We start from the raw sequence: 144,179 nt of genomic DNA on the forward strand, positions 1-144,179 counted from the left end.
GAATATCTAGAGACATAATGTGCACAAAGTCAAACATGCCATATCTGTCCCACATGTGCTTGTCTCTATATCTAGATTTTCTAGGTTAGGGGGAAATAACATTTCTCCTCAAACAATGTTGCATACAAATTACTGCATTGTCAACATATTAATAATAATAATAATATTATTATTATTTTAACACACCAGGCTCTTTCTTTTAATCAAATCATTCTGATCCAATTCCTCTTATATTATATGTAGACATTTTCTCTGCTGTGCATCTGTCTTACTACCTTCCTTTGTGTAGTGTATGTTACTCACTCTCTCTCGTACTCCTTCTCTCCAATATGCACTGTCAATGAAATATTAGCTGCAGACTCAGCACTCATCACCATAATCAATTTAGATCTTCTTGGACCTTCACTGAGCTATTATTTCGTGGATTTCCAGGAGACTGAGGACCTCCATCTTCTTTGATGTGCTTCTCACCAAATGCAGACGTTTTTTTCTGGTAACTCTGCTGGTTTCTTCCACTCAGGTTTGTATGTTTATCTCCTCTTTTATATTTGTCTTTGGCACATCACACTTACCTCTAGGTAAAACCTATATTATTATATAATTTCTATAGGGTGATTCCACCTTTCAAAAAAGAATTCCACTATGCGTTTAGTCAACCAATGACTACAAGTTTACTTAATTAATTAATGATTGAATGAATGTATGAATTTACTTAATCAATTAAGGGGGGGCAGCCGTGGCCTACTGGTTAGCGCTTCGGACTTGTAACCGAAGGGGTTGACGGTTCGAACCCCGACCATTAGGCACGGCTGAAGTGCCCTTCAGCAAGGCACCTAACCCCTCACTGCTCCCCGAGCGCCGCTGTTGTTGCAGGCAGCTCACTGCGCGGGGATTATTGTGTGCTTCACCTTACTGTGTGTTCACTGTGTGCTGAGTGTGTTTCACTAATTCACTGATTGGGATAAATGCAGAGACCAAATTTCCCTCACGGGATCAAAAGAGTATACTATTACTTATACATCTTGTTAAATCAGACGAAGTGTTAATAGTACAGTGCCTTGAACACAAATTGACACACAAACTCCAACCATACATACAAATTCATATAATATCTTAATTTCTTCTCAATCAGGTCATAAAAAAGGCATTGTCCTTGAAAATGTAGCTTCCTTCAGGGCGGACAGCGCTTTAAAAACACTGTTTCACATAATGTTGCCACTAAAGAGAGCTAGCACTATAGATCCCCCTGAAAGACTGATCAGCTCACGAGCTCAGGTAGTTCACTGACAATTTGTTACTCTCACTCATACACTCAGTCTCGCCCTCATACATCACTCACCCACATGTGTTTTCTCCCTTCTGTCGATCTTAACTGATATTTGTACTCCATTCTTCTGCCTAAAGTCATCCCTTGCCTCTTGTCTGTCTGACTCACTCTCTTCTCTCTCTACTTTCATTCACCCATCACTTCAGTCCTGCCCCCCCCCCCCCCCCATCATCAGCTCATCAGTGTCCAGGAATTAGACATTGAGACTAGCAGCTCTGAAGAGGTGGGGTGGGCCAAATAGATCACACAGAACCCTGGGAACGAATAGGGTCTAATCACGATTGCACAAAACGTCAGCATGCTCACATTCTGCGGAAAAGGGGCACCCTCTTCAAAGAGACGGGAGAAAACAGAATGTTTTGCAGGGGGATGTGCTTGGGGGATTTAGAGAAAAGTGCCAGACCAATACTACACATTGTTAATGTAAATTATCAGACAATTGTAAAATTTAGAATCAATCTAATGCAATAGTCGCGTGAGTCATATTTAGCCTATTTCTGTCTTGAATAGATGAGAGGCGGATCTTAGACCTGATCTTGTGCTGATATCAACAGCTGTATAGCTACTTCTGAAATAGATAAAACAGAAATAGATTAAAATAAAGCCGATTCAAAAAGTCAATGAAGCCCGCAGTTGCCAAACCATTTTTTACGGCCCATGGGTAGCCTACCCCAAACGTCGACTCTAACTTGTTTATTTGCAATAGGCCTGCTATCTGCTATTTTCTGCTTACCACTCAGAAGAGCTTTTCCTCCCTCGTAGCCTACCCAGTGCTAAGGCATCTGTGTGCACAAGGGTCAAGGCCAAAATGTTTGCAATTGTTTGCATTGAAAGACCAATTATTTTACATATTTGTGTTATCTGAAATTAGGATTGACACCAGAAGCTGTCATGTCTCTGTGTGTGTGTTTGTGAGTTTAGAAAGCAAATTTTGGATAATAATACACGACTGATATGCCCAACCAACACAGTCTTCGCAAAATGGCAATGTGTAATGCCTAATTCTAACAAAGTCCTTTTAGGCAAGTCCCTCCACTCGGCGGCCATATGGCAACGCCTTTTGGGCACTCGTTGGACATCCATTTCGGCAGAAATGCGCGTGCGCAAGGCTTCACGACACCAGTCTTGCTCCAGCTGCGAGATCACAACACATGATTGGCACGATGTCTTCACAACACACAATATGATTGGCTCAATGTATTCACATGTCGACGTTTTGCCGAGGAAGGGGTGTGATATGTGTAGTAACGGCGTTACAAACTAGCCCCATGCATTTCTATGGAGGGTTTTTTAAGTGCTGTGTCTCCTCATTAGAAAGTCTCTGATTCTAATGCCAAGTTGAGGTAGGTTACTTCCTGTCTTTTGGAAATGTTTCGCGTTGGCGTACACTAGAGGGCGCCAGCATACAGAGCTACAGAGTTATATGAAATTAACGTTTTAGTTTTCTACTGATAATTTACGACGTGTAGGCTATACTTATTTTTTTTTAAATAAAGAATGTCAGTACTACACATTAACACAACTGAATGCTGAATGATTGACTCAAAATGTACCTATTTCATTACCTTAACTTAACATCCTTCATTTTAAATTCTGTGTTTCTGTGCTTTTTTAGTAACAAATATAGGCCTATGTCCATTTCCTTCGACAGATTTTATTCACCATGGTGGCACTGGCACACAAAACCATATTAGAATGGAGCCTAGAATCTTTCTACCATCTTATACTAAGTCATGCAACATTATGCATTTTGGTATAACTGCTGGGGACTGATAGGCCAAAGTTTTATAACAGCCAGCTATTTATTGATGATGGGTTCCTTAAACAGAATACTCTGTTTCCTTCTCACTGTTTCACTTGGTCTCCTGAGGGCTCTGTAGAGGGAGTTTGTTGATGTCTGTTGCTGTTTTATCTGGGGCTTTGGTTTCAATTAGACTGATTATCTAGAGACATAATGTGCACAAAGTCAAACATGCCATATCTGTCCCACATGTGCTTGTCTCTATATCTAGATTTTCTCTCCTGGGGTTAGGGGGAAATAAAAATTTTCATCAAACAATGTTGCATGTACAGATTACTGCGTTGTCAACATGTTAATAATAATATTATTATTTTAACACACCAGGCTTTTTCTTTTAATCAAATCCTTTTGATCCGATTCCTCTTATTTTATTATATGTATACATTTTCTCTGCTGTGCAGCTGTCTTACTATACCTTCCTTTGTGTAGTGTATAGGGTACTCTGTGTACACTCTGTGTGGTTTTTGTTCCTTCCTGAGCAGCCCATGTTACTCACTCTCTCTCGTACTCCTTCTCTCCAATATGCACTGTCAATGAAATATTAGCTGCAGACTCAGCACTCATCACCATAATCAATTTAGATCTTCTTGGACCTTCACTGAGCTATTATTTCGTGGATTTCCAGGAGACTGAGGACCTCCATCTTCTTTGATGTGCCTCTCACCAAATGCAGACGTTTTTTTCTGGTAACTCTGCTGGTTTCTTAGGTTTGTATGTTTATCTCCTCTTTGTCTTTGGCACATCACACTTACCTCTAGGTAAAACCTATATTATTATATTATTTCTATAGGGTAATTCCACCTTTCAAAAAAGAATTCCACTGTGCATTTAGTCAACCAATGACAATTGATGATTGAATTAACAAGTTAATTCAAGTTTACTTAATTAATGAATGAATGATTGAATGAATGTATGAATTTACTTAATCAATTATCTTGTTAAATCAGATGAAGTGTTAATAGTACAGTGCCTTGAACACAAATTGACACACAAACTCCAACCACACATACAAATTCATATAATATCTTAATTTCTTCTCAATCAGGTCATAAAAAAGGCATTGTCCTTGAAAATGTAGCTTCCTTCAGGGCGGACAGCGCTTTAAAAACACTGTTTCACATAATGTTGCCACTAAAGAGAGCTAGCACTATAGATCCCCCTGAAAGACTGATCAGCTCACGAGCTCAGGTAGTTCACTGACAATTTGTTACTCTCACTCATACACTCAGTCTCGCCCTCATACATCACTCACCCACATGTGTTTTCTCCCTTCTGTCGATCTTAACTGATATTTGTACTCCATTCTTCTGCCTAAAGTCATCCCTTGCCTCTTGTCTGTCTGACTCACTCTCTTCTCTCTACTTTCATTCACCCATCACTTCAGTCCTGCCCCCCCCCCCCCCCATCATCAGCTCATCAGTGTCCAGGAATTAGACATTGAGACTAGCAGCTCTGAAGAGGTGGGGTGGGCCAAATAGATCACACAGAACCCTGGGAACGAATAGGGTCTAATCACGATTGCACAAAACGTCAGCATGCTCACATTCTGCGGAAAAGGGGCGCCCTCTTCTTAACTGATATTTGTACTCCATTCTTCTGCCCAAAGTCATCCCTTGCCTCTTGTCTGTCTGACTTACTCTCTTCTCTCTCTCCTTTCATTCACCCATCACTTCAGTCCTGTTCTTTTCTTCCTCTTTCCCCCTATCATCACCTCAGCAGTGTCCCCCCTGAGATACGACAGATAAGGGATGCAGGGTTGGCACTCTTGCTGTAATGCTTGGCTAATGGACAATCCCCCATGAATATTAGATATGCTTCCTCCAACTGGAAAAATGAAATGCGAGGAACCAAAATTCAAGATGGATCATGTTCCTCTCCACCTGTACCCGCCCCCCCCTTTCCCCCCCTAATTTCTGCAGTGGTATTCAAAACAAAACAAGACTTTTAAATGACCCCAACAGATCTAACTGCATGATTATTAGGCCACAACTAAAATTTTAGTTAGCTCCAATGATGATTTGATACTTTTTAAAACCAGTATACACATAAATTGCCTGAGAGCTGTTTCATACCTTAAGCCATGCAATACTTGATGGAAGGCATATGGAGCAGGAGAGTGTTGGTGTGTTATTCTCCTGCTCTCTGCCCACCCCCCACCTCTTGGTTTGGGCAGGGCTTGAGTGAGTGTGGGAGTCACCTGCCTCCCTGAGCTGGACATCCAGATGAGTTTGTGCATGTGTTCCTGATAAACTGAGCTGTAAGCGAGGATGGCGGTGGACATTGTTGTTGGAGTGCTTTATAATATCCTCTTGCCAGTTCTGCTGATTGCGGGTAAGCTCATCTTAGAATGGTGTTCTCTGCCAAAAACAATTAAAAATATTTAGTGATGCTGCGCTCAGGGCAGCGGTCTCGTCTGATTATCATCAGTACAACAACGGCATGTATAGAAGATTATTTCTTATCACATTGTATAACAATAATTCGATGTATTTTGGTCTGGGTAAATTCATTAATTAATTGAAGAGTTTTTTTATATATTGATGGATTTGTTGTTTAATATGGTTATGTTATTTAGTATACGCTTTTATCCAGCAACTTAAAACATCAGCATAACAATTTATTTTAAAAATTATGTTTTTTACGTGTGATTGACACTGAATACAGCTACATTGTAACAGTGCAAACTCAAACTGGATGCTGATGATATGTTAATCTATAATAGGGGCTTATGTGTTATAACAGGATTTTGTTTATACTAACCGTTTGTTCCATGTAATCTCTGCAGTTTTATTCTGCCCCTTTTTCATCATTTCTGAGATTTTTTCAAGTTGAAAAAGATCTACTGACATTGAACCAGCCTCCTTCTTAGTTTTGTATTTTAGTGTGCATATTATAGACCTCACAGAATACATGTTTAGTGTATTTCTCAGAATTAGTTTCTCAGAGAGTGTATCCCTCTGTATCCCTCTGTACAGAGAGTGTATCCCTCAGAGAGTGTATCCCTCTGTAGCTATATCCTTTAGGTACAATGGCCTCTCTGTGGTCTATCTGCTTTTCCTCCTGACACTACCACTGCTGCCCAATCCCAGTCAATGCAGCATGAGGGGTGAGTTGACATCGTCTTGCAGCTACATTTCTCAGATTTTGAGTTTTTTCTTGGGGTCATCTGAGAAGAATTGTGTTCTTAACCGGTTGCTTTTGATATTGATAACCAGGATTCTTTTGAGGCAGGTGTGTGTGTGAATAAATAGTATTATTATAATTTTGTTTGGTAATCTCTTTGTTATGTTACTCCTTGTTCTCTATATACCTGATTTGTACAGGAATAAGTGTGGAAAATATATTGTTTATTTTCAGAGATGTCCGATATTGGCTTTTTTGCCGATATCCGATATGCCGATATTGTCCAACTCTCAAATTTCGATTCCGATATCAGCCGATACCGATGTCGATATGTGGGTTATTTTTCCTCAAAACTAATTTAGGTAACATCACATATCTCCTGTTGTGGAATTAACACAACATGCTTAATGTTATTGTGATGCCCCACTGGATGCATTCTTGAATGCAACAAGGCTTTCCAAATGTTAACATTGTCTCAAACAACAGTTTGGATTACACTCTCCCTGAGATAATCTTGACAATACCCACAACAAATAGGGCAAATTTGACTTCTTCACAAATGATAAAACATTGTACCTGAACAACTATGTGCAACATAGCAGAATGTAAAGCCAACTAAAATAACAGGAATAGTGTATGACAGGCTACCCTTTTTCTGTGTTAAATGAGCCTGCATTTGTAGGATGCTTCATGAACTGTTTCTTTAACTAAAACTCAATCACCTTAATTGAATGAACGCACAAATATGAGTCAATTACAATGTGGCAAGCAACTATACTGCACAATTTTGAAAACATTTGTTTGAGCTACAAAAAATACTTCAGGCTTATTTTCCCTTTTTACTTGCCACAATGATGACTGGCGTATTATCATTTTATATGTCATCTCCTTTTGAATTTATCTATCACTTACCTTTGAATTCCCCAGAGACATTTGAGATAGCTTTGTAGCAGCATAATTTAGCTTTTCGCCAGCAGGTGGAGGCTGACTGAGGCTAATTAGCCTGTCCTCTTGGTATGGCCCCTCTCACCTTTATTACCTTATGCAACTTCATTACCAATTCTAAAGTTGTTGTTTATTTAGCCATTCCATGTGGTGCATAAGACCTTCTATATCAATGTAGACATTCTATATCTCATGCAGTAAAGTGACATTATACATACTGTTGTGTAGTTATGTTGAGGGAACCACCCGTGAGCCTACTTCCGTTTATCGTTCATGGGCTACATAATTTCTCAGAACTGGCATTGACTGAATTCAGAGAATTTACAAATGCTCGTACATGTGTATTCACCCATGCCAGATATCTTGTCCAGAAGTTAAGGTTATAGCTCCAGTTTTGTACAGGTTTGTTGCGTTATGTTTGTTTGTGAGCTTATGAATACTGAAGTTTGTTTATTCACGTCATCTCATTAATCCCTATGCTTCTGTAAACCAAAGCTGTTAAGAGGGAAAAAAAATCTTCAGAAGGATTCCAGAAATATGCACAAAATTCAGCTTCAACTTTTGTTGATGCAAGTAAAAAACGTGTTCAGTTTTGTCTGAAGAGAAATCCTGAAGAATACAGACAAACAACTGTTTACAGACACAAAAGTAATTAAAAATGCAGGCGATTGACAAACTGTTTTTTTATTAGGCCCCATGTCTCTATTTCTATCTAAATGAATAAGAGTATATTTAATGTTTAGTTATCTCAACTCTGCCCTGAACTGCGTCCCAATCAATACATGCCATTAAATGAAAGAAGTCACTACTGCCTCTCCCATTGAAAGCTGTGTAAAGTGATGGGCCTGTATGGTCTCATCTATTATGCACAACAGAGTAATTATAGTGAGGAATTAAGAGTGGTGGTGTCAGCGTTGTCTGTACTCCGGACTGATTGTTGCTTCCCAGAAAGTTATATGGATCCACATGTTTATATCTCTGCCTTCCCTCTCTCTCTCTCTCTCTCTTTCTCTCTCTCTCTCTCTCTCTCTCTCCCTCCTACTCTACCACCCATCTCCAGCTCCCCCATTTCTCTCCCTCTCCCATGTGCCCCTGCTGAGCTCATCTCTGGTGTGAGAGGGGTGAAGAGCTGATTAAAGAGGTTTAATCGGGATGCCCTTAGCCGTTTGCTGTTCGCAAGGGATGGGCAGAGAGATGACATAAAGCTTTTAGTAAAAATCCAGGGTTATCGGAAACACATTTGCTGCCTCAGCTAATGCTGCATGACTCCAATTGTTTTTTCTGCTAAACAAACAGAAAGCAAACACGGCTACTTCCGCTGCCTTGTCCTGTGTGCTTCATGCCACTTCATTGAGTTAATTTTTTACACTAACACATTTTCCCTCATCACCTGGGAAAGAGAGGGAGAAACAGACATTAGTCAAGTGTAAATGAATCGACCTGTACGTCTAAATTCAATTTTATGTTGACTGTTTTTCCCCAACCAAAAGCTTGAAAATATAACACCATGCAGCTGAACTCTTGCAGCATTGGATTTCTTTTCTCAGTAGATTCCTCTGCGTTTTGTGGGATAAGACTGAAATAAAGATAAAATCAAAAGTTCCCATTATTTTATAAATATTCTGCCCTTTGAGTGGTGAATCCAGTCAGCAGTGTTAGAGCTCAGACACACTCCAAAGTATCAGTTCTGTCCCATAGTGATACGTCTTTGCCATTAATGCCATCCTACCCTACATCATCACTTTACAGTTATTACTGCACTGCAAAAAAAACATCCATTAAACTTAACAGCTCAATTAACAGCGGCGGCACTGGTGGTCAGTTTATGGCCGAGAGCAGGCACTGGAGGAGAATGCATACCCAACTGTTTCTGTTGTAATATTTAAGAGTTTGCTTCCAAATCTCCATTTTTAAAAACATTAATAAATACTTTAATAAATCGATTTGATAAAGTTATTTAATTGTAAACAGGTAATATCATTACAATTGCAGTTTTGCCATTTTGATTAAGTAAAGATAAATTAAATAGCAATAACCCAATTACAGTTGCACTAAAATTACCTGGAAAACAAAATGTAAAAAAAAAAATGATATGAAATTTCATTGAAATGGAAGATATAGTGTTTTGGAACCAAACTTTTTCATTTGTTTCTCTTCTGTCTGTCTGTGTGTCTGAAGGAAAGACGGGCAGGTTCCTGATGCTGCTCTGCTACACCAGTGTGACATTCCTGTGTCTCCAGTGTGGAATGCAGATCCCCTTCTCCTATATACCGAAAGACAGTAAGGACGGACGTTTGCTCGGGATCCATACGCCAAAAACTGACCACTAAAGTCTGAACCTGTAAAGCCACATGCATCCATGCCTGTCACTTTGTTTCATCCATACAAATAACCAAGCTTCGTTCTTATGAACTGAAAGCAACGTACTTATAAGGAATGAACAAAACTCCTTCCTGTGGACCACCACACCCCAAAGGAAGTTAATCGTTTTTGTTTGCTGTTTAGTGCAGTGCTCCAACTCCTTCTGTGGGATGAATATTTGATGAGGGGGGAAATACTGTTTGAACTAATTTGCTGATGAGACAGAACTACTGAGCCATAGTTAATGATGTATTTCCCTCCATTTTATCTCTTCCACAGTAAGCGGTATTTGGGAGACCGTCCTCTATCATCTTGGCATTGTGAGGTATAAACAGTGTTGAAATTATTATTTATTAGTTTGTGGTTATAACCTCATGCCTCTATATATCCATTAAACCATTAACGACTCTGTGCTTTAGGTAATGTTTTCTGATACAGTAAATGGCTATGTTATTTACTGGAACAGGTTCAGTGATGTTGATCCTGGAAATATTGTGCGGCTGTTAGCGCCAGACTTTGGCCTCTTGGTGTCTGGACTATTCATCTGGCGCATGTGTAGACGGGTTCTGCTGCAGCCAGTGGTTCTGAGTGTCCATGAAAACTGCATCATGCCCTCTGACCCTGAGGTGGTATCTAAGACGACCTCATACCACATATATGCATGCGAATGCCAAGCCATTGCAATAATGAAAGGCAAAGCTCCTGGAAACAAATGAGTTTAAATTGTCATGTATGTCCATGAAGTGAAGTACCAAGCCATGTTGAAATAGTCATGTTCATTTTCAAACTACAAATGTTCATGATTAAGCATGAAAAAATGACAAATTGCAAGGCTAACCGAGAGACTGACCTTGCTTTGTTGCTGTTTGGCCCAGACGGACGTGGAGTCCACTGAATCTGAGACGGAGGAGGATGAGAGTGAGGTGGGCTCCACGTGGGACAGCTCGGACGAGAGCAGAGACCAGGTAGCGTCCGCCCCCCCTGCGTTCGTGCAGAAACTAATGGTCTTTGCCGCCGGGCTGAGGTTGCTGCTGTCCACGGTCATGAACACGGCAGGAAAGGTGGTGGTGACAATCCAACTGGCAATGGCAGGTACTGTGGGGTCTCCCGAAGCATTGGACTCAGTAGGAAAACACTAAGCTGTATTTGGAATGTTCACTGCTAGGGGTCTCCTATTTAGGCATATATATATATATATGTGTGTGTGTGTGTGTGTATATGTGTGTGTCTATATATATATATATATATATATATATATATATATATATATTGCATATCTCTACACCTTGGGGTACTTTCCAGCTCTCTCTAAATGGCTCAATTGTATTAATAACCTTGGTTATCCCTCCTTGCATGTTTTGTGTCATTTCCTTGGCCAAAATGGCCAAAATCAAGAACCAAAAGGACAATCTCACTGATCTTGAATCTGTGATTAAGAATTTTGTTTTTCTTTTTTTATCTTTAATAATAATAATAATAATAATAATAATAATAATGATAATAATACATTTCATTTATAAAAGTGTCTATCCAATTAGGAATAAAGCATGCAATCACATCCATGATTGGATTCACTGACAGTATGCACAGTACATTCAGGCAGGGACAATGAGAGAACAAGCATATAGGAAAGAAACAAACATAAGTTGGACATGGATACAAGGTACATAAAATGCCAAGATGTAATTTGTCTCTTGTCAACAAATGCACTGTTTTGATAAGGCACAAATTACTAGTGGATATGCTGCATGTTTAGTATGTACCGTACTAGTTAAAGTTGTTTGTTAAGCTGTCTGCTAACTGTCTAGATAGAACACTATCACAAATACATGCTCACACTCACAGTTCAAGCTGTCTTGCACTCGTAGTTCATTGCATGCTAACAGTGCACTCCTATGATGATGACCCTTTTCATTTTTGATGTCGCAGGTATTGCACTGCCCTCTCTGACATCCACGGTATATTTTGGGACGTTTCTGACCCTGGTGTGGCTGTGGGTGTACGGCCGCCCACTCTCCCTTCTGGTGTTCAGTAGCCTCTGTGTGATGATGACCATATTCAGCGCTGGCCACATCATGAGCCTCTACCTTTACCAGTTGCCTTTGCCCCAAGAGTGGGTGGCTCCTCAGGACACCTATGCCAGGTACCAGGGCTCAATGTTAACTTTCAAAAGTGGTTGCCAGCTTGGCATACAGGCATAAGGTTTTGGTTGCCAAAGTCAACCAAATGTGGTTGTCACAGGGGCAATGAAGGGTGACGAACTGGTTGCCATTTGTAACAATTTGGTAGCCAAGGGCAACTGGGTAACTGATAATGTCGAACCCTGCCAGTTACTGTACAGCATGGAGTCATTACAGTTCTTAACTGCATATGGTACATGTTTTATCACAGTACATAACAAAGCCATTTGAACCTCGTCACACTTTTTTAATTGGTTTAGATTACTGTAAATAATATAAACATTAACATAATTATAGCCATGTTGAAGCTGCTTAGCCATGTTGAATTTTTTATGTATCCTGGTATATACCTGCGAAGACCATCCAAGTGTCAGCATATTTTCTGTGTTCCTTTGGGGGTCCCAGACTGTTTGGCATGACGGCGTTCATTCGGACCAATGGATCAGACCCACACAGCCTCCTGCTGCAGCCGGATTTCTCATGGCCAGTAGTCATCAACCCTCTGGTCCTCCTGATGCTCTACTACACCCTCGTGGCCCTGCTGCACAAGTGGGTCCACATTGATGCAGAGGTAATCCTCCAGTATGTAAACAAACCTCAATAACAAGTGGTCAGTTAGTATAGCTAACACCTAATACAAGCTAATACAAGTTCTTCTTCCTTCTTCTTCATCATCTATAAATGTACACCTAAAATGTACAGTATGTATACATTCAGACATGTATTATGACTTAGCTAGCCTTTTGCTTTGTGTTGTTTTGTTTCAGTAACGGCATGTATTATACCTAATTTTCATTTGCTGTGTCAGGCTCAGATCTACAAAAGTGGTCAGAAATACTTTGTAGATACTGTTTTTCCACCTCATTTGAACCAGCATTACGTTTTCAGTCACAGGCTATGACAAATCCTAAATCCTAATGCCTTTGTGCAATGGATGTTTTCAATTTCCCTCGTGTATCATATTTATTGACCATTTTTACATTAAATTTCATAGATCAGACCACTTAGCTGCAACAAAATATCAGGTTAGGACCTTATCTTGCTAAATTGATATCTTGTTGATGCAACTGAATGTTCAATGTTCAAGAGTCTCAGAGGCAAATGGTGTAAATAGCACAAAATTACTTGTACTGATTAGTTAATAGGATTATGCTTTAATCCCAACAATTATATGGTATGCGTTGGTTTCAGGACAACAAACAAACATTTCAATACATATTTTATCAATTATGTTGGATTAGTTTAGTTTTCTATCTCTCACTTTGGTGATAAGAATATGAGCATGTATATGCTGCTGTCTGAGCAGGCATGTGAGTATTTATTCTGTATGTTGTTTTTTTGGCAGGACGCTGAAGAAGCTGACCAGTCTGTGTGTGAGGTTCCTCCTAGTTTCTCAGAGGCTGTGTTACCATCGCCCATCAAACCAGAGGTAAAATAAGCTTGTTGTTACTTAACGATTTTAAAACATGTAAGAACAGATAAGTGTGATGACTTTAAAAAAAAAAAAAACATAAACACCTGACCATACCTGTACAGGTAGTTAATATGGTGATGCTCAACAGCTGGGAGAAGAACAGCATCCCTTCACAGGACTCTCTGCTCTCAGACACCATGTACCCAGAGTGCTTTGTACTTCCTGTGTATCGACTGCAAGAATACCCAAGCTATGGTACCCATCCCATATGTTGTTCACAAATTACCCATCTAGGTGATAATATACAGAGTAGGTCTGTGGTATCTATATAGATATATCTATCTATATAGAGAGTTTTTACATTTGAATCTGTATAGAAGTGTGTGTTTCTTACATTGTAAAATGTTTAAGAGAAAACCTAGTAAAGTGTTCAGATTTTTGCTGACATGTCATTAGAGTATTAAGTTATTCATGCCACACGTAGTCCTAGAGATACACCAACATTTAGAAACAATTTGTACGTAATAACTGTTACTGGTGCTGTACATGGGTGGAGGGAAATAAAACCAGGGAAAACAAACAAAAAGGTTTTGGCATGATGTTCTGTTAAGGGTCAGAGGAGGTCAAGACGGAGGGAACAGAGGGGACTGATGAAGAGAATGATGACGACTTATTCAGTGTCTCCGTGGCAACAGCTCCAGCTGCTTCACCCAGTGGACTTGCTCTCTTTGGGATCTTCATCATGAAACAGAGTTATGTCAGCGCCCTCATCATCATGATGGTAAACTGAACACTGTGAGACGTGTGTGTGTGTGCGCGTGTGCGTACGTTTGTGTGTATACTGTATGTGAGAGAGTGTGTGTGTGTGTGAGAGAGAGAGAGAGAGAGAGATTGTTCTGGATGAGCACACTGTTGGGATAAGCATCATGTCTCTGGTTGTGTTTAGGTATGGAGCATCACCTACACCTCCTGGCTGGGGTTTGCCCTGCTGGTATGGTCCTGTGTGATCTGGATGATGAGGGACCGCCGCTACTACGCGATGCTCAGTGCGCCTTTCCTGGCTGTCTATGGCACCACGCTTCTTGTGGCCAGCTTCATCAGTGGCTTTAGGTTGAAGAGAGAAGAGCTTTTCCCCAGGGTGCCCAAAGCAGTGCTTATTGACTTTGATCTCTATGGTTACGAGGCTCCGTGTGTTCACCTGAGTGTAAAGGTAAGTCAGTAACCACAACTCACAGAAATAAAATAGTTAAAATTGTTCTTAAAAAATATTAAAGTTATATAGTACAGTGATCATATGAGAGTGAGAGTGTATCTAATCTGTGTACCTGAATCAAATATGGAAGATGTCTTTGTTAAATTTGCTTTATTATATTTTTCATTGGAAAACACACATTTATAGCTCTCAGGATACCTCTGTCCCCATGTCTTCAATTTGAAGTTTACATTTCCAGAATGTGTGGTTGCCTTATGTACTCAACACATAACATAACATGTGTCCAAAGGTGATGTATACCTTCAGCTTCTGGTTGCTGCTGCGTCAACAGCTAAGGGAAAAAGAGGAAGACAGCAAGCTGAAGCATAAAAGTGTGGATGGTAAAACTGAAACATGTGAGATAACTCTTCCATTGTAAAATGTGATGTAATGCAGCCGGATAAAAAAGGGGGTGGGGTGGGGGGCGGGGTGTAAAAGGGAACTATCAGGACAGTCATTTTCCATGTCATCATACAGCAAGTGCTTTTATCTTAAGCACTTCACTGCATGGATATGCAGTGGATGCAGTAGCTAATGTATGTGTGTTGAACTCATGACCTTGGTGGAGCTAGCACTTTCCTTTACCAGTTGCTTTACCTGCTGTGCTACAAAAACACTTTCACTTCCGTTCCTTATGCTGTGAGCGTGAGTTCAATTTAAAATACACATTAGTATGATTTCAGTTTTATTGTCTCAAATACTAAGTCTATCTCACTCAATACTCAGTACTAAATAGTGGCATATACAGTAAGCAGAATTAAAGACAAAAGGGAGCTAAAGAAAACTAAAGAATTTTCTGTGATGAAATGTGTCCATAAATACAAATTGAAGTTATGTCTTGATGTGTGTGCAGCTGATGAGGGTGAATCCTCTGGACTGGTGTCCATTCTAGGAGGACTTGTGAAAGGAACGCTGGTCAAATACTGGATCTTCCTCTGCTGCTCAATGTTCTTTGTGGTCAGTTTCTCTGGAAAGGTGGCCGTGTACAAGATCCTCTATATTGGCCTCTTCCTTTTCTGCGTGGTACTTTATCAGGTTAGAACATCTCTCTCTCCTCTCACACACACTCTCTGCAGGCCTACTGTTGATGTTGAGTTGATGTCATCTCTAATATCATGAATAAACTCAAAGAAATAACATATTTTTAAGTGTGTGTTTATGGTAGGTCTCATACTGTATTTATTTGTTGACTTATTTTATTTTTTAATATAATTTGTTGGGGTTTTTTGTACAGCACTTTGGTCAGTGAAAGCTGTGTTTAAATGTGCTTTATAAATAAATTTGACATGTGTGTTTTTGTGGTGGTGGTGGTGCAGGTGCGCTACGATTTGTGGAGGCGCATACTGAAATACTTCTGGGCAGTGGTGGTGGGCTACTCCATGTTCGTGCTGATCCTGATCTACATGTACCAGTTTAAGACCGTGTCTGGACTCTTCAGACAGGTCATGGGAATGTCAGAAGAGGGGTGAGAGTTCAGCTCTGATGCTGATGACCATTTCAGTCTCATTGTTTCATAGAATCATAGGGTTTTGGACAACACTCTAACAAAACATATTCTTAAAATGCATGTGTTTTTTTTTTTAGTAGATTTTGCTGTTCTGAGACAATGCCAGTAAATGCCATTTCTGAGTAAATGGCAGAACAATCTAAATCCAAAATTAAACATTTTAAAATCAAAAAATCTAATTCTGGTGAGAGTATGGTATGTTGTCATACAGACATTGCTGAAGAAAGCTGCTGTAAAAACAAATGAGATGAAAAATAAATGGCATGACATATTGAGTTGGGATATGTTTGTGATTGAGCTGTGTTTTTGGCTCAGGCTGCGTGACCTGGGTCTGGAGCAGTACGACACCGTGGAGCTGTTTGCACGCATCCTGCTGCCCGCCGTCTTCCTGCTCGCCTGCATCCTGCAGCTGCACTACTTCAACTCTGATTTCCTCGCTCTCACTGACCTGGAGAACATCTCTGTCCAGGATAAATCCGCCAGGTGATGACCGTCATAGACACACCTCACACATACAGTCTTCACTTATCAATGTCAGCCATGTATGACTGAATTATCAGTCCCATGACTGACTGAGCTGGAAATCTTGACTTGATATTGACTGATTTAAAAGGATTGTATACTTGTGTAGATTCCATGTTTTCTCATATCCTCTCATTCTTTTTTTCCCTTTCCCTCAGTGAGGAGGAACTGAGAGAGAAAGTGACGGTGATTTCTGACACGTATGGGTGGCATGGTTTTTATATGACTCCCATTATCGCATACCGGCTGCTGAATTTCTTATTGAAGCATGAATAAACCAGTACACTATGGTGGTTAGGCTACCTTATTTTATAGGCTGTTATAGGATGCTAATGCTTGATAATATACATTTTACACATTAAATATTTTATTATTTTATTTTTTTTCAAAAATTCAGGATCAAGGAAAATCTTGAAAACCTCCAACAGCGGTAAGACCCATATTTAAAAGTTTGTGTGGTATGTTGTTTACCCTTCATGTCGTTAGCATGCCGGAAGTGGCTCGGCAGCTGGGCTGTCTGTATGTTTGTGCCTAAATCACGAGTAACACAAAAAATGCTTCATAGACTCAAAAAAGAACAAACAAGTGGAGGGAGTAATGCCACCCTGGATAAGGACATGCTCTCCTCTACAGAGAAGATAGAAGTGGAGACAGATGAAGAAGAAGGTGAGTGTTTTGTGTGCACATGTATTTGTATGGAAGTATGAATGTTATAAATATGTGTACTTGTTTTGATACGATTGTGTGTGTGTGTGTGTGTGTGTGTGTGTGTGTGTGTGTGTGTGTGTGTGTGTGTGTGTGTGTGTGTGTGTGTGTGTGTGTGTGTGTGTGTGTGTGTGTGTTTAGAGATGCCTGTGAACACATGGCTGTTGGTTGTGGATCATGCCAGTGTGCTCACCCTGCAGGCGATTTATCTCCTGCGTAAGACACAGGCCCTCTGCTGGCGGCTGCTGGAACTGCACAGCCTTAAACTCCTCTCCACTGGGATCATCTGGGTTAGCGTGCAGGAGGTCAGACTCTCTCTCTCTCTCTCTCTCTCTCTTTCTCTCTCTCTCTCTCTCTCTATCTATCTATCTCTCTCTCTCTCTATCTATCTCTCTCTCACACTCACTCACTCACTCTGTGTTATCATCTGGGTTAGCTTGCAGGAGGTCAGACTCTCTTACTAACTCACTCAAACACTCACTCACTCACTCACTCACTCTCACACAAACACACACACACACATACACACACATACACATTTACTTAGTCACTCACACACTGTTACCTATAAGGATGTCACATGTTGTTGCCCATTACTTTATCTCTCTCTCTCTCTCTCTCTCTCTCTGTATCAGCCACTTTGCAGCGTGTGTAGAGATAAGTTGTATCAGTACAGTATAGTATAATACACGATAGGCACCCCCCACACACACACACACACATACACAGTTGGATTATTTGGATTTTCTCTCATCAATCTACACACTCTACAATAACAAAGAAGTTTTTTGTGAATTTATTAAAAATTAAAGATTGAAATATCCCATGCATATTCACTTAGTACTTGGTTAAAGCACCTCTGACAGACTATAAAAGCCTCAAATCTTCTCGGGAATGATCCTACGAGCTTGGCACAGCTTTCTTTTTCTTCTTTTTTCTTCTTGGCAGAATCGTTCAAACTCGACCAAATTGGATAGGGAGCATCACTATACAGCCAGTCATTTTCAAGTCACTTGGGAGATGCTCTATTGATTTCAGGTCCAGACTCTGCCTGGGAAACCCTGGACTTTCACTGAGTTTTCGGTGAAGCCGGTTCTGTTGTTTTCTTGGTGGTATGCTTCAGGTCGTTGTCATCATTGAAAAGTAAACCTTTGTCCCTGCCTAAGATCCTGAGCAGGTCTTCACTCAGGATTGCTTTACATTTTTCATCCATCTTTCTTTATATTTTCGGCATCCATCTTTCCATCCTTCTTGACTAGTCTCCCAGCCCTATTTTTGCTTTGTCACTGTGGAGCAGTCTGTGTGTAGAAAATGTATTTAATCTATTTACTTTTTTAATCAATCTGAAACATAACAAACATGGAAAACTTAAAAGGGTTTGAAAACCTTCTGAATGCACGGCATATACTCAAGGATGCAAAAGGATACAAAATCCCCTCCCGTTCTCCCCTGTGCAGGTGTCCTTGATGAACTTTGTGTTCCTGGTGTTCTGGACACTCGCCCTGCCCTTTCCCCAGCTCCGGCAGCTGGCCTCCAGTGTGTCGTCCGTGTGGGCGTGCGTGATGGTGGTGTGCAAGATGATGTATCAGCTCAAAGTCATCAAACCGCTGGAGTACTCCTCCAACTGCACCTCTGTGAGTCTCTTCACCTCACCTCACCAGTCGTTATCTTTAATCCTGGTCTCAATCCCTTTGCAAACATGTTTATGTCTTCCCTTTGGTAGAGGTAGAAATTTAGGGAAGCCATGTTGGTTAAGTTATTTCTTGGTTATAGGGGCTGGTATCGGTTAATGGCAGCTGGTCTGTCCCTAACTTGGAAGAGCTGCTGACCAAATCCATTTTGTATGTGGAACCTGTGGACCCCGCTATATGGTGTGGGGCTCTACACAAGTGTGGAGATCGTATTCTGCCTTGCCTTCAGGTACCGACGACACATGCATTTACACACACAAAATATATATATATATCTGAAAAAACATTGAATGGCTGCTCTATTCTGTGTGTGTGTATGTGCGTATGTGTGTGTGTGTGTGTGTGTGCGTATGTGTGTGTAGAACCACTTGCTGGTGCTGGGTTTGCTTGTGTTTGATGTGACCATCCACCGGCATCAGCTTCACTACCGTCTCTCTAACAACCTAAAAGTCCCACCGGCAGGCACCATCTTCCAGGGCATCACTCGGCAGCACCTAGACCACGGCCTTCTACCCTGTCTGAAGTACTTCATCAACTACTTCTTCTACAAGTTTGGCCTTGAGGTGAAAGTTATCACGTCACAAAGCACAAATAAGCAACTTCACTGGGACTTAATTTTACAATTCTGATAATTATTTGACAATATAGTCGAGAAATGACATCTTACCCTATGTAGTCTCTGCTGCATTTTTTTCAGGTGTGTTTTGTGGTTGCTGTGAATGTGATCGGCCAAAGAATGGACTTTTTTGCTCTGCTGCACTCGTTTGCTCTAATACTGGTCCTGTCCCACCGAAGAAGGAAATCTATAGGAGAGGTGTGGCCTAAATATTGCTGCTTCACTGCCAGCCTCATGATACTGCAGTATCTTCTGTGTGTGGGATTCCCACCAGCGTTCTGCTTTGGTAAGAGAGCATCTCAACAACAGCTTTACCTTTCTCCACATTTTACAAAAGTGCTTAAGAAACCACTCCAGTTCATAACTCACCTAGCAAAGCAGTGTAATTAAAGATACTGTAAATAACTTGTTAAACTAAACTTGAAGACTGAAATGACATGTGTCCGGTGCTCTCTGTGATACTGCGACTCCGTACCTCTGGGCAGACTACCCTTGGAGGACATCTGCAGGTGCTCTCACCTCCAACCTGATCAAGTGGCTCTACCTTCCTGACTATGCCATGCAACCTGATCCTGCCTTCATCCTCTGTAGGTGTACATTTCCATATCACCCTGACAGAAACACCAGTCTCCATTGTTTTACAGCACATGGTCACAGGTTCTCTTTCCAGGCACATTTAGAAATGTCCTGAATTTATCATTTGTGATGTTAAAATGCTCATGACGTGCACATCACTTTATTTTTCTTTCTCTTATATCATTACATCTCTATCTCCTTCCAGATGACTACCTCCTCTTGCTGGTGGCCTCTCTGCAGTGGCAGGTGTTTGAGGAGGAGAACCGGGCTGCCGTGCGTCTGCTCGCTGGAGAGAACGTGGAGATCAGCCGCACCCTGGACTCCTGCAGCCTCAACCAATACACGCCCGTCAGCAACTTCCTCCATTGCAGGTACATTGTATGCCATTACTACATTAAGTGAGTCAGTGTTCAGAGTAAACCACTTCCCCTACACGTTAATAGATGTGTGAGTGACAGGTGCTAGTGCCTAATACCCATGGGGTTTTGCCTCTTTGCTATCACAAGCACTAGCATTAGCAGTTAGCATATGGTATGGACGGTGGTAGCATAGTGGCTAAGGAGCTGGGCTAGCATGCAGTAGCATGAAAAGTTATGGGTTCAATTCCCGGCTTCCACCGTTGTGCCCTCTGGGGACAAAAGGTCCTTGTAATGTAATTGACATGAGTCACTTTGGATAAAAGCATCTGCTAAATTAATAAATGTAAATTCGTCCCCTTAGAATTATAAGGTTCTATCTGACATTTTTGTCAAAATGATTTACATATTCTTATTCTGTGACACCTTAAGAAGATGAGGTGAGGTGTTTCTTGTAGTTGTATGCATCTTTGAACATTATATCTGATGAGGTTTGTTCCACTTAGCAGTATAACTCTATGGAATTCTAAGACTTTGAAGCTCAATATCTCAGAACTACTCAGAACGTAGATAGAACCCTATAATTCTAAGGGGACGAATTGTACAGGTCCAATTCAGCCTCAGTCCACAGGGACCACTATAATGCAAAATATGAATAATTCAGCCTCATGAAAATCAGGCCTCTATTGAAAATTAGATTTGATCTCAATGGGATTTACCTTATTAAATAAAATAATTCTATATAATATTGTGTCTCTGTCTTTACAGGTCTTACCTGGATATGGTGAAAGTGTTTGTGTTCAGCTACTTCTTCTGGCTGGTGCTGTGCCTCATCTTCATCACGGGGACAACACGGATAAACGTGTTCTGTTTGGGCTACCTGCTGGCCTGCTTCTACTTCATGCTGTTTGGAGGTTCCCTGTTGATGCAGCCGGTCTGCTATGTGCTTCGCCTGTGGGACTGGCTCATTGCTTACACATGCGTGGTCATCTGCCTCAAGAACCTGCTGTCTGTATGTCTGCAAGTTGTCGTCTTGCTCTCTTATATACTCTTTAGGCTCTTAAGTCATACTTAGGCCTAACTGTTTCTCTCTGACCTGACTGTCTCTCTGTGTGTATGTGCTTTCAGCTCGGCTCTTGTGTGTACCTTGGCAGCCTCCTGAAAAATGGCTGCTGGCTGATCCAGGCCTTTAGCATGTTCTGCACCATTAAAGGCTATGATCTCCGTGAGTTAGCCTTACCTGGGCTTTTTTTTTGCCATCCTGCTCTCTGTTTTCAACCCCAACATCACAACAAGGAATCACAATACATGTGTGTGTGTGTGTGTGTGTGTGTGTGTGTGTGTGGTGGGGGAGGGTGCTGTGGCGTAAGTAGCTATGGGTCTATGTGCCCACAGGGACCCGGGTTCGAATGGCCTTGGTCATCTTCCGATCCTACCCCATATCTCTCCCACTTGCTTCCTTGTCCTCTCTTCACTGTCCTATCACAATAAAGGCAAAACGGCCAAACATAGAATAGAATAGAAAAAGAATGCAAATTGAATACATATTTTACAGTTTACCCTGTCTATGAACATCATGCTACTTTATGTCCCACATGGTGAACTTATCAATACAACACTCAAAGGTCCATGCTATTGCCTCACTTGGGGCCAGGAAGGAACTCAGGTGTGAGAAACCCTAACATTTGCAGAATCGGTATGGGGGAAGGCCTCTGAGAACCATCCCAATCAAGGTGGAGATTTAATTATCATACAGACCAAAATGTGACCAGACCATAGTATTAGCAACATTTTGAGTGTAGGAGGGACTTTTGAAACATCAAGTCTCATCAAGTCACTCATGAAGGTTCAGTCTACATGTCCCACGTGTTTCCATTATTGCTTTTTATTGGAATAAAGATTGAAGCTGCATTAACCACAGAAACTTCCTTTTTCCTCATGTTTTTCTTACAAAATACAATGTGTTTATTGTCCCTGTTACATTATCATGCTGTATGTATGTGTGTGTGTCTTCAGCTGCCCCAGATGATGAGTGTGAACTACCAGAAGGAGAAGCAGGGATTGTATGGGACGCAATATGTTTCACTGTCCTTCTGGTCCAGAGGAGAATTTTCCAAAGTTACTATTTCCTCTACGTAGTTTCTGACCTCAAAGCTTCTAAAATCCTTGCCTCCAGGTAACTATAACACTCATCTTAATGATCCCCACCATGACATGTTAGAACTTCTGAGATGGCAGATATACTGTTGTTTTAGGCTGCCAATCTTCTTCTCTTCTTCTAAGGGGTGCTGAGCTTTTTGAAGCAAAAGTGAAGAAACGTGTGGCAGCCCGACTGGAGATGGAGAAGAAATCTGTGGAGGCCCTAAAGAAAGAGTAAGAGACTATAAACTACATATCCCAGTGTGTTGATAGGTCACTGAGTCATTGTTAGGGTCATGAATAAGACCACTTGTAGCATCCCATAATGCAGTTCTGTCAGACTGCATATACACTGTATTAGTATACTAACAGCTGTCATCATAGTATTGTTTGTTGATCAGTAATGGTATGCTTCCACTATCGCATAGCATGGAGAAAATCAAATCCAAACAGAAAAGTCGTCCACCGAAGGAGATGTCAACAAACCTAGAACCCAAAGGTTTGACAAACACATAGACTAGACTTTGAATTGAAACAAATGACACTTTCACATTAAACTTTGAAGACAGTAAAAATTATGACTGTCATCTAAATTCATATATTTGTGTAAATTGTATTGGTTAATAAGATAAATAATCTTAGACAGATAATAATCACAATGATGATATGATCTCCAGGGGATCTCCAAGACAACGATAGTGGGAAATGGGCGAGACCTTGGGTTTCTCAACCTGGTGGTGAGTACTACAGTCAGATGCCCCCAAAAAGATTAAAGATGACATCTAAGACCAGCCATTTTCCCTAGTCCCTGTCCTCATAATGTAACTTACAAAGAGGCATTTACAGTCAGTTTCCCATACTTTGATTAAGCTTACCGGTAGTCCTAGACTAAAAGATTTTTTTGAAGATGTTCATTGAAGTTTAAGGGTCTAAAAATCGCGATCATACACCACCTAAACCTGGTCAGAAGTCAATGGCGAGTTGTTCATATGCTATTTTAAGAGCGCATATCAACAGTCATATTGGCAGGTGCACGCACCATCCTTCTATCATTCATGAACGCACACCAGCGCACGTCCTTGCAAAGCATTACAAATTGCACGATTACAATTGGAAACATAATTAGAATAAAGATATTACGAAATACTGTACATCTCATGATGAGTAGTTATTCACCATCATTTGCAAATTGGTAATGACGGTTAAAAGTGATTAAGGGAGAGGCGAGAGACACGTATGGTGCACAGCTGAAGACGCACTGTCACGAGATATAAGCAACTCCTGCAGGATAAATGATGTTTTATTCAGTCATTAGAGCAACATTAGGGTAAGTGTTGCTTTTTCCAGCCTATGTTTTCGGTGGTAACCCACTGTGAGTCGATAGTGAAAGTAACTGCATATAACTGTCTTGTCGTTGACTGACTCCTTGGTGAAGTTAGTTTCACTTTGCCAATGAGTTCAAATAATAGACGAGTGCAAATGTGTGAAGGCTATGCTAGTTTTAGTAAAGCATGGTTTAAGAATGACTATTCCATACGATCTCGCAAGCAGCCTCCTTCAAATGCGCCGATGAATACCAAAATACCGATGCATTTATTTGACATATCGCGCGTTGCGCCGTTAAAGGGAATGACAGATGTCATTCTCATTGGTTTAAAATGATGTTACGCCCCAAACACACCCATATGACTGATTAAAAGACCTAGGAACACCTTGTTACGCCATGCGCTCCACTTTTAATAACGAAACCCTTCCCAATGTGAACTGGACATCCTACTAAATTTGAATAGACTTTTGACAAGTGACGATGCACTTTAGAATGTCATAATAGGGCCCTAAGACTAATAGGCTTAATCCATGTAATTAGTCAAATTAGTGTTATACTTAATACATAATACAGTTGGAACACTATCCTAAAACTTCTCTGTGTGTGCGTGCATTCATGCGTGTTGGTGTGACTCTGCGCATGTGTGTGTGTGTGTGGGTGTGTCTGTCTGTGTATGTGCTGCAGTTGGAGACTCCTGTGGCTATCAGCTGTTTGAGAGTGACATTGAAGAAGAGGAGGAGGAGCCACAGGACCAGACAGAGGAGGACACACCTCCTAAGAAAAAGTCAGCTTTCCAGGTCGAGACAAGCTCAGCTTCTATACTGCCACTTTATTGCCAACTTTTTCACTCCCACTTTATGTGTGTACTGTATAGTCAATTGTCAGCCTACATAATTGTCAAAAGTCTGCAATGGACAGCTCACATAAGGGATTCATTTCTAACAAAAGCACGTAAACAATTGTAGTTGTTTTGTCCAAGCAGTGGTTCTTTTGTAATGTTGCCCAATAAGCTGCTATAAGTAGACGGCTTGTCTTTCCTAAAATTGCTACATCATGACCACATGTGATCTATGTTCAGCTTGCATATGAGGCGTGGGTGGCTGGTGCAAAATCTGCTCTGAAGGGCCACAAGAAAGAAGAGTCCAATCTGAAGAGAGAGGAGAGGCGGCGAGCCCGAAGAGAACTCCAGAAGCAGAAAGGTCTGGGAGATTTTCAAGTAGTTCATTATTTACAATGTGTAATAATTTGTTGAAATCATTATATAAATAGGAATTTATGTATGTGGTAAATCATTTCAAAGGATATTATCCATGTAAACAAGGTTTAGGTCTGTTATTCCCTCAGCCTAGAATATTCCACTTTAGTCTCAGGTCTTCTCGTTGGATAGTTTTCTTAATATATTGATATCAAATCTCAGATTCATACTATTACATGAGAGTAGCCAATGACAAAGCATGGGACAAGTCACCCTTTTACAAACAGCACGTCAGCTAAGGAGAATTGGTTGAAGCTTGATAATCTTGTGTTCTTTTCTTATAAATGCTTTAAAGAATTGCACATATCACAAACTAGACTGTGCACAGTGACTGACTCTGTGAGTTGAGCTAGCAGTAAGATTGGTTTCAATATATTTTTAAAAATTGCTAATACCTTTTGTATATCTGTATCAATGCTTCTCAGTTTGAGGCACTGTTGTCCCCATCATGTCACTGTCTCTATTGTTGTTCTAACTGTTGTCTGTGTGTGTGGAAGCAGCCGACTCACTCTACTGCAAACCAAATCTACCCTCGGGTATAAATAAAGTAACCTTGCCTTACCTTACCTTAATATGCTGGTTATCAACACTTTTCACCTCTGATTTCAGGACTGGAGAGAGTTGAGTCAAGTGAAGATGAACTGGAGGAGGACGAAGAGGAAGAGGAGGAAGCAGGTGTGTGTTGCTGTCACCTGATGCACATGCTACTTTTCTGTTTCTTGTTTTGATTTACCATAGCCTGCCAATTAGGGTTTTTTTTAACCTTTGACTGAAACATTCATTTATTATTTGTTTTGTTGCAGTTTGCAAAGTGTAGCGAACTTGCAAAGTTGTATTATTTAGTCTGCACTGCTGCTTCTTTTGTAAAATATATGTGAGAACACAGCCCCACTATAAAGAATAAATGTTTTTGCTCCCCCTAGAGAACATATTCCAGCGGATCATCAGCTCCTTGACATTAGTTTGGGTCTTCCTCCTGTCCCTCATCGATGACCTCACAGGAGGACTCAACTCTTTCTGTAAGGACAACCTGGACATTTCTCGAGTCCTGAATCATGAGCGGGCCCTACTGAGCCAACAGCAAAATAAGGTACAGTGGGTGACATTGCTACATACACATTGTATTCACTTTTAAGGATTGACACTTTTTAAATACATAACTTTGACAGAATCATACCTAAAACTAGGTACCTAATTAACAACACAATATTAACAGGCATGTAGTGGGAATTTAAAGGCATCTTTGAGACTTGAAAAAATTCCTACAATCACGATTAAGTCTCAAAGTTGTTATCATAATTAGGTCAGTAATGTAAATTGGATCATAATTCAAAAGGCATTCTCCCATGTGTTGTGTGGCTTTGGCTGATGACAGGGGAGGAAGGTGACGCACGAGAGCATCAGGCAGTACTACCAGAACTGGATGTCCCGCCAGAACACGCAGGCGTCGCTGGACCAGGATGAGGAGCTGGGATGTCCCGCCTCCCCTCCACCCCTGCCCCGCTCACCCCGAGGGTACAAAAAACTCCAGAGTGTCGGCTCAAAATTCTCCTGGGGTAGCAGCGTATCCAGGTTTGCACACACACACACAAGCGCACACACACACACACACACACACACACACAATATCCGATTTCAAATGTAAAGTTGGATGTAAACCTAGCTAGTTACACCATTCACAGTCATCACTCAACCCTGATTTATTTGTTCCGACTTACTTTCTTTCAGTCCTCTACCTTATTAGAGTCAGATATGCACTCAAATTCCCCACTTTTCATTTCAGTTTGAATAGCCCTGTGATATTTAATGGTCCTTCCTGTCTCTCTCTCCTCTCCTCTCTGTCTCTGTTGTTCAGCTGTCTCACTGATGATACATTGCTGGGCTCTCGGCAGCCCACGCTGGAGGATCTGGACGAGCCGCCTCCACCACCGAACACTGGACTGGAGCTCCGCCGCAAGCTCCTCAAATCAGCTCGCATAGACCTGAGCTCTTTTGACAGCGACAAGCCTCCTCCAGCGTAAGACCTCCTTTAAACGTCTTCAGTACAGGTGTTGGTCATTATTAAAGGACTGTGACTGACTGAATTAAATAAATGAATCAACTGTGTCATCATTCTGCGGCCGTTTTACAACTGTCTAATTTTGATAATTGGTCATGTGATTGTTAATAATAGGCATGGTCATTGTCTGTTGTTAGTTAGCTAGTGGGTAGTAGGCAGTTCAACTATCCTCTCACACTCGCTGTATCTTTCTATCTGTGTTCCTGTCTCTGTTCCCTTTCTTTCTTCCCTGTCTTACTGTCAGTGTTATAGATGTAGAGAGGAATGCTATTGAAGAGAGTGATGCTGTTGAAGATGATGGTGCTATTGAAGAGAGTGATGCTGTTGAAGAGGATGGTGCTATTGAAGAGAGTGATGCTGTTGAAGAGGATGGTGGTATTGAAGAGAGTGATGCCTCTGGAGAGAGTGAGGCTGTTGAAGGAAGTGAGACTGAAGAGGAGATGGATGAGGAACTTGAGGAGCATGCGCAAGAGAAGACCATGCAGTACCTGGAGTCGTGTGACAAAAAGTCAGAGGAGGACCCGGGTGAAGCCACCCCAGAGCCTGCTCCCCTGAGTGAACAGACACGAGCCCTGACAGCCAGTGAGCTGCTGCTTAATGAGTTAGGTCCCTTCACAGCTTTGCACTGTTACTGCACCACAAGTCAAGTCAAGTCAAGTCAAGTCAAGTGTATTATCCCACGGGGGGAAATTTGCAGCCAGGGGTTAAGAAACACACAACCAACGACACAACACACACAAGTTAATAAATAGCAATGAAGACAGCATTACAACAAAGATAGACAAGGACCAGTACATTAAATAAAATACAGTGCAAGATCACTCCATGGAGAAGATAAGCAATAGTCCAGAAGTCCAGTGTGCAAGAGAAGCAGAAAGTGCAATAGTGACATCATTTGAGCAAATTCAGCATGTTAATGGCAGTACATACAAAGGTGAATTGGTAACGTTTAGTCCTATGGGTGGGAACTCTATACCTTCTACCTGAGGGTAGAAGCACAAAAACTATAGAGGGGGTGGTCAACACAGTCCAAAATGGCCAGAGCCTCCCTAAGGACATGAAGGTCAAATAAGGTAGTAGGTAGTAATCAATTGCTTTACTATTCTGCGATCAGTTTACAACTGTGTCATTTTGAAATGTAATAACGTGACCGTTAGTAATGCCTATGGGCATGGGTGTTGTTTGTTTTGTTCTGTAGTATGTTCCAAAACCCAGAGATTGAGGAGTCCGACAAGTTCTACCAAGTTCTCCCCCGGCCCCTGAGGTTGCTGTTCGCCCTCTACAACACTATGGTGTCTCAGTCGGAGATGCTGTGCTATTTTGTCATCATCCTGAACCACATGGTGTCGGCCGCAATCTTTTCCCTGGTGCTGCCCATCCTCATCTTCCTCTGGGCCATGATGTCCGTCCCACGGCCCACCAAACGCTTCTGGATGACCGCCATCATCTACACAGAGGTTAGCTTCCACCATCATCTACACAGAGGTTAGCTTTCACCATAATCTACACAGAGGTTAGCTTCCACCATAATCTACACAGAGGTTAGCTTCCACCATCATCTACACAGAGGTTAGCTTTCACCATCCTCTACACAGAGGTTAGCTTCCACCATCATCTACACAGAGGTTAGCTTTAGTCCAGTCTTTTAGGTCATCAGATGACAGGAAGGAGTACTTTAAAGGAGTACTGTAATTGTGAATGTAATTGTTTGTTGTTTGACAAACTATTCCTGTCTTCTCAGCTCATCGTGTTGGTGAAGTATTTTTTCCAGTTTGGTTTTTTTCCATGGACTACATCGGCTTACCGTGGCATCAATGCTGATCGTCCATTTGCAGTGCCCAACATCGTTGGTGTGGAGAAGAAGGATGGCTATGTGTTATTTGACCTGCTGCAACTTCTGGCACTTTTCTTCCATCGTTCAATTCTCAAGGCACACTTACCACTCTCTACTCAAGAAATACTATGATAGGGATTATTTAATATTGTTTATGTTTCTATTCATGGTATTTGGCATACCATGCTTTTGTCCAAAGCGACTTAAAGTATGTGAACACTACATTAGTTAAAAATATAACTGTATTGTACTTAACATTATATTGTATGGTAGTATAATTTTGATTTGTGAGCATAGAAGATTATTTAGGCTAACTTTGGCTTACCTGTCAACAGTGCCATGGTTTATGGGACAACAAAGAGGTGGAGATGCCTGACTTCTTTAAGAAGATGAAGAAGAAAACTGAAAAGAAAAAGATGAATGCAGGAGGAGGAGGAGGAAGGGGGGGTGAAGATGCCCCGGCCCCTCGGAGACGGCTACCCTTTCTGCCCCTGCAGGCGTCCACCACTTCCTCCTTGTTCAACAGATGGGGGCGAAGCCAAAGCTCAGAGCAGCCAGGTGTGTACTGAGTTACACTCTAAAGATATATCGGTTGGGGGTTTGTAGGCATGCAAACAGCAGCCCCCCCAGATAATCAAATATCACTTTTCAGTAAGATGCATGCTGCACAGATATTTATGGTCCTCTGGCATACTTGTCTGTATTAGAACAATCTACCTCATGCAAGGTACGCTTATATAGGCTAGAAATTATGAATAGTCTGTGAAAAAATCAAAAAGTATCAATCAAATACTAACAAGTATTACAAAATCCTACAAATGCAGGTGTTAAGTGTCATCATCAGGGAATGTCATGGTTTTCCTCACATGGGAAATGATTTTGAAGAGTTCAAATGCAAAACCCTCTAAATCCGTCTGACCACTTTTCTTTTAAATGAGCAATTTTTTTTTATCAGGCTCCTATAGGTTTTTGCCTTCAAATCGATATTTCAGATCAGGAAGAGAGTGGTATTTAGCGTGTTTTGAAGCAAAATTATTTGATTCACGTGTACTATGTTTAGAGAGCATTCACTTACCATAGTTATCATGCTTCTAAACTCTTCATTTGTCGTTGGTTCTGCAGATGGTCAAAAGCCAAAGAAGCGCAAGTCTAAGAGGAAGAGGCAAGTTCCCAAAGTGCAGTTGACCCGCAAAGAGAGGATCCGTCAGCACATCAGAGAGAGGGCTCTGGTGGTCAAAGCTGCCCTCATTGAGGTGTAAGTTTGCATGCAGACACTTGTATTGTGACTATTTGCTTTATTTGTAGAGATGTTATCATTAATAACTCTGAGTCTTATAAGCAGGCTACATCAGGCATGTACCTGAAGTGTTCTATCTGTTGCAACAATTAGATTCCACTTTATTCAATGGAACTGGCTACACCAGACCTGATAGTGGCTTCAATTGTGGACCCGGTGTAGCCCTGCTGCTAGAGTCAGTTTTTTTTCTTGCTGTCAGACATTACAAGGAAGAGTGTTATTGTCTCAGATATTTTGATTGTCTTTTCTTCACTCCCGTCTTCCCACACTCTCTCCTCTCAGTGGCCTACACATCTACTTACCCATCAGACAGTTCTTCTATGACATCATCCACCCTGAGTACAGTCCTGTGTGTGATGTATATGCCCTGATGTTCTTGATTGATGTCGTCAATTTCATAGTCATCATTTTTGGCTACGGGGCTTTTGGGGTAAGTACATATCATTTGGTAAAGGTAACATTTTCTGAATAACGAACTTGATGAGGGAACAAACATTAAATATAAGGCTTTGAACAGTCATGGACACTGAGAGTTGAGTGTTTTATGGCCTGTGGTCCCTGTTCACACCAAAGATTCCTGAGCGCTACACATAAGATTGATCACTGGGCAGAAAATATGTTGGGAATGAGAAAGTTTGTGCTCTTGCTATATGGCGGCCATTTTGGCAAGCTCAAGTGTGATCATAGAAGCTTATTACTGTAGGAATCCTATGCCTGTATCCTGACATTTTTATATTATTTATTCTTGAAGCCTACATGTCAGCTGTAAAATCTTTGGTTGGTACTATAGATTTCCTCCTTTGGTAGGTTGAGGGTTCTCTTTTGTATGTGTGCGTGGGTGTAGAAACACAGTGCAGCAGCGGACATCACAGAGTCATTATCAGAGGACCAGGTCCCAGAGGCCTTCTTGGTGATGCTACTCATCCAGTTTGGGACCATGGTGGTGGATCGGGCGCTGTACCTCCGCAAGACCCTTTTCGGAAAGTGTGTTTTCCAGGTTTTGCTGGTGTTTGGGATCCACTTCTGGATGTTCTTCATCCTACCTGGAGTGACCGAACGGTCAGGAATTCTCATGTCTCTATACACATAGAGCAGCACTTTACAATATGAGTACATTCATACATATTCGGAAGAATTTATCCCAATTTTACTCACCTAGTTGTCGTTTAGCAACCACAGTCGGAAAAAAGAATCATTAGTTAGTTCTGGAACTGAGCATACATACACACACACACACACACACACACACACCATTGTATCAATGTTATGCACACTGAACAACAATGCCCAATAAGGATAAAATTGTTCTACATTATCATCCCAAGTTCTGTTTTTTATTTTCCCCCCTAGGAGATTCAATAGTAACTTTGTTGCCCAGCTGTGGTATTTTGTCAAGTGCATCTACTTTGGCCTGTCTGCCTATCAGATCAAGTGTGGGTACCCAAACAGAGTTCTGGGGAACTTCCTCACTAAAAACTACAACTACCTAAACCTCTTCCTTTTCCAAGGGTAAGCATGTGCACAGCAATACACTGATTCATACCTGATTAAATAAATGTCCATCCTGCTTTTTAAATGTCCATGCTTGCCATTGCTGTCTGAATCCCCCGTTTACTGTCTGAAGTATGCTCTGTATAAGATTGCTGATTAAGGTGGCTGTTTTATTCCATCAACTTGAAAAAAGACGATTAAGAAAAAAAGAAAGTATTTTTTTTTTAATCTGCTGTCATCCTTAGGTTCCGGATGGTTCCTTTCCTAACTGAGTTGCGTGCTGTAATGGACTGGGTCTGGACAGACACGACCCTCAGCCTGTCCAGCTGGATCTGTGTGGAGGACATCTATGCCAACATCTTTATCCTCAAGTGCTGGAGGGAGTCAGAGAAGGTTTGTGTGTCTACAGCTGTAAACTGGCAGGAAAATACTCCCGAAAACATGTGCAAGGACTGTGAACTGTGTGGTATTGAATTGTGTCATGATTGGAAGCCTAATTTTACACACTTCTCGATGTATGTGGTTAATAACACCCTTTTTACAAATGTTTACGTGTGCACATGTTTATTTTTGGTTTTCAGTACTTTAAAGGATTTCTTAAATGAGCCTGCAAATGCCATTCACTTCACTAAACATACTGTAGGTTTTCAGTCTGTTGCACAGGTTGCCTGTGACTCAGTAAGTCTCGTCTGTGACATTTCAGAAATATCCACATGTTCCTGGTCAGAAGAAGAAGAGAGTGGTGAAGTATGGCATGGGAGGATTCGTCATTTTTACTCTGATCAGTATAGTGTGGTTCCCTCTACTCTTCATGTCATTGGTGAAATCTGTGGCTGGAGTCACTAATCAGCCCTTAGATGTTTCCATTCAGCTCAGTATTGCAGGATATGAGGTAGTTACACTCTCATGCCATCTTCCAGTTTGCTTTCTGTTTGTTTGTCTCTGTGGTCATGCTCAGGAATCATGACATTTCATTTGAACAGTATTTATGACTCCAAATCATAAGTTACACCCACAAATGATCAAATTAAGTGTATGTGTGCATTTGACATGCATTTTATTGTAGCATATTGCATTATAGAAATTATTTTTGTTTAAATACTATGCATTTAACAGTGAACACACAGTGAGGTGTAGCACACACTAATCCCAACGCAGTGAGCTGCCTGCTACATCGGCGCTCGGGGAGCAGTGAGGGGTAATGGCCAAGGTGCCTTGCTCAAGGGCAGTTCAGCCGTGGATTGCAGTGCTCAACCATTCCCCCGCCCACATTTTTCCTACTGGTCGGGAATCGAACCGGCAACCCTTCGGTTACAAGCCCGAAGCCCTAAAGGCCACGGCTGCCCAAATATTCTTTGTGTACACTAATTAATACCTTTTCTCCTCCAGCCTCTGTTCTCCATGACTGCCCAGGAACAGAATTTAATACCGTATTCAGGAGCTGCTTATAACAGACTGACCAACAATTACGCCACTTATCCGGTAATCAGGCCAACTTTTTGCACAAAATAAAGCAGCTCATTCCAGTTTAGATACTCACAAAGTCATCACACCAATTGCATGTTGTAAGACTCCTATTACACTGAATTTTCTCTATAACTATATAGGTTATGACGCAACCATAGTTCTGTTAGTTTCTTTCACTATTTGTCTCTGCAGCTACATCTCCACTGCAGGATTTATTGCATTCCTTTTGCATTTTCATATTGTATTTGCCGTGTTATTCTGACTGCCTCCACACTCCCACAGTCTGCAATGCAGTTCTTGGTGGGCTACATGCCTGAGGATATTGTGGTGGCAAAGATAAAGAGTGATGCTAGTCTCCAGTGGAGCATCAGTCCAGCCAGTAGAGATGCCATGATCCACGAGCTGAGCAACTCAACACATATTTACATCACACTGCGTTGGACGTTAATACGGTATAGACCACCACAAGCACACATCACACACACTCTTAGGCTTTGTCATAGCATGCTGGACTTGACTGTGAGGGGGTTAATACATGTGTTTATGACAACAGGAATGCCAGCCTTTCCATGAATGTTGAGACCGTGGGTGAATATACAGTCAAATATGAGGACAACAGTCTGAGAGATGAGATTGTCAAGATGTTGAAAGGGAATCACAGCAATGTTGTGTGCGTGTCTTTACACACATAACACATACACACACACACACGATGCATTACTGATATAAACACTGCCATCTTACTCTCTGCTTCATAATAAGTAATATTGTCATGATAGGATTATTGAGTCTCTGCTGCCTAAATATATACGAGGGCCCTCAGGACCAGAAGCAAAGATGGCCAATCGGCTGAATGTAGGTAAGTCAAGCACACTAGCAGAATGAAATAAAAGCTATCACTTTGTCTCTGTCTCATTCACTGAATTTGGACTTTTACACATTTCATCAAGCTCATTATTATTATAGACACATTACATGTGCATATATCCAAAGATGTTTTAAAGATAGTTTTAAGTTGTAAAATTATATAATGAAATAATGTTTTGAAATATATAACTCATAAAAAATGTTTGATGTCATTTTTCAACCCTCAAAGAGCATTCGGACGATCCAGATGACGTTCAGGACTATGCTTTCTTCCGTCCCTTGGCTATTAAACTCAAACAGAGTTCCGAGGGGTCACAGCCTGGGCCACAGTGGTGGGTAGTGGAGGAGTGCGCTCCAGCATATCCACCAATGAAATGCCACAGCATTCAGCTGGTCATCTTCAATGACAAAGTCAGCCCTTCAAGTCTCAACTTTCTAGCAGGATATGGGTAAGACCTATTAACTAGCTGTTCTGCAAACCAGAAATGGTGAAATACCGGCTTGAAGTAGCACCTTGTTTTAGAAGACATGTCTCTGATTGTTACAGAATTTACATTAATAGCAATTGCTGTTGTATTGATCATCCTATATTCAGTAGAGTACAGAAGAGAACAAGAACATTTGTTGTAAAATGTATTAATTAATGTAACATTAGGGCCCTAATTAACTACATTTTTGTATGTCATTATGACATTAGTATTGTTGGAATTATTGTATTGCAATGTATACATACATTAATCCTGCTTAAATGCTTTTTTATATGAAAGGCTTTACAATCATGCGTTTTGTATCGTTGTTTAAACCCTTCTCTCTTCTCCCCCATTCTTGTGTAGGATCGTGGGTCTCTACATGTCTGTCGTGCTTGTGATTGGGAAGTTTGTGCGTGAGTTCTTCAATGGCATTTCTCGTTCCATCATGTTTGAAGAGCTGCCATGTGTGGACCGTGTGCTCAAGCTTTGCACGGACATCTTCGTTGTGCGTGAGACAGGAGAGATGGAGCTGGAGGAGCAGCTGTTTGAGAAGCTCATCTTCCTATACCGCTCACCAGAGACTATGATCAAGATGACCAGGGAAAAGAAAAAAAACTAGCACACTATAACACTTTTTGTGTTAAATGTTTTATAAGCATTTTTGTTTCCTGAGGTTGTTTACGATAATTACAACCAGAACCTCAGGGAGACAGTGATGTCACATCTCAGGCAAAGACCTTGTCAACCAGTCTGATGACCATAACTAAGTATTGGGCATTAACACTGATTTGATCCATCATATCTGGTAAAGACATGACCTTATATTTTTTTCCCCAGATGAAATGTCATTTAGCTTAGTTCAATATAGCTGCCACCTGTACTGCAAAGTGTCTTATGAAATGTTGACCTGCTGGATGTAGGCTAAAACTGCAGTTGCATGCATATCTGCCGAACCTTCACCTGCTACCTCACAAGCAGGTGTTCTTTACCTTGAATGTGGAGAGGAGGAGGGTATCTATTTGTACAGAAAGCCTGAAACACACTGAAAACTAGATTTACCTATGCCACAATCCCATATGTATTATGGCTCTACTGAAGTATCACCATTAAACTTGAAGTTGAAGTTAATTCAATTTCAGTACCTTTAGCTGTCACTTCTCTTGTCAAGAGTGAAAATGAGATCTCGGGCTTGATCAGGTTTCTATAATTGGACAACCAACAACTACAATGACAGGAACGTCAACCCAACGTTCTAGCCGAGGCTGCACACATGAACCGTACCTTGCAGTTAGAGACTAGAGGTTATTGCTTTAGCTCATGAGTGTCAAGACAAGTAGTTTACAATACATTTATCTTTGAATGAGAGAGCTAGGAAATGTATTTCATGTAATGCATATTTGTCCAAAACTGTAGGCTAATCAGTTTATGTAGGAACTAGTTCACCAGTTCCTTAATACTGATATTTTAAAGAAAATGTTTAAATGGTTATTTCAATTTGACTTTAACCACTGACCCCTATAGACAGACATGGAACATTACTTTGAGGTAGTGGAGATAGGGAAGCAGTAAAGTGAGACAGAGGTAAGATCTGGCTGTAATACATTTAAGTCTGAATAAGCTATGTGAATGATCTTAATCATTAGATGATGAATGTCAGATTTGTTAACAGTATGACATTTACAACTAAAAATCTTGACAATTTTCTTAATGAATGTTGAAATAAACTCACTCATTCAAATTAATCTGCATCTTCTACCTTCAGCAATAGTTATTTCCATTTCAGCAGTAAGAGTTGGTGGGCTCAGCAAGGGAAGTTCACATTGCACATTATATTGAACATTGTAGCTTACTTGGCCTACACAGTCTGGTGTGCATCAAAACAATCTCCTGCTTTACTTGACAAGAGAGGCTTGTAGGCCTATATTAGGCAAATGTATGGGAATGAGACAAAAAAATCAAATCAGCAATCATAACTAAGACATTTAATTACATATTTAATGGGGGAGCTTTGGAAAATTAAAATGTCGTTTTCCACTGCTTTTGTTGATGACAAACATACTAAGGAACGTTTCACGCTAGAGGTCTTCTTCCAGCTAAGGGCCCTTTGGACACAACATCAAGGACTCAGGTTATCATGGCTCCTGTCAAGAGACGACACATCAAGTTAGTAGCAGCCATGCGCTGTATCGGAGATTACATACATCAAACCTACGACAAATGAAACCTGTTAGCAGCTAACTAACCGTTAAAAAGACAACTCTGACATGAGGAATGATTATTAAACATTGACTTACATGCGGTCTTCGGTCGGTTTACTTTGACATTGGTTTCCGCGGCTTTGAGGGCCTCTGCTTTCAATGGACCTTTCAAGGCTGCCCGAACAGCACTAGCACAAATCGCCGAGAAGCGAATGTAGCTGGAAAAAAAGACACATACTGACTTGATGCGTTTCTCGCATACTGACTTGACGCATTTCTCGTATTGTGTATCATATCAACTCACACCGGAGTGTTAAGTAACGAAGTTCATGATACTGTACTGTTAGCCACAACTCGTGAGCTAGCGTAGCGTAACGTTAACGTTACTGTGTTAGCCTAGCTAACAAGTCACGTATTTTCTTCAGCCAAAATCGTGTCATTAAATTACAATGAATGTCACAAAATGTCCAGACTACAGCAACATTATGCTATAATTTTGCACGCAAGACTGAAACAAAGTGTTCCACTTAATTTTAAAGTTACCTTAGGCCTGCTTGTCTCCAGTATGCGACCATCTTGCCTGCAATGTTGTTCTCAAGGACGAGAATGTTCTTCCTCTATTTTGTACTTGTAAGAGATGGACAAAAAATGGTGCAGTGGCGCCACTGTATGGATTGGAGGTCTGAAGTTTTTGGAGACGGACTCCGCTATCCAAGCATCCCACTTTTTGTGGGCTTTACAATGATTTCCTTTATTATACAAAAGCACTTAAAGCTATGAAGTCTAAGAAAGCAGTACAACTTTTGAACAGTGTTACAGAATATGATTTAATGACTAAGCCCTAGTTATATGGGTTTTTTTTTCCTGTTGTGTTTTGTTTTTCTGTTTTGATTATTATTTATCTTTGCTTCCTCCTTTTAAAAGTGCATAGATGGATTCCTTATGGATTGTTTTGACCCATGTTTATTGTACTTGAATTACCAAATTATCACAAAAAAAAAGATCTCCGAGCATGGAGGATCCTGTAAAAAAGATCATAATATAGGCTAATATAGCTATAGTAGGGAAAATACGTCATATTTAATCAACATTTTGATTATATTTCACACAGGGCCTATTAATAACTGACCACATTTCATTTCATAAATGCCTTAGGCCTACTTCTAGCCTAGGCTACTGTATTTCCCATACAATGGATTGTTCCATAACTGTCAATATTTTGAAAACCTGTCCTGGGCCTGATGATGTTATCATTTAGATGTTCGTGTCAGCCTACATTTTTCTTCAATGCTATCTCATTTATTTGTTCCAATAACCATCACTTGCAGCCATTAAGACAATTTCAATGTGCATTTTCTGCCACAGGATGGCGATAGAGATGTATTTATTATGTCATCCTTGTCGAGGATTTAGCAGTCATTGGGTACGCCCACCAGTCTTGCGGATAAGCATCTTGCAGCTGCATTAAAGCAATGGAAGGAAAAATGGCTTGGTTCAAGGGAGAGTTTAGTTCATTAATGGAAATTGGTTGGAAATAGAAAAAAATCCCATTTATTTAAAGCTTCATAAAAGACATGTTTATCAAACGTGAGGACGAAACCATTTTTGGGAACAAATCTCCCCTCCCCCACACTCCCTTTGGCTATTCCTCCACCACTGACACCACCACTGAACTTAATCATAGGCCTAAATGTAACCAATGGGAATTTCTTGGACTAAACAATGTGACATTGATGTTTGATTGTATAGTCATGCATAACATTTTGAATTTTCTGATCTTTAAATTATCTTTTGAGTTCAATATATAGATGTTTAGTTGGAAGGAATTGAAGCATATTGATTGGGAATTGTCCAAGACAGTCTTGTCACCACCCTGCATTGATGTTGATAAAGGAATAATCTTCTGAACCAAATGCTCTTGTGGTTCTCCTCAAAATTCTTCCTGGGTGCGTAATGGATACTTGATCTGCACATCACTAAACACAGCCAAGAAACCCTACAAAAACATCACATTTACAGTTAGATCCGTGCCCTTCCTACATTTTCAATGCTAAATCTGTGTTATTTAATACACAGGCATCCGTATTCTTTCTCACATGATTAACAAGGCATTCATTTATGACATGATACTATTTCAATTGAACTTTAAGGGGGCATAACATTTTCTTGCATCATTAAAACACTGAAATGTATTAAAGTTAAACCATTTTGCTGATGATGTGAGAAATATATATCCAGATATATATTTTATCTGGTGTTATATTATATATAATATAACACCAGATAAAAACAGGCCTGTGTTATTCTATTGCGGTAGCTCTGTAGCTTAAATGTTATTCTATTGCTGTAAGTCCCTTTGGATAAAAGCATCTGTCAAATGAATAAATGTAAATGTAAGTGCAGGGGGAAATGAATCCTCATTTCAGTCTCTTAAAAGTGAAAATAAAATACTGAAAAGAAAATGTTATGGCTTAAATATTTTTCAGGGCTAAACAAAAGTGTTTTATCAGTTATCTTTTATCTACATTCTTAAACTTACTTTGTCATGGATAAATGCATTTCATGGCACTACATAATGCCGCTTATTCCTTCATATCACTCATATCAATCCCAGTCGTAATTTTCACTCATACATACATACATACATACATACATAGGGGAGACCGGGGCTGGTTGGAACACTTTTCACTCTCGGTTATATTTCTCCGTCTTACAATGCGTTGAAATGGTCAAATTGTGATTAACTGAAAGCTTGGGATCTCAGCTACAAAATGTATACATTCAATGTCAACAAATGATCCCTTGTTTTGAGTTATATATGATTAAAGTGGTGTTGTGCACGTGTTCCAACCTGCCCCATGCACGGGGTTGGTTGGCACATGTAGTCGGGGTTGGTTGGAACACCTATGTTATAGTCCTTTGCAGTACTCCTTTTGCTTTTGTTTGAAGTGCTCATCTATATCACTACCTGTAGGGCTTTGCTGATTTCTTTTCTGTGTGTTTTTCTTCAGTAGGGCCCACCGTCAAGACCAATTTGGTCCCTACCGATTTTTTTTTACTTCAAATGTTTAAAAATGTCTGAAATGCTTCCAAATGTAAAACTATGTTCAGTAATTACAATAACAATGTTAAAATAAAGATTGATGATGTTTTTATATGTAAAATACAAAGTTTATAGATTTGTCACAAAATAGCCATAGAGAATGTATGTGCCAACCAACCCCAAAATCAGTGTGCCAACCTGCCCCGCCCACATTAGGTCAAACTTTTTTGCACCAATGCTGTTAGCCTGCTAATATCGGTCACCTCAGGTTTTTAAACTTCATTTTAAAAATATAGATGAGTCCCCTAGCAATCAATTATAATGAATATTTTTTATATATCCCTAACTATTACCCTTCTAGGATGTATTTAGTGGGAGGTGCATATTCTAAGTTTTGACACTACAAAATCAAAAAGTTGTTCTCACCTAAAGGGTTAATGACCTGGAGACCAGTTACATACGTGAGTTTACTCTACTCAATAAGGCCGTCAGTTTAGTGTTGGAATTTTTTTGCAGCTCCCTCTAGTAGCCTGGATATTAACAGTGTCTCAACCTGCCCTTGTTCCAACCAGCCCCGGTCTCCCCTACATAGATTTTAGAACTGACATTCCAACGTGTATCAACTACACACTCATTTATTTCACCATTTCTCTGCCTGTGTAGCACATGTAGTCTCACTGAAACTCATAATCACACCTCTTATTCACGGTCTGTGAACCCACCTGCTGCACCTGCAAAACTGGACCCGCCAATGTCACACCTTTCATCACAGGAAGAGGAAACCCCTTTTGAAGCATGGCTAAAACAGAAACACGACCACCATTGTTAGACTACACCCCGCTGTCCATCTCATCTATTTTGTCCACTTCAAATGGATTTCTCTGACACAATTTCTATGAGGTTCTGGGATGATAAGTGAATTGATTACTTGCAGAAATACATGAAATATGTGAATCAGACGCACAAAACCCCGTTCCCATTCATTTTTTTGCAGCAATTAGTAGACTATAACATCTATTGGATCTCCGGAGGTTGGAAAGATCCATTCAATACAAATTGAACTTTCAGTGGCAATGCACTAGGCTAAGGCACATTTTTTCTTGACATGCTGATATGAAGCCCATGCTACTGATCACTGGTCAGATCTGGTCAGTAAAAAAATCCCGCAATTAGTTGCCAAGAAAACATGATAATACTCTCAAGGTGCAATATGTTTTGTGTTCAATACAAACAATTTGGTACTTCTGGACTCCCTCAGCACAGTGGCGGAGCTAGGGGATGGCTTACGGGGCTTAAGCCCCGAATCTTTTTTCAAAAGCCCCGAATCTTTTTTTAGTGTTTTAAATTCCCGGCAACTCTTATTTCCAATATAACTCCCCCTCGGTTTCTCTATAAATGTCACCAAATGCTCTATTACTGAGGAAATATATCCCTTATTTTCAAAGCCCAATATTGAAAAATAATTTGACTTGCTACACGATCTATGCCACGTCTCTGGGCTATCTGGTTAGATTGATTTGTTTAGATCCAGTGAAAATGCTGCCTTGACAACGCTACGTCATGGCTTCGGTGTTCCAAAAAGCCTCTGTCAGAAGTCTGTCACTTTTACAGTCTGTGATAAAACACTTTGTGTAGGCTACATGTTGTTGAAACGTTATGGATATTAGAAAGTTTTTCAAAAGACCACCCAGCTCCGTTCAAGCAACAGCATCGCCCAGTGAACTGACGGATGGTGTTGTTTCAGGTTAGTGATTTCACGTTAAGAGCTTTTAGTCAGTTAGGCAGGCTAACGTTAGGCTACTTGGCTAGCTCCCTAACATGCTTTTAACGTTAACGTTAAATGTCCTCGTTCGTCGGCGGAAAAGGCAAATTCAATACTCTCATAGGCTAGCTAAGACTACTGCAGAATAAGAAATTCCAGCTCCCAAAACAAAGTGATCCTCGTATTGTAATAAATTAGGCTACACTGTTTTGAAATGTCAGAAAACCCATTAACAGTTATCTGCCCATGTCAACTTTTCAGTGTCATATGACTGTTAGCCTACCTTAAAACCTTGTTGATATCCTATCCACCACCACAGATCTTATAATCCAAGAGTCCACATAAATATAAAAGTCATGTTATGTTGTTTTGGCTGCCTAACTAATTATTAACAAAAAAAAAAAAAAAACATTAGGCTACAATGATATATTGAGAGTAAAGGGCCCTTTCCATAAGTGTGTTAATCAAGCACCATGCAGTCTGCATTCATAATCTAGGTGCTTGATTTTATGCACCTGTGTAAAGGTGCCTGATGAAACCTATGAATAATCTTGCTAAATTACAAAATTAATATAGTTTAGAAACGCCTATGTCAAGATGTTAATGCATTCCTTCTAAAATACCCTTGTATCATGATGACTGGCCATACTGTAATTATATCATAATATTATGTATATTATAGTATAAGATATTCTATTTATTTGTCACACAGATGAGATCAGGGAAAAGGAAGAAGGAGAATAGCAATAATAAACAATAATGTCATATCAAACAATAGCCTAATGAAAATAAACAAATACTATAATATACAAACCATAAGAAACACTTAATTAACTAAGTACATGCTAAACAGATATGAACAGATATTGCCTCTTGAAAGACCCAAAACTATAATTTTACACAGTGTTGTGCCAGTCAGATACCTTGAATCTGTTGAATGTTAGTTTCACATTTTTTAAGTCTCAATGTGTCCATTAGTTTACACAAAATTCACTAGAAGTCATTATTTAGGGGGTTATTTAAAAAAAAAATTAAATGGGCTAAGCCCCGAATGTTTACAATGTCTGGCTCCGCCCCTGCCTCAGCATGAACTCCATGGATGTTTTGAGACTGGTCGGAAGGAAAATCAAGTAGCCAATGTAGCCTAGATGTTGCGGCTTGCTTGCTATCTGCCACCTCCAGCATTAAATGCACCTCATTTTCAGTTGTACTTATTGCTTGTATTGCAAAGGGAAACATTTGTAGGACACAGTGGTGTTTATGAATCTCACCATTTAGCTTTTGAAGAAAAACAGTCTTAACGGCCCAGCTTGCAGTACTCTCCAAGGTTTTAGTCTGCATAAACACATTCAACTCGTTACAACTTAGATATAATATCATCTAATCAGATACTAACCACATCCAATCAAATATACACATATCATTATTAAACATAGACTAACCTGGAAAGTTCCAATCTCACTTGATGCCAGTGATAAGGTCAAGCTAATGGAAGGAAAAGGATTTGATGGTTAGCAGTGATCCTGTTCCTAATACACAATATGCATGTAGAATTTAAAGATTTTACTCACTTCTCAAATTGCATTTGTCCCATAAGCGTAACGTTGCCAATGTTCAGTTTGCCGTTGAATTGAATTGTCTTTGTGAAAGAGCATGAGGTTAAAACACATCTACAATAATATTTGACAGATGGAAGCTAATGTACTCACCAGATTGAGTCTGAACAGGGGTCGGCGGGCGGTGGTGTTGTCAATGGCATAGGCTTTAACTGCTACAGACAGGACCAGAGAGAAGGAGTCCATATGGAGGGAAACAGCTGGCGTCTCATCAGCAAACACCTGGAGCTCCATCAGCATGTTGGGGAACATCTTGGGCAGCTGAACACACACACACACAGACACACACAACCATGCACACACACACACACACACACACACACACACACACACACACACACACACACACACACCACAGACGTCACCTGTATGAATGTTATATTCACTTCAGGGAAAATGTACTCCCTACATTTAAGAAGAAAGACATTTCTTCTTGATATTATGCCTCTCTATTTCTACTCTAGACGATTCTTGCTTAAAATGTGTCAGATACGCAGGTGAAAGATTCAAGAGGGTATCTTTATCTCACCTGTGGGATGAGTATTCCAAATGAGCTGGTATTGAGTCGTATAGGAGACGATGGTGGAATCTGGGAGGAAATAATACAAAGTAATACTCAGTGGAGCTGTGTGACATGCTATCAGTTCAGTGCATGTGACTTACTCAGTTCACTTGCCAATATGAACATTCAAAAAGATCCCCACCCCACCCTATGTCACATACACACACACCATGCTGTCGGTAACGTTGATTTGGAAGAGACCTGCGGTGAGGCAAGCGTAGGCGTAGGTGTTGAGACTGTACTGGGAGATGCCCAAGGAGATCATGTAATCTGCTTTCCATGGGAGCTGGAAGACCTCAGGTGGGAATGGAGGTTCTTTTGGGTGCGTCTCACTGTAAAAAACACCCTGAATCATAGCACCAGAGAGTTACGGAGGAGCGGGATTGAGAGTACATGGGATAGATGTAGAGTTTGACAATTAGGTTTGAGCTGTTGGCTTGAAGGCCTGAAGCCATAAATGTAGGAAGAAAGTTCTTCTATTGTCACCTTTAAGTCCACTTCTATGCCAGAGGTTTTTACAACTGGAGCATTTGTGAGAGGAACGCTAAAGATCAGGCTTGGATCAACATGGTAGTCGACTGTAAAAGAGAATCACATCACTTATCGTTTCAGTTTAGGCAATTCCCCTTCGTCTGTTTCATAGCATGCACATACACATGCACACACACACACACACACACACACACACACACACACACACACACACACACCATTACCATGCATGGCTGCTAGAATTCCTTCAAGGTTTTTAACTTGGTCCTCCACAACAGGGCAGATCTGCGTGTGGTGACAAGAGACATTCAATAATTTATTATTAAAATATATTCAGTAATTTATTAATTATTACACACTGATTATTTTTATTTCAAAGGAACCATATGTAAGATTGTGGCCAAAACTGGTACTGCAATCACTTTCAAATTACTGTAGAGCGGTGTATCCCCCCCCCCCCCCCCTGACTCGAGGTTGCCAACCCGGAGGAAACACTACTGACTTCGTGATTAGTAGATAGTTGGAGGGTGGCACATCAGGCCAAAACACAACATAACATGACAAAACACAACATCAACATCAGTTGAGGGCTGCAACTTCACTTTTTAAATGTCAATATCCTTGCTGGACTACTGTTGTCAGTGATATAAGTATTTGGAATTAATATGATTTTTTTAATGTCTAGTGACATATCAGGGCCATTTTATGATTTATTGAAATACATTTCTTACATACGGTTCCTTTAAATATAGCTGCAAGCAGCAATGAGGGGGCCAACTTACATCAGACATATGGCCGTGAGCAGTAACTACAACTTTCATGTCTAGCAACCAAAGATTTGCTGAGATATAATGTCACTTCCTGTTTGGCGGCTTTGCCACCAGTTTCGATTGGCTGTGATGGGCAAACGATTTTGTCAATGGCTTTTAGAAAGTAATGCTGATAAGGCATTGTCTGAAGATGATCTGTGCCAATTTTGATGAAGATCAGATAAAATTTGTGACCTGTGAAAATGTTTTTGTGTTTCTGTCAAAACCCAAGATGACGGCCAGATCGATTATGGTGACATCACAAGTTGGCTTTTGTTGGCCTTAGGAACTCCAAAAGACACATTAAGTTTTAATTCCAAACATGTCAACAGTTACAAGCTAAAATGCATTTTTGCTAATTGTAGCACCCCCTAGAGGTCAAAGGTCACCAAATTTCTTGAGCGTCCATCCAATGGGGTCATGAGTCCATGTACTATGTTTGGTTATGATACATGAAATGGTTGATAAGTGATGGCATGGTCCGAAGATGGTCTGTGCCAATTTTATTGAAGATCAGATGACATTTGTGACCTGTGAAAACTTTTTAGTGTTTTTGATTAAATCCAATATAGCAATATGGCATCAATATTGTTGATGTCACAAGTTTGCATGTGTACAGTGTGGGCCTAAAGACCTTCCACAGTATTACCAGACACCACTAGTAAGTTTTAATTCCAACCCCATCATTAGCTACAGGCCAAAATGTAGTTTTACTAATTGCAGCGCCCCTAGAGGTCAAAGGTCACCAAATTTTTGAGCATCCTCCTGATGGGGTCATGAGTATGTACTACGTTTGGTAGGGTTACATGGAAGGGTTGCTGAGATATGAGCTCACTTCCTGTTTGGCGGCTCAGCCGCCAATTTCGATTGGCTGTCACAGGTGAACGCTTTTGCTAATGGCTCCAGAAAGTAATGCATGTGTAAGGCATGGTCTGAAGATAATGTGTGTCAAGTTTGGTGACAAAATTTGTGACCTGTGAAAATGTAGTTTCACTTTTGATAAAATCCAATATGACGGAAAATCCATCATGGCGGAAATTGACATCATAGGGTTGAACTTGGTACAAGGATTCCAACAATACCTCATATTTGAAAATCGGGCCAACGGGTCAAACGTTACATGCTTGAACGTTACAAACGTTACAGCGCTACAGCACTCGAGGTGCCAACATGAAACTCGGTGAAATAAATCATGGGGCTGTCCCCAATCAGTGTGCCAAATTTCACAACTTTTTACTAGATGGTTCTAGGGCTGCCATAGACTTCAATGGTGGAAGCATAATAATAGGAATACGTACAAACACAATGGGTGCACTGCCCCCCAAAAATATAATCTCAGTTTGAGTACTCACATTTCCTTGAATTATTCCCTTAATGTGGCCAGGAAAGAGATCCACAAAGGCTTGGATGAAGAAGCTGGAGAGAGTTTAGGAACATTTTACATAGACCCTAAACATAATCTCTCCCAGAAACATTACGCTAAACAACGCAACTTTAATCAAAGCGACTCACAACATGGTAAACAAGTTAGTGCATCAGTGAGTGCTATTTTCATACAGTCAAGTGTCAGTTCTAGTCAGGTGATAAGTGCTAGATTTAGCAAGGCTAGTTGTAAGTAGTGCTACGAGAGGAGATATTCTCTGAAGAGCAGGCCATGAGTAGCCAGATGAGCAGCGGGGTAACATGTGCCCTTTTGGGTTGGTTGAAGACCAGGCACGCCGTCACGTTTTGGATCATCTAAAGGGTTTCACTGTGCAGGCTGGGAGACCTGTCAGGAGGGCGTTACAGGAGTCAAGTTATGTAATGACTATGGCCTGTACCAGGAGTTGGGTAACATATTGAGTCAGGTAAGTCCTGATTTTCCGTATGTTGTAGAGTGGGAAATGGCACGACCGGGCGACCGAGGCAACATGATTGGAGAAAGTTAGTTAGTTGTCGAGCATGACTCCTACATCAGCCTAGGTGCAACAGTCAGGGAGTCAATTTTGATGTTAATGTGATGATGTATAGTAGGTTTAGCTGGGAGGACCAGCAGTTTGGTTTCTGAGAGGTTTATCTAGAGGTGGTGTGCCTTCATCCATGTAGATATATCTGACAGGCAATCAGAGATCCGTGCCGAGACCAAGGGGTCATCAGGTGGAAAAGATAGAGCTGTGTGTCGTCTGCATAGCAGTGGTATGAGAAGCCAGTGCTGGCCAGTGGGCTGAACTTAAGTGAAGATCTTTCATCATGAATGAACAAAAGAGGATCCTTCTTTTGGAACAAGCTACCCACCTGGCTCCTCCATGAAAGTTCACGTCTACACTGCCTATTTGTGCATCACATGTCAGGCACTCGACAGAGAGACGTGCTTGGTTGTCACTCCCCAGCTGTAGCAGTGAGGATATATCGACATTAAACAATGCCAGGTCAAATGTCCCTCCGTCCTTACTATGAAATGGATGGCAGAGTATGGGGGTGAAAAACAGAAAAAGATGGATTAATATTACAGTAAGGTCACAAGTCATCAGGTCACACCATTGTAATTTAGATCCACCCTCTTACTTCCCCTTCAACACTGAATCAGTCACATGCTGAGACGAGTGAAACAGAAAGCAAACAGAACTCACATGATTCCAAAGGAAGTTCTCCAGCTCCCTGCTACAGCTATGTTCAGGCCACTGAACTCCACCCGGAGGCCAGTATCCTCCTCAAAGTTGACACTTGGCTGTGGCATATCTACCTTAATCACCTTCATTCTGAAGAAATCAGCCAGATACTCAATCCATCAACATTCTCCCATACAAATTAACCAATTTGCTGTATCAAGCTGAGGGTACCAGGTGTTGCTCCTTATTTGGCAAACTTCCTCATAGTTGAACACATAAACATATTACATTATAAAAAAGTAAAGGCGGACTGCAAAGACAGACTGGACTTACTCATAAAGGGCATAGCTAACACCGACGATCGATCCTCTAACTACTGGGAGGTCTGCCGTGAGTAGCTTTTCCTGTACCCAGCCTGTAACCAAATTTGTCACTACACACACACACACACACACACACACGGTGCATAACATAACAATACATCTTAAATTAAGATTAATTGTAGGATTGAGATGAAGGTGTTTTTGTCTTCAGGGCTCACCATAGTCAAGTCCCTTGGATGAAACCACCGTTTTGACTCCAGGACAGGCTTGAGAAGTCTGAGGGCCCAGCAGCAGTAGCAGAAGAAACAACCTCATATCTGCTCTGATGCTATTTCCCTTGCGTCTGTATGCCAAAGTATAATGTTGTATTTATATGTTGTAGAGAGCTATCCAAGTAGGTCACCTGGAAGTGGGCCTTTGTCCAGTTTGCTTCCATTGTTTACTTTTCTGCCCCATAGAGCTGTCCACTCTTAACTATTATTGTATATCATCATTATGCTTATAGTTGTTTCGCTTTGGACAAAGCCAATTCCCATAACCATAATTATTATGCAACTGTCACCACAATGCATGTTTTGATGTATAGTATAAGCAAATAAAAAATGTGCAAATAAAAAAGGATACAACCATACCATATTATTTGTGCAGATGTATTGCTAAATATAGCAGCCTATATGGAGTACTACAGTCAATGCTACCTGCAACACCACTAAATTTGTTTGTTGGTTGTACATCCTTTTTTTGAATTGTGAAGAACTACTGCCTTGTATTGTGCTTGCTTTTTTAAGTGGTGTAGAATTACACTTGTGCATTATTGTTGACACCTTCCTGGCATATAGCTTATATCAATTTCCTGATAATTACACTTTTTATTCATTTTAAAGCAGCAGTGTTGTGGTCTAAATCTGGAGAGCTATAGATAAATAAAAGGTATAAAAAAAACTTATAAACACTAACCAGGGCCCTTAATGGCACTGAATCTTACTTTACTAACGTGCTAATTGTGTTTTTTTGCAATATACTCAGTGATGTCATGCTGTAAAAGGTTTTCTTTGATTATTTCAGTGTATTCCATCTTCCTGCAGACTGGCCAAGCCAGTGTTTAAGCTATGCTCTCTAACATAGTACATATACCTCTTAGTCTCATAAAACATCTTCACATAAGTTTTTGTTATGAGCATGACATAGGTGCCACAGAATGAAGTTCATTAACATCTTTATGCATGTCTGCCATTATGACAATATTTATTTTTTACATTTAATGCAGTGGAAGCACACAAAACTGCAGTATCTTATATATGAGCAGCACTTACCATAACAAATGTGCTATATCAAATTATTCGCTGATAAATGTAAAAGTTTGTCCTAATGATTTTTTGAATTGTCCATGTCAGGAGAAACGATAAGACAAATAAGAACTTACCACTTAGCGAACTATCCACTGATGTTCAATGTGCAAAACTTAAACAATCTGAATATCAAGCATGCCGTTCTTACCCGTTTAGTCTGCTCTCTGAGTGGTGTTTCTTCTCTGTGAGAATGGGAAATGTCTTCTCCAGGGGATTTTGTACATTCACACTTCCTCATTCTGTATTGGACCTTGATGTTTATAAACACACACTATTTTGTCTAAAGCGTTTCTCACTCACACTATCAATGTTATCCTTTAGAGTTTCAGGTGATTAAACAAAGGTTTAGTTTATGTTTGTCTGAATTCAGATTGAATATAGGTTAACAATATCACTAACACTCATCCAACTTCAGAGAGAGAGAGAGTGTTTTCAGTTCTTTTTTTCTAGAAATAAAAAGAAGAAGCAAGATAAATACTTCTGTTTATTCAGATCCTTATTCTTTCTCTTCTAGATGTTCTCACACATCCACCCGGACACCCACCTTACCAACAATGCTGATTATAGCACGTAACATCAATGTTGCGGGATAGATTAGATATGTCAGCAGATTGTATTTCTTATCTTACATGTGTTTGCACTTAGGATGAGGGAGAACAGGCAAGCTATTGTCAGCTGAAGGGGTTGGAGCATCTCCAAAATGGCAAAGTATGTGAGGTGATCTTGATCAGTAGTAGGCTATCTGCCAACAGTATACTGTTTTATAGTCCGAAGAGAGACAGGCGATGGTCCATTGACATGGTGTTTGTCATCAAGTTTGATTAATTAATTAATGAATTATGGTTGTATTCTCCCTGGTCTGAACAGACAGAGGGACTATTCAAATCAAATACAAATACAAATCAAAGAAGCCCTCACTTATGGTCACCGGAGGAATGCACCACACACTGGCAATGGGGTTGTGTGGTGCAGACCAATCAGATTGCACCTGCAATGGACATGCATCAAGTCACATGACAGTTTTCTGTCACATCCTGTGGACAGCAGGTTCAAGTCTACTGGGGGAAGGCGGCACACTATGGGAAGAGGATTGTCCAGTTGTGATGCTCTAGGCTTGGAAACCCTTGGTCAGACATTCATGTGAATGGCAATTTGACAAGTTCTACTGATCTAAGCATTACTCTGGATCAGGTACATCCCTTCATGGCATATAAAACCCATGCAGTCAAGAAAGTGTAAGGTGGCTTGTGCAGCTTTGTCCATAACACTATGGTATATATATATAGTGGTATATATATAAGCAACACCAAAGAGTTTTTTGTACCTTAAAATAATGTTTCCAAAATCGTTTCAGTGGTTCATCAACTCGTATCTTCTGCATTAGCTTCGCGGCCCTCTATATAACCGCACTAAGTTTGTCAGATCGGGTAGCGGATCTGTATGTAGTTCGATGGAATGAGACATAAGAAACTACAAATTTGACTTGCTTCTGAAGTCGCAATACATCATACATCCTCTACCTTGTCTGTGGACATCGTAACAAAGCCAGTGCTGGATAAACAAATAGCGTGCGCGACAGAAGAAAAGTGCTTTGGTGTTGCTTTAATAGGCCTACAATTACAATGCAAAGATGATGGACCAACAACGGTCCTAGTTTTAATTCGTTAAGATATTACCTTCATTAAACATACGATTTCTGCCGTGTTCTCTTTAAGCCAGGTTTCCTGTAGCCTCATCCCAGGGGGACGTAATCTATGCTTCCTCCCACCGACGCGGACACATGTGTGCGCATCGCACATGCAATGTGCAAATTTCGTGTCCTCGCGGACTCTTCTTTTCCTGTAAGGTGTTACCTATAGAAAAATCAACGTGCTAATGTAGAAATTAAGTCCTGAAATTGTAGCTTCCCTACAACATTTTCACTTCAGTTTTTTAACCATTCTTACTATTGACTCGTTCGGCTTCTGCAAGCCATTTTTTTTTTTAAACTCTCATTTGACCTATGGAAATTAATGTGAAACCCATTTTTATTTTGTTCGTCACTGGTAGCCTAGCTTTGTCAGGGGTATCAGATAATTACAACTCTACATGGTTTAAAAGGCTGATGCTAATGTGGGATTGGGATGTATTGGCTGTCTAGACAGGTGAAATAATGGAAACATGTGTTTTCTTGAAGTTATAAATGTATGCATTTCAATCATTTCGTTGACCATGCCCCAGGTGGTTTGCTTCAGTCTTTGCACGCAACCTGCCCCACAGGTAGGCCTAAACACTCGCACCTCTTTAATAACTGTTGTCTTTTAACGAAGAAATGCTTGGTCCTTGTCCTAATGGTAATCACTGACTACTGTAAGTGACGACGTGCTTAATTTGTATTAATTTAGTTTGCGATTTTTTTTTTTTGCAAGGGTCTTGAGTATAGCCTAATGCCCTCAGGATGACCAAAACAAGATAGATTCAATCGTGGCTCATTCATTTATTATTATTATTATTATTATTATTATTATTATTTCTGTAGGGCCTATAAGACAACAATGTGCTATATGTTTCTTATTTGGTATCGATTCAGTAATGTATTGTTGGTGAAGAAATGTGGACAATTAATTTGAACTAGGGCCTGATTCTGACACGCAGGAGTTTCTAGCATCAATTTCATTTTAAAACATGATCGGGCAAGAGGCAGAGCAACTGCAACAGCAAATAAAATATTTTATTCTTGTTCCATATACACAATCATTTTCTTTTTTCACATCGCCGTTGTTGACAGCACATGAAGAAAATATCACACAAAGACAAAATTAGTCATACGATTAAAAAACAAATATTACCACAGGAGCCTGCACCTCACATTCACTCTCACAGATACACGTGGTTACGGTTAACAGCGAAAGAGAAGCGTTGATATAGGCAAAGCCTTCCACCAGAAGGAAACATAAATGTGCTGCTTAATTTACAGTGCCTACTTTTCTCTGAACCACACATTTAAATTAGAATGTGATATGTCACAAATGTAAGCTACTGACATCCAGATGTAGCCTCTGCGTCAACGTGTTGGCCCACAAGCTTACTGTTATTGTGTGCATTTACATGATCTAGGCTAATTTATGTCTGAACAGAAGTGATGGGTTCTTTCCATGCCACTTGCCAGAGCGTCCTAAAGTCAGCCTCCTAATGTTACCTTTTTAGTGTCCATCTTGCTAATTAGAAGACATGTTGTGCGAGGCTGTTTCTTTTCAGAGACCAATGAATAGCAGCAATACTCTCTTAAATCATATTTCACAAGAACATCTATGTGCTGTAGGCTTTTTGCATAGGGAGGTCTTGTCTCCAGCATTCTTTTCAAGCTCAGCTTTTACCTCATAAATTTGCATCCACTTTGATATAAAGACTACCACAAAACAAACACAATTGAACAACAATTGAAACGTCTATTGAGATATTGCACGTTATTTCGACAAAACCCGAGAAGATATTTTTTAACGAACCTAAATAATTGCTTGACTGATCGTGGCAGTCATGGTACCTTAGGTAATAGACCTACAGTGGATTGTATTAGCATTTTCATACAATCTGTTCATTTCATTGCCTACCTAAAACCCTAATCCTGAATGTTTAATTGGAAGGCTTCTATGAGGCCTTCGATGGAGTGAATGAATCCAGATACACTGCATATGCCCCCAACTATAAATATTGCGACGTCAAAAAATACATGGTGCCACAAGAGTTTCCTCCACTGAAGCTTCAGGTGGAACAGACTTGGTAGTAAGAAGCACAAGCCTGCCCCAGTGAGACTCCCCGTAAGGCCCATCAGGAGAGCAAAGTGTGGGACAAATATTGCCATTAACAGTGTAAACACAACCAGCACAATTCGCAAGCCCAAGCCCCATGACTTCAACTTCCTTCCTGGGCCGTAACAGTCTGGGAATATTCCTCCCCCTTGGAAAAAAGACTTTTCAAAAACCTCCACCGCGGCAAAGAAGGGCAAAGGATATGACAAAAGAGCTTTGGAGACCAGGAAAATATTTACTACTGCACGAATACCTCCAGGGAGATTGTCCGTAATCACTTCCTTAGTGTCGTCTGCCCATGTGAGATAGGCCACCAGGGCAAAGAGCCCCTTGAGGACACAGGCAGCGATGTGTGTCCAATCCATCATGCAATGAAATTCACTCGGTTTCTGCATGTTCCCCTCTAGGGACGGCAGGAAGATCTGTGAAGTGTAGCTGAACACTATGATGCCAATGGAGATGGGAAACTTTTTGACATCGATGTAGAACTTGACTTTCTCCCATGCCCAGTCGTGTGCCCGCGACAGGCAGTAAGCAATCACTACAATATTTATGACGAAGTGGGCGAGTGTGCAGAGCAAGCTGAACTTGGACACAGATTTCAGGTCCTTCAGAAATGCGCAAGGTAGGAGAGCTACTGTGGCGAGGACCGCCCACGCCTTCTGAGACATAGGTAGACCAGGAAAGCTGTTGGCCATCAAATTCCCACTGACCACCACGTAGAGAATACAAGTCATCACCAACTCAATGATCTGGGCCACATTTACGACGTGTCCGCCAAGGGTGGGAAAACGCGGTGCGCAGCAAGCGTTGGCGATGTCTACGTACGTGTCTCTCACGCGCACGAGCTCGCCGTCTTCATTTTCCTCGTAGAGGCATGCTATCAGGATCTTGCCCGTGTAGCAGCACACCACAGCAGCAAAGATGATGAGAAAGAGCCCGAGGTAACCACCGTGCAGAATGGCGTATGGCAAACCAAGGACGAACATGCCCTGAGGATACACAGACGTAGACACCAGTGATGACAACATTTATCCAATTGGCAATAATAAAATCTATTTACAGTGTATGACATAATTCGATAATATCAAATCAAATATTTAAATATGCAACTAGAAACACAAGTGGCCACTGGGATGGTTTTATTCTATAATGTTGCAGTTCGGCTATGGGATATAAGCTATAGTTGTGGCAATAATGTAAATAACGCCTGTTTTTGGGGCATGGTTGTAGAATAGCCTATTGCAATCTAACGCTTATGAACTGGAAAATAGAAGACGGTTGGTTGAGAAGGCATCCTAGACCAATGTAGCCTAGACTAGGCTATTCTTATTACTGGCCAAACTTCAAAGCTAAGCATAAAGCCTATGTGACAAAATAAAGGCTGATCAGATTGTATAAAATAGCTATTGGTAAACCATCAGGCTACAGAATTATTGTGGTTTCTCATTATGTGTAGGGAGGGGTAGCCCACAGTGACGTAACTGACTGGACCTCAGGAACTCGCTAACTCGCGATTTCAGCAACATTCACTTTAACGCGTTGCGATGGAACGGGGTCTCTATGGGAAGAGGGGATGAAATGGCAGCATCAGACTTACCCCTCCCCCTTGAACCGCAGTCGCTCTTGATAGCCAGAGTATATAAGAATATTTAGAGGTCCACATCCTACACGTCAACTAATTTCTTAAATTATTTAATTTAGTTTTTTTTTAATAATTCTAACTGAATGCCCCCTCTTTCAGTTCATTTCATTAAACTGCTTGAAAATATGATATTTATCATATTAGGTATTTGAAACAGTTTTCTCAAAAGTACATGCGTCTAACCTGAATGGCGTTGGTTACGTTCCATCCGGCCTCCCAGGCGGTAATTTTGGGCTTGTCCTCCACCACTTCACAACCACCTCCACTCTTTATCGAGGCCCGGTGAAGGGTGCCATCTCTTTGGTAGTGACTATCCCCTTCTAGCCCGTCTCCGGTCATCTCTTCCCCGCCATCCTCTGTCTGAAGCACATCCATGCGCATTCCCTGCCTGTAGTCATAGTCTAGGTCGTCGCATTCAGCGAAGCCCAGACCCTCCTCGTCCGTGGCCGCCTGGAAGCCCAAACGAGCAAAAGCCCCGCTAACCTTCGCCTGGGATTTATTCGATGCTGTGTTCATAGCATTCGTAATTTTGTTGGAAATCTTGTGTCGGATTAAATGCGCCATGATTATTTTTTCCAAAAACGTCCTTATTTCAATATGATTGACTGTCAAAATCTGCCCCAAGTATCCAGTTTTATAGGTGGAGGAAGAACTTGCCGGTATTAGACGATCAAATCATTCCTGTTGCAAATGCATTCCCCGATATCGTCAAATTCTTGCTGTCTGTGGGAAAGCTGATTTATCTTGTTCTTGCCACATGCATGTCTGTTGTCCTTCAACATCCACACACCTTTCGAAATTAATCCAGGATGTTTTTCAATGCATCAATCATGATTTCCAAAACACAGAAAGAAAAAGAAAATATATAACAGAATTGTGTATATTCAGAAGGCTGTTTTCCCTTATTGCATGAAGAAAATGTCTTCCGTTTGGGTTCTGTCTTCTGGTTCTCTATATTCCACTCTGGTGATAAATGGCTGCTCCGAATCGCGTCGCGTGTGCGTGCGTGTGTATGTGAGTCAGTTCGTGTGTGTGTGTGTGTGTGTGTGTGTGTGTGTGTGTGTGTTTTGGACACGTGCCTATGTGTGAAGAAAATTCACACACCTTCTACTAATCAGATTCAGTCATTCAAACGGTAAGATGAGTTATCGAAAAATGTTGACAGTAGCCTACCTGAATAATAAAAGTGATTAATAAAATAAAATGTAAAACTCTACATTTATGGCAATTGACCACAAACACGCACAGACACATGTCAACACACACACGCGCTGTGTATGTGTGTGTGTGTGTAAGTGAGAGAGAGAGAGAGAGAGAGAGAGAGAGAGAGAGAGGCTACCAATGTGCGGAAATTACAATATTTTTTATTCACAACAGAAAGGTTTTCGTTAGTGCACGTTACAACACAAATATAGCCTACAATAGAATATTTCGTAATATCTTTATTTGTTTAGGCTACATGTGTATGTGTTCGGGAGCTAAAATATGCAGAATGTGCGGTCTTGTCGCCGCTCCTGCGGTAAGATGTTTTTTTTTTTTATTTGGTTGAGTCGTGACGCAGTCTAAACTGTGCAGATATCATTCGCGCGTGTGCTTTGCACGTGTAGCCGTTGCAGACAGTGAAAATATTATTTCGTTAGCGAACATTATCGAAAAATTGTTGTGCTTTAATAGACTAAATAAAAAATACATCAGCCTATGCCTATAGTCTTTATGTAGGCTGGCACATGACCTTATTCGTTTCATCTCATAGATGTTAGATTTGCCTTACATTCATGACAATTAAATATAATATCTCGACCATGTTAATTTTTTCTCCTTCATTTATTTATTTTGTCAATAATAAGTAAATAACTATTTGTTAAAAATCTCAGTGTACTGAATGCGAAATCTGAATATCGAAATAATAGGCTGATCGTCGATTCACTGACATATCAGTACCACGGTCAGCGACCTCAGAAATTCATTCGCGGCTGTTGCATTTAATTTCATACGTGGCAACTAGGCCATTGGGGAACCTTATTGATCATTGATGAGCATATCACATCAATTGCAGTGAGAAATTTGTCTGTAGCGGAAAACAGAGGCACTGAAAACACGTGAAAAATCAAGTTTGGTGCACACAAAATGAAAGACATAAGTGAGAGCCAGATGCGCTAAATATAGCAGAAACCCAGAGGACACTCACGCTCACACATCAACCAGGAGTAGACTACAGAGCACGCACTCGCACAGGCGCAGGAGTAGCGCGCGCACACACACATACACACACACAACCCAGAGGACAGAGGAATTTCCACATCGATGTCCTTGGCTTGGGCTGTTTTGCCATGTGCCATTTGGGCTGAGGAAAGCACGGACAAATAGAGAGTGTGCAAGAGCCTGTACCAATGCAATGTCATTGATAGGTAAAGCTATGTGAGAGGTGAGCTCCACAATTCCACAACATGCAAGGATTCTGCCTTCACTTCAGAGAAAAAGAGTGTTGGTTCCTGTCTGCATTATCTGACAGCACAAGTGACATTCATAGCTTGTGTCCTCTTGTGTGGCAGGGGATTCTGTCCATGATGGGGGAGGAGAGCTGAGTCACTCAGATGCCTAAAGGACTCTTGGGAATCATCTTTCATAACGGAAGCACACTAAAAAAATGGTTATACTGTATATCTATGGTATAGCGCATGTCTGTGTTGGCTGTAGGTCAACTTGAAATGTATGTAACAGCAACACAATGCAGGAATCTTTTTTTTCCTTTTCTAATTTGTTCAATGAAAAGTATGTCTCAGATTTTGGAACCATCCACATTGTCAAAGTCATATTTGGATACTTAAATACCTATTCCTGTAAACACATTTGAGGAGTAGTCATCCTTTTACTGAGCCCCAAGCAAAAAGGTTGTCATGGTGATCTTGGCTTTAGTATTGGGGGACAAAGGCTGAGATTAGGCTGGCACTGGGCTGGGTGGGGGGTGGGAGGGTGAGAGGGGTGGGGGCGAATGCAAGAGAGAGATAGTGGAAGCATTTGACCTGGAATTAGCCATGGTGCGTCTGGGGGGCAATCTTCCCTGATAATTTCCATGGACACAGTCACACAAGAAAAACCAGAGCCCAGGTCTTAATCCACAAAGGAATCTTGGGGTGCTTTAAGTTGCTTATTATTTGGGTCTCTCTTTTCCTGCTGTTTAAATGATATGTAACCCACACAGACACAACATCTCTGCCTTTCTCTCCATGTCAATAAAAAAAAAAAAAGACAAAACATACCCACCACTGAAACAGAAAGGTATGGCAAACTCTTAAGTCATTTTCAGATATTCACAAAAAAGATTGTTAATAATAAAATGATGTTTGATTCTCTCTTTCCGAAGCCAAGCGCACACACAAGCATAGCCACAAAAGCGTGTACATACTGATTGTGAAGAATTGTGTGCGTGTGCGAGTTTTAAGATCTCCTCATGCTCTATATGAAAAACAGACAGGGGGGTTATGTTTGACAGAGAGAGTGGAGATGAGAGGAGTGAGGCAGAGGAAGAGATTATGCTAATAAATGAGGGAGGGAAAGCTAAAGCATATATGGATGGGAAGGCACATGAGGGAAACACAGGGCTGTTCTCTAAGCCACTGTCCCGCTGTCTGTCATTTCATGACACATGCGTGGGCTCCATGTGCTTTGCCTCCTGGGTGTATAATGTGTGCCTTGGAAGAGATGACCTAGTTATGCTCATTAATGTCATAGTCCCTGCTTTGTGCCTGGGCACTGAACTGTGCCTGTGACTCAATCACACACACACACACACTAGAGACAGAGACAGAGAGTGAGAGAGAAAGTATTGCTTCGGGAGAATCAATAAAAACTCACGTATCATATTATAGCATTTAAAGGTTGGATAAATTAGGTTTACTGAACAAAAGTATCATGTGCTGTATGAGTATTGTTGGATAGGCTGCAGAATTACATATTCAAACAAAATGAAAATATATTTATTAACTAAATAAATATAATGTATATTTTTACAATTCCATGTCATTTTGCTTTAAAAAATATTTTATATTTGAAAAGCATTTACCACTATTGCAACACTTACTTTGAATACTAGATGTTTCCTGAATGTCTCTGTAAAATATGTTTTAAATTCTAGCTGGCAAATACCATTAATGAGGTGTTCTGAGGTGAGGTGAGCAAGCAATTTAACAGTTCCTACTGTATGTGATGACTGCAAAAAGGTTATCTAAATACAACAGTCAACTTGTCTCTACAAGATTGTGAAGAAACTATGTCAAACAGAAAACCTAGAAGACAAATAAAATGTGACCAAGAACTGATTTACTCACAAAAGACTGCTGAAAAATACAACATCCTTTGTGGAAAGCCTTGTGACACTTGATTAGATCAGCTCCTTTATATGTATAGGGGAGCAAAAAAGACAAAGTGCTGCTCCAAACTGGCCGGATAAACATACTACATGATTTATCATTAACCACATAAAAGCACATCAGTTAGTTCAAATTAAAATTAATCTAATTAATTAAAGATTTCCATAGGACTTTTTATTTCAACTCCTTATGTCAACAGATGACAGCAAGGTCTCTTGTTTCTCAATCAAACCCATGTGAAGCTAGACAGCTGAGGGAATCCCTTGTGCAACTGGATAAAACAACAAAATAAATAGAAGTTCATACTGCCCTCTTCTGTACAAAGAAGAAAAGGACATCTTGGTCCCTCTGTTGTCTTTATCCCGTGGCATTTATTCTCTATTTTTTATTTATTCCTCTTTTTGTTCAGCTTTAGTATGGGAGTGAATACTTTAGTATGGGGGTGAATACTTTAGTATGGGGGTGAATACTTATGCAACCCACTGTATTTTTCTTTATTTGATTAATTTCACCATCATTGCATGCATTGGCAATGACATATGTCCAACATAGCCAATTATTCACGTTCTGTGAATGCTTGCAGTCTATTTAAATCTGCATGAGGTGTTACATTAAAATAACAGCTTCAAACTCATTTTGAGTGTCTGCCATTGCTGGTGTAGGCTATGCCTGGAAGACTATAATATTTTCGCAGGTAGGAGCAACAACAACAATGATTAAAAAAACCCTAAAACATTAAAATAATAAATTAATATCATATTTACAATAAGTAACAATGTCACAATGAATGAACTCACAATGCTGAGTGGGCATGGGTATAATTCTCCAGGACGTCATTGAGGTAAGTGGGACCATGTTTATGTAAAGCCTTATAAGTGAGGAGTACAGGGTCCCACTCGAAGGCAAATGTAAACTAACTATATAATGAATGGTACAATATACTGACCAATGATTTCAGAGCAGCCGCAGTGTTCAAGGATTTTTTACTTGCTTAGAGCAGGAGATGAATAAAAGACAGAAAAGGGCTCCTCAAGCAAGCAGTAAAGCTAATAACTAGATATACACAAATTCTGCTTGGAAATATATTTGTATTAATGTATTTTGGCAAGTAAATATTAAACTGCTATAACAAAATTCCCTGATATTCCATGACTTTGCCACAAAAATTATAAAATTCCCTCTTTCTAAAGTCTTTCTATGTCTGGAATACACTTTCCAATATTCCATGATATTCCAGAAATTCCATGACCCGTGGGAACCGAGTGGAATTTCTAAATTGGATTTGATGTCACAAGAAGCCTATGAAGCTGGATGAGTACAGGTGTTCGACTGCTTGTGGGTTTTGGGCGTGTGATGATTGAACCAGGACTTCCGCACTCTGCTGATTGAGGGCTGGGCAAAGACTTGCAATGTTCCATAGGTGGAAAAAGCACTGCGAGAGAAACAAACAAAAATACAAAAAAATGTATATGTCAACATTTTTGACAAATGAAGGGACATGAAGCAAGATAGTAGTGAGTAGTAATTTTCTTGAAAAATCAACTTTAAATACAATAGAATAATATTTAGTTATTTTTATAACTGAATTTATGAACATTCCAGAGACAGTAATGACCTCATAAGAGGAAGTCCAGCAAAGTTGAGCCAGAGAGGGTTAAAGCGGAGCTAGTAATCAAGGATCTTTGGTTGAGCATAGGGGAGAATGGGTTTCAACTGCATTTTCTTTTACACTGATAAGGCCAAAAATGTCCTCTATGACATACCAGTGGTTCATAAGCATGAGCCTGACTGGCAGGGACAAAGTAAAGATGAATAGGCTACAAAATGTAGATAAATCATGGCCATCAGTGAGAAATTGATTAGGAGTGAGTAGGATCGGATCACTATTAGTATGTATCATGGCTTCAAAATGGCAGCTGTGTCATTTGCCATCACATAGGCTTTCATATACAAGTAGAATCAGTAAGCAAATTAATAGTCTGTCTATAGCTAACATTAGTTGAAAAGCAGATGTATATATAAAGAGCAAATGTGTGGTAGCCCATATAAACTGATGGTTTTATAGTCAGGTCTCTAAAGCAGGAAGAATATATGCCCGTCGGCTGAACACAGACTAATGAGTTGCTTACTGATTCTACTTAGTTTAGGCTATATAATGGCCTATATGTGATGGCAAGTGACACAACTAGCATTTTCAAGCATTGCTACTTACCCATATCCTCTTCATCACATTTTAAGATCAATAATGGTTGCCAGTAAAAAAAAAATGTATTTTTATGTCAGGCAGGTAGTAGACTCTAGCATGACATACTGTAATGAAGTCATGTTTTTGGCCTCATCAATGTAAAAAAATCTACTGTATGATCCCTTATCCCATGTGTTTTATTTGACCAACTTTGCTGGACCTCCTCTTATGAGGTCATCACTGTGTCTGGAATGTTCATTAATTCAGTTATGGACCCTTTCAACAAGGTAAACAAAAACAATGCTTGAACATTCTATTTGGGCCCCAATCTACTTCCTCTGCATTAAGATAACATATGGAATGTTAAAAAGGAAGTCTTGTGGGGCCAATTATGATGCTGATAATGGAACTTTCTTGAAAGGGTCTATAAAAATAGCCTAACTGTAAATATTGTTCTATTAACGTTTTTCATGTGACGTAGGCTATTCTAGGTTCTATAGCTTTGTTTACATCCACCTGGTAGGCAAGGGACAAGTTGAACCCATTGAACACCGTTGTTTGCAGCTGCCTCTCAGTAGGCTACATCTCTGTATTTCAGCAATGTCAACATTTCAGGCATCAATAAAGGTGATGATGAAACGTTATCCCATTGTTCAATATTTGATAGCCTGTAATAGGAACGTTATTTCGCTAAAATCGCCCTGATTTGGTGCATCGATAACGTTATGGGAGAACCTGCATGTAGCCTAATGGTAGCCTGTAACGGTAACTGTTTTTCTCTGTTCAAAACTCGGTTTACACGAAGACGATAGACTTTCTTAGAAGCTGTGAAATTTGGCCAGAAAGGAACGTCTTCCCTATGAAAGTTAACACAAAATCAAACAATATTTAATCATTCAACTTCAACTGAACAGTGACAGGTTTTGGTAGGCATGTAGCTTCTAGACTCGGCAGACGTTAAAACGGTAGCCTACAGTTATAGCCACTCTAGTTGTAAACAAACGGTGACGTAACATTAGAACGGAGGTGCAAAACCTTAAAGGAGAATTCCGGTGTGATATTGACCTAAAGTGTGTTGAAACATGATACCGAGTGTGAACGTATGTCTCTCGGCTTGTCCCCTGCACTCCAAAATCTGGAGCTAGTTAGCCGATGCTACCAACAGCTTTTTCAATGGTGGTGCTTCGGCATCGGGCTAGCCATGCAAATAAATCACTGTTTTACACCATTTACGAGGCTCAATGTATCTCCACACTTCATTGGTAGACTACCGAAGGCCCTGACATTTAAAACGAGACATTGAAAACTTTTAAAAAGCACTGGTAGTTTACTTACAAGACGATTTATACAGACAGTATCTTCACGAAGTTTAGCGTTTGCAGCCATCTTGAATTTAGTCACGATAAGTCGAGCGACGAGTAAGAATGAACAGGTATGATAAGGGATCAGATTCCAAAAATAATTCATAATCCTACTGTAGCCTTCATACTGTATGATTCATATCAATCATTAACCTAGGAATACTTTGTGCATTTAATGAACATTTTGTGTAATAATTCACGGCAAATTAATAAACTGAATATGGTGGTCCAAGAGCAGACCATGCACCAGTCCATGCATCAGCCCGACTGAGCAGTGATGACAGCATAGGATGAATCAGGTAACGTTACGAACCACTGCCGTTAACGTTAACCGCTTTCACACACACACGATATAAAATACACAATGATAAATATAAAATTCAATATCAAAACACTATTATTTACACGATTACTCCTGAAATAACTGTTATTAACTGCACATTCACTATATAAAAATCACCGTTTGGAGGAAAAGGTTCGCGTGCTGTCGCCGGTTGGAAATAATTTCGCGCTGGTTCGTGCATTGCTTATATATTATTCAGTGAGGCGCGGTGGTTTATGGGATGAGAAGTTCCTTCGCTCGGAAATGAAAATATGTACACAGTATTGTACCTTTGACTTTTTTTGCATTTTCACTCGAAATGATATGTTGTATGCTTATGAGTTATGCCGTAGCTGGTTAGACTAAGACATGCTGTAAAACTCTTTAGATACGGATTTTTCCAAACGTCGATGGGACAAATGAATGGGAATCTTACATCCGGCACCTAACTGCGTTTTGGCTGTGGGCGGGACTGTGCAGCTCTATTGTGTTCAGCAGCATTAACAAAAACAGGGTTAAAGCAGCCCAACTGACGGATATTGACGTTAAGGCCTACGTGGGTTCAATTCTTTCATGCTGCTCCATTGTCGAAACTCAAAATCAAAAGTATGACAGAGGAAGGACACCATAGGCTACTTCAGATGTTAGTGCCTTTCTAAAGAACGGATGCAAACATCTGGCAGTCTTTTTCAGTTGTGTGTGGCAAGTGTTCTTTTTGTGAGAGAAGGCCAAACTGAATATCCATTCTACATATCCTGCGGGCGGGAGCGGGACCTAATGTTACAGATGCGGGCGGGAGCGGGACTAAAAATGACACCTTATTGCGGGAGTGGGACATAATGTTGCGGGAGCGGATGGGTGCGGGTCTGAAAAAAACTGTCCCACGCATACCTCTTTTGCACATCATTGTGTATCGTGCCTGAGACGTGCGTGTCACGCAGGCGGTGTGCAAGCTTAAACCTGTTAACATGGGAGCAGAAATAAAAACGGACATGCCACAGAGCTGACAGGCTCACGCCACACACCCGGTGTGGAACGGGCCTTAATCCAGTAGAGGTGATGGTGGATTAACCCGTTACTGCAGAAGCGCCCTTAAGTGGGCCTGCCGCTGGGCTCACTGCGACTTTCAAAGTTACATTTATGTAAACTGTGAATATTATTAAAATACAAGCCAAAGACACCATGCAAATTCCCTATTTTTTACACATGTTTAAGATGTAATATAACCTTAGACTTTGTCACAGGAAATGTTTAAAACATCGGAATAACAAGTTTCAGCTCCAAGTGGATGCCTATAACATTTATTTGCTTGCTCACTTTGTAGAGAAAAATGGTAACCGTAAGGGCTTGCTCAGTTCAATAGCTTGACGCAAAAGTTTGTTGTAATCTTACACAATCCAGTCAGGAGAACATTAGTTGATAATTTATTCATATTATGTTTTTTTTTTTCTTGCAGTGATGAAGCAGCTCTCCCTCTGCCAGTCTCTCTCACCTCCTCTGAATTTCCACCACAACCGTCTGCTCCGTTGGTCCCCCTCATCGACACTCCTCACACCACTGCAGGAGGACAGCCTGCTACCTCAAAAAGCACAAGCCCCCCTCGGCGCAGTGCCAGAGGCAGAAAGCGGAGAACTCCAGCCCCACCCTCACCCCTCCTCCAGTGAAGCACAGAGTCCAAAAAACAGCAAGGGTCGATGGTTTGACGCCACGGAGCGCCAAGGAGAGGATCAGGATGAAGCAGTATATGAAGGACAAGCCCACGAAGTTGGGGGTACAAGCTCTTTGTCCTGGCCGACAGCTCCAATGGCTACACATGTGAGTTCAGCGTCTACAAAGAGAAGGCAAGGTCAGCGTCAGGAAATGGCCTGAGCTTTGATGTGGTTGTCGACCTGCTCCATGTGCCATATCTGGGCACAGGGTACAATGTGTACCAGTGGTGCGTGGGTCTGGTCACAAGAAGCCCGGGCTTGCCTGATATTTTAATTAACCCGACCGCAACTCGTACCGCTAATATATGGGCCATTTGGTGGTGCTGGTGCGTCACCTGTGGCTCACACTGTCACAGCTGCCAGACAGGGAGAAGATTCCGCTGCTCGACGCGCCACTGACCCCCTCGGGAAGCAGCACAGAAAAGTGTGGAGGCGCTGAAAAGTTTCCTGCCTCAGCGAGAGGGGATCTCCCGGCCCGCTGCGCAAGCAGCGACAATGGCCACCCACCACGTGCGGGCAAGGCACAGGCAGGTGCCACACCCGCAGCGGCAGCAACAACAACAACAGGGATAGCAGCAGCGGCAGCAGGGACCGTCCAGGCAGCAGAGGCACCTTTCCGCCACGGCAGGATGGGCTGCCAAGGCGAGTCTGGAAGCGGCGCAGGGAATGGTCCGCTTCATGCCCAGATACCATCGGCCAGCCTCAGGCGAGCTGACTGTTGGGGCAGTCACAGGAGGTTGGCGAGCAGTTTCCCAAGCGCGCCAGAGTTCTCCCAAGTGACAGTTTGTGTGCAGTTGCATTGTCCAGAAGCACTTCAACAACAACAACAAAAAAAACATGGGTCGGGAGTGGGTCGGCCTGGGTTAAACCCGTGGCCGCTGTGTCTGGCGAAGCACATTGCGGAGTTGTGGAAGTGCACAAACTCCCAATGGGTTCTCCATACGCTGGAGTACGGGTACAAGCTACAGTTCGCCTGTGCCCGCCCATCTGGCGGACAATGGCCTTGCCCTGGCGCTCCGCAGGGAGATCCGGGAGCTAGCAGCCAATACGCCCAGTGCCGCGGGGCCAGTGGATGGAAGGGGTGTACAGTCAGTATTTTTTAGTTCCCAAGAAGGATGACAGCCTTCGGCCTATCCTAGACCGCCGCCCACTGAATGCATACTTATCAAAGATTCTTTTTCAAGACGCTGACGCTGCAGCGCATTGTTCAGAGTGTGCAGCAGGGAGATTAGATGGTCACGATAGACTTGAAGAATACATATTTTCATGTTCCGATTCATCCTTGGCACAGAAAATACCTGTGCTTTGCATTCGAGGACGAGGTGTGGGAGTTTTCGGTCTTATGCTTTGAGCTGGCTCTAGCACCCCGCACTTTTACCAAGGTCATTCAGAAGGTGTTGGCCCCTCTCAGGAGGCGAGGTATTGGCATATTGAACAATCTGGATGACTGGGTCTTACTGGCAGACTCCAGGGCCCTTCTGGAACAGCATGTAGCCGAGACGCTTGGCCATCTCGAGCGACTGGGTTTCCAGGTGAATTGGGCAAAGAGCCGACTCGCGCTCGTGCAGACAATCCCCTACCTGGGACTGGAACTCTGTGGTGGGCATGACAGTGAAATTGTCTCAGGCATGTCGGGCAGGCCGTTAGCATTGCATCAGCAGTTTTCGCTGAGACGCTATGGTCACCATGCACCAATGCAGTGTTCATTTTGGCAGCTATTTTAGATTTAGTCTTAGTCTTTAGACGAAAATGTTTATTAGATTAAGTCACATTTTAGTCATTGTTTTCCTTCGTAGTTTTAGTCTAGTTTTAGTCGACCAAAAGTCCTTACAGTTTAGTCAACTTTTAGTCATTACTTTTAGTCAAAATGTTTTCTATTTTTAAACTAATTCAATTAGGCTAATACAGGTATCGGAAATTGAAATGAAGGTGACAGGTTGTATGAAGTGTTGAAATTCGTAAAGCAACATTTCACTCTTAACAATTTTACCACATATACAGTACATACTCCTTACCTTAGTTGTATATTTCTAGACTAGACTCTTCCATCTATGAGATGGTGCTGTGCTGTCCTTTCTGATTTACTAAGGTAGTAAGTGCATTACACATGGCGACATGGAGTAAAGACCATTTGACTAAGTCAAAAAACAAAAACGTTCTATATTTGGCCAATGTGGTTATGTTTATTTTCTGGAACTTCAAAATGAACACACATATTCCCAAAGCAGAATTAGGCTACTTAATCTGATCAAAACTTTCTATATTTGGCCAATGTGGTTATGTTTATTTTCTGGAACTTCAAAATGAACACACATATTCCCAAAGCAGAATTAGGCTACTTAATCTGATCTCGATTCAGTTTGAGGAAAGCACTTCTCTCTAAAATGACTCTTGCTCTATTTCGACGACCACGACTGAGGTCACCTGTAATGCTAAAACCTCGCTCAGCAAATGCTTGAGATGCTGGCATTGCAAGAAGATCGAAGGCAAGAGGTTTTAGGCTCGGATAAACAGAACCTTGTGCAGCCCAAATGTCAACGGCAGTCTCTTCGTTTATAGGTTCTGACAGTTGCTCCTTGAATTTCTGCATTTCCTGCCTGACACAGAGCTTTGAGAGGCCAGATCTAGATGGCCGGCGGCTTGCACCTGCTTTTGAGAGGAATCTAAATCTGGGCCACTTTGCCATTGGCTCTGGTGCCTCTCTTCTTTCTTCTTCCTGCTCATTTTCATCAGCCTCCTCATCCTGTATTACTGGTGACCATTTGAGCTATGTAATCTTCTGCTTTTCTCAGAAGCTCCTGAATTTGTTCGTCATCACTTTCAGTGAGTGAGAGTGAGACTGTTGGGTCGAGGAAGCATGCAGCAGCAGTGAGGGGTGAGAACTTTGGATCACTGGGATCAAGAAAGCAGCTGAAGCATTTTTCCATGTTCACCTTCATCTTATGTGCCAGGGAAACTAGGTCCCTGTAGCTCGAACCCTGGGGGAACTCAGACAGGTGAGCTCTCAGGTCCAGGAGGGCGGGCACCACCAGGGATAAGGACATGGTGTCACTCTGGAGCATCTGGGTGTGCTCAGTAAAGGGGAGGAGCAGATTTCTAAGAGCAGTCAGCCTCTGCCACTCACTCGGTAGTAGATAGTCCCAGCCAGGGGGTCAAGAGCGTGCAGATTAGCTTCGGCATGTTAGCATACGCCATTTTCAAACATGGCGCTGCATGGAGCATTTGGAACCAGCTCCATGCACGAAAATCCGTGTTGGGCACGAGCTCTCATGCGCGTACATGTTGGTGGGCGGGTACCTATCCGGCGGCTACAGCCAAACGTTATTCAGTGCGTATTTCTTGAGGAGCCTATGAGAAGACGTGCATATTATGGTTGTTTATCCATCATATGACAAATAAAGAAAATTGTATTGATCTTGTTTCGTTGTTGTTTGTCCCGAACAAACATAGCCTAAACATGATTAAAGACAATAAATTACACAACAGCTGCATAAAGACCTTGTCTCGTTACACCATGGGTCTCCCAACACGTTGCTCTCAACCTATAGCCGGCCCCTTTGGAGCTTGCCAGAGGCTGAAGCACTAGGCTACTACATTTAAACACAATTATTGCCGCGAGGCATTCCAGCCTACGAATTTAATAAAAAGTAAACCATGCATAATTAAAAAAAAAAACTCAATTTAGGCTACTTCGCTATGCAATAAGGTTTCTATTAGAGCACAGCGCACGTTCAATGAATGAAGGAAAGGCCTTGTCTCGCAATAAACAGCTGGAAATTCCAACACTTTTTCAACTACACGAAACTTTACAGTGATCATCAAATACCCTCTAGATTTAAATGCCCATCAGTCTCAACATTTAACTATATAATAAAAGTCAAAAAGTAAATTAAATCCCATACCAAAACTGAAAATCGTCTGCGTTGGATAGCCTGGTATGCCGCTCGAAACAAAACGCATGTCTCACAATATGTACAATGTAAGAAATAAAGGTCTGCCTCGAATAAGCCTACCTCAAATAAATACCTGTGCTTTGCAGCCTAAGTAAATAGCAGACCCCGGACATAATTTAGGATTTACGGAAAGTATGCAATCATACGATGTTGGACACCTGGCGATGCTCTGGCCGTCCACTGTGCCTCTGACACCGCTGCCTCATTTGGATGGTAACTTCACAGGTGAGCGCGAAGATTGGATGTCGTGGATACGTAAGTAAACTGTTTTTTGCTGAGTCCGCAGACAACATTCTCTTTAACCGTTACTTTACCATCTGCGGTGTACACACTCAAAGTAAAGACACCACATTTTAGATGAGTTGGGGACGTAATTGTCCGCTCAGGCTGACCGTTCTGTGCGTTATCTTCAATACTATCTTCAACAATATTGAATATCTTCAATATTATTTTCAAAACAGGGTGGCTATTGAGGGCTCTGGCTCCAGTCATTATTGGCTTGATTTGGTCATGGGCCAACGCTAGAATACGTTTAGAGCACCCGCTATGAGATGGCAAACAATAAAATAGAAAACAAACTAATCATAGACTGTAAAAATGCGCTACACTTGGCACTAAAAACCAAATAGTTTATTTATAGTTCGACTACGGATATTTCACGTCATGTTCGAATGCATATTTGCAGCAGGACAGCAGGCAGACCGCTCTTAGTTAGAGCCGCTGTGTTATTCAATGAAATTGCGCTTCAGGGCGACTCCACGCGCGTTCCTGAGCAACTTTTTTTTCTTCTTGTTATGAGGCAAGGACTTTATGTGCATTAGCCACCCTCTTGGAGGACGACTCTCTTTGTACAGAATATCCAATAAAAATCAACGTTGGTCCATGCGTCATTTCCAGCTTTGTAACTTGGCGCATGGTCAGAGCCGACTGGCGCTGGATCCGAACCCCAGTGTTCAAGATGGCGTTGACTATGAATTGGCCGGATTTACTAGCCTAGCCTCCACCATTCATTTGTATGGAGGGCGGGACTTAGTCACTCTCTCCAGTTATATATAATACCTCCATGGTCCCAGCCCATCCCATCAGGTACCTGAAGAAGTGAGTCCTTCACTTGGACAAGGCATGATATCATCAGGTATGTGCTGGACCATCTAGTGGAGCAGTCTTTGACCAGAGTGAGTCCACACAGCTGCAGCAGTCGCTCAATTGCCACAGACGACTTGCGGAAGAGCCTGACGAGTACTCGAGCTTTGTCAAGGAGTCGATTGACACTTACGTCTTTCTGGATCATGTTCACCACGAGTTGCAGTGTATGTACAACACAGGGGGTCCTCTCTATGGCTCCATACCTAGATAGATAAGACAAACGCAGGGAAAAGGACAGATACTTTATTAATCCTCTACAGGAAATTCAATTGACATAAGCAACACAATACAATAAACAATGTATAACACATCTTTAATGCTAAAAGACAATAAGCATAGCTCAATGACAGACATAATCTAGCCTGCTACTGAAAATGTTAACATTTATAAACGAATAGAATTTACCTTTGTTCCTCGACAACCTCAGAGTCTTCATCACGCTCCTCGGATTCCTCCTCAGAGCTGCTGGACTCATGTTCATCGTTTTTGAACGCTGCAACCATGTTGCTTCCATTATCAATGAGATTGTGCTAACCAAGAATTTCTTCATGTTTAAGGGACTGTACGATATTTAGCGGGGGGGGGGGGGGGGGGGGGGTCGCCAGACGATCGGGTTAAAAATGTTCTGCCTGGCCCTCCCCCCTGGTCAAATTTTTTTTTCCAGGGGCCTCCCCCCGGCTCAAAAAAATTCTCCTAGGCCCTCCCCCCTACGTGAATCAAATAAAACTGGTCGAAAAATGACGTTTACAAGGTTAAAACGGCCAGCAAATGTCATAAGCACACACACACACACGGGGCTACAAACCAGTGTTGCGCGGGTTTGGTCACAAGCGGCCCGCGGTCGCCCGATATTTTAATCAACCCGACCGCAACTCGGACCGCGAATATTAATTAGGACAAAATTATACCCGACCCGCGATCCGACCCGCTTATTTACAAAATGTGTGCTTTTGGTTATAGCCTGCATGCAGTAGTCCATTTCTGTAAAACAAACTAATTTATTTGCGAAACTTTATGCAGTAGAACTACACGCAGGCATGCAGGACATAATGTTTGCGCAGGAGAGAGAATGAGAATAAGAGCGCAAGCACGCACGCAAGGATTAGAACACTAGGATAAGATTTGGCCATGGACACTTCTTTCGAAAATAGAAATGGGGAGGCAAGGTAGGCTAGGCAAGAGAGATTCATGCTGGTCAAAACGTTAGCGTAAGAACTGGTAAAATGCTGAATGAAGCACAAAGCTTTACTAAAGCACATCCACTGTTTAAAGTCACAAACACAACGAACTAAGGTAACTTTTATGCATGCGCGAACCTATAGGCTACATACCGGTAGATATGGCTGTGTAGTCTGTGCCATAAGATTTATTCCTGCAGGCTGCCCGTTTCGGCTGTCATACTTTTAAATGGCTTCGCAAGAAGTAGGCCTACTGTCATCTTCTTTAAGAACTTTTCCCAATATTTCCCATAGCCTATATCGCTTTTCCTGAAGGGGTGTCTTTATTATTTTAACTCGCGTCTTCAGCTTCTTTACTGTTGACTTACTGTGTTGATGCTTTACTGTATTGATGCTAGCCTTCTCGTGATATTTTAAGTAGGCCTATTTGTAGAAAATATATATTTAATTAATTTTAACTGACCCGCCCGCAAATGACCCGAATATCATTAAAATATTTGGTTTATGACCCATAACCGCGGGTGACCTGCAAGATTACGAGGGGAGTTGTGGGAGATTCAGGTAGGGTTGCAACTTTTTGGACTCGCCCACTCTGTCAAAGAGACGTGAATCATGTTTTGGCCTACAAACCTTTTAAAATATCGAAAACGGATCATTGATCAGGGGAAAAAAATATCATGGATCAGGAAAAAATAATTTTCCTCGGCCCTCCCCCCAGGCCAAAAAATTTCTCCTGGGCCTTCCCCTAAGGCTTAAAAAATTATCTTAGGCCCTCCCCCCCCTGACGACCGGCCCTCCCCCCCCGGTAAATATCGTACAGTCCCTAAGAATGATTTTTTCTTGCAAATCAAAGGGACTGCCATGGGGAGTACTATGGCACCTAACTATGCAAATCTGTTTGTGGGCCATTTCGAACACAATGTTGTTTTGAATCCTGTTGTCAACCCCTTCTTTTACAAGATTGTCCTTTGGCGCAGGTATATTGATGACATATTTTTGATTTGGCTGGGTACAGAAAACGAACTCTCCGATTTTCAAGACTTTTTAAATAGCAAGAATGAACATCTGAGATTCACTGGGGATTTTAACAATGCGGAAATCAGCTTTTTGGATATTATGATATCCAAAGACGGCGATGTGTTAAAAACGGATCTCTATAAAAAGCCTACAGACAGGAATACTATTTTACATGGGAAAAGCTACCACCCCTCTAGTCTAAAGCGGAGTCTACCCATCAGCCAATTTAATAGAATACGACGCATTTGCAGTTCCGATCAAGACTATAATGTGCAGTGTGCCTCTATGTCCCATCGCTTTAGGGATCGAGAGTATACAGAAGCATGGATAAGCAATGCAGTAGAGAGGTTTAGTAACACAGACCAAGAGTATTGCCTAAATAGAAAGAGAAATAAAAAAGATGATAGGAGAGTCTCCTGCATTACACAGTACTCGCCACTAAGTAGAGAGTTTGAAGCGATAGTGAGAAGACACTGGCATATCCTTAGCTCAGACCCTACACTAAAAGACGTTTCCTTCAGGCAACCCCCACGTTTTGTCTTTAAACGCTCACCTAATATACGCAACCTTGTTGTCAGAGCAGACCGACCACCAGATAACGCACCGCAACTCTTCCCTCCTATTCCTGATGGCAATTACAGGTGCGCGAATTGCGCACAATGTAACTTTACATATAAATGTAAAACCTTTAACCATCCACATACAGGAAAGGCACACAAAATAAAGGGAGTCATAACGTGCAATACAAAAAATGTAATATATATGATCAAATTTCCTTGTGGTCTAGCCTATATTGGAAAGACAACACGATGCCTCAAAACACGTATTGCTGAACATAGAAGCAGTATAAGGCTCAAAGATGAAAAGAATCCAGTGGCAGTCCATTTTAATACACTAAAACACAATCTCGCAACCCTTAAGTATATCGAAATCGAACAGGTCACTATTCCTAGACGGGGTGGTGATGTCGACAACTTACTTCTAAGAAGAGAGGCTTTTTATATATACACCTTAAACACTATGTCACCAAAGGGGCATAATATGTATTTTGATCAAGCCTTTTCTGTGATTTTCCTTTTTGGATAATGACTATGTATGATGACTATGTATTGTTCTGTATTTTGTATATATGTGTATGTAATGTATGTATGTATGTATGTATGTATGTATATGTGTGTGTGTGTGTATATATTTGTATCTATATATTAGTTTTTGCCATTATGACTTTGAACATAGGCCTATGCTGATTGATACAATATTGATTGATACAGCTTTTTTCTTTATTATTGACACATAGGCCGAGCTGCCTGTCAGTCATGATGATTGGCACCCTTGCCCTGCCTAGGCGGGTGCTGAATGAATGGTCATGTGATATAGGCCACACATTTTACATGAGTTATGGGCACATTTACCAGCTATTTTTAGATATGGTTTATTTGTTTTCCTCTTTGAGCTACAAGTGAAATAATGTTGTTTGAAACTAAAAACACAGTATGGATTTGATTGCTTAATTTTATCAGCAAAAATTTAAGCCCAGCTGTGTTTCTTAAAATGTTGACGCTGTTTGTTTTTTTCTAAGTTGGACCACTGCTCAGGTTTTAAAGTAAATTGCGTGTGTTTCTCTATATATTTTTTAAAGTCACCATAAGTTGCTCAGGTAAAATACTTCCTTAAGTATCTTCACTTAACTTGTGGAAGTTCAGTCGAGCCATGTGCCAAGTCTGAGATAACTTCAGACACAGTGCTGGAAATAGACATAATAGAGCAGGGGTTCCCAAACTTTTCAACCCGCGACCCCCAAAATAACCGTGCCAGAGACTGGCGACCCCCACTATCCCTGGATGTGACTCAAAAAATAAAATAAAATGTGCGCACCGGCCATACACACTAGGCTTATACAAACAGGTGCTTAACGACAACACAAAAGAACAGAGCAGCCTGTTATGATTTTACATATAGAACTTTACTATGATAAAAGCAGAATACCTTAGTCAAAAAATAATATCCATGAGTGCACATTATTGCTGTCATGTGCAAACTTAACTTTGAAACATTACTTTAATTTCCATTTTAAAGCAACACCAAAGCACTTTTCCTGTCGCACGCACGCTTGTTTATCTAGCACTGGCTTTGGAAATAACGATGTCTACAGACAAGGTAGAGTACGTTGCATGATTTTATGAAAGTATAATGTATTGCGACATCAGAAGCAAGTCAAATTTGTAGTTTCTTATGGGTCATTCCAAGTGAAAACAGCCAAAATCTGGGTATCATGTACATGGTACCTCTCAGATTTTGCTGAAAAGCGGTGAAAATATGCCTTATGTTACCAAACAAAGGAATCTGAAGTTTCAGGTCAATATCTCAAACGGTTTGCCCATTTGAAATTCGGGTGCCACGGCCCTAATTGACACATTGGAATTTCACATTTCATCCTTTGCCATTTTTGGAAGCCCATAACGTCTGTTCTATTAGTGGTAGAAGGCTGGAAACTGGTGTGGTAGTTCATTGTAGCCTGTACTACACAATTCTGGAGGCAGAATCAACATTTCTTATTGTTTAGGTCAGTGTTTTTCAACCTTTTTTGTGCCACGGCACACTTCTGACACTTAAAATGTCCCACGGCACACTAACATCCTGTGTGAAGAAAAAATAAACATACCATAGCCTAAAATTTCAAATAATACACAGATATGGCCTTATTATGGTTTCTATGCAAGACCTGCTCAATAAAACAAGCGCTCTCTGTTTCATTTGTAGGTGACTATATCTAATTTAATTGTTGTTATGAACTGGATATGTGATGATTCTGTGAATACTGGATATGGGGCCCCCGTTGTACAATGCCTGCATACCACAAATAGTGGAATCATACAATCAATGAGAGCATGTGGTTATAAATTCTTTGATGCAACAGTTGCTTTTCTGGACCAGTGAGTGACATTTGGGTAATTTTCTGCGGCACACCTGATGATCTCTCACGGCACACTAGTGTGCCCCGGCACAGTGGTTGAAAAACATTGGTTTAGGTGAGAGGTGGGTCACCAAAGTCCTAAAAAATGTTGACGACATGTGTGATTTTTCACTTTTTGGGTGGCCGTAGCACCACGATTAATGATCATATTTATTTGTTATGTTTGGGAACTTTGCTCTTTCCAAAATTAATTTGAGGGTTATGATACCACTGGTGGGGGTTTTATGGGGGTCCAAAAACCTTCTCCGGAAAATGTGACTTTTTTGGAACCCCATATTTGGACCCCCAAATGACCATGTGGGCACTTGATGATCCTAATGGGATTTATACCAGATAAAGATACATATTTGTTCTTTCTTTTAATGAAATAACATTTTTGACTATGAAGCTCCATAATATGAATTTTATTCTTCATAATGCACCATTTTGGACATTGTTTCTCTTAGAACAGACATTATGGGCTTCCAAAAATGGCAAAGGATGAAATGTGAAATTCCAATGTGTCAATTAGGGCCGTGGCACCCGAATTTTAAATGGACGCCACGGGCAAACCGTTTGAGATATTGACCTGGAACTTCAGATTCCTCAGTTTGGTAACATAAGGCATATTTTCACCGCTTTTCAGCAAAATCTGAGAGGTGTCATGTACATGGGTGGCTGAGTTGGCGTGGAATGACCCTTATGTCTCATTCCATCGAACTACAGATCCGCTACCCGATCTGGCAAACTTGCATAGTGCGGTTATAGCCGATAGAGGGTCGCGAAGAGAATGCATAAGTGCCGTTCACCCTGTTACGAGTTGATGATTTTGGAAACAATATTTTAATGTACAAAAAATTCTTTGGTGTTGCTTTAACAGAAGAATGTCTCAGTCAGGGTAATATCCACAAACTGTTGTAAACATATGTACATTGTTGCTGCGCAAATTTACATTTTGGCAACTACGTTTCAGCGTTAATCTCATCTAATGAGATGGATGCGCGATATGCGCGGAACACAGCAAGTCCATTCTTGGTTTAATTGTGGAGACGGCCACACGGAGATCATCCTCCACATTTAGACGCGATCTGTTTTTGTTTTTAATATATGTCAGCAGTGTTTCCCCTACAATGTATTCATCAGCGGCGCAGCGCCGCTGCTGGAAATCAAGCGCCACTGCAAAAAAAAGTTGCCTAATTAAAAAAAGACGCAAGTGAACTTCAGGAACAGCTGCCGTTCGTTCAGGTTTCATGTCAACAAATAATAGTAGGCTAACGTTGAAGGCGCAGTCAGGATTCCACAGGAGATCACGTTTGTTTGTGTTTATGTTTAAGTTTATTAGCAGACGCATTTTTGTGCAAGGTAGCCTACATTATGTTAACCAAGGAACCAAATTAAACACACCAGCGAGATAGCTGCCCCTACCTTCAGTAGCCTATTCCCAGATAAATTCCACGCATTGTTTCGTTTTTGTTTGTGATACAGGCAATGATTTCAAGCCGTGTTGCTAATACCTAGGCTGTGAAACTAAGGTCTAGCTAGCCTACTGGTGGGTTTAATTGAATTTGAGTAATAGGATACGCAACCATTCACATCTGAGATAGTTTGTAATTTCTGTAGAGCTCACCAAAATTATAGATATGATACAAGACACTTATCTGCTATAATCCAAGATAGATTTTCTTCGAGTTTTTGAGCATTTATTTTACCAAATTACATGGGAAACATAATTCATTTAATCCACATATGCACCATGCACAACAACGCTACTAAGTTAGCTTAAAACCTTGAGAATCAAGCAAGCCGTCACGGCATTAAAGTGACAGGCACTCAATTTAACTTGCACAGCACCTGACATGAAAGAGAAGTCTATATAGTTTATACAGTGCTGTGCAAAAGTTAAGACACCCATGCTGAAATTGACTAAAGGGAGGAATAAAAAATACTTTGCCTTTTGTCTTAATGGCTTAATTAAAAAAAATAGGACATTAATTATTTTTTAATGCATCATGTATCGTAAATAAACAAATGTTATTATATAAATAAATGCCTTAACTTATGCACAGCACTGTATATTCTAAATAGTAATAGTTTGTACAGTGGCCTACAGTGTACCGTTGTACAGTGGCTAATTACTAATAATGTAAATGAAAAAGGTGAAAGAATAACATGAATAATCCTGTTCAAGTACTGCAATAATCATGCTTTGTAAATGCTTGTGTTGATGGTTATGTCATAATTTGTAACTCAATCTGTCCATTTCTTTCACAAAATCCACCAGAAGTCACCATTTCAGGAATAATTTTTTCACATTTTTCTCTTTTTTTTGGGGGGGGGGGGGCTTCCTACGATCAACAGCACCGCTGCTGGAAAATTTTCTAGAGGAAACACTGGTCAGTGCAAAGAACGGCGTCAGTACGTCCATCGCGGCCTTGGATAGCTGTGGATATTCCCTCTCGACTGAAATCCAGAACTCAGCAAGCGTCTTGGAATTAAAATCTGTCTTTAAAGTGCGGTCACATGACAGCTCAACCAGTGTGTCCTCCATGCCGGCTGACAGATGACTTGCGGTGGTTACAGTGAATGGTGATCTTATCCAGTCAGAATTTTTCAGAATTTTATTTTTTCCATATTTATTTCATTTATGGAAATAATTTCGCGACCCACCCCTCGGGAACCCCTGTAATAGAGAGTAGATGCTGCATCGACCGCTACTGCCTACTGGCGCTGACGAGCCGTGGGGCCGCCATCTTGGATCGGTCACCCGCTCCACTCAGTGTAATCTGTTTGGCAGGTGCAATGAGCGGTCAGCACATTTAATTAATCATACCGAACTGATTTTCATGCATTTTTTTCCTGCAAAGGTCATACATGTAGCTATGATACAGGACACATGGTTTGGCGTATTTTAATATTCCCGCAATATTCTGTCCCGCTCCCGCATTAATGTGTCATTTTTAGTCCCGCTCCCGCCCGTATCTGTAACATGATGTCCCGCGCCCGCCCGCTAAAGCCCGCATGCAGGAGGGATAGCCTATTCAGCTTTTCTTTCTGTCTCACGAAAGGAGCACACACACCTGAGAAAGACTCCAGATGTCAGTTTCTTGGTTCTGAATGTAAGCTAACAACTGAAGTAGGCCTAGCCTGGTGCCCTCTTCCTCTGTCATGCTTTCGATTTCGAGTTTTGACAATGAGCAGCAGGAACAAATTGAACCCACGTAAACGACAATAGGCTATAGGCCTGCTATCCATCAGTTATGCTTAAACCCTGTTATTTAATGCTGCCTAACAGAACATCCAGCTGAACCAGGGCTCCAGAGTGCGACCAATTTGGTCGCATATGCGACCTAATTTTTCAAAAGTGCGACTAAAAAAAAATCAGAGGTCGCACCGGTGCAACCAGCTATTCGAGAGAGGAAAAAGTGTCCCCATTGAAACTCTACCTTTGGTTCAATAACAGACACATATTTGGCAAATTTCGTGGTTTAAACAAATCAACGATAGTGAAGGGCGGGACCTCCCCTCTGATTGGCTGTGGCCCAGTGCCTGTGTGTAAATTTGAAAATGCGTGTGCTGCAGATAGAGAGACAGAGGTCAGAGACCCGTCAGATAAACAGAGTGGATGTAGTTGCATTACAGTGTGGTCACATAGGTCGAGATAAATGTCCCCTCTCCCCACTGCCTTTCGGCGGCTGGCAGCAGCAAACCGATCAGACGAGCCCGAGATGATGATCAAGTTTATCTGTATACCTACAATAGGCCTAGTAAAACTTCTCTTCACCAAGTTCAGTCCGAAATAATTATTCACCAGAAAAATACGTAAACGTAAACCCGATGTACAGGAATGCCACTTGCGCCAAATCTAGGAGTCATTGCAGATGAAAAGACGTCTTAAAATTGTGAACAATGCATACAAGGCCTTCCCGAACGACAGATACAGATATCGCCGAAAAGGAGTGCGTCATTGACCGCAGTTACATGCAGGGAGTAACCCGGTTTTCAACAGCAATATTTGTTTTGCGCGCGAGTTGTGTAAACTCATTCTGATGGCATCAGTCAATTTAATCCGGTATTTGGCGCAAACCGAATATCGCTGCTACATTTAAAGCCCGAATATTCCCTGCATGTATAACTGTGGTCATTGTGTACGGTGAATTGAATGGACACATTTAGATCGAGCATGGCAAGTCATTGCAATAGCCTATAATAATAGGCCTACCATTTCGTTACTGCATTAACCATAGTGATGTTATTATTGAAAATTTAAAAATACTAAAATTAAAAAGTAAATTGCATTGTGGGGCTGTCAAATGATTATTGCAATCATCATTGCAAAATCACATAAAAATCCCTCTTTAAATTGTGCTCATATACATTTCTATGGAAGATGCTATGGCGAGCTGGTTTAGCCAAGGCCTAAAGATCATGAAGGATAGTATGTAAGACATTGAGCCATGAGATGTGCAGTTTGAAGCCCTTAAAAGACGTGCACTGTTAATTTACTCACTGTTATTTTTATTTAATTCATCTTGAGATGTTTTAAGTTTAAATTTCAGCTCAGTGAAGCACTTAAAGCACCACCAACACTTCATTAAGTTACTTTTCTTGTAGAATTGTAAATCATAAGTCATAGGACAACCTATATAGGACAGTAATTAAGGAAAAAAAGGGAACCTGCTGCGGTGTTAAATGCAATGTGGTTGAAAATTTGGGTGCACCTAACTTTTGTGCTGGTGCACCTAAGAAAAAAAGTTAGGCGCACCAGTGCAACCAGTGCAAAAAGTTAGTCTGGAGCCCTGAGCTGAACTATAGTTATGAACACTACTTTAATCATTTCCATAATTAATTTTACGCACATATTTAATTTGCGGGAGTGCAGTGAATCATCGGTTTGTCCCACACCCGCGAATGCACCTCTCTCATCCCGCCCGCTCCCGTCAGGACCCGCGGGTCTTCTGCGGGAGTGCAGACCTCTAACCCGGTCCGAGTAAATCCGGATGTGACTCAGCGGAAGTATCCAATCGCGCCTCGAAAATGTAGTCAGATTGTAGTTTTGAAGAAGACTGCAAAACGGACGCCGACTTGGCTTTGTTGCTGTTGAAATTGTAAGTAGCCTACCCTTGGGTGAACTTCGTCTTTGTAATGTGGTTGAACAATGTGTTTGCTCGACCGTTTTATTGTGAGTCCTGTATGTGTTTAGCTTGGTTTCTTGATGGCTAGCTCGCTAGCTAGTGGGGGTTTAGCGTAGCAGTCACTTGCTATCAAAGCTGCAGGGGGAGCTATGTTACGGAAGCATATTAGGGCCACATGAAGACAAAAATATTTTTGAAAATTCCGAGATAAAAGTCAAAATCTTCGAGAAACAAAGTCAGAAATAATTTCTGAGATTAAAGTCAGAATTTCTGACTTTAAAGTTAAAATTTCTGATTTTAATCTCAGAAATTATTTCTGACTTTGTTACTTTTAATCTCAGAAATTATTCATAAATATTTGTCCCTCAAATATATGTCCCTCAAAAGAAAATATCAAAAAACAAAAATGACCCAGTGAATCTATGTCTGAACCTAGAATATTTTCTGAGAAATCATTTTTTAAAACAGTAACACCGGCGGAGTGAGAGGATCCATGTGACAACCATAGATCATTGCCCCATTGAGTCTTCCAGAAGTTAGTGTCCTCCTCTGCTGAATGGCATTCTTGGAAAAAGCAAAAGCTAGATGTATAGCTCTTAGCATAAAGAAATAAGGCTTCCCTTTTTAAATCGTCCTTTAACCCCCTGGCATTCACAGACAAAAACGAAAGAGACATAAGTACAGATAAAACAGAATGATGAAAACAGTGAAAAAAAAGGTCGCTTACTGAAACTTGAACGGGTTTTAACTGTGTCCGCACTTCTCATGACAGACTAGAATAATTGTTTGTCAGCCTGTAGTAGGCTAGAACTATTTAGGCTAATGGGATGGATAAGTAACCATCATTGTTATTTTTTGTTGATATGCCCATTCCTTATCACGCTAGCAAGACGCTTAACTGAACTGTTTAACAAATTTAAGCTAGTCAAAACAAAATAGCCAAGGGCTACAGTCAGAAGGTGTAAGAGCTCATTTTCTGCATTAAACTGAAATGCTTGTGTCCAAGACATGGATATTACCTGCATCGGAGTTTATCTCAAGTCTTTTACTGTCACCTTTTTACCATCAATCATTGCAGTCGCACTGCTGAAAACAGCTTTCTTCCCTTCATTTCGAGCTTTCTCTACAAGCGGCCACAGTTTGTTCCTGGCCTCTTTGGTTTCTTGTGTTAGATCTTCAAATATTTTAATGTTGTTGCTTGAGAGTACGGTGGATGTTCGGGCTGCTTTCCACACCTTGTCCCGGTGAGATCGGGAGGTGAACTGCACTACGATGCGTCTGGTTCGCTGGGGTCGCCGGGGTCCAACTCTGTGTACAATGTCAACTGTGCTCGTTAGCAAATCAGCGATATCCGGGGCCACTTCAGCTAATAAGTCGACGACAGCTCTCCCGGCTTCTCCTTGATTCCCGCAACTCGCAAATTCCACCTACGTTTGTAGGAATCCATATCCATGCATTTCTGGTAGCCATTCATTTTCCTTTTCCAACCCCTCAACTTTGCCTTGCATTAGTACCATTTTTCCATCAATGTCCTCCACCTTTGTACTGATAGATTCCAATGAATAGAATGAACTTCAATAGAAGTTGTTAGTTCTCTTATAGAGTCAGTGTTGATTTTCACAGCGTTTTCCATCGACTGTAGCTTTTTAAGTGATTCCTCTTGCAAGCGACCAACACGCTGTATTGCTGCTAGCAGTACAGTGTTGGAGACATGTGGACTTTCAGAGGGTCTGAGTTTTTTTGCTTGCGTCTTGGGCTCGGGGGTAGCTGGAACTGGAGGATCCATTGCAACCGCCTCAAACTCGTTTTCCAAAGATTTCTTCGCATAACTGTGCAACGCATGTTTTGCCTCACTACGTGTATCCATAGGCTCTATGGTTTGACTCATGTATTAGGGAATCCTGGTCTAGCGACCCGCGTCACACGTCTAGGGAAATCACTACGTTGCTCAGACCTTAAACCCCCTAATCTGGATGTGTGCAGAGGACGTGACAGTCAGGATGTTTGAACTTGGTGTGAATGAAAAGCCAAAGGGGCGGCCAGCTTACCTTTCCGTCGGGCCACCTCGCTCTTGCCTCTCCAAGGCGTCCAGCTCACGCTTTGATGTCCACCGTGTGGGAAACCCCACGGTGATGCAGGACGGAAACGAACGAACAAACAAACAAACGAAAACGGGCCCCAAACGAAAACCAAACCACCACTAAACCCCAAAAGGAATATCAATCCAAGTTCATATAGCGCACGGCGAAGCAACTGGGAGGTTCACCGCATCGGCCCAGCAGCTGTCCCCAGCTCTCCGAGCCTCTCTCGATTGACTGCCATTCCGCACGTCTTATAGTCAATCACACAATAAGACCGGAAGTAGCTGGCGCCCCTTGTGGATGGAGGATGCTTGTGTATGTGACAGTGGGCTGTCTGCTCTTGTGTAGGTCTGAGCAACCCCCAATACATAACATCCCTCCCCCCTTCAAAGAAAAAAAGATTTTTTTTTTTTTAATAAAAAAAACCACCCCGTCACAATTCATTTCTCTCGCCCAACATAGGCATTAGATTCTTATATTTTCTAGTGAGCTAAGGATGCCCAGGAAACAGTCACTCACTCACTCCCCTGGACAAGGTATCTGCAATCACATTGTCTCTTCCTGCCACATGTTTCACAACCAGGTTATAGGGCTGTAGAGCAAGACTCCAGCGAAAAAACCCTCTGATTTGAGCCCTGAAATCTCTCCAAAAAGGTCAGAGGGTTGTGGTCCGTGTACACAACCACGTCTCCACCTCCCGACAGATAGACTTCAAAATGTTTAACCGCTAGGACCAGGCCTAAAGCTTCCTTTTCAATAGTGGAGTAAGCTTTCTGGTGGACGTTGAGCTTTTTGGAGAAGTACGCAACAGGCCGATCTACCCCAGACCCGTCTGCCTGAAGCAATACAGCCCCAACCCCCACATCACAGGCATCTACCGCCAACTTAAAGGGTGTATCAAAATCAGGAGCAGTGAGGACAGGCTCACATGCCAGTATAGCCTTTACCTGGTCAAGGGCCGTTTGACATTGGTCGGTCCACGTATACTTGAGCCCCTTACTCAACAGATTTGTCAAGGGAGTGGTGACGGCTGCAAAACTGGGAACAAATGTACGATAAAATCCACACATTCCCAAGATTCTCATCAGCTGACGCCGTGTCTGAGGATCAGGGAAATTTACAATTGCCTGTATTTTGGCGGTCTTTGGCAACACTGCCCCATAACCAACCCGATGCCCCAGATATGTAACCTGACCCTTCCCCAGCTCACATTTTGGAAGATTTACCACCAACCCAGGCCCCTCCAAACGCTCAAACAGCTGACCCAGATGTATCAGATGGTCCGCCCACAAGAAGCTATAAGTAACCACGTCATCTATGTAGGTGACTACATTATCAAGGCCTTCAGTAACTTGATTCATTAGTAGAGTTGGATGTCTCGAGACCGGTCTCGAGACCACTTTTACGTGGTCTCGGTCTTGTCACAGTCTCGACCGTCTTTGGTCTTGGTCTTGTCTTGGTCTCGGATCCCTTGGTCTTGTCTTGGTCTCATTGTCTTGGTCTTGCGGTCTCGGGTCGACATAGTGGTTGGGAGATTTCCAACAAATATGTCCATGATACAAAACATAACATTCGATAATGCAACATTAAATTATTTCGCCTTTCTCGCCCTTCAAATGCAACCTTTCAAATGCAACCAATCAATGACATACATGTATTTTGTTGTGATTAAGAAACTGGCGTTCATCCAATCAAAAGTGTAGCCAGTGCGAAACGTTAGGTTTACGTCGTAGCTGTCAGTCTCAGTCAGACCTAGTAATAATAATGTCATCGAATTCCGCCATCATTAAATTTGCATTCACGGAACATAAAGAAATTTGCGGTCCAGGGGCAAGAAAGAAGCATTCTGCAAAATGCAAGTTTTGCAAAGTCTCTCTCTCTCATCATTGTCATGCAATTGCTATAGCCTACATAGTTTATCTCACCCAGTCTACGAAAACATTTACAGTGAGTGAGCTCACAGTCACACACATTCATGACATGCTCTGTCTCTGCATTGTTCTGTCTGTAGTTGAAATAATACCTTCTTAAATTTAATTTAAACTGGGACTGCACCTCTTACCCCAGCAGGGTTCTCAAGTCTCACGCAATGGGCGTGAGACACACGCAATTCAACAAGTTCACACGCCACACCTTGCATTTCTCACGCAGAAATATTTCTAGGGATGTCAAGGTATCTGCATAATTATTAGAGAAGGCGCAGGGATACGAGAGGATTTCTCGCAGGGTTCAGAACTAGCGCACCACTCACCAGCAAAATCAAAAAAAATAAATAGCCACCGACATCCAATCAAAAAATAGTAGGCTATTCGTTGTATCCGGGTAAAATTCCAAAATAGCACATCCCCTCCCTACAACCACGTTATGCTTGTGTGGGGTTACACGTTTAAGATTTCAAAACTGCACCAACATTCTTTTTATTCAGAAATTCAACTGTCTGTTATTTGGTAAACCAGCCTGGTACTTTACAGGGTGTGTAAATCAAGCCTTTTCACGAACATTTGGCCTAGCCTACTTTATGGCAAAATTATTTCTTATCTATAAACTAAACTAAACTGTCGGTCATTAAGAAAACCTAATGATTGTGTCGTTATAGCTTTGTGTAAGCCACACATCAGCAACGTTCATTTTACACGACCAATCACTCTCGTGGCTGCCTGCACTTTCCCTGTCGTCACATCTGCAACTTTCGCACTCGTTTGTGCTTTTTAGCGCCGTGTTCATCAGGTCCCGGGACACCCATCTGAGCCTCCATGGACCATGTCAACAATGAATGAAAATTATCTTATTATTAACAAGTGTTATCAATTTGAGCGAGTATGCTACACATACATTTTTTTCTAAACATACAGGACTGCTGCAGACAATGACCTGCCAACCACCATAATGTATAATGAACTTGCTGTCCTCGGTTTCGGCATGCACATGCTTAGTCTAATGATTCAGTGACAATATAGGCTACTCAAGTGAATAAAGCAATTAGCCTAATAAATAAAATATTTGTCTCACTCAGTACATATAGGCCTACATCTCGTAAATTGGTGAGCCATAGAATATCCCAGCGTCACGATTATTATATTTCAAGATTCCAATCTATCCCACCTAAATATGAAAAGTTATTTCTACTGACATGCTTCCTGGTGACATAAAAAAACAAATGGTTTCCCTTGATAAGGCTGACATAAGAGACATAGGCTATGTCTCTTATGCCCCCCCCCCCCCCAACCCTGCCCCAGTATGCTGCTCTTATTCAATTGATGCAAGTTATGGTGTAACACCAGAGACTTTCTAATGTGGAGACGCAGCACTCAAAAAATCCTCCATTGAAATGCATGGGGCTAGTTTGCAACGCCAATATGGCCGTTGTCTACACATATCCCACCCCTTCCTCGCCAAAATGTCGACATGTGTATACATTGAGCCAATCATGTGGTGTGTGTTGACTACATTGAGCCAATTATGTGCTGTGTTGTGCAGACATTGTGCCAATCATGTGTTGTGAACTCGACACTGGAGCACGGTTGGTGTGGTGAAGCCTTGCGTACGCGCATTTCTGCTGAATAGGATGCCCGATGAGTACCCAAAAAGCGTGCCGAGTGGAGGGACATGCCTAAAAGGACTTTGGTAAAACTAGCTCGCTAGCTGTTTTTTTTTTTTTTTTTTTTGGGTCTCGGTCTTGGTCTCGGTCTCGTCTCGACTTTGTCTTGGTCTTGACTCAGTCTGTCTTGGCCTTGGTCTCGTCTTGGTCTCGGTCTTGATACCCTCTGGTCTTGGTAGTGTCTTGGTCTCGGTTTAGGCGGTCTTGACTACAAGTCTATTCATTAGACGTTGAAAACTCGCGGGCGCATTTTTCATTCCAAATGGGAGGACAAGGCAGCGGTATAACCCATGAGGTGTCACGAAGGCAGATACCTCCTGCGCATGCTCAGACAGGGGCACCTGCCAATAGCCCTTCAGTAAGTCCAATTTTGTTACAAATTCAGCTTTCCCTATCCTATCTATACAGTCTTCCAACCGTGGTATGGGAAAGGCATCCGTTTTAGTTACTAAATTCACTTTTCTAAAGTCTATACAAAACCGGGTGGATCGATCTGCTTTCGGAATCATGACTACAGGGGAACTCCACTCGCTTTGAGCGGGTTCTATTGCTCCAATATCAATCATATAGGCTAGCTCCTCCCTGATTAAGGCAGCCTTATGAGGGTGGATTCTATATGGGTGCTGTTTGATTGGGGTGCATCCCCTGTATCAACATCATGAACAATTAACGAGGTGCGGCCTGGAGTATCACAGAAAAGTGCAGGATGACTTCCTATGAGAGCTTTCATCTCTGCTTGCTGAGGTGGTGACAAATGGCACAATATACTATGGAGATCATTCAAAGCTGCAGAGTTGTGCAGGTGGGCACTGACCGGTTCCCGATCAATGTTGTCTCCTTCTTCCTGCCTTTCACCCTCTTCCCCAGGCAGAGGCTGTTTTCCCACACAACATGCAGTCTTTGAGGACTGGTCATAGTAGCGCAAAATTGACATGGCATAACTGTGTATTCCTACGACGGTCTGGTGTTTTAACCACATAATTAGATTCGCCAACTTTCTTATTGATGGTGTAAGGACCACAAAATTTCGTGCCCAGTCACTCACCTCTCACAGGTAAAAGAACCAGCACTTGGTCACCCACAGCAAAGGATCGGGTCACCGTCTTACGGTCAAACTGGCCCTTCATTCGCTCTTTGGCTTTTGCCAAATTAGACTGTGCTACCTCACACGCAGATTGCAGCCGGTCCTTAAAACCCGCCACATACTGCAAAAGATTACCCTCCTCTTTTGGCTCTAAGAACCTCTCTTTCATAATCTTAAGTGGCCCTCTGACCTCATGGCCATAGACCAACTCAAAGGGACTAAAGCCAGTAGAGTCATTAACTGAGTCACGAATTGCAAAGAGGAGGAATGGCATTGCCACATCCCAGTCTCCTGGCCATTGAGCACAATATGTCCTCATCATGGTTTTTAAGGTTTGGTGGTACCGCTCAATGGCCCCTTGTGACTGTGGGTGATAAGATGATGAGACGACCTGTTTTATGCCAAGTTCGTACATGACTTCTTGAAAGAGCCCTGAAGTGAAATTGGATCCACGGTCGGACTGCACCTCTTGTGGTAGTCCGACCCGACAAAAAAATTGGAGCAAGACCTCCGTGATAGTCTTAGCTTTAATATTCCTTAGTGGTACTGCCTCAGAAAAACGGGTAGAAACGTCCATAATGGTCAACAAATATTCGTTCCCTTTTTTGGTTTTTGTCAGTGGGCCTACGCAATCTATCATAACACGGGAAAAGGGCTCACTGATTACAGGGAGTGGCTGTAATGGAGCTAGGGGAATGACTTGATTGGGTTTTCCAACCATCTGACAGCTATGACACGAACGACAAAAGTCAACCACATCCTTATGCAGTTTTGGCAGTAAAAATGTCTTAAAATTTTGTCTTGTGTTTTTCGAATACCCAAGTGACCCGCCATGGGCGTCTCATGAGCCAGCCTTAACACCTCTTCACGAAAACATTCTGGCACTACAATTTGGGATACCACACACCAGTCATTCGTTGTTGGGCGACTGGGGGGTCTCCATTTGCTCATTAACACTCCCTTGTCCATGTAAAATCCCTCTGCCATGTCCTTGCGTTCTTCATAATCTGATGCTGTTTCCTTAAGGGAAGCAAGAACCGGATCTCTCTGTTGCTCTTTGATCAACTCATCCCTACCAAGAGATAGATCAGAACAGCCACCCAACAGCTTACCTAACTGGGTATCTCCCAAGTTGAGGCTGGGCTTATTAGGAGAGCTTGTCGGTGCTGGCGCTTTAAGCCGGGACTGTGATCGGGTGGTAACACATGCACTAAACACTGCAGGGTATTTGGCTTCTAAAGCCTCAGTCTCTGGAGCCTCACATGGTGACTGGCTAACCACAGGATTGGAAAAGACCCTATCAGATGCAAGATCATTACCAAGCAAAAGCTGCACCCCTTCTACTGGGAGAGCAGGCACAATGCCTAACATAACTTCTCCACAAACCAAGTTACTTTGTAAATGCAGCCTATGTAGAGGAATGGACTGGAACCCTCCCCCCACACCTTTCAAAAGAACTGAGGATTGTAAGGAAGTGGCCTCCGACAAGTCTATAACACCAGTGAGCAACACCGACTGACTAGCTCCTGTGTCTCTCAAGATGTTTACTGGCACTTCTGGTGCCCCAGGAGACACTGCCACAGTGCCTACCGACATAAATCCTCTGTACAAGTCAGCGGTAATTACCCCAGTTTCCCTCATCCCCAAGTCCTCTTTAGGAGCGGACTGAAAGCCAGGTTTGTAAGCACCCTCTCCCATTGCCTCCTGCTCCGGGGTCACTTGAAAACACAAATCAGACCTAGCCGATTTTGACTGGAACCCGGCCTTCCTCTCCAACACAGGGCACCTGGCTTTCATGTGCCCAGGATTCTTACAATAGTGACAGATAATATCCTTAAACGCTGTAAAATTTGTGTTGGAATTTGCTGATGCTTTAAGGGGCTTTGTTAGAACACGTTCGCCACCAGATGATATTGGTTCTACAACTGGCTTACGCCCCTCCTGCCTCTCTTTCCACATCGGCTCTTTGTGTATTAATTCATACGAGTCAGCTAGAATTCCTGCTCTTCGAACATCTTTAACCTCTTTATCACTTAAGTGTACTTCAATGTGCGGTGGAATGCTGATTTTAAATTGTTCAAGAAGGACGAGTGCTTTTAACTCGCTATATGTGAACACCTCAGTACCTTTTAACCATCGCTCAAATGCGGCCTCTTGTTGTCTAATAAGGTCCAAATAAGTCTGTCCTGGTTTGCGTCTTAACGATCTGAACCTTTGCCTATGAAATTCTGGGACTACTTCATATGCAAGGAGTACTGCTTGTTTTACTTCATTATAATCAGAACTAGCTAAGGCATTGAGAGTAGCATAGGCTTCTTGCGCCTTACCAGTAAATGAGCTCTGAACTAAAATAGGCCATCTGTCTTCTGGCCACTGCAACTCTCTTGCTATTTTCTCAAATGCATCAAAAAACACCTCCACTTCATCGGAATTAAATTTAGGCATGAGTTTTAGGCAATCTGAAAAATTAAACCTACCCTCATGTTGTCTTTGTCGCTGATTATCTGCTGATGTAGCCTTTGAACGTTCTAGGTCGATTTTGGCTAAATCTACTTTTGTCTGCTGCTCCAACTTCGCTAGCTCCACCTGGGTTCGACTATTTATTTGAGCTATTTCCAGTTGTGTTTTCTTATCTTGTGAAGCTAAGCTATGGAGGCCAAGTTCTGATATTATAAAATCGACCATTTCCATTTTCTTTAGATTACTGTTAATTTCCAGTTCCTGGTATTCAGCTACCTTTATCAGCTGTGGCTTAGTAAGTCGAATCCAGTCATTGCGAGTTAGGTCACGTTGAAAAAAAGTTTCTGGCTCAAACGGCGTCAGATCCATAGCTGCCCAGGCCAAATGCTCCACAGGCGTATGCTATTTTCACAATGGGATCGCGCCGCAATTGATAGCAAACAAACAGATAGGTTACTGCCGTAGGAACAATCCCACTAGCTAACGAACATGGGCGTTAGCAACACGCTAACAAACAATGAAATAAGTGTAATTGGGGTACTTCAAACACCACCCAGACCTCAGTTACCTCACCGTGCACAGTAACGTTATAAATTCTACACCCTTTTTCTGAAGTATCACACATAAAACACTACGACCACACGACGCCTCATGCCAATCCTCAATGAAACCAATTGCACACACAACCAAACGTTAAACAAACACAACACTTTCTCCCCGGGAAGAGAAAAGGACGAGCCCTCACTTATTAGGGAATCCTGGTCTAGGCATAAAAAAAAAATTTCTTGGGTTCCGGTTTCCGACCGACCCTGTCAATTTATGTGCGACCCAAATTTATTTTATGAGCTTGGGGAAGAAATAACACTAAATATATTAAATAAATCCACAAATAAAAGGCGAACTATAATTACATTAACCCCTTGCGTTGTTATGTATAGGGATGAGCGTATTCTCTCTTTTACAAAGTAGCCTATGCACAGCTGTTCACGAAGACGATTGTTTTCGTCACTTACCAAGGCACTCGCAATTTTGTCCAAACACCGCAACTTTTTTGCAAATTTGACCAATCATCGTAGTTTCACCGTGAAATTTCACCTACACACAACAGTCCCTCGCGCAGAATATTGAGCCAGATGGCACACTTACTTCTGCACCTTTTGCATATGACACCAAAGACTGCCCTTACGTGTTCGTTCCTCTACAGTTTTGATGACAATAAATAGAAGGCTAACGTTAATGATCGATCTGCTTACTTCCATCTCTCAACCTGGTGTTGCTAACCTACCTAGGCTATGAAAGTAAGTTAATTAAGGCCTACTTGGTTTACTGATTTTTGAGTAGGCTATGCAACCCATTGGCAAACGTTTACCTGGATATGTCCTTTTAGCTTATGTTATGTTTGCTAGCTTGTGGGCTTAGTTTGAGTAGTGCTACCAAAATCATAGAAATTAATAAAATTGCAAGACATTTACCTCTTCTATGATCCAAGAATGATTTCATTCGAGTTGTTTTTTTTAACATTTATTTTAACTAATGACATAGAAGACATTCCCAATTGCATCCACATATCGTAATGCACTATGCAAAAAGTTATTTACACTCGTAGCCGAACACAGTGAGATGCAAGCCTTCCAATCCACTCAGAAATGTACTTAGGCTACTCTCACGTCCTTAAAGGGGCAGGTAGTCAATTAGACGTACACCACCAATGTAATGACATTAAACAGAAGTGTAGTCAAATAGTTTAAATCAATATGAAATTACTAGATACTTACTTGGCTATTAGTAATTATGCAGGCCACAGACTATGAATTATTAAAAAGATATGAACTTAATATGAATTACAAAATATATGAATGTATTGAAACATATGACATGATGCCATCTCTTTAGGTGACTGTCTTTTTTGGACAGTTCTACTATAATGCTTTGTGAATGACCTCAGTCAAAGCATTTTCACAAATAAAGTAGGCCTACTTTGATTTTCTGTAATCCTTACTGTTTACCTTTGATTATCCTTTTTAATAAGCATCAAGATTATCAGTGTGATTTTGGTCTTACTAACCTTAATTGCCCTAAATTTAAACTATTTTTGCAATTTTCACTTCCTCCCGCAATTTCTCCACAAGAAACAGCTAAAATCACTGCAACTTCCATCCAGGCATTTTAGGTCGCAACAGTCTCAAAAAACCTTGCGAAATCCTGGTGGGATTGATTTTCTACCTACTGTATCCCTTACTGCCACTGGGGGGAAAAAAAAAAAAAAAAAAAAAAAAAATTCCCTACCGACCCATGGCCTCAACTGACAACCAACAGGAAACAAAGCTTTTTTTTTTTATGCCCTAGCGACCCGCGTCACACGTCTAGGGAAATCACTACGTTGCTCAGACCTTAAACCCCCTAATCTGGATGTGTGCAGAGGACGTGACAGTCAGGGTGTTTGAACTTGGTGTGAATGAAAAGCCAAAGGGTCGGCCAGCTTACCTTTCCGTCGGGCCACCTCGCTCTTGCCTCTCCAAGGCGTCCAGCTCACGCTTTGATGTCCACCGTGCGGGAAACCCCACGGTGATGCAGGACGGAAACGAACGAACAAACGAAAACGGGCCCCAAACGAAAACCAAACCACCACTAAACCCCAAAAGGAATATCAATCCAAGTTCATATAGCGCACGGCGAAGCAACTGGGAGGTTCACAACATCGGCCCAGCAGCTGTCCCCAGCTCTCCGAGCCTCTCTCGATTGACTGCCATTCCCCACGTCTTATAGTCAATCACACAATAAGACCGGAAGTAGCTGGCGCCCCTTGTGGATGGAGGATGCTTGTGTATGTGACAGTGGGCTGTCTGCTCTTGTGTAGGTCTGAGCAACCCCCAATACATAACACATGTTTTCAGGTTTGTTAGTCTTGATGTTAATTTCCGAAGATTCTTTTTCCCTCCTTATTTTTTCCTCAGCGGCTAAGTTTTGCTGAGCAAGCTAGCAAGATGTTAGAAAAATCCCAAAAGATGGCATAAAACGGTAAAAGCAAAACAAATTGATAAAAACTTTCAGGCAATGATGTTTAAAATATCAAACTGGTTATTCTAACCCATTCAAAATGAAATTAAATAGTCTCTACATGAGATAGTGCTCAGAAGTTTCTCAGAGTTAAAAAAACATGTGAACCTCCTACAGCGCCATCTTGGCTCCCCTCATCTATCTAGCCCCAGTTTCCGACCTCTGACTCGCATCACGTGACGTGAATGACAATGTTTCATAGTTTGTCTTCACCGAAATGGAGTTTGTGACACCAGAGCCTGTCTACGGAGGTGACACTAACCCTGCGTGAAATCATCATGTTTGATAGGTTGTTAATACATTCTGAAAACGTTACTGTTCTGATCAAGGTCATACAAAATAAAGCTATCGACTCAATACGATTCAGCCTCTGATTCCTAGTCTGCTTATCATTATCTGTTATTCGTGAAAAAAACTCTCATCTCGTCATGTCTTTAGTGTCTTCGTCTGCAATTTCTTTCTTTTTCAAATATCTCAATAACAGCCAACGCACAGTCAAACCAAAGTTAAGTCATGTTGAAAAGAGGCTGAACCTTGCAAACGATTTACATTTATAGACCACTGAAACCACGCATGAATCACACGTGAAAATGACCATCACATTAGGTTGTGACTGGTTGGTTGTGAGCAAGATCTAACGCCCTCCTCCGGCCGCGTACATCGGAACTAGCTCCCGGTTAGCATTAATAATCATTTACTACTTAAACGGCACCTACAATCAAAAAATCCAGTGGAAACTAGATGGCAGAAGGGTGTAGGCCAATCGGCCCACCAGCTTTTTCTACTTTGTCACCTACAGAGTTTGACAGGTACGATCTTTCGAAACGCCATGTTATTTCCCATAGACATTTGACGACCGGAAGTTGGATGGATACGGAAGTTACGGAGGCGGGACTTATTCTGGAAAGGTCTATTGTAATATTATATCTAGGATATATTTAACATTTATTTTCTATTTGGCCTGTTATGAAATCATGCATTGCCCAATTTAAGCACACACTTTTTTTAAGACACTTAAATACATGCATGCTTAGCATTTTGTGACAATAAAAATTATGGCTACATAGACAAACTCTTAGCCATGAGCTGTATATCCTCTGATTTTAATATACAGATATATAGTTATTTAAGCACAGCTCAGTTTTAAGACACTTAAAGCCCAAAGTTGGAGACCATATAGAAATTTGCTACCATTTCAAAACCGATTACTCTGGAACGGCTTATTGTACAGGGGATTGCAGTACCTTTGTGTTCGGTAAGCTCTGCTGTTTATTCTGGTTTACGGTTTGTCATGTAGTTGAACGAAAAGTTTGTGAGATATTCCACCCTATATGAATTGAGATGAGCGCGGCTATAGCACCGTATAAAAGTTATTTAATGTGATATCTGTGTGATGACTAGGCTAGCCTACTTTATGAGTAGTTCAACAGAGAAGAATGGGCGGCCACACTTTGCGTCCGTCTGCCTCATAGGTCTAAATAGCAACGTGTTCTGTGAAGGTGTCGCGGACCAGATTAAAATAGTCAGCGAATCAACAGAAAACTGCGCCGAGAACGTTGTAGGCAGATAGACCTACCTACTGTTGGTCTAAAGACATATATGTATGCCTTAAACTCGTCTCTTGTTATTTAGAAACAATGCTGTGGTCTAGTCTAGTCATCACCAAAAAATTAACGGATTGCAAAAAAAAAAAAAAAAAAAATTTGGCGTGACATTTCTTGCGTGTGCGTGAGAGCGTGAGATTGGTGCTGAAAGCGTGAGTGTCACGCCACATGCGTGAGAGTTGTCAACCCTGAAGATTTAGATCTAACATTTAGATATAAATTGAAGATTTAGATAGAACATTTATATATAATATTTAACATGTATTTTTTACATTTGAACATATTGTTGACTTTATAACGTTTTACACGAATTTCTGTCTCAAATGTGAGGAAAGTGAGCTAAATGTTGAAAATATCAGCTAAGAAATTGTAACCGAATTTAAGTGAGCTAAATGTTGAAAATGTATCAGCTAAATTTTTTTACAATCAGCACCCCATATGCATAGGCCTACTTTCATTTGTCTTATGTAGTCTGTATCACAACTATGTAGTCGTTCATCACATCACATATCATTTAACAGAAAAGGTTTTTTTTATGCTTTAGAAACACATTTGCGTTACATAATTTCAAGGCTTTTTCTCGAGCACGAGGTCAAATGGGTGGCATAACTTAGCATGCTACGCCTACGTATTGAAAATGTATTCTTAAAAGACAGAAAATACGTTCTTGGTGAATTGAAGGTATTAACCTACCTTTGATTTGACACTCATTTATCACCACTTAGATGTCTTCTTCACACGAAATTTTCTGTCCACTTTTCTCATATTTAGGCTACCTTACCCACAAGCGCCACGCTAAGACCGTGAAGTTAGGCCTATTCTGTGGCCTACTCTAGATATAGTAGACAGCGCCTTCTGTTGGGTTTAGCAGTAGGCTACATTTAGACTCGCCACTTGCATAACCAACTACAGAACAGAACCATAGACAGTAAAAGAAACAGACCAGAGTGAACAAAGTGGCGGAGCGTTTTGTTACACTATTTCCCGAACGTGCTGCGGCCTGTGACGAAGTTTGTCGGAGGGCACTGGTACGACAATGGGGACCCAAAGGGGACTGGCCCAAATTGGCTGTCCATCAGGGACATTGTGGCCAAACCAGACAGTGCCTGGCAAATCAGCGGCTCTGGGCTCTCAGCCCATTGGGTTTGGACTCCATCGGAAAGGGCCCTATGCAATATGATTAATTTATACTTTGACAATATGATTAATTTATACTTTGTTAATTGCATTTTGGTAATTATTGATCACAATTTTGTAATTTTGTGTAGGAATATGGTGCAAAGACAACATCCCCGCACACAGACACAGTGAGACTCAGACACACACACACACACACCAACGCATCACATCGGAACACTATCTACACTAAGGTGAAGTTCCACACGGTGGTATTTTGTTGTAACACTCATTTCATATGATCCTCAAATCGAGCATGTCAACCAACATATTCACTTTTCAGGATTACAAATCCACACCGGATCCAGTTTATGAAGTAAACGTAGAATGCTTGCAGCCATCACCCGTTCCGATAATTATAGATAATGGTTCTTTTCAAACGCGGGCAGGATGGGCGTGCGACGAACTTTCGTCTCCAAGACTTCAATTCAAATCCGTGGCGGCCCGAAGCCGAGGGGCTGCGAGGAGTGAGACTCAGATTGGCAATGATATTCCAAATCTGGAACCACTCCGATGGCTTCTAAAAAGTCAATTTGATCGCAATGCTGTCGTCAATTTCGAGATCCAAGAGCTGATGTTCGACTATGTGTTTATGCATCTGGGTATCGCCACACAGGTGAGTGAAATTAATATTATTTCCGCCGTAGGCTGGTTAGCATAGACAGTACCTTACCTATTGTTGGCAAAGTTTAGACTACTTGCTAAAAGCAGATTTGCTTATTTTCCTACTGAGGGCTGCGTGGAACACCCCGTGGTTCTGACTGAGCCTCCCTGCAACCCGCTACACTGCCGACAGATGATGTCAGAACTTCTCTTCGAGTGCTATGGTGTTCCACAAGTCAGCTATGGCATTGACAGTTTGTTTAGTTTCTACTTGAACAATAAGCAACGCAGTATGGATACCCCGCACACAGGACTCGTCATCTCCTCCGGTTATCACTGTTCTCACGTTCTTCCAGTCATCAATGGAAGGTAGGTGTTTGACTACTATAGGCTACTGGATTGACAGTCCCTTTCTCATCTCGTGTTATATTTTCTCTAATGTTCTTTACTTACTTGAAATTCGGAAGTCAGATGCATAGGCCTATGTGTAGCTGACCATTTCATTCCACTTTTTGTGTATCTTAGACTGGATGCAGCCAATTGCAAGCGGGTTAATGTGGGAGGAAGCCAGGCTGCCAGTTACCTCCAGCGCCTGTTGCAGCTGAAGTATCCGGGTCAGCAGCCTGCTCTCACTCTCAGTCGAATGGAGGAGCTTCTGCATCAGCACAGCTACATCGCTTCAGACTACCAACAAGGTAAGCGGTATGCTCTATGCGGTATGCTGTGCTCAGTGTGGGTAACAACAACTGATTATACACAATTGTCAGGTTGGTCACTTTGAACTACATATCAATTCAGGATGAATTGTGAAGGCAACATGGCTTCACTGAAGTTTAGTCTTCTTCTCTAAATGAAGCCTACCCAATGCGCTCCTCAGCTCAGAGTGATGACTGCGATGTGTTTGTGTGCTGTTAATTAGAGCTTGAAAAGTGGCGCAGCCCAGAGTTCTATGAACAGGAGGTCCATCGCATCCAGCTGCCATTTTCAGCCAAGCTGGCGGGTGCTGCAGGGGTGGGGGCCGAGGAGCGCCAGGAAAGGAGAGCCAATCAACTACGGCGACTGCAGGAGATCAACGCCCGACGCAGAGAGGAGAAAATCCAGCAGGATCAGGAGCGTCTCGACTCCCTATTGGCAGTGCAGGTGACGAGACATTTATTCATACACGCACAGGCACATTTTATCACCATACAATATACTGTACATTGGAATTCATGCCCAATTTCTTTCTATACGTCGTTGGGCTATTCCATGGGACTGTCTGCACAGGAGCTGCTGGAGGATGGGCTAGTGGATCAGTTCCAGCGGCGGCTGGTTGAGCTGAACATGGACTCCACAGAGGAGCTCCAGTCCTACATCCACAAGATCAGCATGAACCTGGAGCTCAGCCGTCAACGCAACCTACTGCAGGAGGGGCTGGACAACAGGGCAGAGGTGGATGTGTGCTAGTGGAAGGGAGAAAATTAGCATTTTTCTTTAAAAACAAAAAAAATGGGGGGTATTTGAATGGACATGCAAAGTCATCCTTTTTTTTAAATAATTAAACCACCTAGGATCTTTGGACTGCACATTCCAAAGCTTATAAGGTAACTGCTAATACACTGCAGTGCTCATATTTATATTTAATTTATACTACTCTAAACCACCTTCTGTAAATCAACTGTATACTACTGTCTACACTGCACTAAATTTATTGTCCTGTCTATGCACCACCTGCCTATACTTTGTATATCCCATTGCACTTTTCTGCTTTTTTTGCATTTCTGGTTAGACGCAAACTGCATTTCGTTGTCTTTGTACTTGTACTCTGCACAATGACAATAAAGTTGAATCTAATCTACCGGTAATCTAATCTAATCCCAAGTAAATTTGTTTTACAACAGGAAAACCTATATTAATTGGATATTAATTCTAACACATCTGTGTGTGGTGTGATTTGCCTCGGTTTGTCATTATTGTCAGGCTTTGGATCTTGATCAGTCGATGGAAGAAGGCGATGGCGCAGCTGATACCGATCCTGATTTTGGTGAAGAGAACACAGAGGTGGAAAGATCGGTTAATGTTTCCCAGGTATGTTTCACATCAGTACAATATAACACAACACAACACAACACAACACAACACAACACAACACAACACAACACAACACAACACAACACAACACAACACAACACAACACAACACAACACAACACAACACAACACAACACAACACAACACAACACAACACAACACAACACAACACAACACAACACAACACAACACAACACAACACAACACAAGCAAATCACAACAGCTGCATCAAGGCATAAATGTGAGATTGTCCATCCATATGCTTGAGGTAGAGCAGGGGATCCGGATTTGAGGTTTAGCTTCAGGCAGTTAGCATCGAAATTGGGCGCCACCATCTTAAAAAAAATAGTGTCCCACGAGAGCTCACTTCCGTGCATGTTTTTACAAACAAGGCAATTATGGTGTGTTCAGGCCATTTGGGAATATTAGGGACCACTCTTTTATTATGTTGTTTTTCCGACTGCCAGTGTTCATGTGCTTTGCGTCGGAATGTGTGAAAAACATGGATGCCACAACAAAGGTTAAAACTTACGCTCATTAATTAATTAAGTAATTAAATAAACAACTGTTTAAATTAGTTGTCACACAACTGATGGACAAACATATGTTGCCTGTGTGGAGAAGTGGATGTTCCCATAAGCTGTCAATTTCCAAAACTGGGAGAATCAATCAGCATGGATGACCTAATTTGTTGCTGTCTGTAATGTGGCAGCTAATTGGCCTGTTTGTCAAAATGTGACTAGTCTCTAGTCACTAGTCTAACATCAGCCATTAAAGAGAATGAGTCCAGGTCTATATAATGCTTCCACAAAGTGGAGTCACTTAAAAACAAATAACTAACTTATTCATCTTTTTGGACCATATACATAATGGAGAATAGGTGGCACTATGACTTTCAAGATCATGGCTCTGTTCAATATGTGCTCTGAAGACGGAACACATGTCAAGCCAATGCCCCTGAGGGGCTTTACTAATGTTAACCAGCTATACAGAGCAGAGCATGTATAGAGCAGAGCAGAGGTATGATATGACTGTCATGCATAAATACTTTCTGTACACCAAGTTTCCCTTTCTGTCTCTCCCCTCCTCCATCTCCTATTTTGCCCTCTCCACATCGTTATCACTCTCTCTCTCTCTCTCTCTCTCTCTTAGCCTGCATTGAAGTTAGCAGAGTACCATCAACTGTATGTGGGCACAGAGCGACTGCGTGCTCCAGAGGTCATTTTCCAGCCGTCAATGATTGGAGAAGATCAGATGGGCCTCATGGAGACTGTGCAATTTGTGCTAGACAGGTGAGCGTTTACATCAACCTGAAGGAAAACATTTGCACTAAATTACTTGAGGGACAGCTCTACATGTATTAAATTATGTCAATACATAAGGTTGCAATTTTCACTGATGGCTGTATTTGCACCTTTGACTTTACTGTGTGTATGTTTTGCATCTGCTGAGTATAAATTACCAGTTCCCTGTAATTACAGTTTGCATGAAACTAGTTTGTTTTCCACATTCAGACCGTTTTGAAGTGAGCTACAGAGCACTTGAGCTACCACCTTAGTATTTTATCTAATAATTACAATAATAAGTTAAAAATATATATAGTAAGAAGAGTAAATTAAAAGGTGCCGATGGATTTAAGTCAAGTTGCCTCAGACATCACAACATGTAAACTGAAAACCACACCTTTGTCCAATACCCAAGAGAGGATTTTGTGTTGGTGCAGGTACACTCCTGAGCAGCAGGGGGCACTGGTGGAGAATGTTCTTCTCACAGGAGGGAATCTGATGTACCCTGGGTTGCGGGATCGTGTGGAGAGTGAACTGCTGGCCATACGACCATTCCAGTCATACTTTAAGGTAAAACTGAGTGCTAGACTGCTTTCTGACAGTGTGCTTACAGTTAAATGAACTTATGTGTTTGGACTTTTAAGTAAAAGATGTAAAATGTCCCACAAGATAAACACTTTGTTTGAATATTCTTACCCAACCACAGCATTATTTGCTACAGGTGGCCTCTGTAATATTGGACATCTTGCTTTTTTAAACCTGTGATTAAACACATGATTGTTAACTATTGAGCACTAGCTGAATCAGGTAACCAAACACAACACAACAGTGTCACAAATTTGTTATTGACCATGCTCTCTCTCTCTCTGTCTCCCTCCCCTGCAGGTGAGGCTAGCATCGCGTCCAGCACTAGATGCCTGGTACGGAGCTCGCGAGTGGGCCTTGCAGAACCCCCCTGGAGAACTAGGTTGGCTGAGCAGGCAGGACTACGAGGAAAAAGGAGGGGAGTATCTGAGCGAGCACTGTGCCTCAAACGTCTTCATCCCCATGGCCATCAGTCGGCCTACGCAAAGAGCTAACGAGGCCGTTCCTGCCTCTGAGCTCACTCTGCCCACGGAGTCGGGACAGGCAACTGGGCCTGTTGCTGTCGCCATGGAGACCACCCCAGTATCTGGTGCTGATGCCTCCCTTTCAGACACCAGAGAGGCATCTTCCAACATGCATAGTAACACAGATCCACTTATTTCAACATAGATTCAACCCCCCCCCCCCCTTCCTATTCATTTGGATTGAATGAAAGAAATGCTGGTGCCGAACTGCATATAGGAGTCAAAACACCAGAAAATGAACTCTTCATAGGCTGAGCATGTGTACACCACAGTGTATTTAACAGACTTCCGATAGACTTTGATTTTAGTAGTTTGGTGTGTTTTAATGAACTTGTAATCATCTGTAGTCTGTAATGGGCATTACACAGACCAATTGTTCTGTTTGTTTTCTTACTGTATGTTTTCCACAATTTGTTGTATGCAATGTCCAATTTACTTACCACTTAAAATGGCAGTAGCTCTGGGATTAATGTGGAAGGAAATTTAGAAATATTTAATTAGATCAGGAAAATCTGGACACATGCAAATTATTTCAGTGAGGCAACCATTGTATTCTAGCTTGTTTTAGAGCTAAGAGATCACCTGTTGCTACATTTTCTCATGAAGCATATTTAATAAAAAAAATTACAGCAATACATGTATATTTGACACGGTTCATTCAGTGATACAGTACAGAAGATTACAACATGGATTCCCTTCTTTAAATATGATACAGTAGTAATTTTCAGTCAACATTATTATTTATGTTTACAAATGCAATATTGCATTTCCAAAGAAGAAAAAATGTTAATGTGCTGTGCAAATATAAAGACAAAGAAAATAGGTCAAGGTGCCCTTACAAACCCATCAAATGATGTCACAATGTCACGAAATTGTCAACGTCCAAAACTCACCAGCCAATACAGCCAACACTGAACGGACACAGGTCTTATCTTGGTCATTAAATAAGTATTTGCACTTCACAGATGAGTGAGGGGTTAGGGCAACATAAATTCATTATGTAAGCATGCCTTCTCCAATCAGTGTGTTTACTTTATACTACGGGTACATTTTTGCCTTTTTTGCAATACAAAAAATAACGAGTATCTAAATGAGTTCTCCTTGGAGCCTTCAACTAGTTTCGATTACATTCACGTGTTAAGTCTCAAGAGATAATCCTGCTCTCAGAAGCTGAATGAAATGTCTTGAGTTTAGTGGACATTTGGTCATAGGTACGATTCACATCCTCACAATCAAGTTGTTGAGACTGCTATTGACCTCTAATTAAACATTTTAGTATTATGCTCCTTAAAACTATGGGGACCCAGAACATCATCATACAGTAGAGATGTCAGCTCCTGTAAATGTGAGAGAAACACTCAATAGGACCATCATACAGGACATCTGCAGGGGTGAGTGCACTGCCTTCTGAATAAGGCACATCTGGGTCTCAAGACGATGCAACAAGAGCAACTTCACTGACTGAGTAGAGCGGCACAATCATGGTTTCACCATAGATTAAGAGAACGCAGGAATGTTTTTCAAACACAAAAGCCTACGGTCCACGCCTACACACACATACATAGGCAAGCTTACACTCGCATACACCCATTGGACAGCCTATCCACCTAGGCTGAGTACATAAACTTTCTGTGATGCATATTCATGTGTAATGCATGTCAGTGCAAATGGATGGCATGTAAGCAGCACAGATACCATAAACAAAAGTAGTTTTGTTCCCAGGACAGTCCTAATACAAAGTGTCTCTAAAGACCTGAGAAACTCATGAGGTGAAACCTTTTGAACAGGCTTGGTCTGAACAGTTCATTCTAATGCCATGCGTTTCTCTCATAAGAAGGTTTCCATGTCAACATGCCTATTTGTACTTGACCTGAATGGCTCTGGCTGGAGGGAAGAGTTATTAAGGAATGATTGGACTATTTACACTTCACACAATCCCACACGTTTACAGTGAGATGCTGTCACTTCAGAACAGTAACAAACAATGGAAGAAAACAAAAGCCTTAGCGAATGCTGTGATGAACACAGACACAGCAAAAAAAGCTGCACAAAAAACACACATCAATTGTTGATAGCTGATCTGTCCAACAGACCATTTAAAGGAGTGTGGAATGAACTTAATCTCCAGTAGTAATGTACTTTCAAGTCTTTTCAAAAAAGAAAAACAAAGAACAAAAAGGTGCAATATCTAAGACTCGAACCGATGTGCACACCCAGCTCATCCCCAGTACACTCCCCATGATTACATGACTGACACACACACACACACACACAGACGCACACAAACGCAGACGCACGTGCACACACACACACACACACGCAGACGCGCGTGCACACACACACACACACACACACACACACACACACACACACACACACACACAAGAAACCAAAGGACAGCAGACACTCCACATTTTGCCTACTAACGCACACGACACAATGTGCAGAGCTGCACTGTGGTTGAGGCTTGTGTCAGTATTGGTTGAAGAGACCTGAGCAGTCCTCTGGTGGAGCCTCGAGGAGAGTGTCCGTTTGCTCAAGCCCTGCACGGACGGACAGTGTGCGTAGCCTGGGGAGGCGAGGGAGGGGGGGGGGACTGAGAAGGGGCCCACCCCTCTTCTTCACTTGCGAGCCCCCTCAGCACAGTGCTGGAACTGAGCAAAGCTCAGGAACACCTGCTCCAGAGAGATCTGACTCACACAGTAGTCCTCGATGCCATACTTTTCTTTGGCTGCCTCTAGGGTCCCAAAGACCTAAAGACCAAAACACACGCACACACACACACAGAAATCTTTTTTAGTTTTTATTTATTTAATACAAAAGATTGTCCAGCTAATTGCTCATAAACTATAAAGTGTCTAACTGAAAGCAGCGCCTAAGGTAGTAAATACTAACAGATGAACACACACTGCTCAGTCACATCATCACACTGCTATACGTGCGCCATGAGCTCCCTGTTATTCAGTGATGAAAGATAAATAATATGCTTGCCTTGTACAGCCTTGTGCCTTTTCTACATCGGGTAAACATCTGTGACAAGTAGAGCATTCTGTGCAGTGTTGTGTCTGACCATGTGTACGCATGAGTGTGAGTATCTCACCTGAGCCCATGTCAGGCTTTTGTCAGTCAAGTGGTAGTGCACCATGCCCTGGTGTTCATCCTTCAGTAAGCTCCCTATACAAACACCAACACACAGACACAGAGGAGATGCTGGTTAGTCACCGTCCACCAAAACAAGCCTCAATCCCACGAGATTTTGGGCTGGTTGTGGTTATGCGCACATTGCTGATCATCACTTGTCCTTACAGGAACATGCCGACATTTTGGGAAATAAGCTTTTTTGCTGTTTACGGCAGAGTTGGGTAAGAAAATACATATCCTTCTCTTCTCTGCGCGTGCAATAACCCAGTCTGACACCAATAGCTTAGCACTTGAAGTGGGTTAGACCTATTTTATACAGTCTATGGCTTAGACCAGTTACCCTATAGATAGTATATAGCTAGAATGGTCTGGTCTAACCCACTTCCAGTGAATAAAGCTTTAATTAAGCTAGGCTAATGGTGTCAAACTGGGCTATTGCATGCACAGAGAAGAAAAGAATATAGGCTAACGGTGTCAAGAGTTGGTAGGACATGGTGGCTGCTTGCACCTGGGAATGTGGACTCGATGAACTCTTTAAAGAGCTGCAGCTGGGTCTCCTCCACCTCACTCTCCAGCCGCACTTTGGCCAGGAGGGTGTAGCCGCTGCCGAACTTGCTCTTAAGGTGCTGCGGACTGCCCAGACACTTCAGCTGGCCGTTCACCATCACAGCCAGACGGGTGCACAGCGCCTCACACTCCTCCATGCTGTGGGGAGGAGGGCGAGAGAGAGAGAGAGAGACGTCAACTAAAGAGGAGGATTACAGAAAGCTCTAATCCCATTTTATAAACTAATGGCTATGGTGACTGAGGCTGAGCAGCACCTTTTGTTGTTGATGTGTCAATGGATGTGTCCATACATTCGTTTTATGATGTTTTCTATTGCCAGGGTTTATATGTTCATTCATTATATTATTATCATATTATTGTATAATCTATTATTAGATATGTATGCAGTGTGTGCATATGTATTTGTTATTCACAACTGCGTTGTGTCTCTGACCTGTGTGAAGTGATGATGACTGCTTTGCCAGACTCGCGAGTACGGGTGACAGCATCCCACAACAGTCGCCTGGCAACAGGATCCATGCCCGTTGATGGTTCGTCCAGAAAGATGACAGGTGGGCCACCAATCAGAGCCATCCCAGCACTCAGTTTCCTCTTGTTACCCCCACTACACACACACACACACACACACACACAGAGTTAGTCTAACAGCTTTTACACCTTTTTTTCCTCATTGATACCTTCATTCAACATCACTCTTTACTTTGGGAACTTGTTTCCCTGAGCATCCTTTGTCTCCTATTATCCAGAGCTGCAGGCTAGTTCATCTCTGCCTAATTCAAGCCTGAGGGGCAAGGATTCTGATCATTCCAGATCCCCCCACCATCTCTACCATTTGAGTATGCCCTTCCTTCTCCCCCTGCGTTCTGGAATATTCCATTACCTGTAGCTGCGGACCAGCTTGTCAGCATGGGGCTCCAGCAAAAGGGAGCGGAGCACGTTTTCTACGCAGGCCGAAGCGTACTTCTCTGGCACGCCCCTCAGCCTCGCGTACATGCTCAGTGTTTCACGGCCGGTCATGTGATCCAGCACGGCATCAAACTGAGGGCAGTATCCAATTCTCTGCTGAATCTGTACCAAAGCGCAAAAACACACACACACACACACACACACACACACACACATGAAGAGATTAGATGAGATTAGAAATAATAGCCTGTGGTGCAAGCCACAGCATTCACACCACATCTGGGTCTTAGTGGCCAAGGGAACCTGGGTTCGAATCCCACTCATGGTCTTTTCCTGCTCCCACCCAATCTCTCTCTCCCACTCACTTCCTACTTTCTTTACTATCCTATCTGATAAAAAGACCATAAATAAACAAACAAACAAACAAACAAAGGAGCAGTAAAATACATCAACATTATACCCATCTACAGTAAATCATCCAGTACATAGTCTAAAAGATTTTCACATAGATTTAATAGACACACCTAAACCTTTGTTTCCGAAGAGCAGTTCAGGCCTCTCTTTTGGTGGTATCACTGCATGCTGAATTCAGTAACACAGTCCTCTTAGGGATTTAAAGATATAACCTATATCTATACATCTATATATTTTTTGATCAAATGTCCTATAATAAATGGCTATATAATAATACAATAGTTGTGTCTTCTTCTAGAAGGGACATGTTCCTTTATTCTGTTCTCTGTAAGATGAACAACAGCCAATTTAAAACTGAAGTGGATAGATTGATAAGGATTGATTTGCATTTCTGAGATGAAAAGAGGACCACTGTCGTGTTACCATAGCAATGACAGAGCAGCGATTGTTCCTGAATGAACACTGGGTGCTGTGTGAGCTCTCTGCTCGCGCTGGTCCCTTCTTCCTCCCTCTATAATCACTATCCTCGTCTCTCTCTTTTAAAACTCTCACCCATCTTGTCTTTTCGCTCTCTCCTACATCTGCCGTCTTGTACGAGTGGCTCACCTTCTTGATGTCCCTCAAGACACTGTAGCCATCGATGTAGGCGTCTCCTGAGGTTACGGTCTCGTCTCCAGTGAGCATCTTAAAGGTAGTGGTCTTCCCCGCTCCGTTGAAGCCCAGCAGGCCAAAGCACTCGCCCTTGCCCACGGCCAGAGAGAGCCGGTCAACCGCCAGCAGAGTTGGCCCCCCTGTGTACACCTACAAACAGGAGCACACGTAGAGCACAATTACGACACACTCACAAACACACACATTGATACACAAACACACATTGATACACAAACACACTCATTGATACACATTCCCACATGCACAGTAATATGGATAGTAATTTGGTCACAAACCCAAACAGAGTTGTCAAGTTAAATACATAACAACAGCAGGAGTAACAACTTAGTGCACACAGTTAGAACACCCACATATCACGCCCAATCAAACACAGGCGCAGTAGATATGAGACACACTGGTACCTTAGTGAGCTCCTGCAGGATAAGAGGGCTCCCAACCATGGACTCCACCACAGGCTGGCACTCCAGAACTCTCTTCCTCTCTTCAGCCACATCCCTGTCCTCAGGTTGTAATGCTGCTGCTCCAGACAGCAAGAGCCCCTACACATGAGGTATATTTTTTATATAAATTTCTCATTGAATAAAATGTTTTAGTTTAACCTACATATGCGATGAAATATGGTTACCATCCTTTGACTTAGGTATACCGAGATACCCCCTGTCTTATCTGAAACCTCCCTCTGTGGAAATCATTAGTAAAAAGTATGTTTGTTGTAAGGTATCTGATGGTGTGACCCCAGGGGATAGACCAACACAAACATGGTTTAGGTTGGGGTTTTTTGTAAATATTCTAATCTCTGTTAAATACCAGCTGGTTAGATGATCACTGGTAGGGTGGCATCTTGTAATTTTTCGTGGGTGTGTGTAGGGTATAAGAACTAGCTTCACCCACAGATTATTTGGGCTTGTTACTTTGACATTTCATGTGGGTAACATGCTCCCGGTATCGAGAAAAGCTGCACATCAGCTGTCTTGGATTAATTTGGACCACACACAAACACACACACACACACACTTTTATCTACAAATGCTTGTCATCAGTATCTTTGTCAGTACCAGGGGCGCTAGCTAAGAGCTTGGTTATTATGTGGGTTTGATTCCCAGCTACCACCGTTGTGCCTTTGAGCAGGCACTAAACCCTGAGTTGCTCTAAGGAGACTGTAGACCCTGCATTTGGTATTATAATCAATCAATCGATCAATCAATCAATCGGATCAATCTATCTATCTATCTATCTATCTATCTATCTATCTATCTATCTATCTATCAAACTGGCACTCATGGTTCGTGGCGTGCTCAACTCAGACGCACCTTCCTGTGCCTCCTGCAGAGGGAGCCCAGCGCACGTTTCATCGTGCGCACACACTGCAGCTCCACAAGGAAGAGGAGCACGATGAAGAGCAAACCCTGCAGCGCCATGGCAACCAGGAAGCGCCCAATGCCTGGGGCCGTCATTGAGAAGTAGTTCTCCTGGTAGGTGAAGTCTGTTGAGGGCACACAAAGCACACAGACTTTCAGCTCTCTCACAAAGGCTCAGATAGCTTGGCCACATACTGTAAGTGTGAAAGAGGCTATACTGTTGCACTCTAGTCAAAATACATTACATGTTAAGTAATAAACTGACAATGTCTTGTCTTATATTCCAATTCCATGTTTGGGTATCCAGATCTATTAAAGAACCAACATCACCCTCTGCTTATTCATCTCCACAAAGCTCTGGAGGGAACACCAATTTAAAGGAATTATCCGGAGTAAATGCACTTTAGATCAATTTACGGATGATTGGGAGTACATACGTTGAGTTGACATCAAAATCATGTCATTCGGATGTGTTTTGAGAAAGTTCGATTTTACCGTTTTTAGTCAAAACTGGTTAGCCTGGAAGTGACCAGGGCAAGTCATTTCGCCGCTACAAAAGGCTATTTTTATACCTCTTCTACAGTTCCAAACAACATTACACTTACGTGGTAGTGAGTAGAGGGTCCCTAAAGCCAAACCGAAGTATCCCGAGGTCTTTTAAAAAAAACGGCGATGAAATTGTGAATTTCCAGAGCGTGTTACTCCACACTCGGCAATCGACTCCTACGGACTTTCCCCTAAAGACGCCAGCTGCAGTAGCAACATTTCGGAAAGGCTTGATGAAATTCATTCTGGACTCTCTATCCAACCACATAAAGACCTCGGGATACTTCGGTTCCTTTAAGGTTTGCCCAAATAAGATTTGCTGTGCTGAATCAGACTTATTACTCACTGTATACTTTGCAGATGGTCTCTGCCACAGGGTTGGAGGTGCAGAAGGTAATAAGCTCGTAATTTTGGTAGAACTGGCTAAAGGACATGCCCAGACAGTAGTTGGGGAAGAGCAGGAAGACCTTGTCCAGGATGTGAGATAGGTCCTGTAATTCCAGCTCTGTAAGAGAATGCATGGAGGACAGGAGAGAGAGAGAGAGAGAGAGAGAGAGAGAATGTAATCCACTCTACTATGTACCGACATGATTTGGTTGTGGTTGAAGACTAACATCACAGAGGTGACGCACAGTATGAAGGAGCTATGTGGAATTCTGTGGGCATCCAGTTGTCTTGACCGCAGCTGGCACAACTGTGTTGACTTTTGTATTTAATACAGCATCACACATGGTACAACCTGCTATTACAAGAGAGCCAGCCTGGCGCTAGTTGATTTGCATGCTAACCTCAGTGGTTACCACGACAACACAGAACCGTTGTCAGAGTAAAATTCCATGACTTTTCCCTGACTTTCCTTGACAAAGAACCTGAATTTCCATGAGCTACTATAGAATGAATCGTACCGACCAAAGATTTCAGAGTAGCCGCATAGCGTTCAAGAATCTTTGACTTTTTTTGAGTGGGAGATGAATAAATAGCCATTAAATAAGCAAAGTTGGGCTAACCACAACCACTCAAGCAAGCAGTAATGCTAATTACCAGATATAATCAGGGCAGTAGTTTTCAGATTATATTATCTGCTTACATAATCGCAAAAGGGTTCTCCATTGTTTTCTCAGATAGCCTTTTAAAATGATATCAGATTAGTAAACAGAATGTGCCTTTGGAACATTGGATGAATGGTTGCTGATAATGGGCAATGTAGATATTGCATTAAAGATCAGCCATTTCTTTCCATTTCAACAGTCGAGAACCCTTTTGCAATTATGTAAGTACATAATGTAATCTGAAAACTGCTGCCCTGATTAAAAAAACAATGCAACTGATCTCAGCTGGGATTCTGTCTATAATGGAGTGGAATGGAAATTTCTAAGTGACAAGCAAGTACATTTTAAACTGCTATAACAAAAAAACTCCCCTGATATTCTATGACTTTGCCCCACAAATGATACAATTCCCTGACTTTCCATGTCTGGAAAAGAATTTATCAAATTTCCATGATATTCCAGAAATTCCATGACCCGTGGGAACCCTGTGTTGTTGACTGTTGTTTCCTTCACATTCTGTTGCTAGGTCATTTTGGGATGTTTTAAAAAACTAAAAAAACGCCTCATAGCACCTTTAAGTGAACGTGACTGTCTACATCATCACTCATTTTCACCTGGAATGGTCATGATGGTGACGGCCAGGAAGGTGGCCGTGCCGCTGATGATGTTGAAGATGGTGAGGCGGGTGTAGGCGGTGGCTGCCGTGGAGAAGAGGAAGCTGAGCAGGTACATGAGCGGCACTACCGCCCAGCCAAACAGCAGCAGCACCAGCAGCACGTCCACCAGGTGGTTGTGCTCCACAAAGGCCTTGACGGCAAACACCCTGAACACCACCTGAGAGAAACAAGAAATAATAAGAAAGGGGGGGGGGGGGTATGCACAGGATAGTTGACAAAGATGATGGCAGTTTCAGTGAATGTCCAAATTCAAACAGCGTTCAATGGAAACATGTCATGCAAGATTAAATAAAAAAATTAAACTGTCTAGAGAAGGTCTGTCCAACGCTGTCAATTGTTTGCTTGTTTCTTTGATGTTGAATGGAAAGTTGAAGTATTTTTGTTTTGTAAGTTGTTTTACTTAATAATACATTCTACTGAGTAATTCAGAAAACATTCTTGCTAAGTATTAGCAATACAGACTGATCATGACACAAAATATATGCAAAATATGAGAAGCATTTCCAAATGTGTGAGCGAGTGAAATGTGTGTTGTCTTGTACGGACCAGCATGAGCAGGCAGGGCAGCATGAAGTTGATCAGGTCCCAGAGCAGGGCGGAGAGCCAGTAGTTGGACACGTAGACGCCGCTGACCTGTTGCACATGCTTGCACTTGAGCGCGCGCTCCGTCACCAGTAAGAGCGCAAATGTGCTGGACAGAGAGGCCATGCCGTACATCAGGTTGATCGCGATGGCAAAGCCCGTCTGACTCCTGCAGCAAATCCAAAGGGAAACAAAACAGGAGAAGGGAAGATAGTAAGAGAATGGTACGGATAGATACGATTTAAAAATACATACACATCGCAGGTTGACAATGTTATACTATGCAGTATGCATAACAATCTACTAATACGTTAACCCGTTCACGTAAGTTAGACACAGATCCATAAACTATGTCGTACTCACACAGAAAGCTGGCTCTGTGCCGTTTCGGATAGGTTGCGTGGCATGGGGTCGTTGCCCGCGCGTATGGAGGCATTAGGTCCAGCCAGCATGCGGTATAGGGCATTGTCCAGCAGCTGGAGGGCAGTGGCAGGGGTGTGGTAACCCTGATTGTTGAAGTAGGCAGTTGCCTCTACGAATTTGGAGCTTTTTCCGCGGAAAGCCACACCAACCACACAGTGCTCATTGAAGGCTCCACCTTCCTCCTCAGCGTTTTGCAACACATACTCAGAGAAGTCTGTTAACAAGGCACACAGAGAACGGTAATGTGATCTCAGTTTTTTTTTTCCTCTTTTGCAAAAAACATCTAATATCCTGTTTTAGCTTTGCCATTATTTTGGGGCAGTGAGTGTTGACTGATGAGGGTAAAAAAAAAGAAAGTTAAAAGGCATAAGGCTTCTACATCAACAAAATGTGAATAAAGACATATGTTTCTAAATGCACTATGTACAGTATACTGTTGTTAAAAACACCCATCAACCCATTACACCCATACATGTGGATAAAAAATGTGGGTACTCCTGTACCGGTGGAGTTCTGACCTGTGATGTTGTTGGGTGTGGCCCGCTGCTCGGGAAGCTGGCCACTGTAGGCCTGGGCAAGAGCCACCGCAAGGGGCCCTGCTGTGGGACCCAGGGCTATAGGCACATGGGTGGGTCCGTAGCGCTCCAGCGACAGCTTCAACTGGGGAGTGTTGTGGCGACCGGGCAGGGTGCGGGCCACCACCAGGGCCAACACCGTGAAAACCAGCGGCACAAGAAACTGAGCCACCATCACCTTCCAGTTTCGCATGCTATAGAGAGCTCGCTTCAGAAACATGGCGTAGAACTGCTGCATGTAGAGTCTAGCCTGGAGGAACAAAGAAAGTTAGTGAGGGGGTGAGCGAGTGACTGTTTGTGTGCGTGTGTGTATTTTTGTTTGTGTGTAAAAAAAGTGTGAGATGTATGTAAGAGATGATAGACAGCCTTCATAAGGTATAGATACATTATATGTGCTCATCTGTAGGTGGTAGCTAGTATATTAATGTTTGACACTGGTTGTTGTATATATAATTTAAATATGATTGTTTACACATCATTGACCCAACTACGCAATAATATACTGTGTATATGGTCCTGTATGCGTGTGTAGCTTTACTATAGACTATACGTGCAAGGTCCTTTCTCCCTTTATGTTGACATCAGTGTGTGTGTGTGACTGTATGTGTGATGCTTGGCGCTAACCCCAGTATTGAGCTTGATGTTGGAGCAGTCCTCTGAGATGAGTGTGCCACTATCTGTAAAATCTGTGACATCAGTCAGTCCACTGATGCTGCTGGTGTCGTCCATGGTCCAGTCGTGTGACCGCCGCTCGTGCTGGTACTGCAGAGCTGGCAGCTGGATGGCCTGGATGTCCAAGCTAGAGTCCACCAGCTTCCCAACTCTGCACACATTCACAAAACAAGTGCAATCATTTTGTGCACTTACAAAAAAGCAACTTCTGGAACAAATTTACACAAAAGTACAGTACATAGAAAATCTCTCTCTCACACACACACACACACACACACACACACACACACACACACACACACACACACACAGCCATGCAAAAGACACCACTGACTAGGCCTGAGTGTGTACAGACAAGCAGTTAGAGAGAGTACACACACAGAAAGAGATTTGCACAGAAAGCATACACATATCCACTAAACTCTGCTTAGTCACCATGATTAATATCAAATTGAATTCCAGTGGAAATGTACGGCTTCCTGCAGTGTGTGTGTGTCTGTGTGAGAGAGAGAGTGAATGAGATCACAGACTCTCCATGTCATTCTCCCACAGCCCAACCATAACCTGAACAGCTGAAGAGGTTTATACAAGCAGCAATCTATTCTAGGCTTCTGCTCAATGGAGCCTGGGGGTGCATTCACTGCAGAAAAACAAGCCTTCCTTGGACTCTTTTTCAGTTTCATTTCTCTCTCTTTCTTTGTTAAGCCACAATTAACTTTATTTACCCCCCCCCCCACACACACACACACACACAAAGAAGTAGACATAAACTAACACACACAGTCTGTGGAAGGTATATAATTGTGTGATGTAGTTCTCAGAGATATTGTGGTGTGTTTCACTTTTAATTCTCTATTTACAGAGCCAGGACTCAGCACAAAATATACCACAGGGTTTATAAATGCCCTGAATGGACAAAAATGGTGTCAACTGGGTAGCAGTTATTGGTCTATTACCTCAGAAACACTTCCTCCATAGTGGTGACGGACGCTCCATAACTGGCAATGCCCAGCTCTTCTCTGTTCATTTCAAGCTCAGCAAACAGAAGCTCAAAACTGCACCCAACAGAAAAATACAAACACATGGTCAGTAACCTGGACTGTGACAGGAGTTGCTAAATGATGAAAAGTCTGGTCGAAACTCAGCAAAGCAACCTTGATGAACAATAGCAAGCGGTCCCTTGCAATTGGATGTTATTACAGTGTTATGTCCTTGGTTTTATGAAAATGTGCAGGTGCAGGCGTATTTATCCAAAAGCAGCCCATCTTGCATCAGTATATTTGCACAAACATGAATATTTATATGGGAGTATGAGCCTGTGTGTGTGTGTGTGTGTGTGTGTGTGTGTTCTCTTACTGGCTGCTGCTCTCTTTGGGCAATATGTAGGAGAGTTCTGCTCCAGCACTGCTCTCTAGTGTAGCGTTTGGCACATACAGATGGACTAGCCGAGTAATCTCAGACACATTACATAAGGCATCTTTTACTATCACCATGTGGTAGCCAGCACCTGCACAAACAACAACACACACACACACACACACACACACACAAAACATGCATTTCATTCATATTGAAAGGGGAGGCTGACTGAGGGAGAATACACTGAAGCATGAACTAAATAATCATTACAGTTCTAAACATCTTTACAATACACTGGAGAATGAACTAAATCATGTTTACACTTATCATCTTTGTATACAAGATTTCTGCTTCATACAGATTATGTAGGAAGCAGCATCTTCCTCTTCCTCTTCCTCACCATATTTGTTCTTGAGGAAGAGCGGCGAGCCACAGCACTGCAGCTCTCCAGCAGCCATGATGGCGATGCGGTCAGCCAGGAGGTCGGCCTCGTCCATGAAGTGCGTGGTGAGCAGGATGGTGCGGCCGCGCTTCTCCCCCTGGAGCAGGTCCCAGGTGGCCCGCCGAGCACACGGGTCCATACCGGAAGTTGGCTCGTCCAGCATCACCACCTACAGCGCGTACACACACACACACACACACACACACACACACACACACACACAGACACAGACATGTTAAAACTGGTCCTTAATCTGACACTGACCAAAGGTCCTACCTTATGTTCCATCGGCTCCATTACTGGTTTGTCCATGTACTCACTCTGACATTTAAACCGGATTACCTCTCCCTGACCTTTAGCCTTGCTCAGCACTGAACATGAAAATTTCACGAAGTTGGAAATTTCACTGGCTGTTCTTTTTAAGGTTTTTTGTTTTTTCCACGGTGGTCGTTTTCTAAGGAAACGGTCTTTGCATCATTCCATAGAGAAACAAATATGAGCAGCTAGAGATGAAAAAAGTGTGTCAGTGTGAACGTCGTCTCTTAAGTAACAAGCCCTATCTTTGCGCGCCCTACATTTAGCCGTACTTCTCCACCTCTGCAACATATGCGCCTAACCACTAACCGCTGAACCATGACTCTGACCCACACTGACCTTAGAGTCTCCGATGAGCGCGATGCCGATGGACAGCTTCCTCTTCATGCCCCCGGAGAGTGTCTTTGAGCGACTGTCCCGTTTGTCCTCCAAGTTCAGCACACGGAGGATCCGGTCCACTTCATCCGGAATCTTCTCTTGTGGATATCCTTTCAGCTGTGACATGTGACAGGCAAAGACAGGTATAAAAGGGAGACACGGGGATGGCATGAGTGAGACAGAGACATAAGGAATATACTAAATACCCACCAAACAAGTATGCTGCTGTGTGTGTGTGTGTATCTGGCAGAATAAAAGCACTAAATACCCACCAAACAATCCTGCTGCTGGTGTGTGTGTGTGTGTGTGTGTGTGTGTGTGTGTGTGTGTGTGTGTGTGTGTGTGTGTGTAGGAGACCCACCTGTGCATAGAAGAGCAGATGCTCTCGGACTGTCAGGTTATCAAACAGTACATCGTGCTGTGGACAGAGACCCAGACTGCGGCGAATAAGAGACATGTCCTGACTGATGTCATAACCGTTAATGTAGGCCCTGCCACTGGTGGGCGTAAACAGACCTGCAACCAAACACACATCACGGCAATTTAAAGGAGGAAACAGACTGCAGATGCCCATTAAAAGACCTTTAAACCAGAACTAGTCAGTAATTAATTGTTCATTTTCACCTTGCAGCAGTTGGAGCACTTTCAAACTCTGTATATAATTTGGCCAATACATATTCACAAGGATAGAGAGAGTGTGTGTGTGTGTGTGTGTGTGTGTGAGTGCAAGCTACTGACCTGTGAGCATGGATAAAGTGGTGGTCTTGCCGGCTCCATTGTGTCCCAGTAGAACAGTGATCTGGCCTTCAAACATGTTCAGTGTCAGATCTCTCACTGCTTCCTTTGTCTTGTTTCCCACTTTGAAGATCTGGAAGACATATACATGACACAATAAATGCAGCCGCTGCCTGTCACAGCTGCTTTTTGTTTACAAAGTGTAGCCTATGCATTATGTAGGCTAAAGAAGAGAAATCTATTGTACGTAGGCTAATACTTGAAGTAGGCTAGTCACGTAAGTGTGCACTTGAAATTGACCTACAGTATTTTTATGTGTGCTTCGAATAAACACATTTATCTGTTTTCAACGTTATGTACCAGAATTACTTGGCTATAGAACCTCAAATCTGGTTTGCGTTGGAGAGAGAGCATGCACAAACTTTATGGTAGGCTACCAGCCAATTTAGTAGGCTAACTCAAGACTTCAAGGCCATCATACAACGTTTTTAAGCAACAAACAAAATACTAACATAACAGTGAAGTTGTTCGTTTTCTCATGGTTTATTTTTTCCAAAAGCATCCTCTCCCTCTCTGTCTATTGCATTTATGTAAGGAGCTTGGAACAAAGTTGCGTTGTCTTCGTTTTCATTTTCCCTAGCCATATTTATGCTCAACAAATATCAGCGAGCTCAGCTCTGAGGTCATGGGAAGGCTATCAATGAACAGAAAACCATGTTGGCTAACAATTTATTAAATACTCCTGTTATTGTCGTCAACGACGTCGCTGTAGGCTACTGCCTTTTCAGCGCCTTCTACTTATGATTCAGTCTTTTGAATTCGTTTGGCCTTGCCATGCAGTTGTAGGCTACAACGTGCCGTTCCCTTCATGTGTTCTATAAAAATGTTGCATGCCCTCATGGACAGTAGCTCCGTGATGTCTGCATCTTTCCACGTCGGAGATTTTCTGGACAGCACTATGCCACTCCATCATAACACTGGCATTTAAGTCAGATCTAACCACATGGACGCACGAAAGAAACGTCACCAACACGCCCTCTCACTAGGTGTGAATTTTAACCGCATGTTCTACGCCTCGTTCAGACACAGCACATTTACATAATGTCCAGAGGAAATACTAGGGGGGAGTAGTAGAACAACAGGCTAAATTCGGACTTCCATATGACCGGTTATGTCGTTCAGATATATGGCCCCACCGTTTAACATCGGCAGAACCTCCGGTCTTACACGTATGTCTGAAAGCGCTTAATCTCACGTCTGCCTCCCTGAACTCTCAAAAATGAATCCAAAAAATGATTGTGCACTTTAGGGCTACAACTAACGATTATTTTTGATAGTGGATTCGTCTGTTGATTATTTTCTCAATTAATTGATCGATAAATTGTCAACGTTTCCCAAAGCCCAAGACTGTCCTAATATGCCTTGTTTTGTCCACATGGCAAAGATATTTAGTTAGTCGGTCATAGAGGTGTAAGTAAAGCTGAAATGTTTTACATTAAGAATTATTAGGCATTTTCTTTAAGAAATGACACTAACTGATTAATGATTACCAAAATAGTTGGCAATTGGTTTAACAGTTGACGACTAATCGATTAATCAATTAAATTATGCAGCCCTTCTGCACTTTTGTGCATTTTTGTGCGGGTGCATTTGAACGTACCTTGGCTAGATGTTTGATCTTGACTCCGGACACCAGGCCAGCCGGCTCCTCCTCTATGAACTCTCCCTTCAGTGCCTTCTCTGCATCCTCCTCTTCCTCCTTCTCCTTCAGCAGGGCAACACGTGGGGTGCTACACCAGTAGGAGGGCTACAGGGATTACAGTGGTTACGTCGGACACCTGTTGCTATTGTCTCCCCAGACATACCTACCACACTTCTATCTCGACGCGTTTATACTTAAAAAACAAAAAACAAAACTGGAGTTCATTGTCTAAATACCATGCACAGGATAACTGCGACTGGGATAGGGTTTTCGTTTTTTTTTGTGACTTACCAGCAGGAAGTAGTACCAGGGCCGCGGGACGCCATACTCCCCAGGGAAGACGGTCTCCATATAGCAGGCCAACATGCCATAGAGCACTGCATCCAGCAGCAGCAAGCCCATCACCTGGGCCAGCGAGAAGTCATCATCCACGCTCACCGGCTGAAACAGATTGCTCCACTGCACCCCTGTCCCTGTGGGGATGCACACATATGGAAAACAGATGAAAACAAAAATACAATACTCAATTAATACGGTGCTGCATGTATACATGGAAGAGAACCACATATGTACAATGAGTATACAATGAGCACTTTTCTTTCTGTATGAATGTTATTCTCTTTCTGTTTGAATGTTATTCTCTTTCTCAGGGTTCCTACACATTTTGCATTTCAGAATTCCATACTTTTTCCATACTCAAATTTCCAAACTTCTCGGTAGATTTTTCTGACCATATTCTCGACATTGTGGCCACTTCTAGTTTGGGATAACTCGGTTAAAACAAAGGTATGGACAACTGAAGTGAATTAAAAAATGACACTTAATATTCGTCCATTTAGCTGGGTCATTTTTAGTTGTATCTTAGTTGTATTATAGTTGTATCTTGACGATGGGGACTGACAGTTAAGCTACACAACAGTAGGAATGGTTCATTATGACCTGAGTGAAGTGATTAGTACTGCAAATGCAATAGTCTGGAAACACAAATATTTCTCCATACCCTTGTTTTTTTTTTCATACTTATCCAGACCTGGAAATTACTAAAATCAAATTCCATACTTTTCCAGGTTTTCCATACTGCGTAGGAACCCTGCTTTCTGTTTGAATGTTATTCTCTTTCTATTTGAATGTTATTTTCTTTCTGTACGTAAGTTGCTTTGGATAAATCTGCTAAAAGAATAAATGTAAATGCATACTTATATAAAATAGAATAGTTATTAATGCAGACATTATAAAAATTGTTATCAAAAATACTAATAGTAAATAGTTATTATAGTAATAGACTATTGTATATTTTAGAGCTGAAAACCAGTTGTAGACTGAAATTAGGGCAGTAGGGCTGACCTTTGCCTTCGAACATGCCGATGAGTTGTGCTCCCATCGCCATGGCAACATTTGAAATCAGGCAAGCGGAGACTTTTTGGGCGTGGCTCAGCAGGTCATAGCGTGGCCACAGAAACACGTAAGGCAGGTAACTCAGGAAGTAGATAAAACCACCTGCTGCAGCTGCAACGTTAGCTGTAAACACATATACGCACACACACACACACACACACAAACACACCAAAAAGAGTGGAACAAGTGTAAAAACAGTTGCTCTACAGGTTCAGAAAAAAATCTAAAAGTACATTTATGAACCCCACATAAAAACTCCATCCTTCTAATAGAACTGTATAACATGTGCTCTGTGCCTCATTCATTCACTCCAATGGACACACTGACCAAGGGCATAGAACACTTTGCGCTTAAAATGGAAGACTCGAGGACATTGAAAAATGGCATATCAAGGTTTTTTTTACATTCATAGGCACTAAAAAACCTGATGACAACTGACAATGTGCCATTTGGGCTGTAGAAGAGTTATGTATTAGGTATCCCTGACGTCTGTTGATGAAGGCAGCATCAGTGAAGGAAGTGAGGCATCTGGCAGAATAAAAGCACTCGAATAGGCACACAGGAATTCACAGGGAACAACCGGTCTTTCAGGGTTTTCAATGTCTCTTCAATAACCTCTCTAACAATAGTGTGTGTGGGTAATGATTTCTGTGTAGCACTAGGGATGGTCAGTCTTGTGTAAAAAGTCTGGTCAGTCTTGTGTAAAAAGATAGCTATGTCTGCAGGTTTCATTTCATTTTTATTAAACTTTTTTAATCAAAACATTAATTTGTGATCACATGTTTTCAGTGTCTGCATTAGTTGTGTCAAGTGTGTGTGTGTAAGTGTGTGTGTGTGTGTGGCAAGTGTGTGGGTGTGTCAAGTGTGTGGTTGTGTACTGCAGTAAGAAAGGGAATTGTCCAGTCAGCTGACTAAGATGACAAACGTTTACTTTAGAGCACAGCAGCCATGTTACTTAGATCAATAACACACTGACCCACCAATAAAAAAAACCTGCATCTTATCACTCCTAGTGTCCAGAAGTAAACACAAACATATGCTCTCAAAATCACAAACATATGCACCCAAAGGACACATACATGGCCACTTCATGTGAACTTCATGTGACATGACAAAACTCCAACAGCTGGCTCTTTCCACTCTCACTTCCCATTTTCCAGAGACCTTACCACACACACCCACCTCTGCAGAAGAAGGAGCTGATCATGAAGCTAAAGTTGATAGTTGCTACAGCAAACACCAGCAGGAAAACAAACACCAGGGTTGGATCGCTGTAGGTCAACACAGCTCCTTTGGTACTGACCTATCAGAGCACAGCAAAGCATTGAAAACACAGTCAGCAGACAATCATATACATCAAATCAATAATACAATAGGAAACATGCATACATGCATACATACATACAAACATACTGTACATACATACATATATTAACACAAAACTGCAATGATACACTCATGTCTACTGACCTTCACACAGAAGAGCAGTGTGACAAAGAAGATGGAGATGGAGAGGAAGAGGAGGAACATGAGGAACCAGGCAGTCCAATGGAGCCAGTTACTGAGGCCCATCATTCGCATGTACTCCTGCAACACAAGAGAATGCATTTAGTTATTAACAATGTTAATACTTGACATAAACAGTTGGTAAATACCCCTCCACATACACACTGAGACAAGCAAATCTGCAGGCATACTTAATAATAATAATAATAATAATAATAAGCTTTATTTGTATAGCACCTTTCATACACAGAATGCAGCTCAAAGTGCTTTACAGTTGGAGCATGTAACACAATAATAGAGAAGAGTTGATTTTGTTTCAACCTAAATTTTGCTGCTCTTATTTCTTCATTGTATGTGCCTTCTTATTTACTTTTTATATTGTTTACTTGAATGTTATGTTTGTCTGTGGACCTAATTGGTAAAATATGTCTTGTCTCCACCGTGGGATAGTGGAAAACGTAATTTCAATCTCTTTGTATGTCTTGACATGTTAAGAAATTGACAATAAAGCAGACTTTGACTTTGACTTTGACTTGAGTCAGTCATTATCAGTCATTCCTCTTCATTGCTGTGGCCATTTATGATCCAATCAGCAATGTATCAGAAATATAGATAAGAACATGTAATACACTTGAATCTCTCTCTCTCTCTCTTTCTCTCTCTCTCTCTTTCACACACTCACACACACACACTCTTCCAGACCTTGAGTTTCCTCTCTTTCTCCTGCACTACTGCTCGTATGATGTTGAGGGAGGTGTAGGTGAAGCTGAGCACCAACAGCAGGGGCAGCTGGTTCTGGATGACCAGAATAAACACGTCATAGATGAAGGCCGGGTAGGGGAAGCGCGACACAACCACACGCGTATGGGCCAGCAGAGACTTTGCCGCCGTTTTGTTGTATGCACGCATGATAGCCCGGTCCACCGCATGCTGAAGAGTGAGAAAGCCCTCACGATAATATCCTGCAGGAACACACACACACACAAACACGCCAAACACACACACACACACGCACACGCACACGCACACGCACACACGCCAAACACACACACACACGCCAAACACACACACACACATACACATACACACGCACGCACACGCACACGCACACGCACACGCACACGCACGCACACACACACACACACACACAACGAGTGAGAAATAAATAAAATACAGACAGATCATACACTCATGGACACGGAAATTGGGCTAATACATGTACATCAAATGTAGATGTAAATGTAAATCTAATATGTTGTAAACTATTAGTTTGCCAATCTAGTAATAATATGTTACTGTAATACTGTTACTGTAATAATATTACTGATTTTTGGCAATACAGCTCAGTACTTTTACACATACATATAAGACTATCTGTTTACACTGTGACAGAATAGAATGTTTCTGTGCATGTGTTTTGTGCATTTTTGCCATTCTGGCAAAAATCCCGCTTAACAAACTGGTGGAGCACATCTCAGAAAGTGCTCTCCCAGAAACACAGTTTGGCTTCCGCAAGTCCAGATCCACCACTGCCATGGTCTTACGGCAGGTGTTCAAGAAAAGCAGAGAGCAAAGTGCAAAGACCTGTTTCTAGTCGTCATTAACCTCAGCAAAGCCTTTGACACTGTAAACTGTGAATTGTTCTGGAAACAGCTCTGCTAACTTGGGGTACCATCCAAGTTTTTTCTCCATCCTGCAGCAGCTGCACGATGGGATGCAAGCCAGAGCCCTCATGGGGGGACTCCAATCAGTGTCAAGAAGTTGGGTCAACATTTGGGTCCTGGCCCTGTAATAACCGACGTCTGTAAGTCGATTTGGATAAAAGCATCGGCCAAAGGATTTAATAATAATAATAATAATAATGGTGTTCACCTGGAGTGCTGTCTTGACATAAGCCTATTCAATATCCGCCGACTCCAGACTCACCTCTGACTAAATACTGAAATAAACAACTGAATCCTCAAAGCTTTATCAGCCTTTGGACCAAAGTTGCAGTCTACCACACGGTGTGGGTCTCCACTCTGCTCTATAGAGCAAAAATATGGACCTCACAAAAAATACTGGGTAGACCACTATCCATAGGCCTGACCGCCGCCTTCCTCACCAAGCCCTTTATGGGAGACTGTTGGCGGACAGAAAAGGAGTTACAGAGACTATAGTAACCACCTGAAGCCCTGCTAAATAAATTCAAGTCATCTTGTGCCTCTGACACTCTATAGTTCAAGCCGGGCAGGTTACCTGTGTCAGGGCAACAAAACAGATATACAGTAGACCAGCTTTCTTTACTTTCTTTAAAGACATTCCAAACAACCTACAACCTAATGACCACATCAGGGCTCCCTTGCCCCTCCTGTGGGTGAGTGTGTGGCACATGTATTGGCCTCCACAGCCACATAAAGTGGCGCCAACGCCAACTGTGTCACCATTGGACACGATGGACAGTTAAATGAAGACTACTGCTCATTTCACTAGTTCGCCCATTGGAATGCTTGGTTTAGAGTGCTGACAACATCATGCAGCAACAGTACAGCTTGGTAGTTGGCCATGTCCTAGGATGCCTATAGCGTAGGGATTGTGTGGGAGTGAAAGCCTGTCAATAATTCCCTATAGGGTTCTCCTGAGTTTTGTTTAGGAAGCATCATTCAGCTTTACCCAACAGTGTAGAACGTTGAGCTGGTAAGTCTACGTCTGTCAAAAGACTGCTTTTCATCCTCTTTACCTTCTTAAAAACTGTTGGATAACTTCACTTCCCTTTGCACATTTACAAATTATTCTGTAGGCCTAATGTGACTGGAAATTACCATATCAATCTAAAGGAGGATAGATCATAGTTTGTGTATCTGTATACAACTGCAATTATGACTTGTGACAAGATTTGTCTATAAATGTTTGTAATTTAAATAATATGTAATTCATTTCCAACCCAGATGAGGTTTCCAGTATCTGTGAAGGAAGATCATCCCTAAATCAAGTATCTACACAAAGCTTTTATTTGAATAGGATATTTTTAGAAAATTTAGATTTTTAGGCTGTTTCCAGATCAAATTAAAAAAAGATAACTGTTACATGCAAACACTCACAGTACGGTTATCTTTGAATAGACCCTGACCATGACAAACAGCAACAGGATTAAAAAAGCTTCTCTCCACATCTCACACACAAACAGGCATCCCACATCATCAGAACTAGAGGATAACAGGGAAGTGCCACAGTTGTCATGGGAACCCTTATAGAGAGAATGCCCAGACTGAAGCTCCACAAGGAGCAGACAGAGCCAATCAAACTGCCTCTCAAACCACATAGCGAAGCAATCAGAAGGTTCCACCAAGCACAGAGAGCCCTGAGCAGGAGCAATGAAATGGCAGGGGAGATGTTTCCCACCTGGCTAGTGGCTACAACCACAATATTTACCCAATTGCTCTCAATCAGAGGCACATGCTTGCCAAAGGTCTTGTAAACATTCAAGTGATTTAGAAAATACGACAACAAGTATGTTGAAACATCTGAACCATGACGTATGAAATTTGTAAGCTTGATGATATGACACTCATAAAACTATCAAACACTACTGAGAGGATGCAGTGTTTGCTTTGGTGCCAGCTCACCTGGTGTGCCACCACGTGGGTCGTGTTGCTCCCGGGGTCCAGGTAACTGGAAGAGGGGGAAGAGGCTGAGCGTGTGCCAGTCCAGGTCATTATTGGGGTTCAGCTCCGACCTCTCCTTGGGAGGTGCAAACCGGGGGCTGTATGGGAACCGCAGGTGATAACTCACCTGGACATACAATAAATAAATAAAGAATTGTATTACATGCACTAGACTAGAGAAATCAGAGAAACTCTTGCATCAATGTTTGGTCATCACTTTTCCATCTAATGCAATATACATATTAATGCACAATCTACACCAAGTTGTCTTATTCTATCTCATTGTATTATTTTAAGGAACAGAAGAAATTAGCCTGTACATAATACTATAACTCTGCTGTATTACAGTTCCTTTTTAAAATTATATCACATATATAACAATTAAATTAAACCAACCCCAACAATATAACAATGTACTGTAAATTACAAACATCTGTGAACCTGTACACAGACACTGAACATGAGCACTCTCTTTCACTCTCTCCCCAACACTTCACCTCTAATGGAAGAGGCTCGTCATCATGGAGGAATGTGTTCTCAAACACCACCGCGGCCAGAACTTTCCCTGAGTGAGGATCTGTCTTCACAAACTCTTCAAATTGTTCTTCCGTCTCAAAGCCACGGACTGGAGACAAAAAGAAATAAAACATAAACACACACACACAAACACACAGACACACAAACACACACACTTCAGTTGTTGCACTGGCTATTCTCTCTTTACTTTGTGAATGTGTGCTTAAGAAAACACAACAGCTACATGAATCTAAAATTACAGGAACACCCTGCACAAAGAGGGTGTTTACCGTTGTTGTTACACCATGCTGTAAATCTGCTAAATCTGCTGAACTATCCAAATGAACAGCATTCCAGTCTTCAAGAGGCCCAACAACAAGCCCGCTGTGGCTCTGTACCTCAGAACTTGATAGCGTAGCCCCATCATAGTCCTGTGTAGTCTTCTAGTACTTGTTAATTTGCCTGGCACTTGGAACCATAATTCACCATGCATTCCAAGCTTATCTTTATTTATAGCTAGCTCTTAGAAATGGTAAAAAAAAAAAAAACATTGCGAGGTCATAAGAAAGTCACTGACAGAAAGGCACACCAGTTTTGCATTCCACAAACACAGACAATCTGGAGGTATGCACACAGAAAATGTGGTTTGACAGAAAGCAAACTATAGATCCCTGATGATTAAATAACAGGATCCTATTTCTTCTCTCAAGGATCCTATTTCTTCTCTCTTATCACTGAACACCATTCAGAAAATAGCTGTGTATTCTTCTCCAGCTAAAGCTTTCCCCCTTTCTTTATGGATAGTTTGTCCTAAACTGAATTCTGCTTCATTGCACCCTGCGACGTGCCCATGTTCCCATTAGCTAGTGCCCATGCGCTATGTGCCGCAGAGGAAAAGTTGCACACCCAGTGATACAGGCCTGACAGGCTAAAGCTGTTATCTAAATATACTGGATTGGCACATTGCACAGCTGTGCACAAGAACCAACGGGCATATGAAGACAATAAACATTAGTGCTATTAATGATTAACTATTTCTGGTCAATTTCATAGGTAGTACTACTGAATATTAACACAATTTATATTTCATTGGATTTATGGTCCATGTTTTTAACAGTAACCGTCGGAAGTCAAATGCGTCAGCCAAATGTAATGTAATGTTTAGTATGTTCACTGCTGCTGAAGGCTGGACCCAAATATCACAATAAAAATGCAGTTTATTAACAGTTCATTACCAAGGACTAATTCACTATTCTGTATGCCAAATCATCATATTGTCTTCCTCATGGCTTCGATGAGTAAGCCATTTCTGCCCACTCATGTGTTTACCATCATGAGCTTATGTCATGCTCTTTCCAAAAATACCAGTGGCCTTAAGCTAGTCTTTCATGCCATGAGAATGAAAAGAAAAGCTATTATAGGACTTGTCTGCACTATTCTAAATTCTAAAGAAACATCCTGTCCTTATTTTGGGGCCAATCAGATGAAGTGTTGGCATGTTTTTGGACCAATCAGATAGTGTTTTACTGCTTGGTACCCACCAGAGCTGATGGCCATGACCCCCAAGCTGCGCTGCACATCTTCAGCCACCTGGCGCACCACACTGGCATTGCCTGGCACATAGGCCAGCTGGAAGTTGGCAAACTCCATATGCAAGGGCATGTAGTCCACAGAGAAGCTGTTGTAGTGTGTTGCATTTGGGTAGTTCTTGAAGGGCACCCGCTGGCGCAGGACAATCAGGATGGCGGAGAAGAGCAGAGGCAAAGCGACTTCCACCAGCGTCACCAGAATCTGCCGCTTCTGTTGATGGCGAAGGACAAAAGGCAGTGGTGTAGTCTACGTGATATGCAGGACTACACAGTATACTCACTTAAAAAGCATCACCATCTCAGTATACCCACTTAAAATAGGCAATGATACGTATTAACATTTGGGGTTGATCACAGTATATCCACTACAGCTAACTACTACATCACAGTATATCCACTACAGCTAACTAGACTACACCACTGACAAAAGGGAGACAACAAGAGACAACAACAAGCAAAAATAAAGTAAAAGAGGGGATGAAACAACATGAAACAACTTCACACTGCCTGCGTCAGGACTTTTCCATAACTTCCTCTATTCTTGAAATACATGGCTGAGTGTGGTATATATTCACCCACTGAAACCTCTTGAAAACTGAAGAAAGAGGAAAGGAAGCTCAGCAGCATTATTGTTGTGGTAGTTATGCTTATCGTGTTTACTCTTTGACTGATAAGCTACTACCTATCAGACGGAAGCCAGATACTTTTAGCTTTGAGTGAATGCTGCATGCAGACAGAAACTGCTACGGTGAAGAGATATTCGCATTCCACACAACTGAAGCACAAGAGATAATATAGCCTACTATTTGTGAGTATAATGAATGGAGTAGTGCCACACATATTAGGCAGAACTACATCTGCTGTGACACTCCCATTTCTACTTCCTTGAATAGCAAGTACCTCATATGAACTCTCTCCCTTTTCTTCCTCCCTCGCTTCCTTGCTTTCCCTATCTTTGAGCCAACCCTTGTAAAGTCGCCGTACTGGGCCATATCTCCTAGCAACCACAACTGGATCAGGGAAGTGAGGGAGGGGTAACAGACAGCCTTTCAGTTAAGTAAGACTGGTTATACCTCTTACTGCTCAAAGAGACTTTGTTTTTCACAGTCTGCCCTTGAGCAACTCCCCAGTCTCACGTTGTAGTTACACCAGAAAAAAGATTATGTTAGCCTTATGTTAAGACTGTACTCTTAAATAAGCAGGCCACAACTTGTCTACTTTTACCGCTAATATGTTGCTCTGCAGCACAACTTAACCCATCACAATGAAAACCACCAGAAATTACTCTACAAAATTGTGCATAGCCTATACTGTTGTTCCAGCTATAAGATATTTGCTATATATCAGCTTTATTTGATATTGATCAGTATTATAGCGGCTTTGACAATAAGACCACAATACAACTTTGACAATAACACTAATAGATATGGATCTGCTGTTCTGCTGCCAATTCATCCATGAGGGCACACATGTACACAGATACAAGAGCAAAAACCAACATTGATTTATTTAAGTAGTTTTAAGTAGTATAAACCAGAGTTCACTGCAATTATTGCATGATTTCTAAACTGCTTATAATTAGGTAACAGTCCAGATTCCAATGCCACAGTGTAATGTAAAAGTGAACCAGGGTGTAAGGAGAAAACACTTCCTATCCCATATTCCGTCATGACAGATTTACATGGAAAACTGATTTCCCAGAGGTCATAGCACCCTTTTTTTCCAAAAACGAAATAGACTAACAATGTGCCTCTATTGTTGTAGAGTCAAACATTTGGTTAAATCTGGTCAGGTTTCCACAATGTGTCCCATAATCCACAGAGACCCCAAAGGGACATGGTGGGAATTTATTGTTGTTGAGGTGGGAATGCATTCTTGTATTTTGAACTGCTACTGATAGTTTCTTCACAATAATGTTATGTTCCATCGCAATGTTTTTGCGCTCCCTCACAATACGTTTTGCATTCCCTTTCAACAGTTTTGCGTTCCCTCACAGTCAAAAGTATTGCGAGGGAAAGCAAAACTATTGCGAGGGAACTACAAAAGGAGCTCTAAAAATAAATGTCCACCAAAAATTATTTCCACCATGTCCCTTCAGGGGCTCGGTAATAGATCCTCATCTTTACTAGGTATTTTTAAAGTCCTTCCTGATTTCAGGTATACATCTCTAACACATCAAACAGTCTTGCCAACCTGCTGTAGGTAGTTCTTCCACAGAAGTAATCCAAACTGCCGTAGCACAGCCATTCTGTGAGGTGAGAATGCAAGCCTGATTGACACAACCTGCAGAAAAGGGGTATGAGAAGCTAATCACATCAATTCACAAGGCACAACAGGCATCCTGAAGAAAAAAAAACAATCATGGATTTATCATTATATACAAACTCAGTTGCCCACAGGGAAAGATCAAACTGGCATAACGGATGGGGCTCAGGGGCATCATGCTCTTCTGGGAAAGACTTTGGAAAGATTTTTACCCCTGACATTCCACTCAACCTCTGATAAGCTTTTGTTTTTGATAAACATTTGTTGCTTTCACTGGTTAGTTGGTCAGGAGTGAGATGGTGAGAATGTAGGAGTAAACTGAAGACCAGGTGTATTTTCACCACTTTATCCAGCATGAGGCAGGCATGACAGACAGAGGAGGATGGTTGACACCACTATTCTTTCACACAAACTTACGTCACAGACCACTTGGAGGTGCAAACAATATCGGATTATTGGTTGATTTGACCATCAGTTAACATCGAAACAGGCACTTTACTTTGGATAGACAATAGAAATATATCATAGGAGTGAATAACGTCAAAATATCTAGACTGGAGTAACTCAACATTTGACACTTCCGATATGTTAAGTGTTCTAAAGACATCAAATGGCCCGTTATAGTTACCAAATTGATAGCCAAGGAGCCAGAGGTGAACACAAATGGATAGCTATAAAAACTGTGCTTTCATTATACAACTAAACACTACAAAATACTTTCATAACCCTCGAGCCAGCTCCTTACTATGTGATCTCAATGGCGACGCAGCGTTTGTTTGCACCTCCAACTGCATGGCGTACATGGTTACCTCCCAAAAACGCACTCAAACGCCCATAAATACCATATGTTTGTGTGAAAGAATAAAACAACATGTATGTGTATTTTCTTTGAAATATTGAGTAAGCAACTGCATTTAAAACCTTTGTTTACAAAAACAATGTGCTTGCTGTACTTCCAAAAGGATCCTGTACAAGATTAATGTACAAGTTTATTTCAACACTGATCCCTTGAACTTTTACTAATTTCTCAACTGGGTTTGGTTTGGTGCCAGCTAGGTTTTGTTTTGGAGTTAGACCAAGTTAGAGGTAGAGTAGGGTTAGGTGGGGAAACGGTTCTGCTTCTAGTGCCCCCCATCAAAAAGGTGTCTCACCTGTTAGCAGCACCATTAAATGTAAATATTTGCTCAATTACTCTTGTTGGTTTAATTCATGATAAGATACTTTATTGTCTGTTACAGGAGGGTTACAGATTTCTTTCTTTGACAAGGTTCCAGTCACAAGGAAACATTCCCACAATAAAAACAAGACATGGGGTGTTGAGGTATCAGCTGACTGTGGTGTTAATTTTGTGCTGTTCAGTATGGCTATTGCAGAAGGGGATGAAGTATTTCTTGTAGATGTTTTTACGGGCCAGTGGTACATTAAAACATTAGGCCTCATTTAGATTTGTATGCCAATAAATATGTTCCATAAACAATGTTAAACATTCAGATTAAGGCACATGCACCTAGAGCAATGATCAATTCTAATGTTAGGAATGACACTGGTGATAGCCTACAACAAAAATAGGCTATGTAGTTCCTGTAGTTCGTATCATACACTGAAAGACTACACTTTGCGAGTCGAGCAACAACACAGACCAGTTTTATGCAACACGCCATTTAGCCTGGTCTCTTAACCTATGCAGGCACCTGCTGCTAAACTGTTCAGGGGTTCCTTTTAGAGGTAACTTCAATCAGGAAACGCTTCACAAGACACAGAACAGCTCTAGTTACTTGAGAGAAATTGACCAGCTCTCAATTTCCAGGTTCCTATCTCATTACACCAAGGCAAAGTTTACCTCTTGTTGTTTGCTCTACAAAATAAAAGAAAGGCCTGATACTTTTGAACAATTTCATAATGCCTAATGAACGGCACGAAATCAAGACAAGGATTGATCGTTTCACCTTCGGATGGGTTAAACCAGGGATGGGCAAACTACGGCCCGCGGGCCGGATCCGGCCCGCCAAGCACTTTCATCCGGCCCGCCGAGCATTTCATTTAGGCTAGTTATCAGGCTGCTCGCTATTTTTTTCCTGCGATAGACGTTGGTTAGCTTTACTGCAAACTGCTTTTCACTCTCCTTAGATAACGTTTACAATGTCAATGTCAAAACATCATGTTAAATAGAGATAACATCATGTTAAACTAATTTAACTCTTAGTTATCTCCTTTGCAGCAGATCTAACGTGAACATATGCAATCCATTTAATTGGGAAAGCGTCTGCACTCACGAGAGGGAGAGAGAGCCGCAGGTTCCAGCTGGCTTGTGATTGTTGATAATTGATATCTCCTCCTTATAAGAAAGTTTTAAAAGGAAATCATGAAGGCAACAGTAGTTCCCACTACTGACCATTTAAAAACTGTGAGAGGGCCCAGCCGTAGGTACAGCACTAGCCATAGTGGAGCAGGCAGAAGATCATTGAGAAATAAACGTGAATTAAAGCGACTGTCTTAAAGCGATAGTGTACAATTTATACATTTGTTTAACAGCATAAAATTAGCAGTATTTTTAAAACAAATTAGCACTATTTTAAAACAAATACTTTTCATACTAAATTATAGGCTATAAAAAATGTATTTTTTTAGGCGTGTGTCGTCGGGGGGAGGGGGGTTGTGTGGCCCGCCGGCCAATTTTCAAAACCCAATGTGGCCCTTGAGCCAAAAAGTTTGCCCACCCCTGGGTTAAACACTGATTCAGAGAGGACCACTGATGCGGCCTAACAGCAGCCGAGTGCGTTTCGGCAAAATGCATGTTCCACTATATAGTGATTAAATATCCCCCATATCAAAAGGTACCTAAGACCCACAGCGATTGGCTAAGGCAGCTGTCCATTACGTTCTTTCCTTTCATGACATGCCTGCAAGGCTGCCGAAAATCGTTCATAATGCTATCAGAAATAGCTTTTGTAAGCTAATTTGCATTGCATCGTTCAGAATAATTAAGTTATATTTGAGTGAATATGATTATATAAAAGACAACATTACATTAAAGACAAAAATACCTCAGATTAGTCGGAATGGGCCCACAGATGTCATAGGTTGTCCTTTTTCAACGCAGTAACGTTACAATCGTCCGTTTTATTAGCGGTAACATTGAGTTATCCTCGCGTTCGGGCACCTGACCGCGGACGATTAACTGGAGGCTTTCCAGATAACAGAAATGTTAAATTATGAGTTATTTCGCCCTTAAAGCGATGACACTGCAGCATCCGACGGACAGAGCTTATCCATTGTGCGAACACACCATCATCAACAAACAGTCACGTGACCAGGCAAACCAGCCTAGCGTTATGTCACGTGACCTTTGTTTCAATTTCAGGGATAAAACAGCTGGCTCTTGGTGGATTTAACCGACGGTTTTGTGGAGACTTACAAAATATAGACGGACGCGTAAATACATCAGCTAAGAGATTAAACAAAATGCATGATGTAAATAAATCCATACAACACAATTAAGTATTATATGCTAGTAGCCTACTGGTGGCACTAATGGATCACCCATAATGTTGATCAAATGGAAGAATGATGCAAGTACAGGAAGTCAGGAATCACAGAGGCTACTTGTGTCCTTTGTCTTAGCAAAGATAAAACATTCTGAATGCAGTGGTCTTACCATACATACAATAAATAGCCTGTGTAACATATTATATTGTGTAAGATAGGGTCTGATTTTCTGATTAATAGTGTCAACCAACAGGAGTTAGATACATAAAACAATATGGCCGAGAAATAGGGTTGATCATCAATCAGCACCCTAATTTTTGTGCAGTGTAAGTTATGGTCTAGAATGGCGCTGATAAAGATAAAGGTGAAGGTGACAGCCCTTCATGAAAGCTGAAATAAGTTCAAACATCAGAAGTTTGAACCGATGTATTGTCTTACTAGCCTGGTCCCGTCCGCCGATCTCAGCTCATTTTCATCTCAGAGATGCTACAAAGTGAGTATGTCTAGTGTTGTTCTAAGGGGAAAGTAGGCTACAGGTGAGTAGAGGCTTTTTCTTGATTCAGTCATAAAAGGGTTTAAGTAGGATGACTAAAAAATCTGTTCAGCACCATTTAGTGAACATGTGAATAGATCTTATCTAGTGTGCTTTCCTTAGCATTGCAAATAAAATGTTAACTAACTTAGGATTTTATAATAATAATATAATCATTTTTTTATATTATTATTTATAACAATAATATAATCAGTTAACCATTAAGGCAGAATATGATTTATAGATTTTAATGAGCTGATGACATCAAAATGACAAGACAAGCATACACTAAAAACATTTCTTGCGCACATGGTGAATTTAACAATGTTTACATGTTTTGTAGACATAAGCACCGAGAAATGTTTCAAGTAATGTGGTTATTCACAGCTTCGTTCTTTGCCTATACATTAACAAGTATCCAAAGCCTTAGTTTTAAAAACAATATTTTACATTTAGACATAGCTGCCCAGAGTTGGACATACAGTACATCACTTCTCAAACCACAAAATATATTTTCAGAGATCTACCACCTGGTTGTTATACAAGAGGCAAGATTGGCCTCATGCCAAGCAGGCAACACTAGGATGCACTAATGGTTGATTGTTTCAGCATGGCAAGGTTGATTTAACAAAAAAGGAAATATTATTTTTCTTAGACACATTCTTTTGAAGTCAAGTGCCTGCCCCAGATATGTATACATCTTCAGCATACCACTAATATCCATATTATACAAACTTTGGTGACATATTGTACACCTGATGCAGCACCATTCTTCAAATGCACAGAATTACACACAAAAATGTAAACAAAAACAAATGAAAACAAATTTTGTCAACCACCTTTTGGCAAACTGAACATACAAGTATTTAATGTTTTTCTTGCTCGTGTGTTTCAGCTATTCACCCCTCAAAATGGATTCCACCAGCTGCTTACTTCCAGCATGTATAAAGTGGTGACTGTCAGCTATTTCTTCCTATGTGGATCAAATCTGATACTGACAGCAGATGGCTAGCTGATTTGTAGTTTCAGCCTGCTGTACATAACATTAGTTAAAAAATATATTTACAGTGTATGGATGATCTATCTAAGAGAAACATTCTCAAATAACATGTGTGTTATTATAATTTACTGTATCACCCAGCAGTAACCACGACTCATATTACATTAAGGCAGTGTATGTAATACAAAAAATCCACAGAGCCTGCTTCCAAAAAACAAACACTGTGCTTTAGAGTCTGAGCGGGTCTACACACAGATATGAGTGTAACAATACTGCACATTTTGGATCTTTTCATGAGTGTAAAAAAATATGCATACAAATATTTTAGACACAATAACAGGTTACACAGCTGAAAGAGCCCTGAAGGATATCTTGAGGTTGATTTGTCTGATTTCAACAGTCTGTATGAACATGTGTGTGTGTGTGTGTTGAGGCAGCAGGGGTTGCAGTGCGACAAACAAACCTGACAACAGAGGAGTACTTTCCAGTGTTGACCTCCCTATGCATTGTAACAGCTGCCAAGTCCTTTCATTTAAAACACAGCTGGCGAAATGTGACTAGACAGTGTAAGGATTCTTCTCCATTCTCTTGTGAAAAAAAGAAAACAAACAAACAAAAAAAAAGAACTATAAAGCTGGTTGTATGGTGCTAATGCACAGGACGAGGTGCAAATATTTCTTCCTGCCACCTGTCAAACTCCTCATTCATAGTATTTCACAAAACCAAAGTGCTTCTGAAGAGTGAGGGTGCAGTTTCTCATCTCACAGGCTCACGAAAGTCACATGGGAGACTCTTCCTCCCACCTCCTGTTCTGCTTCCTCCCTTTCCTCTCCACTGTGTGCTGCTCCATTCTTCCGCTTCACTTGTCTACGAATAGGTCCATGCGCCGGAACCAGCAGACGGAATCCCACTGCAGGCACACGGTCGGGGGGAGAGGAAGACGAAGGCAGAGGAGAGAGGAAGCAGGGCAGCAAAGAGGAAGAGGAGGGACTGGAACTTTGGACAGAAGAGTAGCCAGAGCTGTGGGCATCAGCTGATGGGGTGAGAACAGAGGAGTGGTTGACCAAGGAGGAGAGAGGGTGAGCGTCTGAGTTGCGAAGTTCATGGCGGCATCGCCTATTGCCGCTGCTGCCCTCCCCTCTTTGCGTCACATCGTCACCCGTTTCTCCCTCGTTAAAGCTGTCTTCGTCACTAGAGAGGGCGCGACAGTGTGCTCGAGAGTCCGCAGGCTCAGCCTCCAGCTGCAACTGTAACCTCACACCAGGGGCTGCCGAAAGAAATCAGGCCATTAGATGTGGACATATTTACGCAAACACTCAACTCCCTCTCACCACGAGTTCCACACTGGAACACACACCAGATTGCCGTGTTGTGAAATAGTCTAGGTCTAAATTAGGGGACAAAGTGAAATTTAAAAGGAGGTAAAAAGTTATTTCAAGTGTTTTTGCATGGGTACCATTCCTGACACCCAAATACATGCATAAAAGCTCATGATATCGGACCTTCAAATGTTTTCAATCATGCTGATGTAGGACTTATAGGATAAAAGAACGATTATGTTTTAACCTGCCCAGAAGTCCTGAATCCCCACTTACTTTCAGCATCCCTTTCTCCTTCACTTTCCTGGTCTCCTTCATAGCCCGAACTGGACGTATCTAAGCTCCAATCCAGGATGTCTCCCAACAGCGCCTCCTCCTGGGTGGACAGCTCCGCTGTGGGTGTGGCCAGGAAACTGCTCCTGTGATTCTGCATGCTCTCCTCTCTCCGTCTGGATAAAAACATTTAAAGTGATCTCCACATTCTCAGCTTTTTGTGCATTATCATGAGCACCAATCAAATGGTTAGAACGCCAAATATCTCCAATGGTTCTACTGTAAACTTGGTAGAGGACACCATTTTTCACAACACAATGACTTAACCAGGGAACAGTGCCACTATTTTGCCTATTCATGACTTTCATCTAGAGCAGTTATCTCAGTGTTTCAGGGTATATTAATGTACATACCTCTTGCTGTTACTGGAGGGAGAGGATAGGAATGTGTGTATATCAGCTGGTTCTGAACTGGGATTTAGCAGCCCCATCTTAGCCTGAATCTCAGGAACTTCCAAAATATGACACAGCTCAGACAAGCCCATCACCTTCAATAGACAAAAAAAACAATCAGGCCTAATTCACACCCAGCACAAGGCTGACTGCCATACTGAAGAGGAGCACTGGGCCTTTTCAAGTAGAGTCAGGACTCACCGGCTCCTTACTGATCTGTTGATACATCTCATCTTCGAACCGCTGCTTCACTCCTGTCAATGATACATGCCTATAGTCTTTAGGCACATCCTGACTGAAGCTGTGGAAGAAAAGCAAGATGCAAGATGACTCAGATGAACAGCAAAACTTGGAGAGTCATAATGAAAAGGGTAAAAAAAGCCTTAAGTAGAGGTGGGTGTTAAGCGTCCTTAAGAAACATTACACCTAGATCTCCTTTAAGGGGGATACTAGTCTGGAATACCATAATTCACATTTCCATCAGACCCCAAAAAGGTCAGGCCAATCATCGATGAGAGGGGCTGAAGCTATAGTTTTGATATCGTAAGTGGCTATGATAAACAGCAGTAGCAACGCAACATCAAAAATGGCAGTTGGAAGTATGTGTACATTAAGGTAGGACAATATACATTGTTTTCTGACTGCTGATGCTGTTAATTGTCAGTTTGTAAAGTTTAGGCAAAGTATGGGGTGACATTTCCAGTCATTAGCGTTTAAATGACTACTGGCGTCGTTGTTTGTTTGTTTGTTTAATTTAAGGCCATTTCCGAAACTAAGGCTATTTAATGGCCAGAGCATTGTGTGTTATAGAAACTTAAATGTTTTTTTTTTTTATCTATGCTAGTAAGATATTCTAAAACAGTCAAAGGTGGGACCTTACTAAAAACATCAGCTATAGAATTTTGATGATAAAATTGGTCTTTTGGTTTTCAAGGCAGGGCGCGTTGTTGTCCAACTGGCTACACTTCAATTGTAGACCTTTAAAGGATGATCTCAGTTATTTAGAATTTCTCTTAGCTGTGACCGCCAAGGTCAACCTGACTTAGGGAGTCTGAAGTGAAAACAGCTTTACATTCATTACAGCTCTTTTTCTTTCATTTCATATAATCCATCAAGAATACCATGTTTTAGTCCTATAAATAACGGTAAGACTTTGTTTAGTCCTATAAATAAAAGACTCTGTTTACAACAGACTTGTTGCTCTCATGCTCGCCTAGGATGCTTGTGTGTTTGTAAACTGTCTCCGGCATTGTGAATAAAGCTTTGTACTCTGCCGTACGGTCGGCTTGCCTGTGTGTTACTTTTTGCCACTTTGTGGATTAATACTTCATTTTTACCACAGTAGGAAGTAACGTTAGGAATCTCTGATCAATATGATTGATTAGGCTGGACCAATGATTTCAAAGTTAAAGCAAAGTACGTCCGTCACCATGCTAGTGTTAAAACAAAGGTTCCCAATCGTGAATCCCCAAACTCTATTCACAAAGTGAATCACAAAATGAATGAGTCTGGTATTAACCAGGCTATATGAAAGTCTCAGTTTTAACTAAATAAATAAGTTGTTTCCATTGATATCAGTAATAAGGCTGAATTAATATCCTGCTTACAAGAGCAAAATATGTGCAATATGAGACATTTTACAATTTTGAAGGATGCAAATATTGTCTAATTATAATTATCGGAAAAAAGTCCTCAAAAATATTGCGATTGTGACATGTTTGTGCCTGAACTGAGCAACTAGAACCGAGGGTGGGGATGAAGCTAGCTCACGTACAAATAAATGATCTATTTACACTCTTGTCTAATCTCACAGCTGCATCAAATGCATCAACCCATGAAATGGTGATGGTGACCATGGTGACGCTTACCATTTCACATAAAGCACCATGGCAGTGGGGACCAACTCCTGACTTCTGAAGCCAGTGTGCTCAGCCAAAATGGAGGGCCAGATGGGAGCTGCATTGGAAAGAAAGTACGAGTGCAAGTAAGTACAAAAGACGGTAATAAAAAACGAATGACTGTCCATCAGATGGTATGTCAATTACAGCATACATTCATCATATCCACGGTGTGTGAGATGGAGAACTTGCCGTTGTGATGCAGCGCACGTGTCAGTAGAAGGGCTGCGCAGGCAAGGAGTGTGGGCGGAGTAGCACTCAGGACAGCATACAGCAGGGACAGCTCACCGATGTAGCAGAACAGGTGGAAACTGCGCCGATCCATGGGGACTAGAGATTGCAGCACCTCGCCATAGTCCACCAGTGTGGGAGTCTGAGGGTGCAGAGAGACACATGTTACTTATTACCTGTACCTGTAGTCTCTTGTGTTTCTGTTGGTCGGTAATTGCTGGTTTTTGAGTCTCAAATTCTCTGCTACGACCAGAGTCCCAAAGAACTTGTACTTTCTATACTCTTTCAGAGCGTGACTATACAAGATGATTAGTGATGTCTGTACACACAAATCCAATCTGATCACTTGCAATAACAACAATAGTCATCTGATTCGAATATTTTATGTATCCAGTCTTATGTGAATTTTATTCCTAATCAAGGGAACAGTTCTGAACAGCTGTGCTATCAAAACAAAGCATTGTCAGGGCAATGTTTACAGAAACGCATAGGTAGAAATGCAACAAATGCAAATAGACTGTTTCTATATACCTTAATGCACCCACCTCTAGTGAATCACATTTTTATGTGCATTAAAAGATTGTATGCAAATGTCAAGTGGTTCTAGTCAGGACTTATTATTTGAATAGTTAAAATGCACATTAATAAGTTAAATGGAAAACCATCTTATGTAAGATAGTATTCAATAAGAAAGGAAAATTCTTAGATTGAGATCTGACCAGTTTCTCCTAAACTGGAGCAATAAGGAGCAATATGAAAAGATTGAGAACAAAAAAAAAATATGTTGAGATCTTAAGTTGAATTTAAATTGGACAGTTGAGAAATAGCCCACCTCTTGTTTCAGCCCAAGTCCAATTTAAGTTCAATTAAAGATTTCAAAATACTTTGCAATCTATTCCTATTGTTCTTTATTTCTCCTTAAAGGCACTGTACACTATGCAGGTTTAGGTATTTTTGGCTACAGTAGAGCTCCCTCTAGTCGCAATATATTTATATTTTACTCTCCTATTGTAAATAGCAAACTTCTCATGACGTGTCCCCCCTGTACACAATGAAAATGCTTTTGTTGTGGAGGTGAAGGATTAACAACAGGCAAAAGCTATCTCTAAGCCCTTTCAGACATACGTGTAAGACCGGAGGTTCTGCCGATGTTAAACGGTGGGGCCATATATCTGAACGACATAACCGGTCATATGGAAGTCCGAATTCACCCGGTGTTTATACTAGTACCCTAGTATTTCCTCCGGACATTATGTAAATGTGCTGTGTCTGAACGAGGAGTAGAACATGCGGTTAAAATCACACCTAGTGAGAGGGCGTGTTGGTGACGTTTCTTTCGTGCGTCCATGTGGTTAGATCTGACTTAAATGCCAGTGTTATGATGGAGTGGCATAGTGCTGTCCAGAAAATCTCCAACCTGGAAATATGCAGACATCACGGAGCTACTGTCCATGAGGGCATACAACATTTTGATAGAACACCTGAAGGGAACGTTAGAGACACGTTAGCCTACAACTGCATGGCAAGGACAAACGAATTCAGAAGACTGAATCATCATAAGCAGAAGGCGCTGAAAAGGCAGTAGCCTATAGCGACGTCGTTGACGACAATAACAGGAGTATTTAATAAATTGTTAACCAACACGGTTTTCTGTTCATTGATAGCCTTCATGACCTGCTGAGCTCGCTGATATTTGCTGAGCATATATGGCTAGAGAAAATGAAAACGAAGAAAACCCAACTTTGTTCCAAGCTCCTTACGTAAATGCTACACATGGGGAGAGGATGCTTTTGGAAAAAATAAACCATGAAAACTGTTATTAATGTTAGTATTTTGTTTGTTGCTTAAAAATGTTGTATGATCTTGAAGTCTTGAGTTAGCCTACTGAATTGGCTGGTAGCCTACCATAAAGTTTGTGCATGCTCTCTCTCTCCAACGCAAACCAGATTTGGGGTTCTATAGCGAATTCTGGTACATAACGTTGAAAACAGATAAATTTGTTTATTTGAAGCACACATACAAATACTGTAGGCTAGGTCAATTTCAAGTGCGCACTTACGTGACTAGCCTACTTCAAGTATTAGCCTATGCACAATAGATTTCTCTTCTTTAGCCTACATAATGCATAGGCTACACTCTGTAAACAAAAAGCAGCTGTGACAGGCAGCAGCCGCATATATTCTGCGTCATATCTCGCATCTTGTGAACTCTACAAGCCCCCACCCCTCACTCGACAACCACACGGAGATTCTGTAATGTGCGTGTATGTCGTTCACACATACGTCCGTATAAGGTCAGTATTAGGTCCGCAGGTTAGCATCATATCTGAATCATCAGAAGGGTAGGACCTCCGTTTGACAAACCTTCTCATATACTCCGGAGGTTATATCTAAAAGCGCTTTCTAAAGACCTATATATACTGATATTAAGGTGAAAATCTTGCATAGTGTGCCTTTAAGGGGGTTCAAGACAGACTGGTAAGTTATTTCTTTAAACAAAGAAAAGATATTTTCAAGACATGACATTTTCTTTTGGGATGTCTTCAAATCTGATGTTGAAATCATTATATCATGCCACAACATAGTTTCAGCTGTCCTTGATGCCTTTATTGCTACTTACACGGATCTTCCCCCCGAGTACTGCAATCACTTCTCCCATCATCCTGACCAGGTCTTCATACTGATATGTGTTATCAGTCAACCAGACCGCCTCTCGAATGGTCAAGATGTCCTTACTAACATACCTGCAGAGTAACCCATCGCACCCAGTTATGACTCATGCCATGTTGTACATGTATACTCATAATAGGTCTGTCACAACAACGATGACAATATTCAAAATACATCATTATTATACATCAGAATACACAAACTCCATATCATAAAATAACATAATACCCTTACATTCATAAACATCAACAACCCAAGCTAATCTATCATAGCTAGTCTATATATAGCCTATCACACAAAGAGGATGACAGGAATATAAGAATCATAGATGTGACTAGATTAACCATTGGGACAGAATTGTGAGTTGCACAATTTATTGCAGCCTTTGCGATTAACTAATTGCGTGAGTTCAAACTGAGATTTCAATTAAACGTCAATTAATTGTGCAGCCCTGAATTCAGCATTTTCTGACTTAGAAACATGGTTATATTTTTTTCCCCTGCAGATAATATCAGAGAATGTCTAATAGGAAGAGAATTGGCACTGTCTGGTTACTTCCGGTTTCTGGACTGGTTGCAGTTCCTCCTCAGATTCCACGTGAGGGCACTCGCAGGCGAGCGCAGAATGCATGGAGGTCTATGGAGCTCAATTCAAAAATTCAAATTACTAGACAAAAAAATATATCCAGAGAAAAAGTGGATATTGAGGGGCAATATCCACTTTTCTCTGTATATATTTTTTGTCTAGTAATTTGAATGTTGCATTCGAAAGGGGAGGCAAAGAAAATACACACTGTTGATTATTATGTTTTAAAGTCACGTAATTGTTCTAAAAAGCCTTTCAAATATGTCAATGACGTCATTCATTAGCACAATGCTAACGTGTTATAGGCCACAACGACCCAACCTGTAAGAAATGAAAAGGACATAAGTATTCGTTCATTCAACTTTAGATCTAAAGTCCATATTGAACTTGCATAAACTACAATAAAATCTGTGATTCTTCCACGACAAGAAGGTGAAAAATTTAGCTGTCTAGCTCCATAGACCCCCATTCAATCTGCGCTCGCCCGCGATCACCCCCACTGGAATTCTAATGGAACTGCAACCAATTTCGATAGGAAGTGCCAAGGCTCTCCGTAGACGGGCTCTGGTAATATTGGCATAAGAGGGAGACACAAACCTCGTGCAGATCACCATGCAGGCGATGCCCAATAGCTGGAGGCGGGCTTTGGGCACAGAACGCATTGCCAGGTAACGGTCCACACAACACACAGTCACATGCAAAGTCAAGCTGGAGAAGTCCTTCATCGTGGTCACCTCCACCAGCCAGTCCACCAGGATGTACCTGCACATAAAAGGTCAATTGTCTTTTCTTTTTTTTTACATAAACATATTCAGGCACAGTGCGGCAGAACTTGGGTAAAGAGACAACTGCATGAGACATATCCAAGGATTACACACATACACTTTTTATTGTGGCAGAACATACTGAGGGGAAGGCTTAACATACTTGGGGAAGGCGTAGGCCATGTCTACACGAAAACGACGGGTATATTTTTTCGGGTTTGTTTTCACACCTTTAACTTCACTTTTACACCTTAACCTTTACTTTCTCTAGTCCGGGATTCACATTAGCTGTAGGCTATCACCGCAAGTGCTTACAGTACTAAACGTTATTTCCCAAGTTCTAGGCTATTCCGTCGGCACATTTGTAATATTGCTATAGTGCCATTTTCCTTTGTTACTATCAGTTGATACATTTTGCCTGCATCAAATCGTGCATTGCATTCACACTGAGTGAGCATCTAATGTAGGCTTACATGATTTCTAAGCGACCTGTAGACAGACCCATTTCTGACTTCGCTGGACTATGAATATAGGCTGGGTGAACCCAGCCTGATCTGACGGTAGTTTCTTTTCCACCTTGCAGCTCAGGCTGGAAACCTATATATCTCTTTCTCCTGCTTCCGTTACACTTTTGCAGGGGCCAATCACAAACTGGCTAATCCACCTGGCGTGCTATTGGCAGGTTTACGATGACGATAGCGGGAGAGCTTTCGTGTCACTCTGCAAACGTCACCCGGTTCGTTGGTCAGATTTAGGGCTGTCACTTTACGTTCGAAAATCGATTGCACAATCGATTGGACCAAACAACACAAGTTTCGAAAACTAAAATAGGGAATCGATTTTAACCAAATATTTACACTATTCATTTTAAACGAAATAAACAAATAAAAAAGATAGATGTAACAGAATTCACAAACAAGAATATAAGAATATAAAAGAATTCCGAAGTGCAGTAAGCATTGCGAAAGCTAAAAAGAAAATTCCCACCAAGTTTACGCACCGGGAACAGCTGTTTCAATCAGCTGCTGTGCTGCTCGTGTTTTGCCAAAAAATGGAGGACAACGCGATCAACCTGTGCGACGTGTAGAGAGACGAGTGATAGGCCCTAATAACTTGAGGAGTTCGATGTGGAAGTACTTCGGATTTTTGGTATATCAAACTATGGAGAAGAACAAAGCGGTAGGCTACGCAAACTGTGCAATCGAGTTCTACGTAGGCGAAATTTGTTTGACATTTCTAATAATAAACACAGACACAGCTACGTTGAAGCCTGCAGTCATGTCACTGATGTAATGGCAGTCCACTCGGCTTACTGGTTTTCGAGAATGTTGCACTTCTGTTTGTCATTGTGCACGAAACTTCACGACAATAAATCATCAGAAATATTGCTGGCTTGCGTCTACAAGCGCCCTCTTTACGTTCGTCCTAATGCCTGTTAGTTGTTTGTGGATTGGCCTATATTTGGCGTTGAAAATGGAAACGTCTTTAGACATAAAAAATCGATTTTACAATCGATTCAATGAACACTTATGTCTCAAAAATCGAACAGGATTTTTTCACAAAAGTGACAGCCCTAGTCAGATTGGTGAATGACTATCCAATTGTGTACAGTCATTTGAACTATGCCCGTTGATCACGCCTCTTGTGCAGTAGAAAATACATAGCGGACTCCCCAGACTAATGTTCAATCTTAAAAGATTGAGCTTGGTCTGGTAAAAGCCAGACTACTATAAATATTTATTTATGTTGTAAGACACGTGTTCATTTAAACTAAAACCGCACTTTCCTAATAACTTCTTAGTTCTCTCGCGTCAGTTACAAACAGTAGAATGCATTGTGAAAACATATAGGAAAAAAACTGTTCACCAAGTCATGACAAGCTATTGGCGCTAGAGCATTAGTTTGGAGCATTAGTTTGTGATGTTTGGTCTACTGAATGAAAACTAGTATTACCAGACAATACTATAATGGGTGTCAGGTCGAGTGCAGCTGGATCACAGGTAATGAGTGGGCTATGGGTGTCGTCATCAAAAACTCTGTTTTTGCTGTTCACACGGCAAGGGCAAAACAGGGTTTTAAATTTTTTTTTTTTTTTAAAAACCCTGGAACCTGTTTTTACAAAAAACTGTCTTTGTGTGGACATGGCCTTAGATTATATACCTCATAGTGTCATTGAGCCCCTGCCGCAGCAAATCTTCTGCTCGTCTGCATGGTGTCGGGTTAGAGTGAAACAATTGGGCCACAAGGTTGGTGCATGCCTGTAGTTCTAAACCAAGTGGGTTTCCACTGATGCACAACTTGGCCAGAGACAACTGTAAGATACAGACATCAATCAATCAATCAACAATAGCTTATTTGTGAGGGGCAGGACAGTTATTCAGTCTGATATGGTAAACATACAATTTTACAGGACATGGGTCCATCTGGAAAACAAAACCGCCAAACATAATTATTTATGTCCATTTACCTGTGCTTCCCAGCATCCTTTGGCTGCATAGTCCCTGAGTGTACGCATACATTGGAGATAACGTCCTGGATCTGTCATCTGGAACACAAGTATGAATAAAGCATTTAAGTGTTATGTCCCTTATACAAGCCAAATACCTGACTTGAGTAAGAAACCAAAATATTAGAATTGAGTAGAACCGATAAGAAAGAACGAAAGCCGGGACCGATAAGCAGAACCAAAAAACAGTCAACAATGTTTAAACTATTTTTTAAAAACATTGAATTTGGTTTTCTGCCTTTATTATTGCAAACAAGGACAAGTAAAAATGCACAAGTTTGACACCTATTTTGAGACTCTGAGGCAAAACAGTTGTTTTAATTAGCTGCTCTAGACTGATCTGTATGCATTATTGCGGCCTTATTTTTTAAAATGCACGTCTCAGGATCAATACTTGTAAATAAATATGCTCTTTTTGAATGTTCATTTAAAGGAAAAAATCCAGCAATTTTTCACATAGATCTCTGTTTCTGTAGGTCACCGAGTACTATGGGTATGAAAAAAAAAGCATGATTTTAAAAATGCCCCAAGCATTTAGGCAAAGCACTGCTACTACCTGAAAAGCTCCGGTGTTAGTTCTTCAAACACCAAGGAGCAGTGCTTTGCCTGAATAAAAACATAGTTCCAAGTACTGTATGTGTTACAAATAACTACATGTTCAAATAACTGTCAAATGGCTGCATCTCATTTGACAGTTATTTGTACATGTTACATATAACTATACAAATCACAGCATGTAAATAGGAAAATGTTGGAGTTCTTTTGTCACTATTGGGAGGTGTAAGCTATTGGAGCCAGCCACTTCGAGGCACCTGTGCTAAGCTAG

General features: G+C 41.6%; 7 protein-coding genes across 8 annotated transcripts in view; 2 read left to right on the forward strand and 5 right to left on the reverse strand.

Moving 5' to 3' along the window:
• Nucleotides 1-5,395: 5,395 nt before the first annotated feature.
• LOC143102931 (piezo-type mechanosensitive ion channel component 2) lies at nucleotides 5,396-35,789 on the forward strand. The gene is made up of 54 exons (XM_076266724.1): nucleotides 5,396-5,459; nucleotides 6,139-6,234; nucleotides 9,375-9,476; nucleotides 9,837-9,882; nucleotides 10,024-10,183; nucleotides 10,433-10,649; nucleotides 11,487-11,700; nucleotides 12,143-12,308; nucleotides 13,083-13,166; nucleotides 13,274-13,406; nucleotides 13,763-13,932; nucleotides 14,098-14,361; nucleotides 14,654-14,744; nucleotides 15,257-15,438; nucleotides 15,720-15,868; nucleotides 16,226-16,393; nucleotides 16,591-16,632; nucleotides 16,830-16,862; nucleotides 16,998-17,098; nucleotides 17,279-17,442; nucleotides 18,595-18,771; nucleotides 18,911-19,057; nucleotides 19,191-19,391; nucleotides 19,526-19,730; nucleotides 19,930-20,031; nucleotides 20,226-20,391; nucleotides 21,145-21,388; nucleotides 21,505-21,601; nucleotides 22,393-22,552; nucleotides 22,660-22,749; nucleotides 22,944-23,014; nucleotides 23,193-23,252; nucleotides 24,527-24,639; nucleotides 24,921-25,041; nucleotides 25,707-25,772; nucleotides 26,021-26,187; nucleotides 26,473-26,669; nucleotides 26,953-27,114; nucleotides 27,419-27,757; nucleotides 28,355-28,613; nucleotides 28,898-29,086; nucleotides 29,326-29,548; nucleotides 30,113-30,245; nucleotides 30,570-30,717; nucleotides 31,132-31,346; nucleotides 31,638-31,796; nucleotides 32,024-32,171; nucleotides 32,482-32,670; nucleotides 33,168-33,260; nucleotides 33,528-33,697; nucleotides 33,799-33,915; nucleotides 34,025-34,104; nucleotides 34,342-34,561; nucleotides 34,946-35,789. The coding sequence occupies exons 1-54, from the start codon at nucleotides 5,396-5,398 to the stop codon at nucleotides 35,199-35,201; spliced, it is 8,130 nt and encodes a 2,709-aa protein (XP_076122839.1). The 3' UTR covers nucleotides 35,202-35,789.
• A 760-nt stretch (nucleotides 35,790-36,549) lies between these two features.
• atp5f1e (ATP synthase F1 subunit epsilon) lies at nucleotides 36,550-37,432 on the reverse strand. The gene is made up of 3 exons (XM_076266065.1): nucleotides 37,324-37,432; nucleotides 36,877-36,998; nucleotides 36,550-36,723 (listed from the first exon to the last, which is right to left on the reverse strand). Coding segments are annotated over exons 1-3 (156 nt in total). The 5' UTR covers nucleotides 37,356-37,432; the 3' UTR covers nucleotides 36,550-36,721.
• An 876-nt stretch (nucleotides 37,433-38,308) lies between these two features.
• Nucleotides 38,309-49,667, reverse strand: bpifcl (BPI fold containing family C, like). 2 transcript variants are annotated; one of them, XM_076266063.1, is made up of 16 exons: nucleotides 49,473-49,667; nucleotides 48,194-48,318; nucleotides 47,986-48,085; nucleotides 47,674-47,802; nucleotides 47,339-47,494; nucleotides 46,417-46,480; nucleotides 44,480-44,540; nucleotides 44,250-44,341; nucleotides 43,933-44,109; nucleotides 43,731-43,790; nucleotides 43,295-43,462; nucleotides 43,157-43,224; nucleotides 43,028-43,070; nucleotides 42,857-42,920; nucleotides 40,546-40,622; nucleotides 38,309-38,776 (listed from the first exon to the last, which is right to left on the reverse strand). In XM_076266063.1, exons 2-16 carry the CDS (start codon nucleotides 48,288-48,290, stop codon nucleotides 38,711-38,713), a joined length of 1,422 nt encoding a protein of 473 aa, XP_076122178.1. In that variant the 5' UTR covers nucleotides 48,291-48,318; nucleotides 49,473-49,667; the 3' UTR covers nucleotides 38,309-38,710. The 2 variants fall into 2 exon arrangements, with proteins under 2 accessions (XP_076122178.1, XP_076122179.1); XM_076266064.1 differs by having other exon boundaries at nucleotides 49,399-49,478.
• Nucleotides 49,668-52,922: 3,255 nt separating this feature from the next.
• LOC143103254 (vesicular inhibitory amino acid transporter-like) lies at nucleotides 52,923-55,321 on the reverse strand. The gene is made up of 2 exons (XM_076267073.1): nucleotides 54,941-55,321; nucleotides 52,923-54,104 (listed from the first exon to the last, which is right to left on the reverse strand). The coding sequence occupies exons 1-2, from the start codon at nucleotides 55,319-55,321 to the stop codon at nucleotides 52,923-52,925; spliced, it is 1,563 nt and encodes a 520-aa protein (XP_076123188.1).
• Nucleotides 55,322-95,377: 40,056 nt separating this feature from the next.
• actr5 (actin related protein 5) lies at nucleotides 95,378-100,736 on the forward strand. Its single transcript, XM_076266062.1, has 9 exons — nucleotides 95,378-95,759; nucleotides 95,877-96,115; nucleotides 96,272-96,441; nucleotides 96,666-96,886; nucleotides 97,013-97,177; nucleotides 97,706-97,813; nucleotides 98,968-99,107; nucleotides 99,539-99,671; nucleotides 99,987-100,736. Exons 1-9 carry the CDS (start codon nucleotides 95,382-95,384, stop codon nucleotides 100,353-100,355), a joined length of 1,923 nt encoding a protein of 640 aa, XP_076122177.1. The 5' UTR covers nucleotides 95,378-95,381; the 3' UTR covers nucleotides 100,356-100,736.
• Nucleotides 100,737-100,849: 113 nt separating this feature from the next.
• Nucleotides 100,850-130,920, reverse strand: abca3b (ATP-binding cassette, sub-family A (ABC1), member 3b). Its single transcript, XM_076266061.1, has 31 exons — nucleotides 130,683-130,920; nucleotides 127,567-127,656; nucleotides 125,326-125,584; nucleotides 123,766-123,893; nucleotides 123,230-123,395; nucleotides 120,327-120,586; nucleotides 119,589-119,705; nucleotides 119,301-119,421; nucleotides 118,068-118,241; nucleotides 117,015-117,196; nucleotides 116,682-116,828; nucleotides 115,025-115,154; nucleotides 114,648-114,802; nucleotides 114,248-114,403; nucleotides 113,552-113,762; nucleotides 113,149-113,299; nucleotides 112,749-112,847; nucleotides 111,745-111,943; nucleotides 111,064-111,370; nucleotides 110,486-110,759; nucleotides 110,087-110,291; nucleotides 109,478-109,697; nucleotides 108,161-108,319; nucleotides 107,221-107,393; nucleotides 106,312-106,449; nucleotides 105,845-106,039; nucleotides 104,799-104,986; nucleotides 104,352-104,522; nucleotides 103,860-104,056; nucleotides 103,311-103,384; nucleotides 100,850-102,963 (listed from the first exon to the last, which is right to left on the reverse strand). Exons 2-31 carry the CDS (start codon nucleotides 127,618-127,620, stop codon nucleotides 102,832-102,834), a joined length of 5,142 nt encoding a protein of 1,713 aa, XP_076122176.1. The 5' UTR covers nucleotides 127,621-127,656; nucleotides 130,683-130,920; the 3' UTR covers nucleotides 100,850-102,831.
• Nucleotides 130,921-131,888: 968 nt separating this feature from the next.
• Nucleotides 131,889-144,179, reverse strand: part of ccnf (cyclin F) — a 17,626-nt gene continuing 5,335 nt past the window's right edge. Inside the window, exons 8-17 of the mRNA XM_076266066.1 lie at nucleotides 143,315-143,392; nucleotides 143,008-143,159; nucleotides 140,681-140,845; nucleotides 139,449-139,572; nucleotides 136,791-136,971; nucleotides 136,569-136,656; nucleotides 134,902-135,001; nucleotides 134,662-134,795; nucleotides 134,252-134,424; nucleotides 131,889-133,923 (exon numbers count right to left, since the gene is read on the reverse strand). Coding sequence (XP_076122181.1) covers nucleotides 133,418-133,923; nucleotides 134,252-134,424; nucleotides 134,662-134,795; nucleotides 134,902-135,001; nucleotides 136,569-136,656; nucleotides 136,791-136,971; nucleotides 139,449-139,572; nucleotides 140,681-140,845; nucleotides 143,008-143,159; nucleotides 143,315-143,392 — 1,701 coding nt within the window. The 3' untranslated portion in view covers nucleotides 131,889-133,417. The remainder of the gene's footprint in view (nucleotides 133,924-134,251; nucleotides 134,425-134,661; nucleotides 134,796-134,901; nucleotides 135,002-136,568; nucleotides 136,657-136,790; nucleotides 136,972-139,448; nucleotides 139,573-140,680; nucleotides 140,846-143,007; nucleotides 143,160-143,314; nucleotides 143,393-144,179) is intronic.

Source organism: Alosa pseudoharengus, unplaced genomic scaffold, assembly GCF_046254945.1.
Source record: "Alosa pseudoharengus isolate Yale_2024_CS ecotype anadromous, Long Island Sound unplaced genomic scaffold, YU_APseudo_1.1 YU_APseudo_1.1_scf_4, whole genome shotgun sequence".
Taxonomy (NCBI): Eukaryota; Metazoa; Chordata; class Actinopteri; order Clupeiformes; family Clupeidae; genus Alosa; species Alosa pseudoharengus.

Coding starts and splice junctions, on each gene's coding strand:
- abca3b (XM_076266061.1), bottom strand. CDS start 127,620: ATGGCTGTGCTACGGCAGTTTGGATTACTTCTGTGGAAGAACTACCTA. Junction 111,944..112,748: donor ATGGAGGAAGTGTTTCTGAG/GTAATAGACCAA, acceptor GAATGTGTGCAG/AGTTGGGAAGCTGGTGGACT. Junction 104,987..105,844: donor TCTTGAGGGACATCAAGAAG/GTGAGCCACTCG, acceptor GCTTTGGTACAG/ATTCAGCAGAGAATTGGATA.
- atp5f1e (XM_076266065.1), bottom strand. CDS start 37,355: ATGGTCGCATACTGGAGACAAGCAGGCCTAAG. Junction 36,999..37,323: donor TGGAGACAAGCAGGCCTAAG/GTAACTTTAAAA, acceptor CTTTTTTTCCAG/CTACATTCGCTTCTCGGCGA.
- LOC143103254 (XM_076267073.1), bottom strand. CDS start 55,321: ATGGCGCATTTAATCCGACACAAGATTTCCAACAAAATTACGAATGCT. Junction 54,105..54,940: donor ACGTAACCAACGCCATTCAG/GTTAGACGCATG, acceptor GTGTATCCTCAG/GGCATGTTCGTCCTTGGTTT.
- bpifcl (XM_076266063.1), bottom strand. CDS start 48,290: ATGAGGTTGTTTCTTCTGCTACTGCTGCTGGGCCCTCAGACTTCTCAA. Junction 44,110..44,249: donor GCATAGAAGTGGACTTAAAG/GTGACAATAGAA, acceptor GCTATGATTCAG/GGTGTTTTTTACAGTGAGAC. Junction 38,777..40,545: donor CAGTTTTGCAGGTGCAGCAG/GTGGGTTCACAG, acceptor ATGTTTTTGTAG/GGTTTCTTGGCTGTGTTTAG.
- actr5 (XM_076266062.1), top strand. CDS start 95,382: ATGATCCTCAAATCGAGCATGTCAACCAACATATTCACTTTTCAGGAT. Junction 96,116..96,271: donor CTTCCAGTCATCAATGGAAG/GTAGGTGTTTGA, acceptor TGTGTATCTTAG/ACTGGATGCAGCCAATTGCA. Junction 97,178..97,705: donor GGCTGGACAACAGGGCAGAG/GTGGATGTGTGC, acceptor CATTATTGTCAG/GCTTTGGATCTTGATCAGTC.
- LOC143102931 (XM_076266724.1), top strand. CDS start 5,396: ATGGCGGTGGACATTGTTGTTGGAGTGCTTTATAATATCCTCTTGCCA. Junction 15,439..15,719: donor TCTGCGTGGTACTTTATCAG/GTTAGAACATCT, acceptor GTGGTGGTGCAG/GTGCGCTACGATTTGTGGAG. Junction 17,099..17,278: donor GGAGACAGATGAAGAAGAAG/GTGAGTGTTTTG, acceptor GTGTGTGTTTAG/AGATGCCTGTGAACACATGG.